Here is a 144,179-nt window from a genome sequence, read left to right as displayed (position 1 = left end):
TCTATATGTTTTCCTCACTAAAGTTTTATAATTTTTCCTGTGAAGTACAGGTATATTTTTGATAAGTTTATTCATAGTTACCCTAGATATTATATTCTTATTTTAAAGTGTATTATATAAAAATTATCTTTCTAATGGCTGGTATACATGAATGACATTTATTTTTATATTGAGTCAGAAATAAGCAGCTTTGATAAACTCTTTTATTAATTCCAACTATTGATTGTCTTGGAGTTTTTGCATGGACAATCATAATGATGATTTTTTTTCTAACTTTCTGATCCTTTAACTATTTGTTTTCCTTATATGGCTGCAATGACCAAAGCCTCCAGTACAGTATTCAGTTGAAATGGTGAGAGTGGACATTCTTTTTGCTTTTAACTTTAAAGCTAAGATTTTAAAATTTTAAAGCATTAAGTGTAGTGTTTGTTTTACAGTTTTGGTGGATAGTCTTCTTAAAGAAAAGGTTTGTTAAGATTTTCTTCTTTCATGAAGGGTAGTTGAATAGCATTAAACACTTTTCAGCATTTATTGAGATAATCACATAGTTTTTTTCTTCTTTGATCTGCTAAGTGTTGAATTTCATTAATAGATTTTCTAATTTTAAAACACTTTTATATTCCAGGGACATACTCAAATTGGCATGTGTATATGTTTGAACACTGCAATAATTGGTTTACTTCTATGAGAAAGGCTGTATATTACAGATGAACTCTCAAGTCCTACTATTTTGTTCCAATACTGGATCTCCCCCTTAGTGGCTGGTTACCTTTCAGTGAGTTACTTAACCTCAATGTACTTCAGTTTCCTCGTATATAAAATAAGGATGATGAAAATACTTGTTTCTCTTTCATAAGAGTAATACAAGATTTACATGGCATAATCTTTTATTCATTAGAGAAATGACTAGAACGTAGAAATCACCACAGAATCATTTCTTAATTTAAAGTACATTATATTTTCCTTGGCATTTTAGTTAGATTTACCTTTATACATTTTTCACCTATCTTTTTCTGGTTTGAGTAAGAGATAATAGTAAGTTTTTAAATGATTTGAGAAGTATTCATCCCTTTTTAACAGCTGTATTGTTATAATTGGCATAGAAGTTGCCTGTATTTTAAGTGTATAATTTGATGAGCTTTGAAATATGTATACACATGTGAAATCATCATTACTAACAAGATACACCCCTCTCCCAAATTTCCTTGTGCCCCTATGTAAGTTGCTTCCTCTCAACCCCCTAGGTATATCTGTTCCCCAGGCAAAATTGATCTGCTTTCTGTTACCATAAATTAGTTTAGATTTTCTAAAATCTTGTATATGTGCAATTATATAGTAGGTATTATTTTTCATTTGTCCTCTTTTTCTCAACACAGTAATTTTGAGATTTATCCATGTTGTTACCTGTCTTAATAGTTAATTTTTTTAAATTCCAGAATGGTTATTTTATTATATGGGTTATACTACAGTTTGATTAATCATTCACCTTTAGAGGAATGTTTGGTTTGTTTCAAGCTTTCTGGCTATTACAATAAAGCTTATATGGACATTGATATACAAGTCTTAGATTTCATTAGACCATTGATTAGACGTAAGATTTCACCATTTCTCTTGAGTGTTTGGGGTACCCATCACCCAAGTATTTACCATTTCTATGTGTTGGGAACATATCAAGTCCTGTCTTCTAGCTATTTTGAAATATAATGTATTGTGGTTAATCATCCTACTCTGCTATAAACCATTATAACTTGTTCCTTCCAAATAACTTCTTGTTTGTGCCATTAACCACCTCTCTTCATTTTGCCCACCCACATACCTTTCCCAGCCTGGTATCTATCATTCTACTCTATCCCAATAAATTCAACATTTTAAGTTCCTACATAAGAGTGAGAACATGCAATATTTGTCTTTCTGTGCCTGGCTTATTTCACCTAATATAATGACCTCCAGTTCCATCCATGTTGTTGCAAATGACAGGATTTCATTCTTTTTTATGTTCAAATAGTATTCTATCACGTTATATACACAACATTTTTCTTTTTTGTTGTCGTTTGCTTCTAAACTTTTAAGCTCAGGGATACAAGTACAGGTTTGTTACACAGGTAGATTTGTGTCATCAGAGGTTGTTGTACAGATTATTTCATCACTCAGGTGTGAAGCCTATTATCTATTAGTTATTTTTCCTGACCCCCTCTCTTCTCCCACCCTCCCCTCTCAAGTAGGCCACAGTTTATATCGGTCCATTCTATGTGTTCATTTGTTTTCGTCATTTAGCTTCCACTTATAAGTGAGAACACGTGGTATTTGGTTTTCCATTCCTGCATTAGTTTGCTAAGGACAATAGCCACCAGTTATATGCAAGTTCTTGCAAAAGACATAATCTCATTCTTTTTATGGCTGCATACTATTCCGTGGGGTATATATACCAATTTTCTTTATTCAGTCTGTCATTAATGGGCATTTAGGTTGATTCCATGTCTTTGCTATTGTGATGCAATAAACCTATGCATATATGTATCTTTACAATAGAAAGATTTATATTTCTTTGGGTATGTAACCAGTAATGGGATTCCTGGGTTGAATGGTATCTCTGTTTTTAGGTCTCTGAGGAACGAACACACTGTCTTTCACAATGATGGAACAAATTTACACTCCCACCGACAGTGCATAAGCATTCCTTTTTCTCCATGATCTTGCCAGCGTTTATTTTTTTTTTACTTTTTATTAATAGCCATTCTGCCTGGTATTAGATGGTATCTCATTGTGGTTTTGATGTGCATTTCTCTAATAATTGGTGATATTGAGCTCTTTTTTCATATGATTGTTGACTGCATGTATGTCTTCTTTTGAAAAGTGTCTGTTCATGTCCTTTGCCCACTTTTTAATGAGGTTTCATGTTCTTTTAATGAGGTTCATGTCCTTTGCCCACGTTTTAATGAGGTTGTTTGTTTTTTTCTGTGAACATTTAAGTTCCTTACAAATGCAGGATATTAGACCTTTGTTGAATGTATGGTTGGCAAGAATTTCCTCCCATTCTATAGATTGTCTGTTTACTCTGTTGATAGTTTCTTATGCTGTGCCAAAGCTCTTTAGTTTAATTGGATTCCATTTGTTAATTTTTGCTTTTGTTGCAATTGTGTCTTCATCATGAAATCTTTGCCCATGTCTATGTCCTGAATGGTATTGCCTAGGTTGTCTTTTGGGGATTTTATTTTTGGGTTTTACAATTAAGTCTTTAATCCATCTTGAGTTAATTTTGTTATATAGTGTAAGGACAGGGTTCAGTTTCAATCTTCTGCATATGGCTAGGCAATTATCCCAACAGCATTTATTGAATAGGGAATCCTTTCCCCATTGCTTGTTTTTAACAAGTTTGTCGAAGATCAGATAGTTGTAGGTGTGAGGTCTTATTTCTGGGTTCTCTATGCGGTTCCATTGCTCTCTGTGTCTGTTTATGTACCAATATCATGCTGTTTTGGTTACTGTAGCCGTGTAGTATAGTTTGAAATCAGGTAGTGTGATGCATCTTTTTATGGCTTTTTTCTTTTTTCTTAGGATTTCCTTGGCTATTCAGGCCCTTTTTTGCTTCCATATCAATTTTAAAATAGCTTACTCTAGTTTTGTAAAGAATGTCAATGTTAGTTTAATGGGAATAGCATTGAATCTATAAATCATTTTGGGCAGTATGGCCATTTTAATGATATTGATTCCTCCTATTCATGACCATGGAATGTTTTTCCATTTGTGTCATCTCTGTTTTTTTTTTTGTTGTTGTTGTTTGTTTGTGAGCAGTGGTTTGTAGTTCATCTTATAGAGATCTCTGACCTCCCTAGTTACCTGTACTCCTAGATATTTTATTTTTCTTGTGGCAGTTGTGAATAGAAGTTAGTTCTTGATTTGACTCTCAGCTTGACTGCTGTTGGTATTCAGAAATGTAGAAATGTTTCACATTGATTTTGTATCCTGATAGTTTGCTAAAATTGTTTATCAGCTTAAGACACCTTTGGGCTGAGACTATGGGGTTTTTAAGATACCGAATCATACCATCTGCAAACAGGGATAGTTTGACTTCTCTTTCTATTTGAGGGCCCTTTATTTCTTTTTCTTGCCTGTTTTCCCTGGCCAGAACTTCCAATAATATTTTAAATAGGAGTGGAGAAAAAGGGCATCCTTGTCTTGTGCTGGTCTTCAATGGGAATGCTTTCAGCTTTTGCCCATTCAGTATAATGTTGGCTGTGAGTTTATCATAGATGACTCTTATTATTTTGAGATATGCTCCTTTAATACCTAGTTTATTGAGAGTCTTTGTACTGAACGGATGTTGAAATTCCACAAAATACTTTTCTGCATCTATTGAGATAATCATGTGGTTTCGGTCTTTAGTGTCTTTATGTGATGAACCACATTTTTTGATTTATATATGTTGAACCAACCTTGCACCTCAGAGATAAAGCCTACTGGATTGTGGTAGATAAGCTTTTTGATGTGTGGCTAGACTCGATTTGCCAGTATTTTGTTGAGAATTTTTGCATCGATATTTATCAAGGATGTTGGACTTAACTCTTCTTTTTTGGTTGTATATCTGACAGGGTTTGGCATCAGGATGATGCTGGCTTATTATTAATAGAATGAGTTAAGGAGGAGTCTCTCTGGCTCTTTTTTTTTTTTTTTTTTGGAATAGTTTCAATAGGAATTGTACTAGCTTGTCTTTGTACATCTGACATAATTCAACTGTGAATCCTTCTGGTCCTGGGCTTTTTTTGGTTGGTTGACTATTTATTACTGCCTCAGTTGCAGAATTTATTATTGGTCTGTTCAGGGATTCAACTCTTCCTAGATTAGTTTGTGAGGGTGTATGTGTCCAGGAATTTATAAATTTCTTCTAGATTTTCTAGTTTATATACAGAGAAGTGTTCATAATATTCTCTGATGGTGGTTTGTATTTCTGTGTGGTCAGTGGTAATATCCCCCTTGTTGCTTCTGATTGTATTTATTTGAATTTTTTCTCTTTTCTTCTTTATTAGTCTAGCTAGTAGTCTATCAATTTTATAAACTTTTAAATAATAATCCAGCTCCTGGACTTTTTGATCTTTTGAATGGGTTTTCTTGTCTCTATCTCATTCAATTCAGCTCTGATTTGGGTTACTACTTGTCTTCTGCTACCTTTTGGATTTGTTTGCTTTTGGTCTTCTAGTTCATTTAGTTGTGATGTTAGGTTGTTAACTTGATACCTTTCTAATTTCCTTATCAAGGCATTTTGCTCTCTAAATTTCCCTCTTAACACTGCCTTAGCTATGCCACAGAGATTCTGGTACATTCTATCTTTTTCCTCATTAGCTTCAATGAACTTTTTGATTTCTGCCTTAATTTCATTATTTAATTAAAGTCATTCATGGAACAGGTTATTCAATTTCCAGGTAATTTAATGGTTTTGAGTGAAATTTTAGTCTTGATTTTGAATTTGATTGTGCTGTGATCTGAGATACTGTTATTATTTCAATTTTTTACATTTGCTGAGGAGTGTTTTAGTCCTGATTATGTGATCAATTTTAGAGTAAGTGCCATGTGTTGATGAGAAGAATGTATATTCTGTTGTATGGGGTTGGAGAGTTCTGTTGATATCTATCAGGTCCATTTGATCTAGTGTTGTGTCTAGGTCCTGAATATCTTTGTTAATTTTCTGTCTTGATTATCTAATACTGTCAGCGGCGTATAAAAGTCTCCTAATATTATTGCGTGGGAGTCTAAGTCTCTTTGAAGGCCTCTAAGAACTTGCGTTATGAATCTTGGTGTTCCTGTGTTGGGTGCACACATACTTAGGATAGTTAGATATTTTTGTTGCGTTGAACCCTTTGCATTATGTAATGCTCTCCTGTGTCTTTTTTGATCTTTGTTGACTTAAAATCCATTTTTTCAGAAACTAGGTTTGTAATCCTTGCTTTTTTCTGTTTTCCATTTGCTTGGCAGATCTTTCTTCATCCCTTTATTTTGTGCCTATGTGTGTCACTGCATGTGAGATGGGTCTCTTGAAGACAGCATACCAATGAGTCTGGGTTCTTCATTTATATTTTCAATCTGTGTTTTTTAATTGGGGCATTAAGTCCATTTAGATTTAAGGTTAGTATTGATACAGATGGATTTGTTCCTATCATGATGTTACCTGGTTATTTTGCAGACTTGTTTATGTGGTTGCTTTACACTATATGTGTCTGTGTACTTCAGTGTGTTTTTGTAGTGGCTGGTAACTGTCCTTCCTTTTAATATGTAGTGCTTCCTTCAGGAGATCTTGTAAGAAGCAGGTCTAGTGGTAACAAATCTCCTGAGAATTTGCTTTTCTGAAAATCATCTTATTTCTCTTTTGTTTATGAAGCTTAGTTTGGCTAGATATGAAAATCTGGGTTGGAATTTTTTTTCTTTAAGAATGTTGCATATTGTCTCCCAATCTCTTCTAGCTTGTAGGGTTTCAGCTGAGAGGTCTGTTATTAGTCTAATGGGCTTCCCTTTGTAGGTTACCTGACCTTTCTCTCTAACTACCTTTAACATTTTTATCTTTCATTTTCACCTTGAAAAATCTTATGATTATGTGTCTTGGAAATGACCTTCTAATGAAGTATCTTACTGGGGTTCTCTGCATTTCCCAAATTTGAATGTTGCTCTCTTTAGCTACGTTTGGGAACTTCTCAAAGATGATATCCTAAGAGGTGTTTTCCAAATCGGTTCCATACTCTCCATCTCTTTTAGGTACACTAATGAGTTGTAGATTCAGTCTTTCTACATAATATCATATTTTGGAGATTTTTGTTCATTCCATTTTATTCTTTTCTCACTATTCTTGTCTGCGTGTCTTATTTTAGAAAGGCAGTATTCAAGTTCTGAGATTCTTTCCTCTACTTTGTATACACATTCACTGACCACTTCCATGGGTAGATGAGGTTCTCTTGGCTCTGTGTTGCTCCCAGGTGACATGTCATCCTGCCTTGCTTTTCTCTGTTCTCCATGGATTGAGTCATTTCCTTAATTAGTCTCAATGTGATACCTGGATGTTTCTGTTGAAGGTGCCGTATATACTCACCCCTTTCATTCCTCTCCATGAGAGCCACACACCTAGGCTGCTTCCAGTCAGCCATCTTATGACTACAACATTTTTCTTATCCATTCATCTGTTGATGGATATTTTGGTTGATTCAATATATTTGCTCTCATAAGCAGTACTGAAATAAACATGGCATTGCAGAGATCCCTTTGATATACTGATTTTGTTTCCTTTGGGAAAATGTCCAGTAGTGAGATTGCTATATCATGTGGGAGTTCTATTTTTAGTTTTCAAAGAAATCTTCATAATGTTTTCCATAATGGTTGTACTAACTTACATTCCCACCAACAGTATGTTGGCACTCTCTTTCTCTGCATTCTTGTTAGCTTTTCTTATCTTTTGTCATTTTAATAATAGCTGTTCTAACTGGGGTGAGATGATATATCATTGTGGTTTTGATTTTTATTTCCCAATGATTAGTGATATTGAGCATTTCTTCAAAATCCACTGGTGATTTGTATGTCTTCTTTTGAGAAATGTCTATTCATAGCTTTTGCCCACTTTTTAACTAATGATGATGATGATGATTTGCCATTGAGTTGCTTAAGTTGCTTAAGTTCCTTGTAAATTCTATATTTTACTACAGCCATTTAATTTATTCTGAAGTCAAGTAGTGTGATGCCTCCAGCCCTGTCATTTTTTGTTCAAGATTGCTTTGGGAATTTGGGTTCTTTCTTGGTTCCATACGAATCTTAAAATGTTTTGTTATTATTTCTGTAAAAACTAACATTTCTATTTTGATAGGGATTGCAATGAATCTGTAGATTACTTTGAGCAATATGGTCATTTTAACAAGAGTAATTATTTCAATCCATGCACATGGGATATATTTCCATTTGTTTGTTTCCTGTCCAACTTATTTCATCAACATTTTTGTGTTTTTTCTAGTAGAAGTCTTTCACCTCTTTGGTTAAATTTATTCCTAAGCTTTTTTTTTTAAGCTATTATAAGCAAACTTGCCGTTTTGATTTCTTTGTCAGCTAGTTCATTGTTGGCATGTAAAAACAATACTAGTTTTTTTTTCTTTTAACTTTATACCTACAAGTTTATATTCTACAACTTAACTGAGATTATCAGATTTCAGAGTTTCTTTGTATAGTCATTAGGTTTTTATATATATAAGATCATGTCATCTGTAAGGTGGGACAATTTGACTTTCTCTTTTCCAATTTAGGTGCCTTTTATTTCTTTCTCTTTCCTGATTGCTGTGGCTAGAACTTCCAATAGTATATTCAATGACTGTGGTGAATATGGTTGCTCTTGTCTTGTTCCAGTTCTTAGAGAAAAGACTTTAAGCTTTTCCTCATTCAGTAGAGTCTTAGCTGTGGATTTGTTACATATGGCCTTTATAATGTTAAGGTATGTTTCTTCAGTACCTAGTTTGTTAAGACATTTTTTTCGTGAAAGGATATTGAGTTTTATTAAATATTTTTTTCTGTGTCTACTGAGATGATCATATGGTTTCGTCCTTCATTTTGTTGATATGACTTGCCACATTTATTGATTTGAGAATGTTGAACCATTCTTGCATCCCTGGTATAAACTCTTCTTGATCATGGTGTGTTATCTTTTCGATGCTTTTAGATTCAGTTTGCTTATATTTTGTTGAATATTTTTACATGTCCATTTACCGGGAACATTGGCCTATAGTTTTCTTTTCTTATTATGCTCTTGTCTGTCCTAGTTGGCTTGGGCTCTCCAAAGTCCACAGGTTGGAATGGCTAAGTCACCCAAACAGCAAAGATGGCAGTCCATCACTCCTTTTGGAAGTTCTGTCTTAGGAAGTTTTGGCATCAGGGTAATGTGAGCCTGGTAGAACAACTTAGGAAGAAATATTTTCTTTTTAATTTTTTAAGAATAGTTTGATAAGAATTGTTGTCAGTTCTTCTTTGAAAGTTTGGTAGAATTTAGCGGTGAAGCTATTCAGGCCTGAACATTTCTATGTTGGGAGACTTTTTATTATGGATTCAATCTCATTACTCATTATTGTTACATTAAGGTTTTCTATTTCTTCTTGATTCAGTTTTGCTTGGTTGTATGTGTCCAGGAATGTATCCATTTCCTCTAGGTTTCTCATGTTGTCGGTGTATAATTGTTAATAATAATCTCTGATGATCTTTTGCTTTTTTGTGGCATCAGTTATAATGTCTCCATTTCACTTCTAATTTTGTTTATTTGGGTAATTTCTCTTTTTTTCTTTGTTAGTCTACCTAGTGGTTTATCAGTTTTGTTTATCTCTTCAAAAAACCAACTCTTCACTTTGTTGATGCTTATTATTTTTTATCCTACTTTGTTTAATTCTGCTCTGATAAATTTTGTTAATATTTTTCTTCTACAATTCTGGGTATTTTTTTTTTATTTTCTAGTTTTTTGACTTGCACTATTAGATTATTTATTTGAAATCTTTTTATTTTTCTGATGAAGGTATTTATTGCTATGCACTGTTCTCTTAGCACTGTTTTTTTTTTTTTTTTTTTTTTTGCTCCATGTCATAGATTAGTATGCTTTTTTTTTAATTTTCATTCATTTCAATATATTTTGATTTTCTCCTCATTTTCTTCATTGACACAGTGAGTATTCAGGAGCACATTGTTTAATTCCCATGCATTTGTACCATTTCCAAAGTTCTCCTTGCTATGAATTTCTAGTTTATTCCGTTGTGGTCTGAAACATACTTGATATAACTGATTTTTAAAAAATGTGTTAATGTTTGTTTTGTGCCCTAACACATGGCTTATCCTGGAGAACGTTTCAGGTGCTGATGAGAATGACATATATTCTGTAGATGTTGGTTGAAATGTTCTATAAGCATTAGGTCTATTTGGTCTAATATACAGTTTAAATGCAATGTTTCTTTGTTATTTTGTGTCTAGATAATGTGTCTGATGCTGAAAGTTGGGTGTTGAAGTTGTCAACTATATTTTATTGAAGTCTATCTCTCCCTTTAAGTCTAATAATATTTGCTTTATATATATATGAATGTGTTAGTGCTAGGTGCATATATTTATAGAATTGTTATACCTTCTTTCCAAGTTGATCCCTTTATCATTACATAATGACTTTTTTGTCTTTTGTCTTTTATTATTATTTCTGATTTAAAGTCTGTTTTATCTAAGTATATCTACTCCTACTTGTTTTTTTTTTTTTTTTTTTTAATCTTGAAACAGAGTTTTGCTCTGCCACCAAGTCACCCAGGCTGTAGTGCAATGGCACAATCTTGGCTCACTGCAATAGCCGCCTCCCAGGTTTAAGCAATTCTCCCATCTTGACCTCCCAAGTAGCTGCGACTACAGGTGTGTGCCATCACACCCAGCTAATTTTTGTATTTTTAGTAGAGATGGGGTTTCACCATGTTGTCCAGGCTGGTCTCAAACTTCTGACCTCAGATGATCCACCTGCTTCAGCCTCCCAAAATGCTGGGTTACAGGCTGCTTCTGGTTTTCAATTGCATGGTTTATCTTTTACCATCCCTTTATTTTCAGTGTATATGTGTTTTTACAGGTGAGATAGGTTTCTTGTAGGAAGCATAACATTGGGTCATGTTTTCAATCCATTCATCCAGTCCACATCTTTTAAGTAGAAAGTTTAATCTGTTTACATTTAAAGTTATTATTTATATGTGAGGGCTTATTCCTGGCATTTTATTATTTGATTTCTGGCTGTTTTGTATATTCTTTCTTTCTCTCTCTCTTACTGTTTATCATGTGGCTTGGTGGTTTTCTACAGTGGTAACTTTTTAGACCTTCCTCTCCTCATTTGTGTGTTTGCTCTATCAGTGGATTTCATACTTTCATGTGTTTTCATGATGGTAAATATTGTCTTTTAGCTTTTAAATGTGCAGCTGCCTTAAGTATTTCTTGTAAGTCTGGTCTAATGGCAATGTTTTCCCTCAGCATTTGCCTGCTTGGGAAAGACTTTATTTCTCCTTCATTTATCAAGTATAAGTTGATGGTTATAGTATCCTCGGCAAATAGGTTCCCTTTTTTTTCCTTTCAGCACTTTGAATATATTCTACAATTATCTCCTAACCTGTAAAAATGTCGAGAAACCCACTGTTATTCTGATGGGAGTTCCCTTATAAGCAACTAGACGCTTTTCTCTTGCTTTTTAAATAATTCTTCATCCTAGACTTTAAAAGTTTGATATAATGTGCCATGAAAAACATCTTTTTGAATTGTATCTACTTGGAGATTTTTGAACTTCCTGTATCTGGCTGTCTAAATCTCTTGCTAGACTTGAAAATGTTTTAGCTATTATCTTGTTCAATAAAGTTTCAGTCTTTTTATTTTCTCTTTACCATTTGGAAAACTGGTAATTGTTTCAAAATACCTGTCTTAAAGTTCTGAAAATCTTTTTTCTGTTTGTTCTAGTTTACTGCTGAAGCTTTTGAATGTATTTGTATTTAAAGTAATTAATTTTTTAGTTACAAGATTTCTGTTTGGCTCTTCTTAATGATGTATATCTAATAAATTTCTTATTCATATCCTGAATTGTTTTCCTGATGTCTTTCTATTATTTATCTGTGTTCTCTTATATATCATTTAATTTCTTTGATATCATCATTTTAAATTATTTTTCTGGGATTTCATAAATTTAATTTTCCTTTGAATCTGTTGCTAGAGAATTATTGTGTTCCTTTGCAGGTATCATATTTCCTTGCGTTTTTATATTTCCTGAGTTTTTACATTGACATCAGTGCATCTGGTGTAATAGTTACTTGTTCCAATTTAATGTATTTACTTTTAAGGGGAGGAGTTTTTTCTGAAAATATATTTTGTATTGGTTTGGTAGAGTACTTTGGCTTTGATTTTGGATACATGGAGTAATATAGTCTCTATATAATTTCTTTGGCTGAAAACAGTGTTATTGGTGTTTAATTTCCTCAGCGGTATAGGGCGTGGTTGTTAGTAGAGGCTGTGGCATACTTTTGGTGGGGATAGGAATGCTAAGTGGGCCAGTCCTTAAGCCTCAGTGGTGGCAGTGTCAAGCTGAGTATGTCTGGCCTTGGGCTCTAGGAAGGTATATGCTGGCACTGGTGTTAGCAGGACAGGCAAGCCAATTCTTGAGTGTTTAGTTGGCTTGCTTGTGTGCCAGTAGTGATAGCATTTGGCTGGGCGAGCATGTTCTTGGGCTCCTTGGAAGCAGGCATGTTGTGGCAATGACAGTAGCAGTGGAAGGACAAACTTCTGACTCCCAAGTGGTTCTTGCTAGCATTGGAAGTGGCTGTGATAGGTTGGAGAAGGTGGGGGGTGGTGGGAGACAAGTCCATTGACCTACAGGTGGCACATGAGGGTGAGTACCAGCTGTGGTGGTAGCAGCAGGTCACGTGGGCCCAACCCTTTCCCTCCAGGCAGAGTGCTCAAGTGCCAATTGTGGCTGGGGCTAGGGAATCCCCAGACCTGCAGATGGCATGCTCAGGCACTAGAGACATAGGAGCCAGGACAGGTAAACATGTTCCCCAGCCTTTTTATGGTGCATGCAGTCACTGATAGGCAGGAGGAGTGTGATCCCCAGGCTCCCAGAGAAATGTTTGAATGGAGGGGCAACCACTGTGCTTCTTCCCAGCTAATTAGGTGGGTAGGGTTGTTTCAGTGGCAGCAGCTGTAGAAAGATATCTTGGGAGCACATGCTTCGACCCCAGAGAGTGGCTGTGGCAGTTTAGCCTGTCCTCACTGTGCTTGCAAATATATGGTAGCTCCACTGCCGGGAGCAGCAGGATTGTTGCCAGGGGCTTGTGCTTTGACTTACTTTTCAGGGCTGCATTTTTCTCTATGTCTATAGGCATGAATGGGAGAAAGAAACTTCTTTCAATTACTTCTTGGTGACTGCTGTGGGTAGGAAAGCTTATCTTCAGGGCACAAGAAATATGCAGCAGGGCTCCACTGCTGGGGTAGTGGACTTGCTGCTAATGGTAACACTTTGACCTTGGCAGTATCAATCAGCTGTAAGTGGAGAATGTCAATTGGAGATGCAGGAGCTGCTGGGTCTCATAGAAGGATGTAGTCTGATGGGGGCTGAACTTTCAAAATTGTGCCTTGCTGTAGCTACTTAGGACTTGGAGGGAGTGTGGGACACAGCATGAGCTCCCTCTCTGAGGTAATTCCAGCCTACAGTCTCCCAGCAGCTCTCTATAATAGTCTCAGGGTCCACAGGGGTTGAGCGGTGGTCTTGTGGCAAGAATTACAGGAGTCTCTGGTGAGAATGTGAACCAGTGGATCTCTCACTTACCCTTTTCTCAAATTAGGGAGCCTCTCCAAAGGTCCCTGCTGATCCCAGCCAAGCAGCCTGCCTCGCTTCCCTCTCCTTCCTTGCTTTAGATAGTTTCTGTCACTGTTCTGTTGAATGCTATCGTTCTCTCATAGATAATCTATTCAAAATGGAATTATCTACTCAAAATTTTGGTTTTACTTTGTGGAGGAGGAAAGTAGAAGACACCAGATACTTCCAGTCAGCCATCTTGAACTAAGCCTATTTACATTATACTGCTTTTTGTTTGGTTGGTTGGTTTTCCTTTTTCTTCCCCCACTTCTCTCTCTCTCTCTCTTTATTTTATTTTATTTTGGGTGACATGGCCTTGCTCTGTCTCCCAGGCTGGACTGTAGTGGTGTGCTCATGGTTCACTGTAGCCTCAAACTACTTGACTCAAGTGATCCTCCCACTTCAGCCTCCCAAGTAGCTGGGACCACAAGTGTGCTCCACCATACCTGGCTAATTTTTAAATTCTTTTGTAAAGACAGAGTTTCAGTATGTCACTCAGGCTGGTCTCAAATTTCTGACCTTAAGTGATCCTCCCATATAGGCCTTCCAAAGTTCTGGGGTTACAAGTATGAGCCACCATGCCCAGCCCCTCTTTACATTCTTATTATTGAGTTATAATAGTTCTATAGAAGTTCTTTGTTTAAAAGTTCTTTATCGGGGATATACTTTGCAAGTATTTTCTTTCAAGAGAAAATTGAATTTGTCTTTATGTTGTCAATAGTGTCTGTCAAAGAGTATAAGTTTTTAATTTTGATCAAGTTTAATTTATCAATTTTTCTTCTATATGTGGTTCTTTTGGTATTAAATCATAAAGTTTTTATGTTGCCTAATCTCAAACTATAAGAATTTTGCATTTAACTCTATGATTAATTGTGAGTTAATTTTTGTGTATGGTATGAGATAGGATTAAAATTAATTTGTTTGCATGTAACAACCCAAATTTTTCAGCACCATTGTTTGAAAAGACTCTACTTCCTCTGCTAACTTGCCTTTATGCTTTTGGTGACAATCAATTCTGCATATATTTATGGGTCTAGTTGCGGATTATATTTTGATCATTAAACCTGTCTATCTACCAATACCACAATCTCTTAGTTGTATAAGTCTTAAATTTACTTTGTGTTAGCCCTCTCACTTTATTTATTTTTTTTTTTGAAAGTTGTTTTGGCTATTCTAAGGTCTCTGAATTTTTAAGATTTTGATTTAGCTTGCCAATTACTGCTAAGATTCTAATTCGAATTGTGTTGAACCTACAAATTAATTCATAGAAAATTGATTTTGAAACAATATTAAGTTTCATGAACTATGAGTGAAACATACCTATCTTTTATTTAGGTGTTCTTTAATTTTGCTCAGCAATATTTTGTAGCTTTCAATTTGCAGTTCTTACATATCTGTTGTTAGATTTACCTGTAAGTATTTCACATTTTTTGATGATATGGTAAGTGGTAATTTTTAAAATTTAAATTACCACATCTTCATTGTAGGTATATAAAATAAAGTTGATTTTGGGGTATTAATGTTGTGCATAACAGCCATATTAAACATACCCATTAGTTCTAGTGACATTTTATAGATTTCATCAGAATTTCTTCATATTTATTAAATAAAGTTTTTGCTTTTTATTCCCCTTTCTTGCTTGATTGCACCAGCTATAACCTCCAATACAATGTACAATAGATGTTAAGAGGTTACATTTCTGTCTTGTTCTTTATCCTAAAAGAAAAGCAGTCCATCTTTTACCTGTAAATGTGAGATTGTTCATAGATGTCTTATATCAGGATAAAGAAGATTTATTCTATTTCCAATCTCCTGACAGTTTTTATAAGAACCTGAAGTTGGATTTTGTCAATTTAATTTGTTAAATATGCATATGAGCTTTTATTTAATTTATTAATTTGGTGAATTAAATGGTTGATTTCCAAATATTAAACCAACCATTAATTATTGGTAAAAATACCCACTTTATCATGATGTATTGTCATTTTTATATATTTTAGCCTTTGCTATAATTTTATCTTAAGTCTTTGCATTTATAAGGGATTTTTATGTGGTTTTTATTTATTTATTTGTGATGTCTTAACTTATTTTAGCCTTAAAGTACTACTGAAAATATTCAGAATATTCAGTCACTCTCAGTTTTCTGAAAGATGTGTAAAATTGTTATTAATTCTTCCTTAAATGTTACAGAATTTACCAATGTGGTCATCTGGGCCTATAGCATTTTTTTGTGAGAAATGTTCAACCTACAGGTTTAATTTTTATTAGAAATGGGATTATTTTCTTTTTCTCTTTTATTTTCAAAATCTTTTGTACTCTGTGTCTTTCTAGGAATTTTTGCACTTCATCTAAGTTTACAGGCATGAAATCGTTTATAATAGCTTCTTATTATTTTTAAAATAACTATAAACTCTGTATTGATGTTCTTATTTCTCCGATTGGTAATTTGTATCTCTTTGTCTTTCTTTCTTCCTCTTTCTCTGTCTCCTAATACGTCTCAATAGAATTTAATTCATTTTATTGATATTCCCAGAGAAACAGCTCTGGTTTGTTGTTATTGCTGTTGATTTTTTCCTCTTTCTCAGATTTGTAAGTTCATGGTTATTGTTTTTTTTCTTCTGCTTATTTTAAAAATAATTTCTCTTTTCCTGTGTTTTTAAGGTAGAAGCTGAGATCATGAAAGTAAGAGCTTTTTTCTATTAATATGATTTTTTAGTACTCTAAATTTCCCCTAAAATACTGTACTAGTGACATTACACAAATTTTGATATGCTATAATTTATCATTTAGATAAAATTACTTAATGATTTTCATTTTTTTTCTTTATTCTGAGTTACTAAAAACAAGTTTTGGGTTTAAGAGAAGAAGACTACAGAAGTAAACTGCCATTTTCATCACATCATATCAGCGATACAAAAACTGTCACCAGTACTCACAATTGTTGATGCTAACCTTGATCGTTGGCTGAAATAATGTTGTTTATTCAATATAAAGTTATTATTTTTTTCTATACTGTACTCTTTGGAAGGAAATCACTATGCATAACCAACACTTATGGAGTGCAAAGTTATACTCCACCTCTTTGGAGGTAATCTACCTAAACTATTTAGAGTTATGTTTGACAAAATGTATTTCTATACCCTGATCACAAATTTATTTATTAAATTATTAATTTATACCAGTATGGACTTATGGATAACTATTGTATTCCTTGAGGTATAACCAAATACATTTGATTTTTTTTTTTCACTCAATCATTTTAAATTCTGCCATTTTTTTTTTTTTCACTTTGTTATACTGGTCTGACAGATTCTGCTACTGAAAACTCTTTTTAGTTTGTTCCTGTGTCTCTTTGACAGAGCCCACTGCCAAAATGATTATTTTTTTAATTTGCATGCTTAAGATTCACTCTTTGTGCTATAAAGGATTGTGGGTTTTGAAAAATGTGTAGTGTCATCCACAATTACAATATCACAGAAGATACTTTTACAACCTAAAATATCACCTGCACTACACCTATTCAAGCTTACATACCTTCCCACATCCTCCTGGCAACCACTAATCTTGGAATCCTGTAACCTTTTACATAACAATAGGTATTTAAGATTTAGTCACGTGTTTTCATAGCTTGATAGTTCATGGATTTTTATCATTAGATAATATTCTATTTTATGGGTATATCATAGTTTTCTTATTCATCACTTACTGAAAGACATCTTGGCTGCTTCCAGATTATGGTGGGGATGAATAAAGCTACTACGAACTCTCACATGCAGGTTTTTGTGAGGATATATGTTTTCACTTCAATTGGTTAAATACTTAGAAGAGCATCAACTGGATGGCATAATAAGACAATGTTTAGTTCTATAAGAAATTGCCAAATTGTCTTTGAAAATGGCTCTGAAATTTTACATTTCCATCAGCAATTATTGAGAATTTCTGTTGCTCTGCATCCTCACAAGAAATTAGTATTGTGAGTTTGTGTGTGCGTGTGTGTGTGTGTGTGTGTGTTGTGTGCATGTGTTTTGGTGTTTTGGCTATTCCGAAAGGTGGGTAGTGGCATCTCATTGTTGTTCTGATACCTAATTCTCCAATTACAAACAACTTTGAGCATCTTTTAATATGTTTATGTACTATCTGTGTATTTTGTTTGGTGAGGTCTCTGTTCTAATTTTTGTCCATATCTTATGTGGTTATATGTCTTCTTATTGTTGAGTTTAAGGAGTTTGGATATAAATCCTTACTCACATGCACAATCTGAAAATATTTTCTCTCAGTATGTGGCTTGTCTATTTATTCTGTTAGTAATCTCTTTCACAGAGCAGAAGTTTTTATTTGTAGTGAAGTTCAAATCTACATTTTTAAATTTTATAGATCATACTTTCGGTTTTCTTTCTAAAAACTACCACCACATGCAAGATCATGTAGATTTTCTACTAAGTTTTCTTTTAAGTATTTCATAATTTTGCATTTACATTTATGTCTACAATCTATTTTTGGTTAATTTTTTGAAAGATGCAAGGTTTGTGTCTAGGTTCATTTTTTTCACGTAAACATATAGTGATTCCAGTTCTTTTTGTTGAAAACACTGTATCCTTTCTCCATTGAATTACTATTTCGTGCGTGTGTGTCAAACATCAGTTGACTATATTTGTGTGGCTTTATTTCTGGGCACTCTATTCCATTCCATTGACATATGAGTCAATTCTTTTATCACTAACATGGTGTTTTGATTACTATGGCTTTATAATAAATAATGAAATTGGGTAGTGTGAGTCTTTTATCTTTGTTTCCTTCAGTATTGTGTTGGCTATTCTAATATCTTTTTGACTCTACATTCAAACTTCATAATCAGTTTATAAAAATTCACAAAATACCCGATTTGGATGTTGATTGTGATTACATTGAAACTATAGATCAAGTAAGAAAAACTAATATGTTAACAATATTGTCATCTAATTGATGAACGTGGAATATATCTCCAGTTTGTCTTTGATTTTTTTCATCAGAATTTTGTATTATTTACTTGTAGATATTATACATATTTTGTTAGTCTTATATCTAAGTACTTCCTTTATTTGGTATTGTAAATTACATGTTTCCATTTAATTGTTTATTACGACAATTTAGAAAAGCAATTAAATTTTGTATATTAATCTTGTATCCTGTGACCTTGCTATAATTGCTTAAAAGTTACAGAACTTTTGTGTTCGTTTGCATCAAATATCAGTTAACTAAAATTGTTTGTTTGTGTTTTTTCTTTGTCAATTCTGTAGAATTTTCTGTATAGATGAGTATGTCACTTGTAAACAAGATAGTTTTATTTTTCCTTTCCAGTGTGTATACCTTTATTTTTTCTTATTTGTTGTACTACCTAGTACTTCCCATATATTGTTAAACATGAATGATAATATGTGCATTTTGCCTTCTTTCCAGTCCTAAGGAGAAAGTTTCTAGTTTCTCACCTTTAAATATAATGTTAGCTATAGTTTTTTTGTAGATATTTTTTATTAAGCTAATGAAGTTCTCCAGTATTCCTAGTTTTCTAAGATTTTTTTTTAGAACAGGAAAGTATGTCAGATTTTCCAAATGCTTTTACTCATCTATTGACATAATTATTTCCTTGTTCTTCTTAATCTGTTGATGTGGTAAATTACATTGATTTTCTTTTGATATCATTCATGTATTCAAAAATATCTTTCTTATGATTCATCCAGGACCTTGGTGTTTTCCAGTCACAGGTTTTTAATATATCAAGTCTCCTAAATTCTCTGAAGTAGATTGTTTTAATAACAGGTATTTGTCTATTTTCTTCACTTCGATTATTTCACTGTGCTTGAATTCTTACATTTTGCTATTTCAGTATTATTCTCTCTGGCTTATGAACTTCTTCAGATGGGCAAATATTTAGATCTGTTGGATTACTGGAGATTATATCTAGAGATTGCAGTGGAGATTCTGCAGATGATGAAAAGCCAACTGAAGAAAATTTCTCTTAGAGGTCACGTATATAGAAACTGAAAATAAATATATTATTTACCCATGAATAAAGTATAGTATAATAGGAGAGACCAATAGGTAAGAAAATTGTAATACAGTCTATAAGAAATCTTAAACCTGAGTCGCTGACCACTTTATAATTTATTTGTTGTTCTTACAAGAGTGTATATTGAAGAACATAAATTTATATTTCTACTATCAGGAAAATAAAGACTTAAAATATATCTTTTACTCATGAAACTATTCGTTTAGTAAATCTTTCCAGATCATCTGCATGGCACAATCAACGTCCCATGGAAAACAGATTGTAGTATGTAAGACTCTGGATAGAAAATCAAAGGAGTTACCAGAGACCCAGTATTTACTGTATAAAATGAGGTAGTCTGAAGTCATATTCACTAAAGTATACTTTACCTTTAGTACATAAGAATAGCAACATTCAAAGGCATTTCTAGCTGTAACATGATTAACTGCAGTTCAAAGACTAATGCTAGACCATACACATATTAATAAATAGTCTTTCTGTATATAAACTGGGAAGTGTGTGACCTAAGTAAACAATGCTATTGCTTTCAGCATTATAAACAAACCAATAAACAAACAAACAGATCAAAGCAGCACATAGCTGGTACTGTTCTGTACCTGGCCAATCCTTTGCTCACGTTCTAGGTGACACCATCACTATTACAGAAAGAGGATGCCAAGAATCACCTTTTCTCATTGTATCCTTTTGAAAGAGTGTATTCTTGAACAAAGACATAAAACTCTTCTGAGAGGGTATGCCTTGGGGAAATTTTTACCTACTAGGTGGACTTAATACCATAAGAAACATTGATAATATATTCAGGATAGAAGTTAAAAAGTGAATAAAATACTCGAAAAACCATTGAATGTTAATCAAGAGGCCACAATTAATCTTGGTCTGTCTTTAACTGGTTTGAGGACTTTGAACAATCATTAAACTTTCTGGATCTCAGTTTCTTCATCTGTAAAATGATATGCTTGTGTTAGATCATTAAAATCCCTCTACACTTAATCTATTATTTCATGAAAATTAGTCCAACAGGCCAAAATTTATTTTGATCAAAGGAAAGATGACCTTAGAAAAGCAGAGTGATGAGGGAGAGGTCGGGGCTTAGTTCTAGATGTGTTAATCTACAGCGGAATAGGCTCAGGCTGCAACTATTGTCAGGGAGGTAGAACTGGGAGCGTATGTGGCATGTCCTTGTTGTGTAACAAGTGCTGATGTTAAGAGTAAGCAAAAAGCCTGAATGAGAGATTTCTAATTGAGTTCCAATATTTTATTTTTAAAAAGGTGACATGAAAACGGTATCAGAAATGGTCAATTTAGGAAATTGTATACTCACAAAACTGTAGAGCTGGGATTTAGAGACTAGTGTTCAAATTATTTTATGTCTATGAGTTAACTGAAGCTCAAAGAAGTAAAATAGCTTGCCCAAATTTACTAGGCTAACAGTGGGCAATTAAATGGGCTACCATGTAAAGTTACAGGATTTTCTCATTTAAAAGTGGGGTGTTAATTCCTAGGAGAAGGGAAATCTCAGAAATTAATATACAATTTACATTTCATACACATGCAGATAATCTCATGAAATCAACAATGAATGATGGTGCCTCTGTAGGTCTACCCGATGTGTGTTTTGTGCTGCTGATGCAAAAAGATTAAAAACAAAATCAGAGAAATAGTATTTCATATCTGCTCCTTTGTATCTTGTAATATCCTTTCTGGTCAAGCACCCTATCTCAGGAGCAGGTATTGATTTTTTTCCAGCTTTAGTACAATGCTTCACCCTTACCACCTCATTTCAATAGCTTCTAGCTTGTAATTACAAAATGTTAAAGGCACAGTAAGTTATGTAGTTTCTTGTACCTGTTTAGTATATTGAAAAGCTACCCACAGTTTATTAGGAAAATCACATTACTAATAATAATGCATTTGGGGAGAGAAGCAGTACCACTTGCTTGTATAAACCATGTCATGACCTCCACAAAGAAAAAGGTGTTTTTTTTTTTTTTTTTTTTTAAGACAGGAGCTGGGTGTTACTCACCACTCAATGCATAAAATCCCATTTCTTCTGCTCTCAGTTCTGTGCTGCTAAGATTCTTTGAGCCTGAGTCTCAAGGTGGGAAATCTAAAAATGCACCCTATGGAACACCCTGTTTTTTATGTCAAATTTTCTATTTCCTACTCCTAGGTCTGTAACCAAGTGGTACAGTTACTATTTTTCCTGTCTGTGAAATGGGAAAAAATTTTTTCTCTAATCATCTCTAAAAGCTTTTATCAGGGGAAAATTTGAATGCCTGGAAAGAATGCAGAATTTGGTATTGTTTTTTCTAAGACATGATTGACAAACGTATGTTGTATTACATGGAGGGACATTTTACAAATAACTTTAAAAAACCATGAATATTATTCCTGCTTCTTTGTCTGAATAAGAGAAATAGACTGATGTTTTTGTATTTTTGTAAGAGGTAATTCTATGGCTAAGAAAATGGAAGCATGATTCAGAAATTATGAGCTGGTCTTTCCTAACTAAAAACTCTGCTAACTTCTCTATGTGGGCTTTCTGTGAGTAGGTTTCCATTCTATCGAGAACACAGGGAACTAAATCTCAAGGATGGTTTTATCTATTAATAGTGCTCATTTACATTCTAGGGAAACCTGGATTCTTGACATTTTGTTGGGGAATCACACCATTTACAAATAATAGCAAGCTAAGAGAAAATAAATGTACAATCTCACTACAGCAAAAAAAGAGAAGTTTTGCCTATGTTGTGAAAGCATCCGAACAAAAATGTTAAAAAAATACATTTGATTATCCAGATATTTACTGTACATTTCAATGTATGTGTGAAAATCAGAAATATGTAGATGACATTCTGTTTTCTTTTTTTCATCCAAGCTGTGTTTCAGGACTTTCTGCCATGATGGAAATGATCTGTATCCATGCTTTCTAATATGCCAGCCACTAGCCAAAGGTGACCATATGACACTTGAAATATGGCTACTGCAGCTTAGGAACTGAGTGTGTAGTTTTAGTATTTTATTTATTTTATTTTAAAAAATTTTGATTATTTTATTATTTTTTGTTGTGATAAGAACACCACCTTAGATCTATCCTCAACAAATGTTTATGTATGCAATGCAGCATTGTTAACTATAGGCACAGTGTTTTACAGATCTCAAGAACCTATTCATCTTGCAAAATAAATACTTTGTACCCATTGAATAGCAACTCTCCGTTTCTCCCTCCACCCAGCCCCTGACAGTCATCATTCTGCTCTCTGCTTCTATGAGTTTGCCCATTTTAAATAGTGCATATATGTGGAATCCTACAGTCTTTGTCTTTTTGTTACTGACTCATTTCACCTAGTGTAGTATTCTCAAGGTTCATCTGTGTTGTAAAATATTACAAGATTTTTTTAAGGCTAAATCATATTCCATTGTGTAAGTTTATGCCAATTTTCTTTATTCATACATCTTTTGATAGACATCGAATTTGTTTTTCTTTTCTATTTTGGCTATTGTGAATAGTACAGCAATGAACATGGGAGTGCTAATATCTCTTTAAGATCCTAGTTTCAATTCTTTTGCATAAATACTCAGAAGTGGGATTCCTGGATCATCAGGTAATTTTATTTTCAATTGTAGGAGAAGCTACATATTATTTTCAATAGCAGTTACACCATTTTTCATTCCTACCAAGCATTCAAGAGTTCCAATTTCTATACATCCTCATCAAATGTAGTTGTCTTTTTTTCATAACCATCCTAACAGATGTTTGATGATATCTTGTGGCTTCAATTTGAATTTCTCTGATAATTAGCAACGTTGAGAATTTTTTTCATAGACCTGTTGGCCATTTGTATGCTTTTTTAGAGAAATGTTTAAGTTCTTGGCCCGTTTATAAATTAAATTTAATAACCCAGCTTCATACTGTTTTTGTGTTTTTTTTTTCTCTTGAGTTGTACAAGTTTCTTATATATTTTGGAAATTAACCTCATATCAAATATATGATTTGCAAATGTATTTTCCAATTTTACAAGCTGTCAATTCACTCTCTTCGTGATTCCCTTTACTATACAGAATATTTTGGTTTGATGTAGTCCCACTTGTTCATTTTTGCTTTTATTCCCTGAAAGCATTGCCAAGACCAATGCAGTCTTTCCCTATATTTTCTTCTAGAATTTTTAAAGTATTAGTTCTTATTCTTAAGTCTTTAATTCATGCTTAATTGACTTTTGTGCAAGTTGTAAGATAAGGGCCCAATTCCATTCTTTTGCATGTTGATATCCAGTTTCAGAACTATTCACTGAAGAGACTGTCTTTTCCCAAGTATGTATTCTTGGCACCTTTGTTGAAAATTAGGTGACCTTATATGGCCCGGATTGATTTACTTTTAAATAGCCTCATGTGATTAGTGACAACCATATTGTTCAGGTCACATCTAGATGCTTGGTTTCAGCCTGTATTAAAACTCCAAAAAAACTTCTTGAAAATAATCCTACCTAATGGCTGATTAGACAGTTGTTGCTTTCTCTTAATGATCTGTTTAATTTCAAATTCAGGAAACAAATTACTGTAAGAATGAACACCTCTCTGATGTTAGTTTTATCATCTAATCTGATTATGAAACACTAATCCCTTTGAAAGTAGCTACTTTTATTTACTTAATGATTATAATATTTATTATTTTCAGTATAAAATTACTATTATGCTTCACCAATAAAAATAAAATGAAACTTGACAGAAAGACTCTCTCTCAGCACGCACATAATCTTACCATTGAATATCTGTGATATGCAATGGGAAATTCATCCATGACTTCACAGACATGTAGCACACTAGAAGTACCTACTTCCCACACCAGATGCCTTTCAAAGCGAGTCTCTCTTCGGAATGCAATTCATCACAGTTATCCCAGGTCACCTCATGTTCCTCTGTGTCATTTCACAGGGGAACACGACATGACATGGTGTAATTAAAGGAACACAATGTGGTGGCTCCCATTAGAAAGAAAGGACGTATTTTCCAGATCAGCTCATAGGTCTTCACTCCAGCTGCCACGGAGAGGCTCAGAAGCTTTTGCGATGAAAGCTGGCCAATCTTGTGTGTTCAAATGTACAAGGTCTCTACATTTCTGCCCATTTCTATTAAAAGTCAAGTCAACCACTGTCAGAGAGTGTTACAGACCTTCTCCCTCAAGCTGTGATCTTGTCAGATCTCATAAGCCAAACAGAGTTGGGGCTGGGTGCATACTTAGATAAGAGACCTATTAGGGGAAAATAAAGGTATTCTGGGTTGAGGACAGGGAGCTGTTTTACCTTACCGGTCCAAGCAGGATTACCTTGTGGCTAATTCACTCCTGTTCTAGTACCTTGGCCTGTGAGCCTAGACTAGAAATGTGCTCATGTATCACACATTGCACTCTCCTTCCCAAAGTTGGAGAGAATCTTGCCTTGCTTTCCTGGCTCTGTTCCAGTTCAGCTAATTGCTTCCTCTCGCTTTAAATTCCCCCTGAAGTGTCTATTGAAGGCTGTCTTCTTCATTTATGATTCTGAACTGTTGTGCCATGTTGCCGTGTGCTGGCAAGCAGCTGTTGCTCTCTACTCCAGCTGTGGTAGAATTTTTGTAGTGGCCAGAGTGAATTGTACACATGCCATACTCAATTGAGTAGAGGGAAGTCGTAAAGTCCTGGAGCTCATCCCAATGATGCATGCCATTTCAGTGAAAAATTATTCTATATAATCATATAGATGCAAATGCAGATATATACTCCTACAGTCTAGACTTGTTAACTCACTACCATCTGTCTGAGACGAATTCTCAAATGGAAGCCAGGGTGATGAGGCAAAGCGTGGGTTGGAAGTTGTGAAGTTGGAAATCCTTATTTTCATGAGTTTTATTCTTATTTTTTGGTTTAGCAAGAAAACTCTAATTTAAATCAGTCATTGAAAAAACTTACCCATGTTGGTTTGTAGAATTTTCTTTAAACATCATTTCTCTATTTATTGATTTTAAAAAGGAGGCACTGCTTTGCCATTGATGAAAATAACTTTTAACACACAAAGGACTGCAGAGAATAAAATGTTTTATTCGGACACATATATGAAGACCTGGGAAATCATTTGAAATGATTCTGTTTTGGACATGGGTTTTCTTTAGCCCCTTCCCATTTCCTTTTATACCCCATTCCCAAAATAATCATACAATATTTGGATCATTGGAAATTTCCCACTCTGATACCCCCTTATTCTAATCTGCACTTCCTTGCCCCACCACAGCACCACATGCCCTGAAGTAACTTGTTTATCCATACACTTTTCCTATTTTTAAAACCTCCATTTTCTCATTGACAGTTTAAGAAGAAACAGTCTACTTAAAATAATTTTTACTAAAATAAGTATAATTGTGTTTATCTTCCTGGTCTGTGGTCTTTAATTCAGTTTAACACCACCAGGCAAGGACTTGGGGCCACTATTGCAGTTACTTCTTTACTCTCTTCTTTGTTCCAGATCTGTTCTCTGTCGAATCAAATGCAATGTTCACCAAACTCTGAAATCCAGGTGCAGGATGCCTCACTGTAATTACATCTCAGGTAGTTTAGACTTGTGTTTCAGCTCCTTGGCTGTTGAGTCTTGGGTTTCCACTTGTTAAGGCTGGACTTGGTTAACTCCTCTGATTCTCCTCACATCAAGAAGACAGTTTCTTTCTGTGGAAAGCTGCCCTTACCATGAGCCACATGGGAAGGGCTGAGAAAGGCCACTTTTGAAAGCCTCCAATTGAAGTATGCAGCAAAGGGAGAGAGAGAGGAATAGATTCAGATGGAACTGCTTTAAACTCCTCCATGCATATTTACATTTGAAAAAAAAAAAGTGCTTGGAACTAAAAGTCAAGAAATCTATTTTCTACTACAAAATTTTATTTATTTTCTGTGACTTTAGGTAAGTCAGCAATCCCTTTAAATGAAAAATTTTTAGTAGATTTAAAAACTAAAATTTGGCATTACTAGAAGTTATTTGATAGTTCTTACTACATGCAGAAATTTGGGGGCCATAACAGAGACAGATGCTTATCCAGATATGAATGTTTATGAGAAGTCAGAAACTTAATGAGCTCCATGTCCTCTATTTTTAAGACACTCACTCAATTGCTCAATTCCTTCTTTGGAATTAACCAATTCCAAAGCAGGGAGCCTGGTAATATTTACGAAACATCTAGTATTGATAGGTTCTTTATATATGTTATATCACTTTATCTCACCACAATCTGTTACAGTAAATATCATTTGTTGATGCTGAAGCTGAGGCAGAGATTTTAAGTAACTTGCTCATGGGAGTTCATAAGTGTGAGGAGAATGTTTGAATCCCAGTCTGTGAGTCTAATGTCCTTTCTCATTCAGGTATGCCACACCACATCTTGGAATTTCTCTTCCTCTTCAGACATGAATCTACAAGGAACACTGTACTTGTTTATATTGATACTTATTTGACGAGTGTCATTCACGTATTAGAGAATCATAGAATTCTAGGATTGCAAAGTTCTTTAAATGCCATTTGGTTCTGCATTCTTTCAAGGTTTACATATTTTATATAATCATGCTATATAAAATGAACTTATAAGTCTAAATAAGAGTATTCTTTATCAATAAATAATGTCTTCTTTGCCAAGTTACCTGACCAGCAGGAAACAGAGAACATGTGGCTACTATGCTCCCTGAAACTCACATAGAACTTTTTGAAGATCCATTATTTTTTTCTTTCTAAAAATAGAGAATCTGCCGGGTGCGGTGGCTCACGCCTGTAATCCCAGCACTTTGGGAGGCAGAGGGGGGCGGATCACCTGAGGTCAGGAGTTCAAGACCAACCTGGTCAACATGTTGAAACCCCATCTCTACTAAAAATGCAAAAATTAGCTGGGCTTTGTGGCAGGCACCTGTAATCCCAGCTACTCGGGAGGCTGAGGCAGGAGAATCACTTGAACCCGGGAGGCAGAAGTTGCGGTGAGCTGAGATTGTGCCATTGCACTCCAGCCTGGGTGACAAGAGCGAGACTTCATCTCAAAAAAAAAAAAAAAAAGAATCATTAGGAATAGAAATTACAAGTGCTATGAAAGAAATAATTCTGAGGTAGTGTTTTCATTTCACAACAGGAATGTGTGCATATGAGTAAGACCAGATTGGAAAAGAAGTTTGAGAGTTTTGGTTTGCACTTCCCTAGTCTTAGGAAGCCATGATGTTGTGGCTTTATTATCATTCAGCTGAACCAGAGTGGAGGTATGTGACCCAAGCTCACTGCACTTTTGGTGGGTTAAACCCAATTATCCAAACTCTTCAGACTATTCAGCTTTGTGATTTGTGCCTGAATTTGGATGTCCACTTTTGGAGTCAGTATGAAAAGCTCCCACCCTCTCTTTGAATGGAGTCATCTTCGTGACCTCTCAGTGACATTGCCTTTCTTCCAGGCTGGTCAACAGGGCTGAGAAATCCACCTTTTGTTTCTGCCTATGAATTCTGCTGGTTCTTTAAGACCTAGCTTCTTTCATGAATTCTTGTCTAACCTCACCTGCACAGGCTGCTCTCTCTTACTTCTGAAGTCCTATCTAGACTTATATAGACACTTAAACTCATAGTTTTAGTTCTCTGATGTGCTATTTTCTTTTCAGCATATGTTCTTCAAGGATAATTTCTACTTGGTGTGAGTGTGAATCCTTACTACCATGGTAAACATTATTGCCATGGTAAACATGCAGAAGGTACTCAACACATAGTTGCCAAATAAAAGATACACTTTTTTTTGTTTGTTTGTTTTTGAGACAGAGTTTCCCTCTTGTCACCCAGGCTGGAGTGCAGTGGCTTGATCTCAGCTCACTGCAACCCCCGCCTCCCAGGTTCAAGCAATTCTCCCACCTCAGCCTCCCCTCCCGAGTAGCCACTGTGCTTGGCCAAAAGCTACACATTTTACTTACATGTCTATAATCTCTGAATACAAAGGAAGACTTAAAATGGGAAATCTGGCTGGGCATGGCGGCTCACGCCTGTAATCTCAGCACTTTGGGAGGCCAAGGTGGGCAGATTACCTGAGGTCAGGAGTTTGAGACCAGCTTGGCCAACATGGCAAAACCCTATCACTATTAAAAATACAAAAATTAGCCAGGCATGGTGGCAGGTGCCTGTAATCCCAGCTACTCAGAAGGCTGAGGCAGGAGAATCACTTGAACCTGGGAAGCAGATGTTGCAGTGAGCCGAGATTGTGCCATTGCTCTCCAGACTGGGTGACAAGAGCAAAACTCCATCTCAAAAATAAAATAAAATAAAATAAAAGACAGAAAACCAATTTAAGTAGGAGAGGTATTCTAAACACAAACCCCCCTTGTTTTGTTCAATGTGAGTGCATCCTACTGATAGTGACAGAAGGCACAGAAATTCTCGGCAGACAGTGGCATGTCCCTGGCAAAACCCCACCTTCGAACCATAAAGCCTGAAATTCACAGTCCAAAGTGAAAACTTCCATCCCTGTGTTCCCACTCTTTCTCAACTGGTTCTTTCCGAATGTCTTTTTACCAGTTAAATGTTGCCTTTTCCAAAACCACCTATGGCCTGCCCTGTCCCCCATACTGTGCCCATATAGACCCCAGACTCAGCTGGCAGAGGGAATAAGCAGCTGGACATTGGAGCGAGGTGACTTTGAGATAGCAGCTGAATGAAGCAACATGACCTCAGAAGAAAGAGGCAGAGAGGTGGCTTGACTTCAGGTAAGAGTGACCTGCTCTTCCCATTCCCTTTCCAGCTCCCCTCTCCACTGAGGGCTGATTTCATGGCTCAATAAAGTTCTTCACATTCACCATCCTTCAATTCATCTGCATGACCTCATTCCTCTTGGGCATTGGATGAGAATTTGGGATGCACTAAGTACAAGTACCCAAATCGGTTTTCACACTGGCCTTTTGCCCTTGCTGGCAGAGGACAGCCATCTCACAATGAGGCAAAGGGTCCGCTGAGCTGATAACACGCTGCAGCTGTGGACGGCAGAGCTAAGAGGGCAATGTAACAAGTCCTCTGGGGCCTTGGGATCACAGGCACCCACCCCCACCTGGATGCTGCTGTGGGGCCTGCACAGGGTTTGCTCCTGCTGGCGCTAAAACTGCCAGCCCTGTTCCTGCACTCGCCTACACACTCCCTCCAGTGGTGGATCAAGGCAGACCTAGAGAATGGAGTTTGCTCCTGCCGGCACTGAAGCTGCTGGCCGGTTCCTTCAATTGCTTGCTCTGGTTCCTGCACTCGTTTGCTCGCGTGCTCCCTCCTGGGAGAGGTTGAGTGGGGTGGGTTGAGTAAATTGGGCACCCCTGTCCTGAGTCCCACGAAGTGGTCAAGAAAATATCTTGCATCACTATGTTCAATGAATTCAAGAAAGGTGTTGCCTGGTGCTTCAAATCTTTGGTGAACATCTAACCAATAACTGCCCCAGTCGCTGAGAGAAATGATCCCTGGTATCTGAGTGGTATATTTCTTTCTGGATCAGGCTGTCTATTTAATCACTTTCCAACAGGCTGTTCTATTCACATGTCCACTTGATCTACATTAATTATTTTAACCGACATCCTTGTTAAGTGAAATTGTTTTTCCTAGCCAGACTATAAATAGCCTCCACCTTATTCATCATTTATGTCTTTAGAGATCACACTGGCTGCATTTATAAAGAAAGAAAGGCACAACTTGGCCAAGATACATGAAGCAGCCCACTCTAAGGGGCAAAGGAATTTCACAGTTATTGGAGAGACACAGCTTATGCTTTTTGTTTGTTTGTTTGTTTTGACAACAATGCCCAAACAGGGCATTGGCTTTCCTTTAAGTGTGAAAGATTGCTTTTTGTAATGTTCTTTTACTGCTTTCCAAGAAGGAGGGAAAGGAGAAACACCAGTAATATTGAAAAGCATCAGAAATAACTAAAATTAATAAAACCTCATCTTCTATCACCTCTTCTCATCCACACACTCCCACACACAAAGTAACTAAAGGTTGAAATTTATTTTAAAAGAAAAGAACTAAAGGGAATAAGTTTACTGTGACTATGTAAAAGGGTTAGCATTAGTCAACTTCTCATTATCTTCAAAAGAACCAACAGCTGAAAAGGAGACGAAATTCACTATAAAATATGCCTGAGATCCTAGCACATATTATTGCTATTTCTGCTGATGTATTAAGATCCCTTATGTCAGTCAGAGCTCAATTGTACTACAGTAGCAAACAATCCCCCAATTCAGTGGCTTCAAAAGGTGCTTATTCTATGTCTCCACCTATGGTCAGCAGGGTGTTCTGTCCCATGTCATCCTCAGGCAGACACCAGGGGAGACTTCACTTTTGAACACTGCTGGTCATCTGCTAGGGTACAGGTTATGTAGCAAGTTGCATAAAGATTTGTAAGACTTTTGTCTGAAAGTAGCATCACTTCTGTTAACGTTTGATTAGCCGATGTAAGTTACCTAACCTCAACTAAACTCAGGGATGCAAGAAAGTGCAGCCTTTCCGTGTTCTTGGAGGAAGAGTAACAATAGCAAACATGTTGGCTGAATAACATGAGTGAGTTCCACAAATCATTTCTCCTAGTATTGAATTTGCATTTGTAGTTTTCTTCCTGCATGTCTTTATTCCACAGGAGGGAGAGAACATCCGAAAGTCCCTTATGGTCAAGCTCTAAGTCCAGCATTTCTTGGGAATGCAGAGTGGCTGTTATGTTAGGGCTGGGTATGGTTCCTTTTGACCTGGACACTTATGAATTTTAAAAAATGGCACTTTCTATGGGCATCATATTAACTATGCAGAGGCTGGCCACCAAAAAAATCAATGAGGTTATCACTTTCTCTTGTTAAAACAATTTTGCTATCAAAATTGTTTTTTCACTGATCTTAATTAACAATTGAATTCCGTGGACCAAATATCAGTCTCCTTGGTTATGTGGCAATTACGTATTATGACTTTTGGGAAGATGCATTAAATAAAATAAAGGCAAAAGTACTCTATTTGACCAAAAGAGCTTTACAGACCTGAATATTATTCTAGTTTTTCTCCTGAGTAGTTTTTTCAAATGGTTTTAACGTTTCATTCTTGTTTTTCATATATATTGGTCTACAACCTGTGTGTGTGTGTGTGTGATGGATGGAGAATAGGTAAGGTGGATGAAAACTTAGCTGGATCATTTCTAACATAATGCAAGTTAATAATGTGAGTTTTAGAAATTTGAAGTCAGTAGCTAGAATTATTGTGACTACTCTCCATCATTTGATATTACTACTCCCATTTATTTGTATTTTCTCAGCTTCTTGTGGTCTCAGATTTTATTCCTCAGCTTTTCTTATATCCCTCCTATCTATTGCATGTAAAATTTCAGAGTGAAATGGATGCTAGAATTTTCCCATTAATAAAAGCTCAGACTATTATTTCACAGGTTTATTTCAAAAAAATGAAAGTTTGCATATTAGTCAAAATTCTTTCAGTAGCAAGCAACTGATTCCTGACTCAAACTAGGTTACATTTTAAAAAGGCATATATCAGCTATTGGTCTGTATCAAACCACATCCAAAACTCAGTGGCTTAAAATAACAATAATTTATTTTCATTCAAGAATGTGTGGGTCAGCTGGTCTCAGTTGAACAGCTCAGCTTGAAGCTGCAGATATAGCTGAGCTTGGCTTCTTACTGTGGGTTGGGCTTGTGTCTGTTCCATGTATATAAATTATGAAGCTCAGGCTGAAAGGATAAGTAATGCTTTTCATGGTGACAAAAGAAGCAGCAGAGGACAAACCCAATGGAGAAAATATCTTTTAAGCCATTGTTTACCTCACATTTTTTAACATCTTATTGGCAAAGCAAGTCATAGGGATTAACTCAGCATCAAAGTAGAGGGAAAGCATATCCCTCCCATGAAGGTGGTAGAAGGGGAAAACATACTTTTGAGCAGCAATCTCATCTTCCACAAAGGGCGTTATATTGGTTCATGTATCAGGGCAGTCCAAGGGCAGTAAATCAGACTGTGTGCACAGCCAGATCCAGGTCAGATCATTGCCTTTCTCTTTCTCTATTGCTCTCCCTCTGTCCATGTCCCATCTCTGATGCCTCAGTATGATGATTTTATTCTCTAGCGAATATTCTAACATGGCTAAAAATACAACCTCTGGTAGTTTGGGGGTTATTTTCTATGTGTTATTTTCTAAATGCATAAAAAAGACCTTTCCCCACCTCAGAATTCATCTATCAAACCTCAGAGAAGATTCTGATTGATGTAGCTGAAGGTCAATACCTAGTCCATATCAGTCACTAAGGTCAGACGAATGACATGTCGGATTAGCAAACCTGGACTAACCCATTTGTTGAGAGAATGGGGCATAAGATTTGACAGTCTCAATAAAGTCACTTGGAGTTGTGGTTGGATGGTATCATATAGGCAAATTGGGTGGTTGTCACGTGCAAAATATGATTGATATTGAGTAAGCAGAAACATTAGATGCTCACTGTAGTAATAGTGTATAATTAATATGCACACATTTACATAAAATATTAAGTAGATGGTTTTACAAAAACACATAGACATGGAATGGAATTTAGTGGAATTTACCCATTTACAAACACTCAGATTAACCCTTTATCTGTGTTTTCAGAGAAGGAAACCATTCTCTAGGTTCAGAGCTCAAAGCTCACTTAGTTCTTATGTGAGTCTTAAGATTATTTCTACTTTACTTTTAGATATTCAAAGATAATAATATCAGCCTTTTAATTAATATATTTCCAGTAAGATTCTGATAAAAACTACTTAGTTTCCAGAGATTTTAGACATTATATAATATAGCACCTTCATTTAAAGAGAAGGAAATGAGGGCTTCAAGATAAGAAGTCAGTCTCCTAAAGTTGTAGTTACATATTGACAGAATCCACCAGACCAGATCACGTCAGTCAAAACAAACAAGCAAAAAAGAGAATAAAAAAGAAACTAATTTGGAATTAGATTCATCCAGACCCATTACCTAAATGGATCACATTACCAGGAGATTAGGGAGTCTCCTCTGCATTCCTTAATTTATGGAAGCAAACTATCCCTTTTGTATTAGTCTGTTTTCACACTATTGATAAAGACATACTTGAGGCTGGGAAGAAAAAGAGGTTTACTTGGATTTACAGTTCCACATGGCTGGGGAGGCCTGAGAATCATGGTGAGAGGTGAAAGGCACTTCTTAAATGGCAGTGGCAAGAGAAAATGAGAAGGAAGCAAAAGCAAAAACCTCTGATAAAACCATCAGATCTTGTGAGACTTATTCACTATCATGAGAATAATATGGGAAAGACCAGACCCCATGATTTAATTACTTCCCTGTGGGTCCCTCCCACAACTCAGGAGAATTCTGGAAGATACAATTCAAACTGAGATTTGTGTGGGGACACAGCCAAACCATATCATTTCACCCCTGGCCCCTCCAAATCTCATGTCCTCACATTTCAAAACCAATTAAGCCTTCCTAGCAGTACCCGAAAGTCTTAACATTTCAGCATTAACCCAAAAGTACACAGTCCAAAACCTCATCTGAGACAAGGCAAGTCCCTTCCACCTATGAGCCTGTAAAATCAAAAGCAAGCTAGTTACTTCCTAAATACAATGGGGGTACAGGTATTGGGTAAACACAGCCATTCCAAATGGGAGAAGTTGGCCAAAGCAAAGGGGCTACAAGGCCCATGCAAGTCTGAAATCCAGTGGGGCAGTCAAATTTCAAAGCTCCAAACTAATCTCTTTTGACTCCAGGTCTCACATCGAGGTCACACTGATGCAAAATGTAGGTCCCCATGGTCTTGGGCAGCTCTGCCCCTGTGACTTTGCAGGGTACAATCTCCCTCTTGGCTGACTTCATGGGCTGGCATTGAGTGTCTGAGGCTTTTCCAGGTACACGGTGCAAGCTGTCAGTGGATCTACCATTCTGGGGTCTGGAGGACAGTGGCCCTCTTCTCAGAGCTCCGCTAGACAGTGTCCCAGTAGGGACTCTTTATGGGAGGCTCTGAACCCATATTTCCCTTCCATACTGCCCTAGCAGAGATTCTGCATGACGGCCCTGCCCCTGCAGCAAACTTTTGCCTGGGCAACCAGGCATTTCCATATATCTTCTGAAATCTACACGGAGGTTCTCAAACCTAATTTCTTGACTTCTGTGCATCCGCACACTCGACACCACATGGAAGTTGCCAAGGCTTGGGGCTCCCACTCTCTGAAGCCACAGCTGGAACTCTCTGTTGGCCCGTTTCAGCTATGGCTGGAGCAGCTGGGACACAGGACACCAAGTCCCTAGACTGCACACTGCATGGGGACCCTGGGCCCAGCCCACAAATTCACGTTTTCCTCTTGGGCCTCCAGGCCTGTGATGAGAGTGGCTGCTGTGAAGGTCTCTGACATGACCTGGAGACATTTTCCCCATAGTGTTGGGGATTAAGATTAGTCTCCTTGCTACTTCTGCAAATTTCTGCAGCTGGCTTGAATTTCTTCTCAGAAAATGGATTTTTATTTTCTATGGCGTTGGCGAGATGCAAATTTTCTAAACTTTTATGCTCTGTTTCCCTTTTAAAATGGAATGATTTTAACAGCACCCAAGTCACCTTTTGAATGCTTTGCTGCTTAGAAATTTCTTCCCCCAGATACCCTAAATCATCTCTCTCCAGTTCAAAGTTCCATAAATCACTAGGGCAGGGGCAAAAGGCTGCCGGTATCTTTGCTAAAACGTAACAAGAGTCACCTTTGCTGAAGTTCCCAACAAGTTCCCCATCTCCATCTGAGACCACCTCTGCCTAGACCTTATTTTTGATATCACTATCAGCATTTTTGTCAAAGCCATTCAACAAATCTTGAGGAAATTCCAAACTTTTCCACATTTTCCTGTCTTCTTTTGAGCCCTCCAAAGTGTTCCAACCTCTGCCTGTTACCCAGTTCCAAAGTCACTTCCACATTTTCGGGTATCTTTTCAGCAACACCCCACTCTACTGGTACCAATTTACTGTACTAGTCCATTTTCATGCTGCTGATGAATACATACCCAAGACTGGGAAGTAAAACTTACAGTTCCTTGTGGCAGGGGAGGTCTTCAGAACCACGGTGGGAGGTGAAAGACACTTCTTACATGGTGGCAGCAAGAGAAAATGAGGAAGAAGCAAAAGCAGAAACCCCTGATAAACCCATCAGATTTTGTGAGACTTATTCACTACCACGAGAATAGCATGGGAAAGACTGGCCCCCATAATTAAATTACTGCCCCCCCCAGTTCCCTCCCACAACCACAAGGGAGTTCTGGGAGATACCATTCAAGTTGAGATTTGGGTGGGGACGCAGCCAAACCATATCACCTTTCTAGACCATGTTCCAACTAGAGAAGAATGGAAAGTCTGGTCATCCCAATTTTCCACAATTCAGAGATTAGTAGAGATACTCAAATGAGTACCCTGCTGCCCCATACCCAGAGTTGTAAATAAGTGCCTACCCCTCAAACTCTTCAGACTCCATCAGGCACTTCTAGGTAGAGCCATGCCTATAGTTGGCATTTGACAAAATTAACCTCAATCTTTACTTTCATGATTTAGCTCTTGTAGGATGTTTTGGGATGAATGGAAGGTATGCAAAATAGAGGATCAAATTGAAGAATAAATAAGTTTAGTCAAATAAGGAGTATATGTGTTTGAGTGAGAAAATCACATTGCAGGCATCACAATGGAATCTGTTTCCTCTCTGGGAGGGCAGGCATAATACCATATGTGTGGTATACATATACCCACCTGACAACTTTTAGAGAATAAGAGGGAAAACAAAGACTTTTAGTTCAGCTAGAGTGTTAGCTGAATTGTATTCTGTTCCTTCTCACTTTGGTCAGAGCCAATTTAAGTAGATCTTCGTTTTCTTCTCATGCTCCATTTCCACCAAATGTCTTTTCAGTTCAGATAAAGCCTCTCTCAGCCAGACTTTACTTCTGTCTTGCACTGGCATAATTACAGAAAATTGCACTGTTTGCTCAATTTTTGCAAATTGAGCTAATGCAAAACTATGTAAATTATTTACCAAAAAGAAGCAAAATCAAACAAGTAAATGGGTTTGTGCTACGCATTAAGGGAGCACAGTGGCACAGCCAGCATCTTGGTTCCAGAGCCAGCTTGATGAGCTCAGCCCTGGGCTATAGAGTGGGACTACTATTGCCTGGCTCTGGTGAGCATTAGAAGGGGCGTTCCTTTCCTGCCACTTCAAAATCTTAATCAATTTTTTTTTTCAAACTCTTGAGTCAGCTGAAGGATTTGGAGAAGTCAGTATTTTGCAGTCTGATTAAGGCAAAGTTCTACTACTGTTTCAATTCCTTCTCATTCTTTCTACTTCCTGCTTTGTCCTGCTTTTCTGTTTTCCCTTTCCTTGTCTCCTCCTCTGTTATACAACACTTAGTGCTCTACAATAATGATTAAGAGTGCAACTTTTAATTCCACAGTTTTGTTTTGATTTCATTTGTTTTTGTTGTTTTCTGAAAGACATTTGTACTTGAGTGGACTTCATTACATTTGAAATACTAGTTTTCTAGTTGTGTGGTCAGTACAAGCCTCAAAAGTGTACTTGTGGCAGTGTTTCATTCACACGTAACCTCTCAAACCCACATACCACACATCCTGTCTACCTAAATCAGCCTTTATTGTTTCCATAGCTGTCTTCTGTTCTTGATGACTGTTGGTCTCTCTCCCACACTTAACTTTAACAAGGGAGTGTAGAATTATGAAAGAATGAATTTGCAGCTGACATTGAAAACAGATGTTTGATCATAGATTTTACATTCATGTTGGTGCTGGGAAGAGAAGCTTATCTTTTTATTTCAATTCATGTTAATTCAATTGTCCACATCTTTCAAATTCTTCTAAATGTCATGTGAAGAAAGAAATTATATGTAAGAGAAAGAAGCCCAAACCAAATAAATATGGTCTATAGTAATAATATAATGGATCTAGTTTTCATGTGGTCTAGGGGTTCAGAAAAGGAATGAGTTGGTATAGACTTATGAATTCTAGTAATTTAAAAAGGTACAATCATAACAGTAGTTATTCAGCATGTACTCTGCAATGCATACGGTGGTGAAAAAGACAAACATGGCCCTTTCATGAGACAAATACAGAAGAAAGTGACCTGAATTAGATTTGAATAACAGGTAAGGTTGAATAATTATATCAGAGGTTTAAGGGTATTACTAGTAGAGACAATGGTATGATAAAAGATATTGGAATGTGAGGGAATTTTTCAGGGTCTCTGGGCAGGAAGATCTGTCTGGAAAAATAAAAGTTAACTGCGTATATGTGGGTCACACACACATTCACATTCTAATTTACACACACACACATTTATATATGTGTGTTTATGCGTGTGCTTCAATATGTAAAAGGCTTAACATTTTACATAAGAAGGCAATTTATCTGATTAATTAGTGGGTTAGGAAAACTAATCTTGAGAAATCTTCACTTGATTTTAGTGTTTTCTTCAGTGTCTGGTTGCTTATGATTTTTTCTATTGCTACAACATTAGCAGCTTTTTTTTTTTTTTTTGAGACGGAGTCTCGCTCTGTCGCCCAGGCTGGAGTGCAGTGGCCGGATCTCAGCTCACTGCAAGCTCCGCCTCCCGGGTTTACGCCATTCTCCTGCCTCAGCCTCCTGAGTAGCTGGGACTACAGGCGCCCGCCACCTCGCCCGGCTAGTTTTTTGTATTTTTAGTAGAGACAGGGTTTCACCGTGTTAGCCAGGATGGTCTTGAACTCCTGACCTCGTGATCCACCCGTCTCGGCCTCCCAAAGTGCTGGGATTACAGGCTTGAGCCACCGCGCCCGGCCAACATTAGCAGCTTTAAGATTCCTTTTTGAAACTAATGACCTATATGTACACAAAAATCATACAACCTAAGATCCCTTGCTATGTTTTATGGACCAGAGATTGTTTCCTTCTCTCTCTTCTGCCTATCATGTTTGTAGAAATCAAAATAAAGGAAAAAATATATAAGATCTCCTAGGTTACTTATCACATGTTATCAAGGTTTTGGAATTTTGTTCTGATGTACATTGTCAATCTGAGAAGCACAGTTGAGGCAAAAACTTCAATGAATGCATTATATTTCATTCAAATTCAATTTGAAAGCTCTTCTAGAAATGGTTGATCCCTTAAGTAGTTACCGTGATTATTTTAATAGTTGATATTTAAGATCTAATATTTTGGGACTGGTTTTAATTAGTTTAGAAGTGACGTTCATTTATGGGACATTAAGAATTTAACCCTCCACGTACATTGTTAGAACTGCTTTACAAAATTCAGAAAATCTCCAATAAAAACAAAAAAGCAGTGATTTTGTTGAACCTGGTCATCTCAATTTCAGCATTCTCCTCTTACAGATAATCTCTTTGTTTTGATTATTATTGCTTCATTTGTGCTATTTTTATATTGATGGTCTTTCTTTAAATTCTTCTCTAGGTCTTTTGCTAACCCATGATTCCTTGAGGTTTGTGTTCTCCATTTTCCTCTTCTCTCCTGAAACAGTTCCTTCAAACAGTCTCATTGATTGTCACGGCTTCAACTCTGAACTCCAAGGAGATGACTAACAAATGTGACAACTTGTTATAATCTGACTAATTCTCTGCATCCCATTTTCTCTCTCAATCTGCCTGCTGTTACTATCTAGATGTGTGACCATCTACACAACTTCAAATAAAATTTTCTTGCAAACATTTTTCTTCCTATTTTCCAACTTTTTACGAATGAAAACTCCACTCTTTTAGTTACCTGGACTCATAGTCTCAGAGTCATATTTGATTCTCTCTTCTTTTTTGTCAAGATAAATCAATGTTATTTAAAAATCTTTCTTTTTTATATTGTTTGTTGTTGTTGTGATGTTCACATCCAATAGATTTCATTCCCTTATTGTACTTCTACTTTAAGCCCCTAGCATCCTTTATAAAGTGATGCTACAAAGTTTGACTGATCTCTGTACTATGCTCATTAGCCGTTTCACTCATGACCTTGTAAGAGATCATTCTCTTTTACGTAAGACTCTACCCCAATTCTTGGTCAGGCCTGATTATGCAATAAATCGAAGTGTCTATGACTGTGAGAAAGTTTGGAATCACACTGGGAAACATCTTTGACAAATTTAGGGGATTTGCCTCATTTTACCTTTCTTTTAGTTTCCTGTTTAAATTTTTTCCACCCACTTTTGAATTTTTAAATTGTATTTAATCATGTTTTTAAAATTTCTGCAAGATTTCACAGCTCCAGATACTCCAATCATCTAACGCCTTACAACAGACCACATCAAATATTGTGCCAATAAACAAAACCTGCCATTTATTATTGTGTGTCATGGTTTTCAGCGGTGAATGACTGGAACCAGTTAGTTAGTTCTTTGTCAGGGTGTCTCATGTAGTTGTAGTTAGATGATGGCTGGGGCTGCAGTTGTCTCCGAGTCGTCCTTACCATATTTTTAGCATCTGAGCTGGGAAGATGCCCATGGCTGATGGAGGAACAGCTGGAAGTCCTCAAGCATTTCTCTTTACCTCCATGTGTTTTCTCCAGCATGACAGTTTCAGGGTAGTTGGACTTCTTATGGGATGAATCAGGGCTCCAAAATTGCATATATTGAGAGAAAGTCAGGCAGAATCTGTATCACCTTTTATGACCTAAACTCATAAGTTACATAACTCAACTTCTGTACACATCCTATCAGTTGAGGCAGCCGTAAAGGCTGACTCAATTTAAAGATGAACCAATGTAGACTCCACCACTTGAAGGTGGAGTGGCAAGGTTCTGGAAGTTCATGTGTGAAGTTAATGTTGGAAAATACAATCTGCTATACTAGGTTAAAGTGTAACATACGTAAAAAAATTTTTTTAAATAATGTATCTTGCCACCTCCATTGTTTGTTCCTACTAACACAGCCTGCTAAACTTTAATCTTCCTATAGCATAACATTTATCCTATAGTAATCTTCCAGTTAATAGACAAACATTCCTACTTTTGTGATGTCTTTGCATCTTGTGATGAAAAGATTTCTGTGGTCAAAAATTGTTAAAACATTTAAATAGCTTTCTACACTACAGGACTTGTACATGTGCATTGTGAATGTTCAAGAAGGACAGATATCACATAAATGATTTTCACAACAGTTTATAGAAACCTTTTTTCAGTGTCCCTATTAACATTTTTCAGTGCCTTTATTCTGTAGAATGTACTGTGGAAAGCACTGATCTATACTACCATGTCACAGTTCTGTATGTACAGAATAATCACATAATCTGCTAGTTAAGCCACACACTTTTGAGAGACTGGAGGTTGCTATTAATGATAATAGACATTAGCCATTCCAGACACTCCAGTGTAAGGGTCACTCTACTTAGGTGGCATTACAGGCTCTCCATGCTGGTGCCTAGCTAGCTTTACAACCTCTTTCTCTTGTCCTTAGCAGCCCATTTTTAATCTCTTGCTACTCATAGGCTTTTGGACACAGTACATACTTTTTATTCTCTGTGCCTTTGTATTTGCTTACCTCTAAAACATTTCCACTCCCATTTAGAACTTTAAGAAGTTCTCCAGTGAAAGGTAAAAACCTTTCAACGAAAAATCATACCGCTTCCCCAAGGCAAACTCTGTTCCATTCTATAGTACAGCCAACTATAATCTAGGCTTCCTCCTTCCTTTACACTGTGAAATGCATGTGTTTAGGGATAATTTTTTACAGTATTGAATTGCTAAGCATTATGCTATATCATATCCAAACTAAAGAAAGTTATGCATTTCTCCCATATTCAATACATGCAGATATGTATTGAAATGTTAGAAGTTATTTTTACTCTAACGTAACTATTTAACAATGGTTTTATGGATCAACTATCAGCCTTTCCTAGTACTGGATGTCAAGGGAGATTTGAATGAAGATGTTTAAATCTTCAAAAGGGGTAGAGACACACACATATGCTATGTTGAGTTTATGCAAGTGTTCAAAGCAACCAATCAGGTTAATAAAAATATACTGACATTATGACAATTGGCATAAAATATAGACAAATATATTGGTATTATCATAGTTTTGATTTATAGGAAGGGTAAGAAGAGAAAGGGCAAATAAGAAGGGATGGGCTAGACCATTTAGAAGTGTGACAAGAAGGAGAGGATGGACATATATTAGACAGCAGTGACATTTCCTACCTCTCCTTCATTATCTTAATTATAGTACCTTTCATAAAGACAGTTGCTTATTTTCAAGTTGGAAAAGAGGAATATTTTCCAATATCCTATACTCAACCTTAACTATAAGAAAACTGAAGAACAAGAATATTTATGGATGTCTACTTTCCCATTTTCCCACAAAGCTTTGGACAACCACTGTGTTTAGTTCACATATGGCTCACAAGTTTATCTTTATAATGTTGGGTCTATCTGTGAACCCCTGAATGCTGAAAAAGAGCTCACCTTTGAAAAAGAATAATGAGAATGGGAAGATTTGAGCTGCTGGAGAGCCCAATGGCAATAATGGGAGAGGATACAGGCAAGTGATAGAATCTAGAAAAAGAATAGAAAAGAAAGACCTACATAATTAAGTTGGTTTGAAGGCAGCAAAGATACTGTGGTTGCTGGGAGCCTAGAAACCGACAGAAATAAATACAAACATGAACAAAGTAGGAAGAGATACAGAAAGCTGAAGAAATGAAATTTACATTTTAAAAAGGATGTGAGATGTTTAGTTTGAGGGAAAGAATGACCTGACTATTAGAAAGCAGGGTGAGTTTCCTTGTCAGAAACATTCAGAATTCAGTGCAAAAAAGAAAAAGCTATGAGAAATATTTGTTATAGGAGTCTTTCTATAAGGGACGTTGAGCAATATTGCTAATAATATATTTACCAGCTTTATTTATAAACAAAAGAAGTATAAAATTAACACATGATCAGTGATTATCCTGATTGTCAGAAAAAGTCAAGAGTTACATTTCAAAGTTTCAGTCTATAGAGACAAATCTATAGGAAAAATAAACAAATTTAGTTACAAGAAAAACTATTGTTCAAATTCTCATGCACCATTTACCCAGTCATCTGGATTCTATTTTTAATTCAGTATTAGGCCATCCTGGACACTGGATCCATAGTTTAATGGCGAAGCCTGGGACTCAGAGTCCAAAAGTTTTTCAAATTCTGAAAGCTGAATCCTCTTCCTGTTTCTCTTATCACTCATGGCTGCCTGTCACAGCAAGTTAATCCATTCCTCTATTGAAATTAGTAGTTATTTTATAATATGGTAACCGTAATTATGAATTATAAGATAACTCACATATATATCTTCAAGTGAAGACAAATATCTCTGTAACCCCAGATGTGTGTCCAATGGTCTTCTCACCTGCCATCTCCTCCTAAATATTTCAAAGACATTTTAAACTCAATATGGTTAAAACTAAATTCGATAAAAATCATATGATTTCTTACCTCTCCAAATTTATAGAATCTTGAAAGTAGGAGTAACCCTGACACTAATGAGAAATGTTTGATACCCATATCACTTTTATCCCCTTATTTCTCTTCATACATACACCTACCACTTTTGCCCAGGTTGCATCTTTTTTTCTTTTTCTTTTTTTGGTCTAAGACTTTTATATTAGCCACTTTACTGTTCTACCTGTATTTTTCTCTTTTCCACTTTGACTTCTCCATAGTCTAGATAATTGTATTTTCAAAATGAAAATTTGAATCATATTCTCTTTCTGTTTAAAATCACTGTAATTTCATTGTTCTTAAACTCTATGTGGCATCCTGCAACCTGGCCTTCAAGACCTGGTATGATGATACCCACTTTAGGAGTTCCTCTTCAGCTTCATTGTACAGTTTAATCTACCCCACTTTTTCTGTTTCAGAGTCTGTAGTCTTCTCCTGCTCCTTTCAAGCTCCATGCCTAAACCTGCCATGCATCTCAATGCTGGCACATCTTATACCACCAACATGAAATGTTTTTCTCTGTCATCAGTCATTGTTTTCATAACTGTTCAATTGCCATTTCTCCAAAAAGTGTCCCTAACTTTCCAGATTGCGATCAAACAAATACTCCTGAAACTTATGAAATTAAGCACTTCATCTTTAGAGCATTGTCAATGTTACAGTTTTACATTGGTTTGTGTGGTTGATAACATTTGTCTATTTTACTGGCATAAACCTTCTATAAGATCAAGAACTCTGTTTGCTTTTGTTCATCATTGTACTCCCACTACCTCAGACTGTACTTGGCATATACTAAGCATTTTGTGAAGACTTGTTACATGGATAATTGTATTAAACAATGAATCAAAAGGTACATCATAGTCCAGATAAACACAAGTATTGTATCTTTTTGCTCTTACTAGAAATATGGTGAGAGCTCAGTCAATATGCATGATATTAATATAAAAAGTAATTAATTGTTGAGGTTCTTTTTCAGTAAACTTCAAAGGAATGCATTATTCCAGTGAGGATCTTCTGGATGGTCAAAGTTGATATGCAATCAAGGGTGTCAGACTGTTTTCAAGTTATGCTATACAAACTTAGAGTGAGGAAGCAATAGAAGAAAGAAATGCAGCAGGCCAGAGTCAGTTGGCAGTAATGAGGAAAAGAGCGATTGCCAACAACTGCACTTTTCAGGGAGACAAAAATGTGATCAAAACCATTAAAACCTCAGGGATCAAGTCAGTGTGCTTGCCAGTCAGCAATCAAATCTTTATCCAGTGTACTGGAAACACTGCTGGCAAGGTACCAGATCCAATGTGTATTTGGTTGTGAAGTGTCTTCATTGTTATCAACCTTAGGAATGTAACGTTTCACCTGCCAATTGTCTAAAAAAGTTGTTCAACAGAACATCCAAACGAAAGTCCCTGCCATCAGTCCTGAGACAGATAATGGAAACACAGATTAGGAACCCCAGAACACATATATCACTGAACTCCCTTAAGTCCCAGTTTTGTGTTAGGCACTGAACGATTTTCTGGGATGTATTTGTCAGGAGGAGGGGGCAGTTGAAGGAGGGAGAATTAAAGTCCTTGTCTTTAAAGAGCTTTTTAAACCTTAGCATTAAATAATCTCGGCTTCCTTCTGAAATCTGAAGTTGACTAAGAAATTTACAAAGGGTTTACCGTGCCCCATGCATTGTTATAAGTGTTTCATGTAAATTACTTGAGTTAACCTTCATGACAAATCTATATGATAGCTATCACTATCTCCTTTGAGAAAATTAGGAAACAGGGGCATTGGGAGTTTATAAAACTTGTCTGAGGTAGGAATTGAACACAATCTGTGTGACTACAAAACCTGTGTGTCAGTCACCACAAGATTTAGCCTCCAACCTCTTTGCCAACTGCAAATATAAGCTATACTATACATTTGGTGGAAATCTTGGGGAACATAATCTAAAAATAGTGGTTCTGATATATCATGTGATGCCTTACATTTATGTATTAATGCAATGGTATGCACAGAGAAGAAAAGCAAACTAAATATTTGAGTCTCATAAGATTTATCTCTGTTGATTTTCATAAACACAAGTAAAACAGATGCAAACACCTTAGCTATCTATATTATTTTGCTCATGGTGGAATCTTAAGTGAAGTTATTCACAATTACCTTAGTTGGTCTTGTAACTTGGCAAGCACGCATGCAATCTCAGTTTGTCTCTGAAGCAGAAATCAAACTACAGTGTAGTTAAAAAGCTATGAATACTTTCTACCAGGCTGATCTTTTTTGGATTATTTTAGTTTGAAAGTAAAAGGTGGCATGTCCCTCCTGGTCACCAACACATAGTTATTATGGGAACGGACTAGAAACCAGGTATTAGTACATGAGATATGATAGTACAGCATTGTAGAGCTAGAGAAATAGTAATGACAAAATGATCCCATTTTGAATGATTCAGGAGGTTCACCAAGAGAAGTTTGGACACCCTATAAAATCATTATTATTTCTGGGTAACAGTGTTAGGTACCTAAAGTCTTCATTAGCTCACTGTCACTAGCCCCTGAATATGGGTCTCTAGTGAAGAACTAGAGGAGACCAGAAAAGCCATGTTTACTGAATTATCATCATCATCATCATCCTGCTTGATATAATTTTTTTTATCTTTTGTTAAACAAGGATCTCATGACTCAGTAAAGTGAGCTATAAGTTGTATATTAACTATGGGACCTGAATGTCCATTTGATATGTTCTTCAGACACAGGGGAGTCTTTTAACTTCTTTGGTTGTCTTCATCAATGGTATTCATCACCTCAAAAGCCTTACATGCTTACTTAAATAGTTTGAATGACAAGTGATAGTGAGTCAACAATAGCTTTACTTAGTGGCTTCAGGAGTGAATTTAAAAAAACATATTCTTATCTCTCCCCACCCACTTTAACTGCCCCATTTCTTTAATGATACATAGCCCACAATGCATTTTTCTTTGAGAAGCAGAATACTCATGATTTATAATGATATTTGTATAAGGAAGATTTAAGTCAGCATGTGTCCTCTGCAGTGTTTGCATTTTATACATTGTTTTTCAGTTTTGAATATTTTTTATTTTTTGGCAGATGTTTAAGGAACATCAGACATCTGTAAGACAATAGGTAGATATTGTGTGTGTCGGTGGGGATGGGGTAGTGAAAGGGCTTCCAGTGTCCCTGAAATCACACAGCAGAGAGACCCACTTATCTGCCAATGACTGACTAGCTGGCACTGTAGAGGGGGGACAGGCAGAGATAAAGTGGCTCTCACTCGATGCACTTGTACCTAAGCCTCCAAATGACACCCACAACATCCTTTCCATGCAGCAGGCTCCCTTGACATTAGAGAAAATATCACCGATACCAGCTTGCCATATGGGCATCTCCAGGCAGGGCATCTGCTGTGTGCTCTGGCGGCACATGGTGGAGACAAGAAAGGTTTAACATTTTTTATTAGTGTATGCCATAGACAGTTGAACTCCATTATAATGTCTGCAGGAAGACTCTGATCCATTCCATTATCACAGTGACAAAGAGAAAGGATGGCTCATGATTCCAGAAAGGTCAGAGAGAACTAGTATTCAGCTGTAAGCACTCAGGGTATGATGATAATAATGGGAGAAAGGCTTTAAAAGATGAAGTTTACAGTCAGACGAAAATTAACATTTAAAAAGAAAGCCTGATCTATGAGATATCCCTATTCCTCTCTATTTCTTTCTCCTAGAAATTGCTGGTTGTTAGTGCATTTATATAAAAATATGTTCTTTCTCCTTCAGAAATCCATATCTGCTCTCTGATTCTTCCCACACTGACGTATTAGAAGGAGATGCCTGTTGCTATGGGAGTGATTTCGATGTCACAAATGGAAGATAATTGTTTCATTGTGTGATTAAACAAAGGAAGGAAATGAATTGGGAATGGAAAGCAGGTGGCTTATCTGTGTTTCTGGCTATAGGTAGCTAATTATTAATCCTTTGGCAATCCTGGGAATAACATTAATCGTAAGAAAACTCCTGGGGTGCAGAAGTGAATGGGGTGTGATGTGTACTTGAACCAGAATTCACATTTTACAGTGACATGTCTAAAATAGTGACTAAACATTACTTACTTGTTTCAGAACATTATCTGCATGACTGACAATAAATTCGGACAACTGGTTGCTCCCTCCTGAAAACTTCTCTGATGAATAAAAACCTCTGTGATATGTGTTTACTCTCACTCGTCCACTTCTTTTTTTTTTGACAAAAAGGGGTAAAAGGGTTATCTGAATTCATAAAGTACTTCCCCCATCATTACATGGGCTGAAGGAATAAGCAAGCGTCAGAATTATTAGACAAATTTTCCCCCTCTCTTCACTTGAAGCCCTCACCCTCAACCCAGGATACCTCTTTTCATCTTTTTAATTGAATAGTCAGGAGGTACTATGTGAAGTAAATCTAATGTTAGGTGTTTGAGACTCTGCAGCTTTAAGATGGCTGAGTCAAGTCTGTATAGACTGCAGCTTCCATCTAATCAAAATAAACAAAAACATGTTAGCACTGTTTGTTGCAAACAAATTAAATCTTAAAACGAAGATCTCACCCTAAATCTCACCCTCATTATTTCATCTTAAATTGAACTTTCAGTATCAACCCTAATGTTACCAGCCTTTCTGGCGAGTAACCAGTTTATCTGAGTTCATCATGACCAAGGGTGCTATGCTGAACCTGACAGGCGTACAACTGCTGTATCCCTTTGACTTTTGTCCCATGTACTCAATAAATTCTTGCTCTTACAATCCTCCTCCTCCACTCCTATAATGAGATGTCCATCCAGATAAGATGATGCTCTTACTGCTAAGATAACTGCTCAATCCAAAGATATTAGTCCTTATTACTCTAGAGCAATATTTAATACTATGGACCAGTATCTTCTTTTCCATTTTTTTCTCCCTTATATTTGCATTAGTATTCTCTCCTTTTACCTTTCTAGACATCTCTTGATGTATTTTTTCACCATTTGTTTATTCTAACCATACTCAAAATATATGTAGGACTTTAAGTCCTTCTGTTTTTTTCTGCTCTTCTCTCTACATATTTTGCAAAGAAAATGGCATTTACATGTTGCCCATCCATGGTTACATCTACCATGTATTTCCTCAAACCATGTGGACCCTCAAATCAAAATATCAAGCTCAGACATCTTGGTTATACTCTGACTTCATATAGCCATCACTACCTGAGTATCACATAGGCAGCTCTTATGCAATTCAACTCCAATATGAGTTCATTAATTGAATAAGAACTTGACTTTCTCCATGTTCAAAGCTTTCTTACCTTAGCAATCCCTTGTCTCAATGCATGGCCAACTTATGTCATGATTTGCAAAGTCCAGTTAATTTCATATTCTGCAGGGGAAAAAAAGGAAGCAAAAAAAAAAAGCAGACCATAACAAAAGCAGATAGCAAAAGGGCCAATTAAAAAAAGTATATTCATAATTACATTAAATATAAGTGGTCTAAAGTAATGGCAGAGATGGTAATACTGAATAAAATATGTAAATTAAAGTTAATGGAACCTAGTTGAAAGACACTGTAAGTAAAAGAACTTAAATAGCTTAAAAGTAAAAGGATAGTAATACATATGTCATGATAAGATTAATCAAAGGGAATTGAAGAGGCATGGTTAATATTTTATATTTTATTTTTGAATAACATTTATATTTTATAAATATTTTATAACACATTTTCATTGTTTTTTTTTTTAATAGTTTAAAATTTGTCTCCTCTTTCCTTTACATATGCTCTCCTGGTGCAAAGGTATTACTAACAAAGAAAAGACTGCTTCTGTTATACAACAATAAATTTATTGAACTAAAAATTGAGACTGACACCTGGACATTTTGGGCTCCTCATACCTCGGAATAAACAGGCAAATAAATGAGTTACTCTACTGGCAGAGGTAGTTGATCCTGATTATCAGAGGAAAATTGAGTTGCTATCTATCACAAAGTAAGTTTAAGGTACAGTATGTCCAGAATATAGAAGATTCTTCAGAGCATCTTTTGGTACTGTCATTTCCTGTAATTAAAAGCAATGGAAAACTACAGTAACATAGTTTAAGCAGAATGTATAACGGAAGTAATCTTCCAGCACTAAAGATTTGGGTAACACCACCAGGCCAAGAACAAGGGACAATCATATGATCTGCTGCAGAAATAAAGATGGTAATGATAACGAACATTTTGACTATTTTTTCATATCAGTATTTTTCTATTTCTTGCCCATTTGAAATAAACTTGGGCAAATAATTATTTCTTTAAAAAAATGCTACACTCTAAGTTTCTTTTGAAATTGTATACCCAAATATTTTCACATTTTTTTTAACTTTTGAATTGGGTCCATGCTATTATTGGTCTTTTCACTGTGCACTGCAATTTTTTGTGTCCATTTTTCTCTCCTACTATTGTGTTTGTTCTGGTGTGAAGGTAAATCTAACACAAATACATGTCAATCAGTTACTCTTTTATTGAAGTGAGGTTTTACTAATAAAATTATGATTCATAGTCACCCTTCTGATACCTGAACTCTTGTCTGCAATTGGTCATAATATCTTATGCACATCTTGCTGCCAGAGACATCAGCTCATTTCTTGAGCACAATTTCTGTTTTTGGGGTCTTAGTGTAGAGTCTTGCAAGAGGTCTTATCTGGTTCATTTTCTGCATGACAATTTTAGGAGAAAAGCATTGGGAAATAAAAGGTGAGAGGGGGATGGGACAAATAGCGTTCAATTTTCTTATCAACCTGCAATACCACAGTTAGTCCCAATCTAAATATTCCATCCCTCCTCTGGAGTTGCTATGTGTCAGATCTTTGATATTGAAATACCAATTGTGTGACCCAAGAAAGTGAAACATCTGTGGTTAAGGACAACAATTAAAGGAGGTGTTGTGAATAGTCAGTCTAAATACTACAGTGTGAAATGGAGAAACAACAGAATCGCAACACATTGATGTGAGGGGTTGTTGGCTGCATATCTCTAAATGTAGCACTTGCCTACTCACAACTAACTTAAAAAAGATTGCTTGTAGTAGTTTGCTAAGCAAGTTTGAAATACTTAATATTCACATACACAGGTGTGAGCGCATGCACTCATACACTCACCCATACCCACCCACCCACACACATATATATATACATACACATATATGTTACATGTCATTTTGCAACATAAATTACTAAGTATGAAGGTCTATTCATAAATTACTGAACTTTTGAAGTACTATCCTTCTCTTACCTTGACTCATTTGATCTTTTTAGCTAAAGGTATAAAGATCTTCCTTTTAGCCTAAGAATATTCAGGAAAAATTAAGAATAGATATAAATCTAAGTGGTTATTTAACATTAGAATTATCTGGGGAACTTCGAAAAATTATCTTTGCCTGAGCTTCACTTCTAAAGGTATAACCCAGGAATGAGTGTAGGTCTCTCAGATTATAAACCCTATTTCCTGTTCCTTTAATTTCTGGTGAAATTTAGGATAGATCTGATTCCTTCATTTCTAAGTTAAGAGGCTGGATTATGTTAAATACAGAAAAGAAATCGTTTTCACAAAGGCTAACTATATGATTTGGAGCTCTAAATAAAACAGAACAAAACCATAAAGCATGAGGAAAAAAAACATACAGAATCTTTTCAGTGATTTTAACGGGACAAAATATCTGGAAAGAAGGATTTGACAGCCAGTATCTTAGGCAATGCGCCAAAAGATGAGTTCATCAATTTTGCAATAAAATCAAGGTTACTAAGATAGAAAAATTATTAATAGAGATGAAGAAGATGTAGAGAGTATTTACATTGATGAACTAGAGGGTAAGGACATTTATGAACTGGAGGGTAAGGACATTTGAATCACATGGACTTAGGTAAAGGAAAAAAGGAGTAGACATACTATTGTTAAACTTCCGTAGGCTGTCCATGCAGAAAATGGATGTTTCATGTTTTATAATCATCTCACATTTGTGATATAAAGTATGATTAGAGAGCATTAGTTTCTGCTTTCCTTTTTGAGCTAATTGAATGTCAGACAACTGCTTATACTTTCTGTCATGATTTCATACTCTAGAAGGCAGAAGATAAATATTAGAAAATTCCCAGTGGGCCTACTAAATCCTATCATTTATGCTTCTTCTCTTCCAAACACCAAGGCTGATACTGACATGAGACATGACATATCCAAGCCCTTTTTGGATCATTATATGGTTCCATCATGCCTCCCCAACTGACTGTTCATCTAAACTTATTGATTTTTCCTGTCCTAAACACCAGTCTTCCTCATTCACATACCTTAACTCCCTATCTTACCTCCAAGAGTAAGACTGCTGGTAACAGAGTTTTGCACTACAACCCAGTGCCAAACACTACACCTCTCTGCCAATTTGGCAGCATGCATTTTTAGAATCCTCTAGAACTGTAGTTCTGCTATGATCATAATCACCTGACTTGTTGTCATAGCAATAAAGCTTAGCCTGATGGCTGGATCCCATTTCCTGTTGACATATCATCCCTAATCAAGATTGTCTGCTGGCTTGTATTTGTCCATTTCCTCATATATGTGTTCCTTTGACTTTGAGGTAACATCTCTTTGCTCAATATGTGACTTCTCTTTTACCTTCCATCTTCAGCCTAGTAGTTATTTAATCTAGGTGGTGAAATGTGCTGTGATGATCTCTGTTTGTACCTTAAAAACTCGTCAGCCTTTTTTTCTATCCGTGTCTTCTAGGGGGTACAACCAACTTTCCAGTCTTGGCCTCTTATCTGTTGACCAAGCTAAGGCAGAAACCAGCTAAATACTGGATTTAATCTTGAGCAACATAAAAGATCAGCTTTTGAAGTGAATCTGCTTTTATTCTTGGCAAAAGTTCGGAGGAGACCAACCAGAGTGGTGACAAAGTTCTTCAATATCAAGCCAAACGTAATACAAGGAATTATGGATAGTGCTTAATCTGAAATAAAGAAATTTCACATCTCCCTAAAAAGTTATTGGCTTCAAGAATGAAAACAAAAGAAGCATATTTGTCTCAATCCAAGCATAGACACCAGAAAGACAAACCAGGACTATATAGCAAAGTAGCTTGCAGGATAATACATTGAAAAATGTAATTGTGCATAAATCATGCACAAAGTAGAAACCACAAAGTCTGTATTTGGCAAGGCTTCCATTCCTTTGCATAATTCTTTCATTTTCATCTTGCTGCTTCCATTCTCTTTTCATCGAATAAAGCTATATAAAACAAAGACATAAACTGTATGCAATTAAAATGAGAAAATAGCTGAAAGGAATGTATTGATAATTATGTTAAAATCTGTAACATAATTTTTCTTGCATTGTTAGACATCTACTTTGTCATGTGTTGACGTCAGCATCTCAGTTCTCTCCAACATCTGAAAGCCTTTTTTTTTTTTTTTTTTTTTCTTTAAGGCAACTTCCTTTAGAGTGAACAAACTTATGTACCACTGAGTTGACAAAGGTATATCTATATCCTACAGAAAGAGACCTCAACTAAACCTCGAGCAGCCATCTGGACTTCCATGAAAACAGAGCAATCAGTGAGAGGTAGAGCTTGGAGGAGACAGTTTCCATAGACTGAAACAGGTGCTGAAGCAAAACTCACACTTGCAGGATTGCAAGAGGTTGACCGAAAGAAGGAAGGACATTGACAGCTACGTTGTTGTGGAGTCCTGTTTTAGTTATAACCTTGAGTCAAGTGGGTTTGTCTGGACAGAGTGTGTTGCCTTTACTTATAGGGAAGGCACCAGACACAGATAGTCTCAGGGACATTTGTTCTAGCCTTTCAGTATCCTTCCTCTTAATTATCTCACCTCATCCATGAAGCTGGTACGTACGATTTTTCCTTTCTTTCTCAATCCTTTAAAAAATTAAAGCCCTAAATCTCATTTCCACTGAGGTTTTAATGTTTCACTGTAACTTAAGATAAAACCTTTCTCTGATGTTAAAAATATTAAAGTAAGAAGCAATATGGCATGGTGCTTATGAGCAGGACTACATAGTTCTTTCTGAAGACAAATCTCAGACAAAACATTATCTCAGTGATCAGCCAGGTTAAGCAACCTTTTTAGTACCTCAATTATTCCATTTATAAAATTGCAATAATGATAGCACTAACTTATAAGATTGTGGTGAGGATTAAGTCAGATAATACAAAAGAAGCATTTAGAGAATTACCTGGCATTATCTACCATTTATTGAATTTTTACAGTTAAGAAGAATAAGGAAAAGCAGAAGAAAAAAAGGGAAAAAATAGGAAGAAGGAAGAGTGGTAAGTTCTAATAAATTACAACAAATGGTAATGTAGAAAACATTTGTTAGCCCTTAATATAGGCCAGGCACTGTGTTCAATGCTTTTAAACCTCATCACTGTTCTTTGAAGTGGATAACATTATTCCTTCCATTTTAAAGATAGGAATCCTAAAGATGACTTTGTCGATGTTATTCATGTTATAAATGACAGAATTTGACCAAGACAATAGAGAATGAACTCTTAATCACTGTATTGTTTTATTTTTTGAAAATAGATGTTAAGTTCTTATTAAGTGTTAATGAAATCACATCAAAATAAAGCCAATCAAAATTGACAAATTGACAGCAATTTATTTGTATTTCATGCTTTTTGTTCCCCCTCCCTCTAGTGGGATATAGTGGGAAAACATTCGAATAGGCAATTAAGATACTTGTGTTTGGGCTGGGCATGGTGGCTCACACCTGTAATCCCAGAACTTTGGGGGGCTGAGGTGGGTGGAACACCTGAGGTAAGGAGTTCGAGACCAGTCTGGTCAACATGGTGAAACCTCGTGTCTACTAAAAACACAAAAATTAGCCAGGCATGGTGGCACATGCCTGTAATCCCAGCTACTCTGGAGCCTGAGGCAGGAGAATCGCTTGAACCCAGGAGGCAGAGGTTTCAGTGAGCTGAGATCGCGCCATTGCACCTCAATCTGGGCAACAGAGCAAGACTCCATGTCAAAAATAAATATATAAATAAATTAAAATAAAAAGATACTTGTGTCAGTTGTTAATTTGTGGAGAGATCTGTGTGTGACACATGAAAGTGGATTGAAAACATGTAGAATACCATACACATGAAGGATATAACACAACATTTTGCAGGGACCATTGGGGAATTTGATACGCTAATGGTATCCAATCCTATTTACTTTGCACAAATCTGCTGCTTGAATCTTACACCGCATAGACTTGAAAAGATAAAGCAGAGATTGAAAATATTATATTCCAAACATTCCAGATACTTTGTTCATTAAAAGTATATCCTCTCTGCTTCTCTCCCATTAACTATTTTTTGGCTGCTTACATTCATCAGTGTTTCTCAGTCAGGTGAAGCTTCCTGTTGTCTTTGCATCCAGCTATATTGTCACATTTTCTCCTGGATTAGCAGCATCCAGAAGAATACAGGCACCTAAGGAGACAGAAAATCTACTTCAAGGAGCTCCTGCGTATAATTGTTAAAGTTCATTATGGTGGCAATGGAGAGAAATAGAGCATTCATAATTTGGTTAAAGAGGAACTTGAACATCAAAGCCGACTACTATGGTGAAAGCAGTGTCAGAGCAACGAGGTTTGCTCTGCTGTGGAGTGGCTTGTGCACCAGTCAACACACCCTTATGCAAGCACTGCATAGAGCATGTCCAGGGCAGAAAGCAGCAATTAGATCAAGGTTTTGTCCCCCCAGGGAGCTAAGTCACAGAGTCAGAATTGAGTCAGAATTGGTGAAATTAGGAAGTAGACACAGTTTTTACAACTCATCATCTCCTTGTTTTTGTTTTTCTACTTATTTTTTCCCATGTTCCTGAAACTAGAGTCTCACATTGATCTCACAATCCACAGTCCTCCACTGAGTCTGGTTTCACAACCTTAGACCAGTAGCTCATTTGTCTGGCCTTTGTCGTTTAACTTGCTTTGTGTCATGTACTATCATTAAAGGCAGCAGCCCGCCCCCCACCCCCAATCAGGAGAGGTGGCCTTCTTCTCTGATGCTCCTACATAGAAATTGCTATTTATTAAGCACTGAAAAATGTGTATATTTATGGTTTATTAATGATATTTTACAAATAAGAAAACTGAGATTCTCATTAACAAAGTGACTGGCCCTACATTACATAATCAGTAAAGTCAAAATTCAGAATCACACCGAACCAAATGCAAAACCTAAGCATTTTTTTCTGACATCATGTTTGTTTGCTGTAAATAGGCTGTGTAGACACAATAATGCCCTCTTTCCCCAAACATTTTAGGAAAAGTGCAAAGTTCATTATTCTGTAGGTGTAGATTGGTTTCTGGAATTCAGTATTAGTATAAGAAATACAGGAAAAAGAGAAAAGAAGGAAAAACAAAAAAAAACCAAAAAAAACAAAGGAACCAGCATGGGAAACAACCTATTCTCATATTTTAAGTAACAAGCTTTGATGTTTCAGAGTAGTTTTGTTTTGTTTTGTTTTGAAAGTCATAACCTCTTCACTGAGACGTACTATTTATTTGCAGTGATGTAAGCCAGAAAATCTCTGTTCTATACATTGTAAAAGCATGAGTTAATTTGGTAAAACTCGTGCAAGTGTTCTGCCCTTTCTTGCTCCTGGTGTTTTATTTCTGCTGTCATATTCCTCTTTTTCTCCACTGAATTTCCTAAAATGCTGCTTCAAACCCCTCCTGTGACTCTGAAAATAAGTGGCATTTAAAACCTATAACTGATTAATCAATTCTTTTTTTATATCAGGAATGGGTTTGGGACAAAAATGTTTCCATCAAAAGAAGTTGCTTGTTTCTGCCTTTTCCCTGCTTGAAGGTGTGTGTGGTGATGGTGTATTCTGGAGCCTTGAGATGGCATTGAAACTGATAGAGGGTCACACAATAGTTGGGTACAATGTACAGGGGAGGTAAGTACCTCACTTTATTGTGTCAGCATTGCAAACAAAGGAGGGAATTATCTTATGTTCTACCAAACTTGAACTTCTTGAATAAGTAACTTTTAGAGAAAATAAAGAACTTCAGAAGTTTTGTAGCATTTTTATTGAAAAAAAATCCATTTTAATACTGAAATAATTCCTCTGCAATTAAATGGAAGACTATTTAAAGGATGTTTATGCTAGGGGTTTTATTGTGCTAGCAAAATAGTTTCCCTTTTATGGCTTATCGCACCAGAACAAGGAAAACCCTGCCTAGCAAAATGCTTCCACATGCCAAATGACAGAGTCTAAGGAGCTTTCAGAAAACCAAGAAATCTGATCGCTCCTGGGGGTGTTTTAATACTTTAAATACAAACATCATTTAAGCTTTGCTTTCTCACTACTGATTGTCTTCTAGAATGAGAGCTCAAAATGTATTTTGATGGTCATTATTTTTCTCAGCCCATATTAGCAGTCAAAGAATTTTTGCTAATAAGTACTATCTCAATAAATATTTATACTTATTTTGTACAAAGCTCTTAGCAGGCTATTAGGAGAATACAAAAATGTAAGCATATTTGCCTTTTAGAATTGTGAAAATCAACAAGGTATAAATAATACTGTTTTTAAAATGGAAGCAATAAGGAGAGTGTCCAGAAATTGGTCCAGGGAAGACACGTTATGAGAATGCAACCCAGGGTGGATACACATAGCCCATCTCCCAAATGGGAACTTCGTAGCAGAGAAACCTGATGCAGTTGGAATCATGAGCATTTGGAATAGTGTCATTTGGACCATGTAACATAAAAGAAAGGCTGCAGTGACTTTTTTTTTAATTTAAACATTATGTCTGTGTTCCCTATTCTAAGAGATGAGGTGGTTTACCCAAGTTCCCAAGCAGGATTAGAGATCGGGTCTTCTGACTCTGAGGGCTATGCTTTTTGTGGGTCCTCCATTTTTTCTCTTGTTCACATTGCCAGCAATATGTAAGGAAGATTTTGGCTGATCCTCAGCATGGAGAATAGCACAAGCCTAAACTTCAAGATAACTCGAGTTGGATTTTAGCTCTGAATTGGAACCACTGTGGCAACGTGCAAGTTGAAAGGAAATGAGAGCAATCCTCTTACCGGGGACCAGATAGAGAGCACAATGAAAGCATCTAGAACAATCCTTGGCATAGACTTACTATTCATGTCTATTTTTTGTTGTTGTTATGTGAGCTAAACTGTACTTACCCGTTTTAATGGGATGTTTTTGTTTAGGTATATAGGGATGGGAGACTACCTTTTGTCTCAAGAGTATCAGTTCTCTCAGGACCCATGAAAAGAGTAAACATAAAGTGTTTAAAGGATATTAAGATTATTTATTAATAATTATAATAATAATACATTATTATTTATACAATATATATTTGAGAAATACCTACTTTGTGTCAAGTATTTGGGCAATAGGAGCGAATAAGACAGCGAGGTCTTTATACTAACTGCTAAAAAGTGATGCTAGAATTAATAAATGAGTATGATAAGAGAAACCCCTGGACTCTATAAATACTTAAAAGGGGAAGCTACCCCAGATATGGAGTAAAGTGGGGCAATAGGGAATGTTTTTCTGGAAAAGAATCTTTAATCTGAAATCTGAAGTAGCCAAAGCAGAGGAGTTGGAAAGACAGAGAATGCTCCAGTCAGTAGAAACCCTAGGCATAAATGTTAGGGAGACAAAGAGGGACAAGAACATGAAGAGGAAGAAGAGGCTCTGTGGCCTGCACACAGATCAGGTGCTACCATTCTGCCCGCAGAATCTCTATTCTAGGTCTTTCCATGCCAGAATCAAAGTCTGACTTCAGCAGAAGAGGTCAGAAGCCAAGACTCGACTATCTCTGTGCCACTTACTCTTAAACACATACAATTGTATTTTAGTTCAGTGATGCACAGTTCCACTTGCTGCCCCCTCAAGCTGAATGGAGCCAAAAGTTTGCATCTGGAAACCCCTGGAGGGGGTCTCTATTTATTACTCTCAGCCTCTCTACTTGCACCAGTCGTTCTGCTAAAGGTTAGCTTTCCTATTTGACCTTTTGCCTCCCATCCAAAACCATGTGGCTTGACTTTACTTTTTAATGTGTTGCCCAGAAGATAAAGTGGTTATCTTTACCAACTGTCTTTCAAACATGAAGAACAAGGGTACTTTTAAACAATGAGATACAATGTGATTGCAGTGGTACAACATGTACCAGCCAGAGATACGATCCCCTCATTGATGACTAACAAAGTTGGTTTCACACCCGTTCTCCAGAATGCCTCCATCAAAGGGAAATTGGAAAATTGTCTTGAAGAGGAAAGAACCAGCTCCAGTCAGGATTATCTTCTGCACAACTAAGGACTGTCCCTCAAAATGTTTCCTTTTTCACCTGGACAGTCCAACACCAGGGAGCAAAAGAGGAAAAAGTGGAGAAGACTATTGCTGCTGGGCTCCAGGAACCAGAGTGAGTTGTAATCTTGCTTTGTTAGCATCACAGAGAAGTAGATGTAGATACAAGTGGTTGAGATAATGTGTGTCATAGTGGAATACACCATGGAAGGAATTACTATATCATGCTTCTCTATATCCTGTTCAATGGGTAAGACCCTGACCCTAAACTGAGCCCATGTCATTGATTCTTTGGTAGAATGGGGTCTACTTTAATGGTTACTGAGTTTTACCAGTGGAGACAAAGAGTTGGGAGGTCAACTACCCTAGCATTCAAAAGCGCTAGCCATAAAGTCTATGTATAAGTGCATGTATGAGACTGTATATGTGAAACGTTTGCTATAAACCTTATTAATACCAATGTGAATCTTTAGAAAAATCCTGTGTATATAAAAATCGCATAGCCTATATCTGTGTTGATCAGCATCATGACCAAGAGATTAAATGGTACTCTTGGTACAATTATATCTTAACTCTCTCACAGTGAAGATGCATTATGTATGTCTCAACTCAAGCAGCAGAACACACAGGGGTGTTTCCCTGTGACATTCATATCCAGGTTAGGATAATGTACGTAGGAGGAAAGAAAGAATACAAATAACAATGATTTCACTAGTACAAGAAAAACAACAACAACAGCAACAAAGAAAGCCCTGAAGTCAACGACACAAAAACCAAATCAAAATCTACCTAACTCACCAACTCTGTTTTCTTTATCTGTGTGATTAATTTTCTCCATGTACATTGTGTAGTTAGCTTTATCCACAGTAGCTACATTCGTGTATAAAATAATGGCAGTATTTAAGGACAAAAAAATACACACTGATTATCGCATTCCCCTTCATAAAGGTTACTTACTGAGTGGAGCGGCACGTAGACCTGTAGACCCATTTTATGTGGCAAACCTTAATTATTCTACTCCCTCGCAAGATACCACTAGTACTTAAAGCATATTATTTTAGAATAAAGGTTTCACTTTGCCTAAGCATTAAGACTTAAAAAAAACATTTAACTTTGACATTTCATTTATAGGCATTTTAATTATCTGGATGGTTTCCTTTAAATGCTAGATGTAGGCAGAGAAATTTTATACTTCTATAGAAGAAAGTGCTTCCAGGACTCCCTAATTTTCATGTGTTATGAATTTTAATGCCTTATGCGGGTCAGGTTTTCATAGCCATGAAGAGGGAATACATTGACCTTAAACTATTGTACAGTCATAACAGTGTTTTTAGTCTGTGTTTGTTATGAGCAGATAGGAAATATATTTTGTTTATGTTTTCTTTTTCAAAAGTTCTTGCAGCAGAAGTAACAGAGCCCCAGGCATCTAAGAAAGGTCTCACATTTTTGCTATTTTCTCTTTTCATTTATTTATTTGATGATGAGGTAGCAACAAGACAGACTGGATCTGCATCGTTTAAAATCAATGGAGTACTGCCTAGCAAGTAAGTGTGGCTAGGCTGGCAGCGGGCCTTCCCTGCAGAAAGGACTACGGTGCAATGCATATAAAATTGGTTATCTGTGACCTCCACTTTTCTACTCTCTGACCCCACTCCTCCAAGATCATTTCTCTCAGGTGTCCAGAGTCTCTCTTGCTCCTCGACACTCAGGAATTTTACTTGGCTACCCTACTCAGGCCTTTCTTCCCAGGGTGTCAGCCCTGGCTATGCGTTTCTTGTGTCTTCTCCTACCTTATTACAACTTAACCATCCTCTCTACTATTATCTCTCTAAAGTCTTGACCAGTGATATAGCCTATGGAATCAGAATAAGCTAATTAGGCATGTATACCATCTCAACTACTTTGTCAGTTATTGCAGATAGGGACAAGTGAATGTATGGATGGATGAAAAGAAAGATGCCAGAATATTGTTTCATTTGTCATTATTTCCAGACAATACATGCCCTTCAAGTTTGGGTACCTGGAGGCACAACAGTTCTGCTATAGTAAGTGATTCACCAATGGTGTATTTTCCAGTTTTTAGCAAGGATATGTAGGGCATCATCTGTGCAGGTAATCAAATGTTCTTAAAATAATAGCCTGGCCTGGCTACAGTCAGGTTGACAAAGTGACAATTTTGGTTATTAAGACAATGGAAGCCAAATTTGTGATTGTGCACAAATAGCTTAAAAAATGGGCAATCAAAATTTTTTAGTATGATAATACAATATTTTCCTTTCTTTACTCCCAGAGTGCATATATCCTGTACCATAGAATTTGGTTCATGGTAAACACCCGAGATTTATTATTCTCCAACAATTTGGGCATGTAAATATTGTCTCTTCCAGGTGATCTCTTAAATTACATCTTTTGTGTCCCCAAAGTATCCAGGACAGGGCTGAGCATGTGGCAAACCATTAATAAATACTCGCTATAAATACTGTTGGACTCCCCTTGTGTTTCAAAGTCCCTGTGTGTCATGTAGGCCACTGCCAACAAGCTTACCATGGCCCTGCAACTGCACATTTGCATCATCCCAGGGAATCCATCTAAATGAAGTCTTCTGTATCTTAAAATAAAACTGTGCCAGGTTCTTTTATGATAAAGTTAAACCACAACCCACAAACTTTAGTAAAATGGAATATTTTTCAAGGTCAGAAAAATCCAGGAAGGCTCTGTCCCCCACCTCCTGAACCCCCTCCCTGGACCTGGAATGGCCATCTGTTGCTCTGGCAGATTTACAGTTCATTCACACTGTGAGTGATAGGAGGAGGAAGTGAGCAGAGCTAATCAGAGCTAAGTAGTTAACGAGCAGAGGGCTAACGAGCTGGTGAGTTTACGAGCTAAGCAGAGAGTTAATGAGCTGCTGTTTCCCACTACATGCAAGCAAATATATCTTTCAGGTGATTGTTTACATTTAGTATTCTTAGCCGATGTCCAGAATGACATAGCTATGTTTTTGACGGTTCCCCAAACGTCTCAATTTAAAGCCATACCTTCAGCCTAGTCTTACGCACCTTCCATACTACCTGTGTGACCTTGAAATGAAGCCACCTTACTTTTTGACTCAGGGTGATGACCATTCCATCATGTTTTTGCATAAATACTATGGTCATTTACATAAAATTAATGACCATTATCTACAGGGCATCCATTCTGTACTAATTAATAGGTATAGTACTAATGATTTAGGAGAATAACAAAATTTAAAACATTAGTTTCCATCCCTCAAGAATAGGCAATCTAATTGGGAAGAGACATGAAGGACAGTTGAACAAATAAAGTAGAGTACTGGGTATAGGTGATGATTGTTACTAGGAATTCACAGAGATCACATTGTATGGGGGAGCCCAGAGAGGGCCTGAGGGGTCAGGGAAGGCTGTGCTTTTTCTGGGCCTTGAGACTGAGGTCAAGTGATATATTCTAGAGATGATATTCTAGAAGAGAGAAAGGGTAAAATCATGGCCTGAGTCGAAAGTGGCTAATTATGCAACAATTACCCCAAATGTAATTTTGCATTCATTAACTGTGAAGTGCTCCTATTGCCACCTGTGCCTGAGTCAGCTTGGCAGAATTGCTAGCAGAGGGGGCTCACCCAAGGCTGCAGGAGAGCAGGCCAGGTTAGATGAGGGCTCGATGACTCACCCTCCTATGCATGTGGAAAAACATGTACAGTATGGATTAGTGCATTTTAACTTTCTACTGTGGTTGAAATGGTGATTCAAAGTCTTCCTCAGCTATGTGATTGGCAAAGAAGAGCTAGGTGCCGTGTTGCTTCTTATCCTCTAAGTTGGTGGTTGTCAAATAGGGATGATTTTTGCCTCCCAGGATTACATTTGAGAATATCTGGAAACATTTTTGATTGTTACAAATGAGAGTGAAGGCTATAACCCCCACAAGGAAGACTTATCTAACCCAGGTACTAATAGTGTCAAGGCTAGGAAACTCCACCTAAATTTACACCTTGAAAAAGGACCATCTTTTTTTTCTCACATAGTTTGAGTCTCAGAATGGTTCCTTGGTCGTTTTTAGACGCTTCTTCATTTTGTTTGCTACTTACTTGTATCCTCCAAATTTGTCATCATACCCAATTTTTAACCATTTATTTAATTAATAAACATTTCTGTACACAAAGGGTGCAAGCCTTGTGTTTGAAGTTGTAGAGAGGAAAAACTGTAAGTTGGTTGTGCTATTCCTAGAGTTAGAGACATAAAATCTGCACTCTCAAAGATCGAATAGCAAGAGTTAGTTACCAATGCAGATTGGCAATGCAGTTGCACACCATGATATTTATTTATATACTAAATGAATAACAAAATTGCATTTAGATGTAACAGTTCCAGATTTTTGCAAGAGACTCCTAAATGACCTTTTTGTCTTCTGATTTTTCTTCTGCAATCTTTCTTCATTAAAGAAAAATTTAATTGAACCTATTCTAAGGCAATGACTGTTCTCAACACCAAAAATAAAAGTGGTGAACAAGCAAAGCAGATGGGCTTATAGAGTTGATCTTAAATGTGAGCAGCAAGAAACAAACAAATACAAATAAAGAATGTTTTTAAAATAAGTGCTAGGACAATAAACAAAGCAGAGTGAGAGGAAAGAGAAAGGGATTATGGGGTGGAGGGAGAAGGCTGTTTTAGAGAAGTGGTTAGGTCAGGTCAGGGAAGCTCTCATTAAGCGGGAGATATTTCAGTAGAGACCTGACTGGGGACAGTCATAAAAGCTTAAAATGATCTGAGAGAAAAGAATTCCGGTTGATAAAACCTCAAGGGTGAAGGATTAGACAGGATACTAAACAGGATTGAGGTGTTCACCAATGGCAAGAAGGCCAGTGTGGGTGAGTAAGGGATAGGAGATGATCACGATCAAAGAGAGTGAGCAAGGGTTGCCATAGAGGAGGGGTCTACAACTCCCTGGGACACAGACCAGTACCAATTGTCCTGTTAGGAACTGGGCCTCACAGCAAAATGTGACTGGCTGCAAGTAAGCCAAGCTTCATCTGTGCTTTCAGCCGCTCCCCATCACTGGCATTATCACCTGAGCTCCATCTCCAGTCAGGTCAGCAGCGGCATGAGATTCTCATAGGAGTGCAAACCCTACTCTGAACTGTGCTTGTGAGGGACCTAGGTTGCAGGCTCCTTATAGAATCTAATGCCTGATGATCGGTCACTGTCTTCCATTACCCCCAGATGGGATCATCTAGTTGCCCAAAAACAAGCTCAGGGATCCCACTAATTCTATATTCTTGTGAGTTGTATACTTAGTTCATTATACATTATAACATAATAATAATGGAAATAAAGTGCACAATTAATGTAATGCACTTGAATCATCTGCCTCCCCGGAACCACAGGTAGAAAAATTGTCTTCCACAAAATCAGTCCCTGGTGCCAAAAATATTGAGGACCACTGCCATAGAGGATTTTGTGAGTCAGAGAAAAAAGGTTAGATTCCATTTGAAATGGAATAGCCAGTTATTGAAGAATGTGTGCTAGAAGAGTTTCATTAAAGAGTTTACATTGTAGAACACTTATTCCAGTTAATCCATGTTTAAAAATGTGTTGAAATTTAAGCATTACCAAGATGAAAGAGAATGGAGGAAGAGCAAGTCTCTTGGCTGGTGAAGCACAAGATGAGATCACAAAGATTTTTTTTTCAGATTTGTTAACTTTGAGAAACTTACAGAACTTTAGACTGCATGCACGTGCCATTGGATTCCTCTTCCATTCCATCCTGCTGTCACTTAACCCCGCTGAAAACAGATTTTTTTCTATATCATCTCATTCACTATAGTTTTAAAAAAATTACTGTCTCCTCATTTATTGTCAGCTGAATAAATTTCAAGTTATTTAGAATGGCATTAATGTTACCCCATTGCTTTTGTCAACCTGATTACCTCTTTTTGTGATGCCTTTTTAAAATAATTATTAAATAACTCATCAAATCAAATGAATTGTAGTTGCTCATATGCTGCCTGTGACTTTTATGTGCTCAGAAAGTATGTTTTTCTTGATATCTCTCTCTTCAACAATTTTTCTATTTTTCCCAACTTTGCTCAAGAATGGCCTCTACTGGCAAGCATTACACAACCTTTCCTTCTTCTAAATTCTCCACAATTTTGAGTCAGTGGGGCTCTTCTTACTTATTCCTTCTTCTGCACTCCAAGTCTCTTGAAGACAGAGACCATGCCTGTTTTATCACCACTACTTAAGGAGAGCTGGGCTTGGTGCCTCGGAAGCCTTTTTTTTTTTTAAATATAATATTTGTCAAATGACTAGTCAGGAAAATCATAGAGAAAAGAGAAATTGATGTGCTGCTGAAAGATAATATAAGATTTGGATGTGTAGGGAAAAGAGGGAGATATGATTACGAGGGAAACAAAGAGAAACTTAGATTTGTGAAAGTGAGGTGTATTTGCAGAATGGCCAGGGAGAACACAGAACATTTCTAGAAAGACAGTTTTGGTTCAGATTGTATAGGATATTAAACAGTAAGCAGAAGAGTATTGAATTTTTATACTCCTATTTTTCCACCTTCTTTTATTTTAAAATAGGCTGTCATAAAATGTCACATTGCAGCCAGATGGAAGCTGAAACTGAGCACCTTGAAGAAGCTAAATAGATAGTTGTCATTCAAGATGATGTCAGAGAGCATGGATCCCAAAATCTTACATACAAGAAAATTCTATAGGGCTCACAATAATCTGAAGCCAGTGAACATGACATTGTTGTAAAGGAAACCCTGAATGCACTCTGGTATGCAAAGGACAGATAGAATAATGACTTGAAAATAAGAGTTGGCGTGTAGGCCTGCATTAGATGTGAATATATAGGGATGGGTTTAGAGCGCGTAGCCTGGATGTGTGAATGACCAAAAAAGGCTGGAGACCAATTCTCTAAATGAAAATATTATTTACAACCAGTAAATATCCATCTATTCTGTGCTATATCAATTCAATCATTCATTTCAAACTTATGTATTATTTCTATGTGTTAGGCACTGTTATAGCCATTGAGAATGTGGTAGTAAAAACAAAAAAAAATTAGAGACAAAAGTCTTTGAGCCCATGGAACTTATACTCTGGGCAAATGGGTCTGATCCAGTGAAATAATTCTCATCAATAGTCAATAAATCTCTACAGAGGTTTTCTTAGTTTGCAATTGAATCCAGGCCATTGCTGGCATCACTAGAAGTGTAGTTCAATCTCTAGGGAAAACAAAACAAAACAAAAACAAAAACAAAAACCTGGATTAGAGGTTAGTCTCTACTGTAGAAAACCCTGTAAATGTGACTCTTAATACCTACGGGGCATAAATATCAAGAAGTAGGAGAGAATGTAGTAGCAACTTAAGTATTTAGGTATATACCCATACTGAGCCTGGGGCAGTCAGATTTATTTTATATCATACCTCCAGCTGGGAATGAATCTCCCATCTGATTAAGAATTTCTGTAGAGATGAAAATGAGCTGGTTGAAGACTCCTGTTTTCATGTGATAACTGGTGAAGTGGCAGTATTGGGTGGTGGTCTCATACATGGATTTTACCAGTACCTACATCTGGTTTTAATTACTAATTGCTTGATGTTAAACGATTTACCTAAAACTCCTAAATTTTAATTATCTCTTTTGTACAATGTCCTTGCTTCACAGAAGTGTATGTACATGTGTATGTGTGCGTTCATACTCATGTGAAAGAGAATGACATAAGATGATTTATTTAAAATGTAATAGGCCAGGCACAGTGGCTCACACCTGTAATCCCAGCACTTTGGGAGGCCAAGGCAGGTGGACTACCTGAGGTCAGGTGTTCGAGACCATCCTGGCCAACATGGAGGAGCCCACTTTCTACTAAAAACACAAAAAAATTGGCCAGACGTGGTGGCATATGCCTGTAATCCCAGCTACTCAGGAGGCCGATCACTTGAACCCAAGATGCGGAGGTTGCAGTGAGGCGAGAGTGCACCATTGCACTCCAGTCCAGGCAACAAGAGTGAAACTCCATCTCAAAAAATAATAATAATAAATGAAACAAAACAAAACATAGTAATGATATGGTGTCTGACACATGACAAAACTCAAAATTGACAGCTCTTATTCTATTTTAGTAGAGACAATTAATAACAATAGAAACAACTGTAATATAAGGAGATTGGCCTTGAAGCAGTGAGAGATTTAGAAGATGAGAAAGAGGTTAAGGTTAAGGGAAGTAAAAAGGGAAGTTTGATGGATTGTGGACTGCACACAATGTAGTCTTTCCTGACTGGGGAAGTGAAGGTACGTAGACCTTGTGTCATGACACAGAGTTCCGTTCATAGAAATACATAAAAAGACAGTCCCCTGGGAGAGTTGTGACCTGGATATTTGATTTGCATATAATCAATTAAACCAACTGCCTTCAATTTTCTCATATGTAAAATGAAGATAATATTAAAATTTCTCCCACAAGATTGTCTTGAGCATCTTTAAAACCTTGAGGGTTTTGTTTGTTTGTTTGTTTTTTGAGGTGGAGTCTCGCTCTGTCGCCCAGGCTGGAGTGCAGTGACGCAATCTCGGCTCACTGCAAGCTCCGCCTCCCAGGTTCAAGCCATTCTCCTGCCTCAGCCTCCTGAGTAGCTGGGACTACAGGCGCCCGCCACCGCGCCCGGCTAATTCTTTGTATTTTTAATAGAGACGGGGTTTCACCATGGTCTCGATCTCCTGACCTTGTGATTCGCCCACCTCGGCCTCCCAAAGTGCTGGGATTGCAGGCGTGAGCCACCGCTACCGGCCAACCTTGAGGCTTAAAGTGCCTATCCTGATGCTTAATCTGTGATGAGTACTCAATAGTATTTATTCATTGAAACCTGTTTGGAGTTGGTTAAAAAGAAAGATAATTAAGGGGAGTATCAGTTTTTGACATAAAGCAACTGTGATGGTAAGTTTTATGTGTAACCTTTGCTGGACCACAATGCCCAGATATTCAGTCAAATGTTGTTCAAAGGTTGTTCTGGATGTTTCTTGGAAGGTGTATTTTTGGATGAGATTAACATTTAAATTGGTGGACATTTAGTCAAGCTGATTGCCCTCCAGAATGTGGGTGGCCATAATGCAATCTGTTGAAGATCCAAATAGAACAAAAGACTGACCTCCCCTGAGCAAGAAGGAATTCTGCCAGCCATACTGCCTTCATACCGAAACTGCAATTCTTCCCTCGGTCTCTAGGATTTACCATGCAAGCCTTCATGATGTGTGAGTCAATTCCCCAAGATAATTTGTCTGTCTCTTCACATATATATATATACATAGTCACTATGTATGTATATATGTGGGTTGGTTCCCTTTCTCTAGAGAACCCTGAGTAATACAGTAACTTGAGTGTTATAGTCTGAGAGACAGAATTTCCAGCAGCCAGTAGATTGTCTTCTTTCTTTGTAGACCGGGGAGGCAGTAATGTGGCAAAAGATTGACAAAAGTAAGAACAGATGTTGATGAGTACTGGGATAAAGATACCTCCCTAGCCAAAGGGTTTCCCTGAAGAGGCATTGGTAGATAGCAAATGACAGGGCCCTACTGGGAGAATAATTATGTATTGTTTGAATATGTGCTGAAAGTTTTTATGACTCATAGTAAATTATTTGTTCATTCCATAGTTAAATTTTGTTCTTCTTAATTAAAGTTCATAGTTAAGAGAACTATTTCAGATACATATTTGCAATTTAAATGCTTGAATTGAGTGTGAGTGGAACTTAATGGCATTTTAAAACTTTTTATGGTATTTTTATTTTAAAGAATTCTAAAGTGTTGTTATGGACTGAATATTTGTGCCCCCCTAACATTAATGCTGAAGCCAAAACCCCCAATGTGATGACATTTGGAGGCAGGGTTTTTGGGAGTTAATTAGGGTTAGATGAGGTCATCAGGGTGGTGCCTTCCAAAAGGATCAGTACCCTTATAAGAAGAGACCAGAGAACTAGCTCTCTCCCCACCTCATAATGGCACAGAAAGAAGGCAGCGCTCCTCAAGTTAGGAAGAGAGCCCTCTGCAGAAATTGACCTTGCTGGATCCCTTATTTCAAACTCTCAGCCTCCAAAACTGTGAGAAAATAACTTTCTATTGTTTAAACCATCTAGTTTAGGGTACTTTGTTATGGCAGTCCAAGTCAACTAGGACAAGCATATCATCATTTTAAAAAATGACATTTTAAACTAGAGCAATGAAAAATTCCTATAAAATCACTCTTCCATCTTTTCGTATTATAGTGCAATATTTGTCCATATACATGGACATTTTTAACATAGCTGTTGATCATAAAATTGCCCACATTTGAAGTCATTATCCCTCTGATAACACTAGGTAAATCAAGTAAGTGCATGACTTACAATTATGCAACAATCTTTTTAAGCAGAATTTTATGAACATGTGGGACCCAATTGATATACGGTTACTTAAAAATTTAATTTATCTTAACCCAGTAAAATTTTATGATCACAGATAATGATATGATGAATAATAAAAAAACCACCATATATGCCCTGGATGGTATCATATGCTAACATTTGCATAAATGATGTATGTTAACTCCATTTACATAAATGGTTTAGATAAATTGTGACTATTACTATAATTAGGTGTATTAATAATGTGTGTCTGGTGGCAATTTTAATGGAGTCTGTTTGCAATTGGTGACCCTCAATTTCATCCTCTTTTTACTTTTCCTTCAAAGCAGGATTAAGTATCTATGTACCCTTAGAACAGAATGAAACACACTGACTCTCAAAACCCTTTTCAAAAAATATAGTCATTAGAAGCTCTTTTTTATGGCAGGGACATAGAATTGGAAAATGTAACAACTTACTTCCCACAGGTTTTAGGGAAGTGAGAAAGAGCCTTGGGCATGGCTCACGGGAAGTCATTGTGAACCAACAGAGCCAGGTAGTATTGCCTGAAAAGTCATGAATCCCATGACCAGTCAAGACTATTCCGCCAGGTGTATGCTGCAAGGATGCTGCAACTAGACGTGGGCTGGTCTCTCATTAAGCTCGACTAAGGTCTTGGTCAGGCTGCAAGTTCTACCCTCGGCTTTGATCTGTGGTCATGGATTCCCTGTCATTTCACATTTGCATAATGAGTGAATTATCCATTAGTAATAAACCTGAGAATACGAAACAAACACAGTTTCACAGGGAGCATTCACACTTTGTGGATGTAACATCTTCGTGTTAAAAGGGTTAGGCCTTGATGTTTCTTAGAAGATCTAGGAAGGAAGGGGTTTGAGGTAGAAATTAGTCATCAAATCAAAGTGCTAGAACAGTCTCTCTCTCTCTTTCTCTCTCTTCCTCTCTCTCTCTCTCCCCTTGCCGTGTGTGTGTGTGTGTGTGTGTGTGTGTGTGTGTGAGAGAGAGAGAGAGAGATTACACAGTAGAGAGGGTCTTTTTTGTTTAGTCTATTCCTCTCTTTCTGGCTAGGAAGATAATAGCAAATCATGAATAGTAAATATTTATTTCATTTGCGATGCCTTCCAAGAAAGATATCAGTCTCTTCATATGATGCATAAATAACAGTCACCCCTCAACTGCCCCACATGCATTTTGACACTTGTTTACAATGATTAAGACCCTTGACTATATAGTTGTGTTTTCTAACTTTCTCATGAAGTTACACAGTGTTGGAAAACAGCTGGAAACTCAAACTAGATGTTTTTGGGGAAGCAGCTGCTATATATCCAGAAGAGTGTGAAATAATTTCTCTTCTCTCTCTTACCTTTTCTGTATTTTTCTTAACTTCTGGTTATAAAATAATTAATAGAGGCTACCCTCTGAATCCTCAGCCCTTGAAATACCCTTGGTCCTTGGAACTTGGTCAAGTGTAAAAGAAGACACATAAAAGAAGCAGTCAAAATATGGTTCCTGCAAGATAGGAAAAGCCATATATATACATGATTGTAATTATTATACATATATGTATGCTTGTGTGTGTGGGGGGTGTATACACACACACACATGCACACACACACACACACACACACATATATAAAACGGGAAAAAAAATTGTGCCTGGTGTGCCTACATTACATTTTGGTTAAAAAAAATCAAGTAGAAGGATGTGTGAGAAAGCTTTTAAAAGCTCTGAGACACTATAGGGATGCAAGGGACTATTATTTACACTAGAGTTTATATGTACACATACACACACATGCATATAGTATGTATAATAATTATGGAACAAAACAAAGTGCAACTTGTTCTTGCCTTATGCAACAGGAGATATTACAGAATTATGCTGGAAAAAGTTGGTAATTATATAGCATAGTCTATAAATGCAAGAAGGAATAGGGGAATGAATGTAATATAGGGAGGATTGCTGCAGTTTAAACATGCCTTCGTTTATTCTAAAATTAACTCTAGTGTAAATAATAGTCCCTTGCATCTTTACAGTGTTTCAGGACTTTTAAAAGCTTTCTCACACATCCTTCTACTTGATTTTTTTAACCAGAATGTAATGTAGGCACTGCAGGCACTATTTTTCCCAAGAACAGTTTAGTGATCTGTACAAGGTAAATGGCTAAGACAGGATAGAGCTACCTCCCTGTAAGCCAGTATCAGTATTTATTTACCTGTCCAGTGTATTCCAGTAGGAAATAATCAAACCTGTCTGACTGCCTCACAAAATTTGGTCATTAGGAAGAGATTAACTTTGGTGGTTCATATTAAAGCATGGAGTTTGAATAGTTAGGTTGTACACTAGATTTAATAATTCTTCAATTGTGGAGATATGGACCCTTTGAGGACCATGTGATATTTAATTATTTATCGTACAGGTCCACCAGTAAAAAGCTAAAGAAAGGAAACCCCTTTTAAAAAATTAAAGAATATGAAAAAGGTAATAAAGGTTAAGTATGTGGAGAACACAAATATATACACATGTACACTACTAGTTTATGAAAGCTGGTACTTTCTCCCTCAACATATGCTGTTCTCCCAGCTCTCAGTCGAATGCCTTATTTTTAACGGTTTCAGAATAATTGCTGAGGCTTTCTCCCAACTTGAAGGACACAGTTGGCAGCACTTGTTGGAACACCTGTTCAGAGCACATCCAGGTTCTAAGAGCCTCTCTGCTGGGAAGTGATTTCAGGTTGTGATTCTCAGTGGGAGGTTTCCTGTTGAGAACTCGTTGAAAAATCTCTGACATTCAATTGCAAAGCACTTGTTTACTGATGATGATGTTGTTATTTTTGTTGTTTCAGTAACATCTTCCTCCATTAGTGTTTCATAAAGTCGAGGAAAGGATTCGTATCCATGTCTTCAGCTCAACCCAACTGAAGCAACTCAAGTTATATCAAAGACTCTGAAACTGCTTGGGAAGAAAAGACAGCAGAATATATAGCCATTTTATGGTCACTTCACCTTTTTAAGGGAAACATTTACATTTTAAAAAGGTAATTTAATTCAATAATACTCAAAAGTTCCTTTGGACTTTACATTTTTTTCCTGAGAACAGTCACCACCTTCTGTCCTTGCCTCGGTTTAACCTGTGGTTCATCTCTTATTTGTTGAGTAAGAGCACAGCCTTTCTTGCACATGTACTCTTGTGGCCTTCACGTGTTACATGTTTCCTGCCCTTTTATCCTGAAGCTAAAATTGTGGATTCTTCTTATTCTCTAATCAACACAAAAGTTCTTTGCTTTAAAGCCCATTTTGATCATATTGTGAAAGGTAATTTACTCTCTTCCTGGATGATGATGATGATAATGATGATACATCTAAAACTTCAGTGGTATGTGACAGACTATCAATTGAACAATTTATAAATATTACCACACTTAGTTTATAAGACAGACCCATGAAATAGATTGTTGTCTTGTCCATAAGATCGGTGAGGAAACTGAAGCGTAAAGGGTTGATTATCCATGTTCACCCAGCTATGAAGTTGCAGAAACAGGCATTAAAGGACAAATCTCTCTAGAGCCAAAATTAAGCTCTTGATACTTGCATTGTTTGAACTCTGAGCCTGTTTCATGAAGGCAAAATTTTAATGGTTCCTGTATAAATCAGAAAAAGCTAGACGCTACACATGATACTCACTCAACGACCCAGTGGACAGAGGCTTCCTCACAACACATGACTATCCATGGAAAATGCAGGAAAAGAGGAGGAGGCAAGATCTGCACAACCTCTGAGAGCATCTGGCCAGGTGTGACTCATGTTACTATATTTTACAGGCAGGAGCAAGTCCCACAGGCAATCCTATCTTTAGTGGCATGGGGAATAGTAATTTGACATGTACCTACAGGGAAAATAGACCTGAATATCTGTAAACAACCCTCAGGGTACCCACCATGCTTTGTGTAACTCTTTTCTCAAAATAGACTTGTTTCTGAAACTCTTTTATAATAGTTGCCTTATAAGTTCTATTATTTTAATCTCTAAGTTCCTGAAGTTCACTTATTTAGGAAACCTCTTTTCATACTAATCGGAAAAGCAGAGGTTTATGTTAGATGGTGTTGGGTCCTGACCTAATTATTTCTTCATTTGGATAATGGTGACAATGGGACTTATAGATATGAGATGAGAATAAAATCACATAAAAACATGAAAGTGTCTAATGTGAGCCTGAAACACAGTAGACACATGGTAAATGTTAGAATATATCTTGACATTAACTCATTTTTTTCCTTTTCATTCTGTATTATATCCCACAAAAGTTAAAGAACATGATTTTCTAAAGTCCTTTCTAACATATTATTTTTATGAATTTAAGAATATTTACATCACTGGAAAAAATAGTGATGCAGACGGTTCAATATTTAAAACTCTAGTAAGGGACATCTGTAATTCTAGTCTTCATTAAAGTCCTTTTAACTACAATAATTCTCTATAGAAATAAGAATAGGAAATTATAAAATAGAGGTCTTATGTTTACTGAGTTGTCACTTCTAAGACAAGCCACTGATCTTCACTAACAGCACAGTTTTCTCTTCCCATGGGGCATAAAATAGAAAAAAGCTTGAACACCAGTTGTAAAAAGTCAATTAACTGTCTTCAATTTCTGGGAAATACAGTGTGAAATTAATGCTCAAACATGAGGTTGAGCAGCCAAATGCAGATAGATTTTACACACATGGAGGAAAGGGGAGACGTTCTTTCACATACTCCCTCATTCAGGATCTTCTCATTTCACTTTAGTTCAAAAATTTCCATGTCATGTATGTTCATATCAGAAGAGTGAAACCTACTACGACCATGATAAAAATTGTGCAGATGTAAAATAATGTGACTACAAATCTATTATTTGCATAGCTTATTTATTAAAAAGTCTGAGTCATTCTAACTACCGTGTAGTAACTTTGCAGGTACTTATTATTAGAAAGCTGTTATTTTACAGTGGGTGACTCAAGACTCTTCGGAGTTGGACACTGCAGTTACTAGATCTAGAGCTTTGAAATTTGTACCATGTTTAACATTCAATAAACAACCAGTGACTTGGCAGCTGCTTTGAAAGCACCAACTAAGTAAAAAGTACTGAGTTAATAACTACAGGATACAGTCTAATTGGGAATATAAAGGTGATACATGGCAAAGAAGTCCTATTAATACCAACACGAAGAAATCTTGGTTCGCCTCAGAGGTTGTTTCTGGCTATGGTTTAGGGCATGGAGTCATCTGCTCTGCATTTTGTTTTCTCAGAATCTCTCTAACATATATGCATTCATACCTGGGTCTCGGGACACTATCTCTGGACAAGCTGGCTCTCCACAGCCCCAACTTACCCTCAATATGAATGTCCCAGATGTTTTTCAAGGGTTTATTTGTTTTGTTTGATATATTTCCATTAGCATGTTATTGGGGTAGTTATCCACTTAACCACAACATCTAAGCCTCCATTTCGGACATTTCTCTCCTTTTGGCAAAATAGATTATTGTTTTTCTAACCCGTGTAAACTTCCATTATTTAGGGGCATTTGTAGCACTCAATGCAGAGTCTGTGCTTAATCAACCGTTGTTAAATAACTGGTAGGAAAAAATTGAACAACAGTAGGTCTTGACTCCCAGAATGACCCAGTCTTCTGTTCTACAAGCAACCACCTCTGTTCCTTGTTCAGAATTTCTCTTAATGAGTTACTATTGAGATTTTTTCCCATGGGAGCTTTTTCGTTTGGAATATTGTCACTATCATTTCGTTCATTTTTTAAAAATGCATGTAAAATATAGGAAATATAGCAAAAGCAATTCCTACAAGGGAGAGAAGACAAATGGCCTAGTATATAAAGTCTTGCAGATCGTCCAAAGTAAGTTGCATTTGTAGGGGCAGATCCACCAAAGTATAGAATCCCTTTCTACAGCAATACTAGAGGAAGTAACAGTTTTCCCAACAGTTTAGAAGCCAATAAATTCAGGCTCACTAGTTATAAACTCCCAGAGACAGGGAGTATATCTTCTTTTCCTTCTGACATACTTAGTAGTGCATCTCAAAGGACAATAAACACACTATAAGAGATCAGGAAAAAAAAAAAAACCAAAAACAAAACAAAACAAAAAAAAAACAAAGAAACAGGATAGAGGGAGTTGAAAAAAACTACATTATTTCTAAAATGCATCCTCAATGGGAAGTTACAGGAGGAAAAGGATACTCTTTATGCACTGTAATGGAGGTTTCTTTATCATTTTCCCCCTTTGTTCTACAAGACTCCAGTCAATGCTGGTTAAGTCAGTGGTTATGCTATTAATTAAATTCCTGTTTGCCATAAACCACTGGTGCCTCAGATAGCACTGCGATGGAAAATGCATATAAATACATAATGGAAAAAAAGAATCCTCTCTAAAATCTAAAATAATTAGTTAATATATTCTGATATATTTAATGAAATTTTATTTTCTTTTGGAATAGCAGCTAATATTTTAGAAAACTCAAATACTCAAGAATCAAAATTTTCCAATCAGCTGTTCACCCATATCTGGGTACATGAATATAGTATATTGTAAAAAATACAACTTTCTTGTGTTTATTAGAAAATGAAAAAAGGAATTACATGATATCCAGGATATGAGAGATTCCCTGAGAGATGTCCCTGTCCTTAATGAGAAATCACAGAGAAGGCTGCCATCGCTTGCCTGGATGCCTGGGCTTATCAGCAGGTCTCAGAGTTTAGGCTCCTGCGATATTGAGTGAAGATTATAAGCCAGATGGGCCACAAATTCTGTCAAGCCTTCTTGGCAGCTGTTCTCATTACAAAAGGCAGCCAGCCTTTTCCAAAAATAAGAATGTGAAGCAAATTGGGCTTATAGACCCTTATAATGCAATTGCACGCAGAGATAGGGGCCTGAGCGGGCAGGCAGAAATATTATTGATGGCTGGTGAAAACAGGGAATAAGATGTTATTAAGGCAACTCAGAGATAGATATCGATAGCTAATATAAAGCCTTTATTGGTTTACAGGCTCTAGGAAAAAGGGTTCATAGCTTCAACCCTTTACTTTGCTTTTAATTTCACTGGAGGTGCAAAGTTTATGAATAAAACATATCTTCACTCATGATTCTGATATTAGTCACTACTTTCTCTGTCCCTTGTTCACCAGGAGCAAGAAAAGTACATTAACAACATGAACCTTAGAGGCTTTTTCTGGGAAAGGGACTTCTATGTATGTGTTGGAATGAGGAGGGACCATTTTCTAGAAACATTGAAACTCAAAAAAAATAATAAATTGCATTTAAAAAAAATTTCCAGAGCAAGATCCCAAGGTATAATATAACACCCCAAATAAACTACATGATAAAAGAGAAAGTAACTTTCATGACACAATATCTCAAATTGGGAGACTTCAGGAGAATCATCAAAGGTCCCCATGAGTCATACTTCTAATGCTTAAAAAAACATGGTTCTGAAATGATATTGACTTGAGAATAGGGGATCAGATGGAAGAATTAATTATTAGTTTCTTCAGACTTCGCATATTACAAGTGAGACAGCTCCTTGGATCCCATCTGCCAGGCATTACCATGATGGTGACAATTTTGTTCAGTTTCTTCCATTCTAATAGAAAATAATAGCTAAAGCACATGCAAAACTAACTAAGCTAATCAACCACCCATTTGATGTGCTATTATGCAATCACTACATTTTGTTTCAAAGTATTTATAAAAATCAAGGGTGATGCAACCAGTCTGTATTACAATTAGAAATAGAGCTCAATTTGCACTAATCCTTTCTCTCTTTCCTTCTTGCACTCCCAAAGAAATGTAGAAAGCATAAAGATAATATTCTTAGCTTATACCTGTAAACAACTCATTGGATCAGGCTCTGCAATTTGAGAGAATGTGCTTATCTGTTGTGTATCTCAGACTGGGTCAGGAATATATTTTTAAATAGAAAGCCCCTTGGGTATTGCTTATAGTCCTCCATGAAACTGTTGGGACACTCTATAATTGTCACTTGAGACATGTTCTTCACACACATCACAGTTAAATTATTGCCATATGTGTGCTTATGAGCACTTGACTAATATATCACGTATCAACTCCAAGAATATCTATACCACGTTAAATTATCTGAAGAAAACATGAGAACTTCAGGCAGCTTTTTTTTTCCTCATTACTATTTAAGTTTGGTTGAAATTTTATAAGAATTTTATTTTTCTTTTAATTTCATCAGAAAAAATATATTGTTCTTTCAAACTAATCGCAATGCTTTGTATTTAAAAATTTTTTTCTTTACAAATTGTTTTATAATGACTGCCAGTTTTTAGATTTTCAATGAGTTTGGAACTTCTGTTTCTATTTTTGTATGTGCAAACTCCTAACTGGTGTGTTTGTGGTTGTGTGTGTGTGTGTGTGTGTGTGTGTGCAGATATGGATTTCTTTAATGGTTGCTGCACTTATGTCATTTCCAACAACTAAACTATAAAAAAATCCAAATATCTGATACCTTTTTCTTTCCAGCTTTACTGAGGTATGATGGGCAAATAAAGATTGTATATATTTGAAGTGTACAACATGACTTGATATACATATACAATGCAAAATGATTGCCACAGTCAAGCTAATTCAATATCTATTACCTCACAGAGTTCTCCCTTTTTCTGTATGTGTGGTGAGAACACATAAATATACTCTTAAAGCAAATGTCAAATATACATTATTATTTACTATAGTCATCATACTCTATATTAGATCTCCAGAACTTTCTCATCTTATAATTGAAAGTTTTTACCCTCTGACCAACATTTTCCCCATTATCCCAACTTTCACTATGTGGTAATCATTATTCTACTCTGTGTCAGTAAGTTCAATTTTTATTGATTCCACATATAAGTGACATCAGCCAGTTTTGTCTTTCTGTGCCTAGCTTATTTCACTTAACGTAATGTCCTCCAGGTTCATCCATGCTGTTGCAAATGGAAGGATTTTATTTCTTTTTTAAGACTGAATAATATTTCAATATATGTACCAAATACCTTTCACCAATTCATCTGTTGGTAGACACTTAGGTTGTTTCTATATATTAGTTATTGTGAATAATGCTGCAAAGAACATAGCGGTGCAGGTATCTCTTCAAGCTAGTGATTTTAGTTCTTTTGGCTCTACACCTGGAAGTTGAATGGCTGGATCATAGGTAGTTCTATTTTCAATTTTTAAAGAAATGTCCATAGTATTTTCAATAATGACTATACCTATTCATATTTTCATAAACAGAGTACAAGGGTTTCCTTGTATCCACATTCTTGATACATGCCATCTTTTGACTTTTTAGTAATAGCCTTCTTAACAGGTGTAAGGTGATGTCTCATTGTGGTTTTTTATTTGTACCTATCTGATGATTAGTGATGCTGAAGACTTTTTTATATATCTTTTTATATTGACCACTTATATGTCTTTTTATATTGACCACTTATATGTCTTCTTTGGAAAAATGCCTGTACAGGTCCTCTGTCGATTTCTTAATCATGTTTTTCTATTATTATTATTTGCAATAATATTATTTTATTTGTTTGGTTGGTTTTTGTACTATTGAGTTGTATGAGTTGTGTATTTTGAATATTAACCCTTAGCCAACATAGAGCTTGCAAATATTTTCTCCCATTCTATAGGTTGCCTTTTTATTTTGATGATTGTTTCCTTTGCTGTGAAGAAACTTAAGTTGATGTAATGTCATTTTTTAAAATTTTTGCTTTTGTTGCCTGTGTTTTTGGAATCATATTCAAAAATCATTGTCAAGCCAATTTCAAGAAGCTTTTCTCCTATGCTTTCCTCTAGGATTTTTATAATTTTAAGTATTATATTTAAGCATTTCATCCATTTTGAGCTGCTTTCTTTGTACTATGGTAGGAGATAAGGGTCTTTGAGTTTATTCTTTTGCATATGGATATTCAATTTTCCCAACATCATTTATTGAAGAGACTATTCTTTTTTCACTGTGTATTCTTGGCATTTTTTGTGGAAGATTAGTTGACCATATATTGTGGGTTTATTTCTGGGCTTTCTATTCTGTTCTGTTGGTTTATGTATCTTATCTGTTTGTGCCAATTGCATAGAGTTTTGACTACTATAGCTTTGTAATAAAATTTGAAATCAGGTAGCGTGATGCTCAAGTTTTGTTTTTCTTACATAAGATTGCTTTAGCTATGTGAAGTCTTTTCTGCTTTCATATCAATTTAAGGATGGTGTTTTACTATTTTTTTGAAAAGTGACATTGGAATTTTGTCAGGAATTACAGTGAATCTGTTGATCACTTTGGGTAATATGGATGTGTTAACAATACTAATTATTTCAATTCATAAACATGGGATATCTTTTCATTTATTTTTGTCTTCAATTTGTTTCTTTTTTTTTTAGTTTTCAGAGTACAGAGTTTTCAACTTCTTGGTTAAATTTATTTCTACGTTTTTTTATTTTGTTATAAATGAAATTATTTTCCTAACTGATATTCAGAGAGTTCATTGTGACTGTATAGACTCACAACCGATTTTTGTATTTTGTATGTTAATTTCGTGTCCTGCAACTTTACTGAATTCATCTATTCGTTCAAACAGTATTTTTGGTGGTGTCTTTAGGGATTTATACATATAACATCATGTCATGTGCAAATGGAGACAATTTAGTTATTACTTTGTGATTTGGATGCCTTTTATTTCTTGTTCTTGCCTTTCATTTCTTGTTTCTTGTATGTGTTCCTTGATGTTTTGTGTTGCTATCTGTATATTTGAAGATACAGTTACCTCCTTCAGTCTTTACTGACTGGTTTTGGGAAGGAAAAACCTTTACCAGTCAGCCTGTCTAGGGATTATGTGACTCTCTTTGTCCTTTTCTGTGAATCTTCTCACTCCACTCTTCTTATTCCTTCTGGGAGAAAGAGGAGAGTTCTTGAGATTGTATGTATTTTCTGAATCCCACAAATCAGGCATGGTTTTGAGAATCTTTCATTTATTTTCCTTAGCCAGTGCCCTAAAATGTTTGTTTTTCTACCTTCTCCTAATCTCGTATTATTTAGCTGAGTGACTGCATGTGCTTATAGGCCATCTGCAAAAGCTTATACTTACCATTTGGGGGCATGTGAGAAAATTCCACCATCCATGAGTGGGAGGAACATAGTGTGTCAGGAGGGTCTGTGGCCATTTAAGTGGTCCACAGGCAAGCCAACTCAAATGGATCATGTGTGGGCCTCCTGGTATAACTTATGAAGTAGTCGGTAAGATATGCAGTCCTTTTTTGAGTTCCATGACCTGATGGCTGTAAGTCCCTTCTTCATATCCCTGATTCAATCTCTAGTGGCCATTCAGTCATGAAGATTTCCTTCATATTCTGGATAGATTGAGAAAGAGGTAGTCCTCTTGGGTAGCATCTGCAAAGCTGTGGAAGACAGGAGCTCACCCTCAAAGCTAGTATTTTCTCCCATGGAGGAAATTACAGGTTAGAGGGTTATCTCTTGGCATTGGGTTGTGCCACTTGAGGAGACAGGTGACATGGGGAAAGCGAAACTGTTATTCTTACTCTCTTCAATGGGTCTATTCTTAGATTTTTTTCATTCCAGTGGTGTACTGGAACTTCTCTGCTGAACTCCTAGACTCCCAAAAAGGCATTTTCTTCAGTGAGTAGCTGTCAAAATCTGTGTACTTTGGAAAGATAATGATAGAAAGGTTCTATTTTGCCATCTTGCTGATGTGACTTCTGTTTTAAACTATTTAGATAATAATAGTCACTGCATTGGTTGGACTGGCAGAGATGAAATCTATATATATAGCATATTATCATTACTTTTATTCCATCTAAGTCATTTAACTTATATTAGCAAAAATCTGTAATATTTAATTGACTCATTGTTCTTTAAAAGTTCTAATAATTCTGGATTATTAAGGTTACTGCATCCAAATAACTAAACTACTTAGAAGTCCTTTATTCTCTGATGATATAACACTGGTCATTAAAAGTGTCATCAAATAGTCAAATGCAATGTGTATATTAATTTTAAGCTCACTTCAATAATTACTTCACTTATGTGTGTATGACTGACTATCAAAGAATTCTGAGAAATAGTTAGCCAACATTGTTTAGAGTATTTTAGCCTAGAACCTCCAGATAGATTGAAAACTCATGGAACAGAAGATTAATAATTTTAAGTTTTAAATTTTTTATTTTTTGTTCTTTTTATGATGAAAAACCTAATGGTAAACTGTATAATTATCAAGTACATAATATGTATTATAGTGATTGCTCATTTTCACCAGCATTTCTTTAATGGAAACTCCTCAGACCTTGACCTTCCCCTGTTGAGTGTTATCTGGCACTGAAAGAGACTTGTATTTCTTCTTTCATCTAACTATTGGTCCTGCTCACACAGACTCAGTCTTTTGTAAAACACATCCAATAAAATAATTGGAACTGAGTAAGTGTCTTTTATAAGAGAACAGGGTTGTAGTGGAAAAGAAGGGAGTATATCAGATAAAAAAGGGAAACATATCTATTATGCAAAGGCACATCCTTTTTTCTTTGCAATGTGAGCTTAGGAATGTTATAAAATTATAATAAAAATTATCATGTCATCACATGTAAGCCAACAGAGAAGCACCTTTTGTTCTGATAGTTGCTTTATTTCTTCTCCCAGTGACTCCAGGGAAACTGCTCTTGCTTCCTTGCTCTATGCTTCCTTGCTCTTTGACCTCATTTTTGTACCTTGTAGTGTCTATGTCCAGAGGGGCACTCAGGGCCATAGGATTCCTTTCGTACTTTTCTGCTCTGTGCTGTCAGGTCTTCTTAGCATCAAACCTCGTGTTGCCTATGCATTGGCAATTGTTATACAGGAAGGAGATCTTAGAGATTTGGAACAGACAGATTATTGAAGTATTGAGTATGAAAGAAAAAGCAGAAAATATGTTGAATATGGGAGAAAAAACGGAAAACACATTTTCATCTTCCCTATTCTTGCTGATTTTACAGATTTCCATAATTACATTGAAGCCTAATAATTTATAGACAATATCACATAATTCTTGCATTTTTCATTCTCACTGCTACCCTCCAGGATAAAAGTTTGGTCCGAGCTTCATTGAGTGGGAATACTGTAAGTCAAACACTGCTCTAGGTACGTTTTGCATGTAAATGTTAAATAAATGAATACCAGATTTCCTATGCCACATATCTAAACACTTATTTTTAAATTGAGTATTAGAGATTCCTCAGAAATGCTTGAAATCTTCATTGTTCTTGCTCAGCAAAGATATTATTGAATTTGAATACAGAATAACAGTTCTGAGAGTTTCTTAATGTTGCTTATTTTAAACTGAAAAAAATATTTTTCATATTTGACTAAAATTAAACTTAATGTTTTTAATGTGCAAAAAGTTATCTGATTTTTTAGAAAGATCTTAATAAAAATTAAAATGTGTAAGTAGAATATAAAAGAGTGTGAAAAAAATGGACATTCTAGATTACTTTAGACCCACAGTAATACTGCCAAAAGAAAAAAAAAACCTCTAAAACTTTTTAATATTTTCTGTTCATTAAAATCATGTTATTATTAATTCCTGTGCACATATGTCTAACTATATAGATGAGAAAGATAGAGATTGAAACCCATAAAGACTGATCGAGAATGAAAAAGTCAGAGAAAAAGACTTAATCTACTACTTTTCCTCAATAACAAAGTGGGGCAGCTATTAGGTTGCTCTCAGATACATAGAATATAGGAGGGCATGGGTTTACCTATGAATATTGTTATAGAGAACAGTTTTTTGGTTGTTACTGAAAATAAATTATACTTATATTTCTTAGAATTCTGGTTTTATTATGGGAGAGAAATAATATATCTGCCCCACCACAAATGAAAACAATAAAAATAAAAAATATGTTTTTGTGATGAATCTAGGAGAAATCCGTAAATCCAAATCAAAATGTAGGAGAAATGATTATCATATGCTTAGCAATGGGTGAGTTGAATGAGAACAGATACTGTCAAGGGCTCCCTATGACCAGGCATTATAAGGTGAGCTGAAGAACAGAGCATTCGCTCCAGAAATGGGACAATGATGACTGGAATAAAAGCTTTGTATTTGAAATAAGAGGTTTTGGAGTACACAGGCTGACTGCTGAAGATTCTTGGAGCCCCACTTGGCATTATAAAATAGTGGAGAGAGAAAGATATAGTTCACTGATGTGATATTTTTGCAAACTCTGCCTGTCACTGCAGCAAGGTCTAAGAGAGACTGGGCTTTTGTCAGCAACCTCATAGCTGTCCCACTTTGTTATTGAGGAAAAGTTGTAGATTAAGTCTTTTTCTCTGACTTTTTCAGTCTCGATCAGTCTTTATGGGTTTCAGTCTGTATCTTTCTCATCTATATAGTTAGACATATGTGCACAGGAATTAATAATAACATGATTTTAATGAACAGATAGAAGAATGCAATTCATTGAAAAGATAAGAATAGGACTAATTTTCTTCCAAAAATCAGATACATTTATAGAAATGTATTTTTGAACAAGTTCAGAGATTTTAACAAAATAAATACTCAGTATAAATACAAGTCCACGAAAAGATAAATGGTTTTGAGAAAGAAATACTAAAATAACAAATAAATGTAATATCTTAGGCAAGATCTGGAAAATATAAATGAAATGAAAAAAATAGAAACTTCAACACAGGAGAATGACTACCATGGAAATCATAGCCAGTAAGATAAGAATAAACCTAAAAGGGAGATTAAAATTAAATTTAAAATATACAGTTGAAAAGGACTGGAGACGTAAAGGCAGATATGAAAGATGGGCAAAGTAAATAATATAAGCATAATTGATACCCCAGTAGAAAAACAACCAATAAATAAGAAAAAAATATATAACTGAAGAAACTTTCCAGGTGAAAAAGAAAGCCTAAAATCTAAAAATTGATAGGGGAAATTATTTCCCAGGGAAAATTGGTATATATCACTCCAGAGATACGTTCTGGTGATATTATTGGACTTCGAAGTTAAAAAAGAAACTTAGTGGCATATAAGCCCAAAAAATTAGAAAATCATCTCCCCTGTAAAGGCAGAAAAAGTAGACTGGCTCTAAACTTCTGCACAGCAACATTCAAAGTTAGAAGATGGTAGAGTACTTTGTACATTGTTCCTATTTTCAATATGAACAATAAGAAAATTTCTTTTCTTATTTGACAATGAGAAAATTGTCAAAAGAATGAAAATTTATTTTTATTTAAAACTTTATGTATGTGCAAAGGCAATTGATAGATCAATATTTTCAGGCTATAAAGTGTTCAGACAACTGTATCTTATGAAAAAAGAAAAACTAAAAGTAATATTCATACAATCTAGAAGCAAATGGATAAATGAGTAAAAGAACAAGTAAAGAACACACAATATATTTAAAAGTAACACAAGGAGTAAAACAACTGTCTGAAGCCAATGAGCATTAGATTTAGGATCCCTCCCTTGGGAGTGCACCTTTCAAGGCAGGTGTGTATGTCTGTACTTCAGGGCCAGGGACTCCTAGCGTTGTGTTCACATGTTCATATATTTTAAAATTTGCAAACAACAGATATAACTACTATGGTTTAGGACTTCCATCTCCACTTCAGCTTCCCTTTTGACTTTTTTTTTCTTCTGTTGAAAAACCGCAACCACTTTTGGGAACCAGCTAAAGGGAAGCTTACTTGGGAATAATGTTTAGTTGGGATTTTATATGATATACTCTTGTGACTCACTGTCATTTCCATGGCCTATGGTGGAAATAACTGATTCCTATCACCCACTAGACCCAGTGTCAAGTTACAATGTTGTAAAGCCACAGGACATTATACGATAATGAAAATGAGCAAGCACCAGAGGTGACCTGGTAGCAAAAGAGGACAAGGTTTGAAAAAGATAGAGCTAGAAGCTAGTCCTTGAAAATCCTTAAAATTATGAAACATTCTATCAATACCTAGTCAAAAATGCATGTTTTCTCACATCAGAAATACACTCAATATGCAGTATATACAATTAAAAATGCACTGTGTTAATTTAGTTGGAATCATGTGAAATAGAAATCCTATGTGGGTAGAGCATTAATCTGTATCAATGCTACCAGCAGCAAGTAGGTCTGTGTGGCAAGTCACACTTTAAATCATTTTTTAGTGTACATTGTGACATATCTTGGCCTGATGTCTGAGGGTTCCAGATAAAACCGAAAGGAAAATGGCCACCAGTGCAGCAAATGAAACACAAATGACAAACAGGTTAACATGCGTTTTCATTTAATGCAGAGTTTAATCATGGCGTGAAGGAATTTAAAATGCTCTGATACGTTACAGCTTGTTTGGATAAATGCGATCCTAAATTTGATAAATATGCAATAAATTTATTTATCAAATTAAAAGTATGTAATCAATAGCAAATTAGGAAACTGCAAGGAATTTTCTGGCTATAAAAAATCCATTGACTATTTCGGAAAGTAGGCTGAGTTATAGTTTTGTTCATTTTATAGGACATATAAAATCATTGTCATATGAAAAGATGATCAAAGAGTATACTTCACAAACGTAAAAGGACAAAAGTATTTTAGAGGCACATTTGACTATTGGTAAAAATATACAATTTCTATAGATTTTGGGATAACAGTATTTGCTTGATTTTTGAGATTTCTTATTTGTTTTGATTTCTCAGTCAAAAGAAAAGTACATTTACTCTTTTAAGTGTACCTTTTTAATACTAGTTTTAGATTTTCTTAATTAATGAGGGATATATTTTTTATGCTTTGAGCACCACCAAACCCAGATCTACATTTTGGTTATAGAAAACAAAATCTTACATCATATGAATACTGACAATGTGGAAAAAACAGATGATCAGAGTCTGTGTACGCAGGCTGGCTCAGTTGTCATTTTTGATAGGTGAGGGTCAATAGATATTTTAAAAACCTTATAACTCAAATAATAGGAGTATATTATTGAAAGTCATGACTACAAGAATATAACTTTCTAAGAATAGATATATAAAGTGTGAATGAAGAAAAAAGCTGTAAAAATGAAAAAGGATGGTTCATTTACTTTTATCTCATGGTTTGGTGCCTAAAGAGTTATTGATAAAGTTGGAAGACAAAAGGCAAGACATAGAAGCATAAGAATATTTAAAAATCTTTGAAATCGTTTTCATATGCATTTATTGAACTTCATATATTTTAGGGCAATATTAACTTTCAATGATGGAAGGGAGAATGTTGGATATGAGGAAATTTAGTAATTTGTTGTTATTTATATTAGGGTGCTAATAAATACCCCTTGGGGAAAAAAGAAATTAAAGCTATAAATGAAATATATAAAATAGATTTTATAAATGTACAAATATCGAACAAACAGGAAAACACACCTGTCAGACAGATATTTATGTATTAAGGACCTCTGAAAACTGAAAGTGTAACAGAAATTTGAATTTTGAATGAACATTGCATGGAATCTCTTCAGCAAATATAGTTTGAATTCAATGTATTGGGACCCTTCTTAGTCTAATTGCTACAGATGAAGTTTTCACAAACAATGCAACTTTCCAAAGGTATATAATGAATCTAGAAAAATAATCTCTGATTACTACTGCATCTTGTAAAATTATAGATAAATTTTAGAAACACTTTTACCTCAAAAGTGGGTACATTGCATGTGCATTTTGCACGTGTGCATCAAAAATGAAAAACAAGTATTCTATTTTTGTATGATAGGATGCTTTTCCTAGCCAGCCATCTCAGGGTAATATAAATTGGATTCTGTTTATATTTATAAAATAAATAGTAGATGCAATTGCAAATATTTGGAAACCTATCCAGTGAGTAAAGCAGAATAAACCCTTACCTTGGTTGGGGTTTCAGTTTTAGGGCTGAGTGAATAGTTATTTTGGAACCATGTTAACCAGTAATAATAGACCTGTGTAAGAAGCAGGCAGAAATGGAAGGATGAATACACGATTTTTTTTCTCCAGCTGAGCTTCAAGAAACAGTCATTGTTTCATCCATGATATTGCTACATGATGACTGTCCTATCACACCTACTTTGAAAAATCCACATCAAAGTCAATGCAAACAGACAGAAAAATTCACCTTCCAAACTCTTGAACTAAATCACAATTTGCAGGGCGATGTGTGGGAGCAGTCGTCTATTTATTTCCAATTACCTGCGAATAGCAAGAAAAATTTGCTTCCAACATTCTTGTACCCCAGCTGGTCCTCAGCTTTCTGGGATGTGGCATCGAGGGTCATTAAAGCCAGAAGCACTTGTTTTTCAGGAGATCGAACTAAATGTTTCACTGTACTGGCTGCTGTTGGCTCAGCTGCTACTTGCTCTGGGTGTACTTCAATTTCTCTTTTCATTTTAGATTTCAGTCTCCCCTTTTTCCATTATACTGAGTAATATATAACTCTAAATGATTTGTGTAATGAGAAACTGATGTTATGTATGTACTTTATTGACACAGCTGCCCAACAAACAGCTTAGCCCTCATCTCTAAGTGGTGTAATTTACTGTTCACTATCTCCCTCTCACCCACATATAATGGTAAATAAAAGAAAGAGAATGATATATTGTAATATCAACTCTTTCCCTAAACACTTAAATATTATCCAAGTTCCAGTAATTAAATCTGAAGCATGCAGTTCTTTCTTCTTGGATTTTCAGGTCCTGAGATATAACTTCCATTGCAATACAACTGTTCACTAGCTTTGGTGGTTCCTTCTCACCCATCAAGGGGACAAGTAGAGGCTCAGTTATCATCATTGTGTTACCAAAGAGCCAGAGGCTACCTTGGAGAATATTCCCATATCCTTTACTGAGGAGGTGACGTGATACATCGCTCCTTTCACTCAATATAGAAACCTTTCAGCATCCCTTATAGGCCTATGGTGATGGTGAGAAAAAAACATGCTTCAGTGATACGCTGGAAGAAATTGTCACTTTGTGTTTTCAGTTTGTATCTATGAATTAGACTTATGATACATTAACTAGCTAATGCCTATCAGTATCTCCCTAGCATAGGACAAATAAACTTCTGTTTTCAAATAAATAAAATTTTATATTGAGAAAGGTTTATGTGCTTAAATATTTGTGTTAGAACAGTTAACTAATTAATTTATTTAATTAAAGTAAGTATAGGGCAAGAATCAACGTTGGTAATCAAAAGTATAAGTGGCAGCATTATGTAACATTTGCCAGAGATAAAAAAAATGTTACTTTGTGTGTCCTGCGATTGGAGGAAGTGGAGGATCCAAGAGCTTGTAATGAGGATAAAAATTATCCATCAAAAGAACCAATACTCTTATAGACTAAAAGGCCAAGCTACAATTCTGCTGGTTACTGATAGATTGTATCTACTTGCTCTGAATTAAATGTCTCCTTAAAAACTTATGTTGAAATTCCAGTATAATTTTCACAGTATTAAAAGGTGGGGACCTTCAAGAGATGATTAGGTCATGAGTGCTCATGAATGGATGGATGCAGCTACCATGGGAGCTGTTAGCGTGAAACAACTTGTAACCAAAACAAGTTTGGCCTGATTTTCTTTTTTCTCTGTCTCACATGCTCTCCACCTTCTACTCCTTCACCATGAGATGACCCTCATCAGATGCAGGTGCCATGCTCTTGGGCTTCTCAGCCTCCAGAACCACAAGTCATATAAATCTTTCTTTTATAAATGACTCAATCTGTGCTGTTCTATTATAGCAGCAGAAAATGTACTAAGATTTTACTTGATCTGAGATCGTATGTGTGTTATTTTGTATGTGAACTTTGTTTTATGTACAAATATATCTATACGATAATGAGTATTTTGTGTATATTTTGAAGTATTAGAAGAAGAACACGGGCCGGCGCGGTGGCTCAAGCCTGTAATCCCAGCACTTTGGGAGGCCGAGACGGGTGGATCACGAGGTCAGGAGATCGAGACCATCCTGGCTAACATGGTGAAACCCCGTCTCTACTAAAAATACAAAAACTAGCCGGGCGAAGTGGCAGGCGCCTGTGGTCCCAGCTACTCGGGAGGCTGAGGCAGGAGAATGGCATAAACCTGGAAGGCGGAGCTTGCAGTGAGCTGAGATCCGGCCACTGCACTCCAGCCTGGGCGACAGAGCGAGACTCCACCTCAAAAAAAAAAAAAAAAAAAAAAAGAAGAACACATTGAACTTTGCAGAAAGAAATCTAATCTGAAAAAACCCTGCTTGGAAATGAGATATAAAAATAAAAATACTATGTAAATGGTAATATGTTACATATGTGCTAATAATTGCTATTGTTATTGTATTTGATATTGTTATTATTAATGCATAGTAAAATGATCATTTTTTCATAGAATTGTGAACCATTTCTTTAAGTAGTTTGCTGAAATTTAATTTGTCCTGCATTTGAGTGTTATAGTTTTTTTTTTTTTTGGAGACGGAGTCTAGCTCTGTCGCCCAGGCTGGAGTGCAGTGGCGCCATCTCGGCTCACTGCAAGCTCCGCCTCCCGGGTTTACGCCATTCTCCTGCCTCGGCCTCCCGAGTAGCTGGGACTACAGGCGCCCGCCATCTCGCCCAGTTAGTTTTTTTTTTGTATTTTTTTTTAGTAGAGACGGGGTTTCACCGTGTAGCTCAGGATGGTCTCGATCTCCTGACCTCGTGATCCACCCATCTTACAGTTTTGACTGTGACTGCATGACCCCTCTGCAGTTCCTCAAATCCTTAGATTAGATTTAGAAAACTTAAATTTTTCTAGTGCAATGGAATCATTACTAAACTATCTTGGTTATTTTCCAGTAGCTTTCATTTTAGGTAAATATGGATAAATTATTTTTATTTTTCTTTTTCATAGTTTCCAAGTTATAGGACATGCTTTGAATCACCAATGCACAGTCAAGGCAGACCTTGGTCTACCTTGGATAAAATTATTTAATTATTTTCAACAGAGCATCTATTTTTTCCCATATATTATCAATCCACTGAGTTCTCTATGTTACTTTATTCAATCAATATGTATTACATATTATTACTCTGTGCCAGGCACTCTACTACCACTGCAAATAAAGCTGTGAACAAATAGATACAGTCTGTCTTCCTGACACATTGAGTCTAATAGAGATATAACTAAATACCTGTTTTAGTCTGTTTTGTGTTACTATAAAGAAATACCTGAGAATGGGAAATTTATAAAGAAAAAAGGTTTATGTAGCTCATAGTTCTGCAGGCTGAGAAATTCAAGAGCTTGGCCTTGGCTTCTGGCAAGGGCTTTCGTGCTGCATCAAAACATGGTATAGAAGGTCAAAAGGGACACGAACATTTACGGAGAGAAGCCTGAGGGACAACCTGGCTTTGTAACAACCTACTCAAGGGAACTAATTTATTCCCATGAGAACTAATCCAGTCTTGCAAAAGTAAAAATTCGCTGTCTTTAGAAAAGCATCAAGCCATTTATGAGGGATCAACCCCCATAGCCCAAACATCTCCCATTAGGTTCCACCAGCCAACACTGCCATACTAAGGATCAAATTTCAATACAAGATTCAGTGGAAACAAGCAAAGCATATCAAACCATAGCAATCCCCAAATGCCTATTTTAACCCAATTACTATTAAGTACCACTTGGGAAGAGTAAAGAGTAGAGTAAAATAAGGCAAACTAGATGTCTGGTAAAGTTAGAACAAGAGAGAGGCAACTGGCTGAAAACAGTTATTAGGTGAGAGTGGTGGAAATAACGGGTGTGAAAGTCCTAAGGTAGGTAAGAGCTTGCAGTGCTCAAAGTTAGCACAGAAAGGTAAAGAAAGGCTGCCTTAGCAAAAACACACCAACAGCTTTGATTTTTTTCTTGGTGAGATGAAAATCAATAGCGATTACAAAGGAAACTTGAATGAAATTAAGAGTAGTATGGAAATAAAAATGAAGGCATTTCTATCAATAAAACAATAAATGTATAAACTAAAATGCAGTCTACCTTCTGCTTCCCTAGTGATGGCAATGGAAGAATGTCTACTGAGGACAGATATATTTTGGAATAAGAAGATACAGTATTGATTACAGATTGAATATGAAGAATAATGGAAAAAGCATTTCAGTACTATCTGTTAAGAGTCACAGATAAAGTGAAAGGTACTGAGATTGGGAACTCTGGGGAATCATAACTGTGGAGCAAGATCAAAGGTTTATTTTGCATCTCTATTTAGTTTGAGATGCCACTGAGCTATCTTCATGGTGCCAGAGATGTGCATCCATTCCTCATGCAACAAAGTCCAGAAAGAGAAAGTCCAGAAATCCTGTAGATGCTGCCCAACCTCATCAGTGTCCCAGACTTCTTCAATCTTTCTTCTGTTCACATATTGTTTCTTTCATCTTCACGGCCATATTATGTTCACAAGTGGTTAGTCTGTCTCCAGTTTCACATCAACATTCCAAACAGGAAGGAAGAAGGAAAAAACAATAAGGAGGAAAGTGAAGCAAGTATATCATGAAGCGTCTTTTCCAGCAATTCTCCATAGATTGCCAATCACAATTCCTAATCTTCAAAGGAATGTGTGTATTTTTTTTTTAATTAAGCTGGGTACATTGTTTTCCTAAACATTCTTTCTCTCTCTTTCTACCTCTATTTTTTCTTACTCTTTACTGACTTAGTAAAAAAAAGAAGAGGGAAATGGATATTAGAAATGCAACTATCAGAATCCGCCACAGATGTCGTTTCTGATCTGAGTGAGAATAGTGTCAGTGGTGAAGTGGAGGCAAAAGTCAAATTTAAAACTTTAGAGAACTAATTGGAAGAGAAAGTCTTGGTAAAAGCAAGCCTGGGCAGAAGTTTGCCTGAGAAGAAAAGGAGAGAAAAGGGGCCATATAAATGGATGTAGAGGCAAATCCATTCATGTTTAAATGTGTAGGAAATAACTCTTGGCTTTTCTTGCTCTGTACGCCCTTGACACCTGAAACTTGAGCAGCCATTCAACAAATACCTGTGAAATTAATGAGTAGTATTGTATTGAGATCATTGATTTTTCTTTTTTTTTTTTTTCGGTCAGCCTTTCCCACATGTAAGCACAAATAATGTAAAAAACAAAAATGCTATGAAATGCAACTGAAATGTTGGGAAGCATCAGACCATGAAGAGCTATGTAAACCCTGCTAAGGTTTTTTGTATTTTCGCACAGAAATTATGAAAATCAGTGCAGGGTTTACACTAGCACAGACATGATATTTACAATTTTAAAAGGACTCTCTTTGGGTCTAGGTAGAATTGGAGGTGGAGAGTGAAACTGGAAGTCTAGAACTCTATATCTACTGCAATAGAAAAGGTAAGAGATAGGAATGCATGGAATGTACTGGTGATGGTGCCTTGAACTTTCTATGTTCTTTATTATATAATAGAAATATTAATGAAGAATATTTTAAGTGCTGTTTATGTGCTAGTCAGGATTCTAGTGCTTTCTGTCATCTATATTACAAATAGATAATATAGATACTTATATAAATCAAATTCCAATATGTAACTACCTTTGATTAAGTGACATATAGGTAACAACAAATCACTGCAAGTTCTTGCCAAAGCCAGAGCCAGGATTTAAACTCAGGTCAATCTGGCTGAAGAGCCTACTAGCTCACTACATACTTCAATAACCAGCAGCGTTACACTGTGGCTTAGGGCCAGGTTTTCTTTGTGCACAGTATAGCAATTCAGAGCCTGCAATTCTGAGCTGACACGTCCGTGTTCAATTCCAGCCTCCATCCCTTCCTCATTGTATGAACGCGAGTATTTGTTTACCAACCACTCATTGCATCAGTTTTCTATTTTGTAAAATGAAGGTGATGATAATAATATCTAACTCATAAAATTGATATGAAGATTAAAAAGTTAATATTTATAAGTCCTCTTAAAGTAAGCATGACATATAGAATAATATAGGTCTTATTTAAATAAAATAATTTTTTTCTGTGTGCTAGCATTTAAACCCTCTGTGCAAGTATTACTTTGATGAGCCTTATTCACTCAGATATTTTACTTTTAAGTGGATATGAAAAATTAATATTTTATTTGACTGTGTCCTTTGTTTTTCTATGCCAACTTTGACTTCAGTTCCTCAGTTGACTTAATAGCTTCCCAAAATGAAAGATATTTAGTATTTCATGCTAATCTACAAATTTGGATTATCTTGAAATTGTGGTAAACAAGCTTTCTTTTACTTTAATTGCTCATGCAGGTGTGGGGAAATAGTTTTTATACCTTGGGTAATTCTCATATGTAACTAGCCTACATGTAACTAATATTTTCTTTTAACTCCTTCCGTTGGTAGACACTGTGTCATTTTTCTCAGAAATTGTCTTGTGAAAGCAAGACCCAGAGAGAAAATGAAAGTGTAAGAGAAACAAACCTGTTTCATTGCTTGGTTTTTACTTCTAACAAACAGAAAAAGAAGTCACTTCTTCTCTGGCTGAAATAGTTTTAGCTGAGACCTGAAAATTACATTTTATGTTGGTTATTGCCACCATTGAAAAGTTCATCATTTTTTTCCTCATGTGACAGTAATGATGTATTTTCTAAACCAATAATTAATCTAACTATAAGAAAACAGTACCCAAGACTACCTGAGACAGGCCTGTAAGTACTGGGATGGATGTTAAGCCAGGCATCTAACTAGAACTGAATTTCAACACTCTCAGCTTCGTTGTGATAACTCAAGATTTTATCAGTTACTTGGATCTGGTATTGGGCAGATTGTTGGGCTGTTATCTCCAAAGCTACAAGCATCCAAGAAAATGGGAAGTTTCTTTAAAGACCCAACACAATTCTTACTCTCAATCAGGGTATCTGTTTGGAAAACGTGCATTCATGGAGTTGGGGAGGGTTATCAGGGAGTATGGCTGAGATTCTTTTGTACATATCTTCATGCACTTATGGTCTTGAATCAGTCTCTATCTCTTGTCTAGATCTATTGATATCTTTTTGTCTTGGACTACTGTCTCCATGGTGACAGCCATGGAAATAGCAACACTGAAGAGAACTTTAAACTTTAGTATACTAAATTCATAGGGAAGGAAGATAGAGAAGGAGACATACATGTTAAAGGAAAAAAAGAAATTTTTTTATTTTACATTCACACCACTACAAACACCAAATGTCTGGAGTTTTTATATAGGAAGCATTTCTCCAATTTTCCTAACACCAACCGGGTATTTTACAATTTAATTCAATTCTGTATGATCTACCTGAAGTTGTGGTCAGATCCCACAAGTTAAGGGGTCAGTTTCATCAGACTGCCCCCATTTCAGATGTCAATCACAAATCTGAGCTTCCAGTACTTTTGATCAACTGGCTATAAATTGGGGATTTCCATGATCCCTTCCCATGGGTTTAATAATTTGCTGGAATACCTCACAGAATTAAAAAATACTTACATTTACTAGTTTATTACAATTAAGAAATTGCCAAATGGAACAGCTGCATAGGGCAAGGTATGGGAAAGGGGAATGTAGTTTCCACACCTTCTCTAGGTGTGCCTGGCTCCGAGCACATCTATGTATTCATCAATCTGGAAGCTTTTCAAACCCAAATTCAGGTTTTTACTGAGGCTTCATTACATAGTAAGATTGACTAAATCATTGGTCATTGGGAATCAACTCAATCTCCAGCCCTTCTCCTCTCTCTGAAGATAGGGGGACAATAGGGATTGCTGAAAATTCGAACCCTTTAATCACATACTTGGTTTTCCTGGCAGCCATTTATCTCCATCCTTAGGGGCAGTCCAAAAGCGAGCTCATTAACAGATGCTCAAGTGTGTTTCAAAGGGGCTTTTGATGTATCGCAGAAGACACTCCTTTCACCATTATCTCTCTGAGCTATCTCAGGAAACTGGGGAGAAAAAAAACCCATGTATTACAACAAGATATGCTTCTATAACTCTTGTCAATTAGGACATTACATGGGTTTCAGAAACTCCGGCCAGGAGTGGGGGATAAAAACCAAAATATGTATTTATTATAATATTTACAGATGTTATGATTTGGACCTTTTCTATTGCCTAAGCATTGAGGAGTAAAGCCTTCAAAGCTCATAAAAATGGGTTGTGAAGCAGACCAAGGGCATCTCAACTGGAAGAGATTGCAGATATCAAGATAGAAAGATTTGAATGTATGCTCACGTAACAAGGTTTTTCTTTTTCCTGCATGTGAAGACTAGATGAAACTGAGGTTGAGAGAAGGAGAGGTGATGTAGTGAAAAGAGGCAGGTTTGGATAAGAAGGAGTTACCGGGGTGGTTGATCTTAACGAAAATGCCATATTCAAAGCAGAAGAGATTTGCCTGGTTCACCCTTTTCCCCACCCAGAGGCCAATAAGATTCTAAGGCACTCTTCCTATAATATATGAAGCCTACTCTGTTTACTTTTTGAATGCATGCCTAGGTTTTAGATTTGAGTGCTACCCCTGTGCCTATCAGAGGAGAGCAGAGAAATAGAAAGAAATGGCAGGACCTGGAGAAGGAACAGCTTCTTCACTATGCAGTGGCAATAAATTTTCACTGAGGCTAATGCATATATTTGAAAAAGTATCCTGGATTGAGCCACAATTCATCTATGTGGACTACCCCCTTGTTGAAATGACCACAGCAGCAGAACAGACTGAGGTCGATAAAAGCCATACTATGTACACATCTCATCTACTTACTGCGACTAGAACTCCAGTTCAAGATTGTACTGGAGAGAGAGCAGGAAATACGATGTAAATTGAGTTTAAGATTAAAGTATTAAACTGGCTTGAGTTTTTATTGCTGGATCAACTGGAAAGTTACAGTTTCCGCCCAAGATGTCATTAAAGAACAGGAAAAGGAAGATTTAGGAAAGCAGCACTGAAACCAGTGGCTGGGGAAAACATTCATATTTATACACTATTGCATAATTTAGAATCACCAATAAAGTGTTGCTATATAATATGTGTAATATATGTAGTAAAAAGTAGTCTTAAATCTTCTTGTTTATTTGAGTGTTTGTTTATTTTCTTTCTCCTTCCACCAGATTATAAGCTCCATTAAAATCCCCAAAATAAGTGAATTTTATAGTTATGCTGCATTAAATCAACCCAACAATGGTAAAATATAAAAAGCAAATTTTCTCAATCCATCAATGTTTATTATTATACATTTAAATTTCCAAGAATTTCCCACTCCTCTGCTGTCCTGAGACTTAGTAATTCAATTGCTCATTTCCCCATTTATTCACTCAATAAATATGTATTCAACTTCATGCACATTGCAGTTTGTTAGGTAGTATGGGGACTGCACACGGACTTAGAAACAGATTTTTCCAAAGAACATAAAATCCGAGCTGGGCTAACAAGATGGAATTCAACAAATCAGTTGAGAAGAAGGTGTGAATTGTAAAATGAAGTTGTATTTACAGATGCTGCTAGCTTTTCAGAAGATGGTAGGTTGGTCAGATGCATGATTATCAAGGAAGCAGTAACAGACCTGTGGAGTGTGAAGAGGGAGTGGAAGTTATTTGCATCAGGTTAGAAGAAGTGAGGAAGTGGAAGAAATAAGTTGGTGTCATTAATGAGATTCGTGGGCCTCTCCAAGTAAATCATTAGTTATGTATAGGGTCTAATAGCAGAGGACCTAGAAAACAGGACTGAGAAGTTTGACTTAACTACATGGAAAACCTTGTGCCATCTTTCCATAGGAAATCCACAAAACACAGAATTAGGATAAAGACAATGAGAAGAGACTGCTGGAAGCCAGCTTGGGTGTGTTTAAGATCAGGACTGGGCCTAGAAATTGGAGTAAGAGTCAGGATTCAGGTGGAGGTAAGTTGCAGGTGGTAGAAGTACATAGAGGTAGAAAAACAGGCAGTTGCATTCTTCCTTCTTCCAATCACTATTAGAAAGCTAAATTTATAATCTTGGTAATAGTATTTCTAATATGATTAACATGATTTTAGAATGTCATTGGGGTAATAAACAGATAACAGTGATTCTAACCCAAACTTCCTTTGCTGACTGGTTTAAATTAAGAAATTTAGAGGGCTATGGAGAACAGTTTTTCTCCCCATGGTATAATCCAGGAGATGTGTTAATAAAAGACTGTTACATTCGATGTAAACAATAGGGGCCGTATTCATGGAGTTTGCAACTTCTGTGGTTTTGTGGCTCAGCCACTGGAACATCTACAATGTGAACAAAGTGAATTTAAGACCTTTTCATGTCGCTTTCACCCTTAAGAAAAGCTCAATAACTGCTGATCAATATGCTGTGCAGAGCTGCCTCCTGAAACTGCTGGATAATTTTTACTGCAGTTATAATTATAACATTTACTCATTTTTTGGTGTAATTACTGATGTTCACAGTAGCTCAACTTGAATATTTCAAAATCATTTGAATATTAATTTAACATATATTTCTTCTGTTACTTCTTCTTTTATTTTTAGCTGCTACGGTTGCTTCCTTTCTAGAAGGAGCCAAGGAAATGTCACTTCTTGGAAGCCTGCCTTGACCTTTGCCACCAAATGATGAAGTTGTACCACATGAATTCTTCACTATCCATTTGTCATTGTGATATTGTGATACAATAATACATACATATTTGGTCCTCATCCTGAGCTCCTGGCACAGAGCTCCTAAAACCGTTGGAATTCCTGAGTGATAGAGGTGAGAAGAGTGTCTTTTATTATTCATGACAAATCGCTTTAAACTATACCTGAATTCATGCTAGTGAGGTGACTGTGGAAGGATGGGGTCTTCTTGCCAGAGAAATTAATCATGTGATTAGAGGGTGGAAGTTTAGTTCCAATCCCTCCCCTCCAAGGAGAGGAGCTGGGAATTGAGTTAATCACCAATGGGCAATGATTTAATCAATCACATCTACATAATGGAAGCTTTATAAAAATCCTAAACTATGGGTTTAGAGAACTTCCAGGTTGGTGAATGCAGTCACACGCTGGGAAGGTAGTTCCTCCCACTAAAGCTCCGGCACTCAGGACCTTTCTAGACTTCACCCTATGTAACCCGTTAAGGTAGGAGGTGGGACTTGACTCGAGAGGTCAGGCTTGGGCTTCAAATCAGATTGAAGACTAGCTGAAACAGGGAAGAGGTGCTTTCACCACTGCCATGGCAACATTCAGGAGCTACCGCCCTGTTTCATGGCAACAACTCGAAGACCCAGAGGTTACCACCCTTTTCCTAAAAAATTCTGCTTAATCTGCCCCTTAATTTGTGTGTAATTATAAGTACATACAAATATGACTGCAAAACTGCCTCTGAGCTGCTACTCTGGGCACATTGCCTGTGAGGTAGTCCGGCTCCTCAAGGAGCAGTACATCTGCTGCTGCTACAAACTGCTGCTTCAATAAAAGTTGCTGTCTAATGTTACCAACTCACCCTTGAATTCTTTTCTGCATGAAGTCAAGAACCCTCCTGGCCCAAGCCCCAGTTTTGGATTTGGGGCTTTTCTCCTGTGCTGCATCACCTTCCTCAGGCTGTTTATTGGTACCTTTAAAATAGTTTTTTCTTTTTTTTTTTTTTTTTTTTTGAGATAGAGTTTCACTCCGTCACCCAGGCTGGAGTGCAATGGCGCCATCTTGGCTCACTGCAACCTCTAGCTCCCAGGTTCAAGTGATTCTCCTGCCACACCTCCTGAGTAGCTCATATTACAGGTATATGCCACCATGCCAGGCTAATTGTTTTTATTATTATTATTTTTTTTAGTAGGGACAAGGTTTTGCCATGTTGACCAGGCTGGTCTCAAACTCCTAACCTCAGGTGATCCACCCACCTCGGCCTCCCGAAGTGCTGGGATTACAGGCCTGAGCCACCACGCCAAGCCCCTTTATAATAGCCTTTGTAATAAACTAATAATAGGAAAGTGTTCCCCTGAGTTCTGTGAGGTGTTTTAGAAAATTATCAAACCCAAGGAGGGGGTTGTAGGAACCCTCAATTTGTTGCCAAGTTAGACAGAAATGTGAGCAACATGGAGACCCTCTGCTTGTGATTTGCTCCCAAAGTAAAGAGGCGGTCATTTGGACCTCAGTCCTTCATCTGTGGGGTGTGCACTAACTCTAAGTAGTGTCAGAGTGAATTAAATTGGAGAGTATCCATTGGTGTCTGCAGAAAATTAGATAATTTATTTCTGAAGAAAATTCATACATTAGGGTTAGAATTTTGCAAGTAGAGTAACATTTTTCCATTTAGCCATTAATTATGGAGTGAAATGTATAAATTTCTTATGTTGCTTTTAAATCATTAGTTTTAACTCTGTATATGCTTGTGAATTTAACCAAATTTTAAATTATTTGAGAGAAAAAAGGTAGACTATCAATTACTGCAGCCAGAAAGCATAGTTGTTATTTTTTTAAAAGAATATGCCTGAATTGCATAAACTATGGTCACTTTTCCTTGAGTCATTTTCATTTGCCTTTCAGAGACAGCAAAGGCGGCTAATTTTCTTTCTGTAACGCTACTCAAATATTCGCACACAGTCTGAGTTGTCTAAAACCTCTCTCTTTTTCTCCCACAAAATTACCTACTGAGTGCAATGTCCATTATTTGTGTGATGAGTATAATTGAAACCCAAACCTCACCATCACGCTCTATATCCATATAACAAACCTATGCATGTACCCCCTGGATCCCCTGAATTAAACATTTTTTAAAAAATTTTGTTTCCTACCAGTAACTTTATGAATCTCTTCTCAGATACTTTCACTTGCAGCCATCCTGTGCTCTGCCTGAAAATCAGGATACTAGTTTCTGCAAATATGGTAAATAAGCAGTAACCTTACCCAGGTAATACAATGACATAGTGACTGAATAAGAGAAATTATGTCAGACATTTTAGAAAAATGGTTGTATTGGGACAAGTTTTGTTACCAATAAAATCCAGTTGTATTGGTAGTTATCTACTTCACAATCTGTACAGCTTAAAATCTTGGTAATCCTAAAAAACCTTTATTTACAGTGCTAATATAAAGCTCTTTAAGTTAGTTTGTAGAGTGTTTCTTTTTAATTTTTGCAATAATGCCATTCTCTTTGCACCGATTTTTCCTTCTAATGAACAGAGAAGTGTGCACAATAGGAAAGAGATCAACAGTAAAAAAGAAAAGAAGAAGGAAAAAGAGAAAAAAAATTATAGTGTGGCAATTAAGGCCCCAGAGAAGCAAATATGGATTGCTGCCTATATTAAAATGTTTTTGAGGGCACATTGGCTCACACCTGTGCTTTGGGAGGTGGGAAGATTGCTTGAGCCCAAGAATTGGTTTCGGTTTATGGTGAGCTATGATCATGCCACTGAACTCCAGCCTGAGAGACAGAGTGAAACTCTATCTCTAAATAAAAATGAAAAAATAAAATAAAATGCTTTTGGCTCAGAGCAAATCCATCTGGTGTGAAATAGCAATCTATAAGTAGTATGATAGAAGAAGATGACCCTATACAACTTATAAGGGGTCCACTTATTTCTTATAACTCTGCTGATCTTATATATACCAATGCACAGGGCAGTCATTTACACTATGCCTTTCCCCTGTGTGACACATTCTGTTGGGCTAGAAAAGTGACTTATGTGACACACAGTCTCACCTTAACTGCACAACACAGTGCTTGGTAATTAACAAACAATCCATCTGCTCATCTCTTTTAAAGAATAATTTTCATTTCATAACAATTCAAGTGTTTATTTTTAACTCAATGATCTGAATTAGATGCTCCAGGAAGAATTGCAGGACTTCAAAATGCAACATGCTGCTAAGATAGAGATGAAACCCACTCAATTGTTCTGTAGAACTTGTATTTATGGCTTATTTTAATAAACATAGAAACTGATCCTCCCAGTGTTAAAACTTGAGAAAGTTGCATTTGTCTTTTCTGAGTTCCTTTCTCACGAAATCACCCATCAGAACTCCCAGATAGTATTAAGGAGCTAAAACTTACCAGATCACCACATCTGGGCAATAAGGAGCCAGAACCCTCACTTACCATGATTGTCTATCCAACCACCTGTTTCCTGTTGACCAACTCCTCTTCCTTACTTCTTCTTAATTCCTGTTTTCCCATACATGGTTACATTCCTTCCCTGCTATATAAACCCCTAATTTAGTCAAGGAGGTGAATTTGAGACTGATCTCCCTCCTCATCAGCTGCAGCAGCCAATTAAAGCCTTCTTCCCTGGCAATAAATTTTATCTTTGTGATTGGCTTTCTGTGTGGTAAGCAACAGGACTTAGACCAACCCTCTGAGATTTTGGTAAAAGAGAGAGTTTTCCTGTTTGAAATGATTTGATCTAAAATAAGAGAGTTCTAGAATGTTCCTCAAAGTTTCCTGTGACCTCCAAGTACCTTTCCCCACCATTGACCAAATCCAAATAATCCTTCAATAACATATTTTGATAGTCAATTAGTCAATTAATATGTTGTGTGGTAGCCAAAATAATTGCTCAACTTTGTTCATGGTTCTAAGAACAAATTTCTGGCCATCCCACACACTTTGCTCAAAATGTTATTTTTATTTCTTCAACTATAGAAATGTGAAAAATAAAGCACAATGTTGGAAAAAATATGTCAGTTCAATATAAATGTTTATATAAAAGTTGGTCACTAAACTCCATATCAGCATTCAATGGTTCATATAGTTTACTTCTGTAAAACTGCCAAATCTTATTATTTCAGATGTTAAAATAGCCAAAGCAGATTGAGAATTTAACCCCTTGGTGATGAATTCAGTCTGTAAACATTCAGCCTGGTGGTACTGTCTTTAATGGTGCAACTAGTGAAGAATGTGGGTGGAAAGAAAGGTCAGAGGAAGGTTACTGACCCTTGATTAATTTGCTATAATCTCTTCTCAGCAACAATATGAAGTGACTATTATTATCTTAATAACACATATGAGAAAAGTGATTTTTAAAAATCTTGTGGTTTACTAAATATTACTCAAATAATGATGAATGGTTAATATCCAAAGTCCCTAATTGATGATGAATCTGCTGTTTATTGACTGATATTAACTGCTTCAATTTTTCCTGGCCATTTATACCTGCATTTTTCTCATTTACATCTCAAAGAAGATTTTAAATTTGGTTCCTTGTTTCTATATTATGTTTGATGTAACAGAGATCTAGAAAAATTCTGAAACTTGATTGCTAGCAAATGATGGGTTGAATTTGAGGCCAAATCTATCAGATTTTACACTGCTAGTACGTCACACTGTATGCCACCCACAAACCAACAAGAAGGAAATGTTATTTCCTGAATTTTTCGAAATGATTGTAGCGTTACAGATTCATGATCATGGGTACAGCTTTCTTAAGAAGTGTGAAAAATACACCATTTTCTGTTTTAGAAAAGAGACTATAAAACATAGAAATACTAATCTAGTATATTAAGGCCTAGATTTCTTATTCAGATATATTATCTTGTATGGTTGTTTCTATGTTATCACATATGATAAATAAGTACTTTCATTTTATTCCTTTTGTTTTGTTCCTTTTAAATTGGAAAAATAGTATGTGATTAATTCAGGAACATGTTTCTGCTCAGTTTCATGGTTTTCTGGGACCAGAGGCATTCTCTACCAGGGAAGCACCAAAGCAATCAATGACTTCATAAAAACATGACTATGCCCCATTGCCATTCATGTCAAAAAGAGATGCTTGTAGTGTTAGCAATTCAAATACATATACATGCAAATTTATAAGAGCTACTATGCTTTAAGCCATCTTTAAACAACGTATATTTTCCCCTCTACCATCACTTTGATAATGAATTCAATAATAAGTTGAGAACTAATTTGTTAAAATGGTACCTTCATTTAATTACACTGTAACTCACTCAAACTTCAAATCTTCATAAGAGAGAAATATGCCTTCTTTTTCTTCACTTCTGTGTAGTTTCTGCAATTCTGTTTCTTCTCTTGAACTACAGTCCTATTTTTACATACTAAATTCTCTTACCCTCTATTTATCTCTGCCTCCTTCACAAATAGGGTCTCATTGCATATTCTCTGAAACTTCCTTACATTTGTCATTCCATTGATGTAAACGTACTATTAGTCAATTCAACATTCAAGGTGAGTTCATAACACTGACTTACAGAAGAACATTACAGTGTTTTTTGTATCATTCTCAATCATATCCTCATTTTTTTGCCAACATTGTACATTGAAATATTCACAATGATGCATAGATCCTTTTCCTGAGAGGTTACAATGCAGGGTGAAATAAGAATACTTTCTGGTAATATATTACATGTCACACAGTGATTTCAAAGCACTTTGTTAACAAAGAAAGATTATTATCATCAATTTAATGGAGACTGAAACACACAAGTTAAATTACTTTTTCAAAGTTGAACAGAAAGTAAGTTACTACATTATGAAGATAATTCATATTCTTGTCATTATGGTGTTTAATTCTATCTACTGGAATACACTTCCTTTCAGGCTGTCTTCTATATGACAATTTACTGCCCACTTGGCAGAGCAGAGGCTCCAAATTCATGAATATGAGAATCCGCCTGTATGTAGGCAGCATCTGGGTTTATCTAATCCGTATGGTGACATGGTTTGTCTGGTTGGAGCCAAAGTGGAACTGGTTCACTACATCTGAAGCTGCTCACATTTTCAAATGTGCATAGTTTTAAAATTTGGATAAAAGAATATAGTAAAAAAATAAACAAGATAAAAAATAAAAGAACAAGCACACATTTCATCAACTGAAAATCAACACTGAACTAATTTTGGTATTACTGTTTTTTTTATTATGTGTATATGCACATAGGTGTGCATTTTAAGAATTAGGATTACAATTTATTTATCTGTGTCTTTAAAATTTTCACATAATATTATTTATGAGTATTTAAACATTAATGAGCACTTTTCATAGTATTTTAATGAGCCACTTTTAATGGGTTCTTAATTTTCATATATATGTGTATATGTATACATGCATAGTTTTATACATAATTTATTTAAGCAGTCCACTATTATTGACCATTTCTGTTGATATTTACTATTTATTAAAGACTTTAACATTTATTATGTGTTCATCAAATTATCAATTTCTTCCTTCTGGACTTGCCATTTTTTTTATCTTGTTTGGAAATACGCTATCTTCAGGTAGCTGAGATATTATCCTTTATTTTTTTCTAAAAAATGTGTTTGCATTTATTTTCAGTAATATATTTTTTAATTTTTTTGTTTTATTGTTTATGGATATATAATAACTATCACTGCACACATTTATGGGATACATGTGATATTTTGATAGAAGCATCAATGTGTAATGATCAAGTCTGGATGGGATATCCACCATCTCAAACATTTATTCTTTGTGTTGGGAACGTTGTAAATCTACTCTTCTAGTTATTTTGACTTATACAATAAATTATTGTTACATAAAATAAATTATTGTTAGCTATTGTTGCCCAATTGTGCTACTGGACACTAGATCTTATATATTCTGATGCAGGATTTTTCTCAGTTACTTTGCCAGCTGGAACCTCTGGCTGGCAACACACCTGCCCATGCCTCACTTGGGCATGCTACCTGCTGCAGGAGGTGCCCTGCCCACTCAGCTTGCCCAGACCAAGATTGACTTGCACACCAACTCAGCCCGTGGCTGGGCCTGGTGTGCCCCAGTTCACCTGTGTTATAGCTTATATCCACGTTTGGCGATTCCCGAGCTCTTGTTTTGCATCCAAGAAGAATGAGGATACACTGAAAATCGAACAGTAAGGAGGGCACAGAAGAATTTTATTGAGTGATGGAACACCTCTCAGCAGAGAGGGGATGCAGAGTTAGTCCCCCATCCCTGCAGTTCAATGATTTCTCTTCCTGTGTGGCTGAGTCTGGGGCTTTCACAGGCTCGGGATAGGGGAGTGTGTGCTGATTGGTTTATGAGTGTGCAAAGAACGGCTAAAGCAAAGGCACCACTGAAAGGTGGGCACAGCAGTGTAGAAAAGCAATTAGAAAAGGGTAGGCATAGGTAAAATATGTGAAGTGTAGGGATCAGTCAGAGGAAAGCACACCAAATGGGAAGACAGGTACTCAGTCTAGTCCCTGAATTTGATTTGTAGCTTGGCTTTCAAGCTTTAAACTGTCTCTGGCTTGGAGGTTGGGTTTCATGGGGACTTACCTCTATCTGCCCAGGCATTTGTCTACCTCCTGCCACTGTCACTTCTATCTTACTACTTTTATACCTATTAACTAATACTTCTATAACCTCCCTAATGCCCCCCAACTACATTTCTCAACCTCTAGTAGCCACCATTTATAATGGTGGTAATTATAATAATTTTTTAACTCCCACAAATGAGTGAGAACTTGTGATATTTGTTTTTCTGTTCCTGACTTATTGCACTTAGCATAATGTCTTCCAGTGCCATCCATTCTTTTTTAATGGAAGAATAATATTACATTGTGCATATGTATACACACATTTTCTTTATCCATTCATCCATTGATGGATACGTAGAATGATTCCATGTCTTGGTGACTGTGAATAGCACTACAATAAACATGGAAGTGCAAATATTTCTTTGATATACTGATTTTCATTCTTTGGATATATACTCAACAATGGGATTGCTGGATCATCTGTTAGTTATATTTTTATATTTTTGAGAAACCTCCATATTATTTACCATAATGGCTGTACTAATATACATTTCCACCAAAAGTGTATGAGAGCTCCTGTTTCTCCTCATCCTCACCAAAATTTGCTATCTTCTGTCTTTATGCTAGTGGCCGCTCTAACTGGGGTATGATGATATTTTACTGTGATTTTGATTTGCATCTCCACGATAATTGGTGATTTTGAGCAAGTTTTTAATATACGTGCTAGCTATTTGTGGTGTCTTCTTTTGAGAAACAGCCAATCAGATTTTTTGTCCATTTTTAAATTAGATTATTTGTTTTTACTGCTATTGAGTTGTTTGATTTCATTATATGTTCTGGTAATTAATCCTTGTCAGCTGAATAGTTTGAAAATATTTTCTCACATTCTGTAGGCTGCCTCTTTACTTTATTGATTGGTTCCTCTGCTGTGCAGAAGCTTTTTAGCTTTATGTGATTGTGTTTGTCAGTTTTGGCTTTGGTTGCCTGTACTTTTGAAGTCTTACCCAAGAAATCTTTGCCCAAATCAATGTCCTGAAGCATTTCCCCAATTTTTAAAAGTAGTTTCATAGTTTCAAGTTTTACATTTTAATTTGATTTTTTGGAAGGGTGAGAAATAGGGGTCTAAGTTCCTTCTTCTGCATATGGATGTCCAGTTTTCCTAGCATCATTTACTGAAGACTGTCCTTTCCTCAGTGTATGTTCTTGGTGACTTTGTGAAAAATGAATTGACTGTAAATGTGTGGATTGATTTCTGTCTATTCTGTTCCTTTGGTTTATATGTTTTTATGCAAGTATCATGCTGTTTTGATTACCATGGCTCTTTGTAGTAGAATTTAAGTCAGGGAATGTGACTTAAGCTTTCATCCTTTTTTCTCAGGATTGCTTTTGTGGTTTCACATGAATTTTAGGATTTTTTTCTATTTCTGTGAAGAATGTTATTGGTAGTTTGACAGGGATTTCATTAAATCTGTAAATTGCTTTGGATAGTACAGACATTTTAGCACTATTTCTTCTTCATAAGATTTACTCCATTTGAAATTTATTTTTATTGATGTAGAGTTACATCAAACAAAATCACTGGCACTGGGAGCCAGATGTAATATATTTTTTAAAACTTTCCCAATTGATTCTAATATTCAAGGAGCATAGAGTATGAATGCTTCATATAAAGAAAAAATGGAAAGTTATGTAAATATAAAAAGTAGTGATTTTTTGTCAAAATGTTATTGATATTAGTATGTACATTTTTCTCTGTTGTATAATTTTTTGGCTAAAACCTACAAGCTTTAATACTTAATGATTTCAGTATATTTTATACAAAACTTTTAGGTTTTCATTTTTAATTTTCTCATTGATAAAGTGTTTTTTAAGAGAAAGTCACCCATGTCCCAATGGTAGGTCCTTTTTGAAGTTAATTTCTGATTGGGTAATAAATTTTTTATTTTATTGCATCAAGAATAGAATCAATGGTTCAATAATCAATCAATTGTTTTAACACATTGGATTTTATTATTATTTTATTGTAATCTAATATTTGATAGGATTTTGAGAACGTTCTTTTGTCATTTGAAAGAGTGGTGTGTTCTTTAATATGATGGTTTAGTATTTAGTATAAACATAACCAAATATATCTGATTTACTGTGTCATTTAAGGCTTCTATACCCTTAGTTGAATTTTGTCCAGTTGATATGTCCTGGATTGAAAAGAAAAATCTCATTTTGCTTGTTTGTGTGGTTTGTTTTGTTTCCTTTTCCTTTTGTATTTTTTAGTTTAATCATTTTTATTTGAAGTGTATTTAAAAAATCATAAATGGGGTTTCATAATCCAAAGTTGAAACATTTATTTTTCATAGCTTCAGAATTTGACGAGAAATTGTAGACCATGCTTTCCAAATCCAGTCTTCTTTGCTATTTTTCAGACTTTTAAATCCTGTATTAAACTGCTCCATTCTAAATGTACAGTTGTTTCTTTTTCTTTATGAAAGTTTCTGCCTTGCTATGTGCTGTATATATATTAATAAATGTGATAAACTAAAAAGTATACCTTATACCTTCTTCATCTCATTTTCTGTGTTTTTGTCTGTATTCTACTTTATCTAATTTGAAAAACGTAATTTCTTTTTTTCTTTTTCTTTACATTTGCCTAGTGGAACTTTTGTCATATCTACCTACACTTTTAAATTCTTTATTTTCATTTCTTAGTGAGCTTTTATCCTGTTTTTAATACTTCCTACTTTCCTTTCCAATCTGTTCTATAAATCACCTTTCTTAGTATTTTCTTTTGTATTTTTAAATATTCTTTAAAGTCTAATACTTATTTTATTAATTTCTAGTGGGGTCTTTATGTTCAAAGCAATAGCTTTTGTCCTTGAGAAAGAGTTTATTGGGACATAAAAATATGGGGCCCCACTTTACCCTCCTACAGTACTTGTGAACAGTATTCACGAACTCTGCATTGATTATTACTGTAGAGAATTCAGACACATTCATGAATGTTTTCTTTGTGTGTGTAGTTACCTAAAGAATACATTATTTACCTCTGAAGTCCAATTGATGTAGGAGATCAGCATGTATTATTTCCCTGTTCTGACAGGATGAAATAAAAGAGAACTGGGCAAAACCAGAAAGTGGTGCTGAAGGCATATTATATTTGCGCCTGATACTCATCCCCCTAAGAAACTCCCACTAGTGCCATGACAGCTTACAAATGCCATGGAAACACCTATTAGCTACCATGCCTTTTCTAGACATTTCAGAATAAACCACCTCTTAATTTGTGTATAATTAAAAGTGGGTATAAATATAGCTAACCAACAGCCCATATGCTGCTACTCTAGGTGCACTTTCCATGCTCCCTGCTCTGCACGGAGTAGCTACTGTGCTGTACACTGCCCCTTCAAAAAGCCTACACTCATCTGTTGCTGGCTCACTCTTAAATAATCCTTTCCTGAGCAAAGCCAAGGATCCTCCCATGCTAAGCCCAAATTTTGGGGCCTTCCTGTCTTGCATCATCTGATGCCCAACAAGAAAGCAAGAAGTGAGAAAGCGGGTGAGGCAGTGATCTGGCAATCAGTAAGATGGCAAGAGATGATGAGGCAGCAGTTGAAGCTACGGAGCTGTAACCTGAACTATGTAACTCTAAAGAGCTGCCAACACTGTAGAGCTGTATATTAACCAAAGGCTCTTCCAAGGGCCATTTATTTCCTGGCAGAATGACAGAACTCAGCAAATAAGCAAGTGGCTGCAGTGCTGCCACTTCATGTGGGACCCACTGCTCTGGCTGGCAGGCCAATGGTCTATGCATTGATTCCCTTGTGGCAGATGAGCCCACCCATATCAAGGGAACCTGGTGGAGACCTTTACTGGGACCCTAAGTTGGAGACTGGTCAGTGCCATTTTGACTCCTGCAGACAGGTGAGTGTTCCCCCTGCCCTGCCTTTGATATTGAAGGAAACAGCATACACCCCCCACTGCTGCTTTGTTTAAGTCAATTTTTTATGGGGTTTCCAGACCCCTAACTTGACAGACAACTGCCTGCAGCAACAGACAGGTGGCCACGTAAACACTTTCTTTGGTGTCTCCATTTCTGGGGGTGTTCTCTGGTGGTTTGGGAACTACAGGGCACCCTTTGTGCAATTCTATTTACCCTTTCCTTCTCTTCCTTCATTAAGAAAAATGAGATAAAATAAGTTTTTAAAATCAAAATTACCATGATAACCACCTTACTCATTTCCTGGTCTATAGCTTTCCTTGGATTAACTAACAAGGCAAACAAAGTTTAGCCATGTAGACAGGTCTTAATCTTGTCAAAAATAATTTGAAATTCCGTTATTTTTTATAAAGTGGTGAGTTTATATTGCCATCTTATGACTAGAATTCTGAGGTAGATGCTATTGAACCTTTGTGTATGTATACACATTTAGGTATTTTTATGTGTATGTATGTGTATTATGTGTTGTGTCTAGCATGCTATCAAATTGCTTATAAGTAAGTGAATACTCATAAATTAAGTAAGCTCATATGCTTTTCTAGTTTATATGAATCTTGGGTAAATAAAATTGATTTTAAAATTATTGATAAAAATAGAAATGTCTTCAGAAATACACAAATAAGACTAACAAGATTGTAGGCTCAATAAAGACAGCTGAATCTTCTGGGTTATTGACAAAATAGTCGTATGTTCAACTTTAAGAGTCGTACTTAGTGGTTTACCTAATGTTTAGACTTTAAAAATCATTAACCAGGATATAACTTTCAGTGATTATTAGTTTTGTCTAATATTGCATTTTTTTCATAAACAATTTCAGTAAACTCCTAAAAATTAATAATGATAAATTAGATAAATGAAACGAGATAAATGCTTATAGATGAACTTTTTGTGTAATTTAAAATTTTTAACTTGTTTTGGATGCTTACTGAGTGTCAGCCTTATTGACACTTAAGAGAGGATTTTTATTTGGGAAAACTTCTTTTTTTAATTATTGATGTTTTTTATCTATAAAATATTAACATCTGAAAGACAGTTTAGAATTTCTTGTTTCCTAGGTTCATATAAAATGTGCCAAAGACAATGTGTTTTTATTGAGAAAAAGAACAATTTTTTCTATTTCAACATTTAACAAAGGTTGATTTAAATTATGGACTTCAAAAGATTATGAAATCAGGTAGAGTAGGGGATAGAAATGTGAAGAAAATTGTGGATATAAAGATATATTTTTAGTAAGGAAAGATAGAAATAAAAGAGTAATTTTAAATAAGAAAGTATCTTCTATGGTGACATGGTTTGCTGTATTCCCACTCAAATCGCATCTTGAATTGTAGTCCCCATAATCCCCATGTGTTGCGGGAGAGGGACTTGATGGGAGGTAATTGAATCACAGTGGTGGTTGCCCTCATGCTGTTCTCGTTATAGTGAGTGAATTCTCGCAAGAGCTGATGGTTTTATAAGCCACTTTTCCCGCCTTTTGCTCATTCTGCTTCTCCTTGCTGCTGCCATGTGAGAAAGGATGTGTTTGCTTCCCTTTCTACCATGATTTTAAGTTTCCTGAGGCTTTCCCAGTCATGCTGAACTGTGAGTGAATTAAATCTCTTTCCTTTATAAATTACTGAGTTTTGGAAAGTTCTTTATAGCAGCATGGGAATGGACTAATACATATGGTAAGTTATTTTCCTAGAGTAAAATGACTGGTTATTAAGAGCTGGTATAGGACAAGTCAGAAAGTCCAAGCATATCATAGATAACCTGTGTAAGTTCTGACAATGTTTGTGAAGGGCAATTTGTGAAGAAATTTTGTGTGTGATTAAGTTGACTGAAATTATAAGGGAATTGTTTTTGTTTTAATAGCCTTTGTAAAGACTGGTCTCCTATGTTAAAAACAAGTTTTCTCAATGTATTGTGAATGCCTGAGATGATAACTCTCTATTTCAGCTTTTTCATCAGCTCCTGAAATTTTTTCCACTATGATTCTAACTATTGCTATGGCCTGATGCTGAAATATTTTTATATTAGAGGTCCATAAAAGCAATCTTTTTCTCCAATATAGCTTTGTTCTAGATTATTGGTCATTTGAGATGTGTACCTTTATTTTTGCATTTTAGATTTTGACTCTCATATTGCTTAAAAAGGATTTTAAGGGTTAATGAGTGCGTTCCCACCCCCATTCTCATATGGCCTGGAAAATTTAGTTGGCTATAAGAAACTTGAAGAACTAACTTAAGACATTACAAAAACAGGGGGTCAGACATGTGTCATTATGCCCCCGATTTTGGAATTCAGGCCAGGTTCAAAAGGCCCTTTGAAAAGATGAGATGAAATATTGCCTCCTCCCACAAGGGAAAGAATCAACTCCCCCAGGGAATTAATCTTACTATAAACTTGGAAAGAAGTATCCCCTGAGGATTAATTTCAACCAAAATGGGAAGGCTGTTATCAGATATTATTAAATACTTCCACTACTGTTTAACTTCTGGGGATCACTAACTGGGCACACTTGTCCAGAATACGTACATTTGCAAATTGGTGGAAGATCTCCACACCTATTTAAGATAACTAACATTCAGCCAGAAATGGTAAAATGATGCTGTGGGCAGGCGTAAAAGCATACATTTTTCTGTTCTTTCTAATTGTAATTTTTCTATTCTACTGTTCTAGACAGTTTCTCCCTGGTAAATACCTCTTTTATCCCTGCTGTTGGAATTCAGTAAATGGATTTCTAGTCAGTCTCTTGGATTTTACCTTTTCTAGGACCTTTAATAGCTATCTTGTTACAACTAATCATTAGTTCTTGCTTATTTAACCGCTTAGTAAAATTTGTATCATCTACATCACAACAATTCAATGTATAGACACTGCTGGCACAACGCTTCCAATGTGTCCTGTTTTCTGATCTGGAAGACAGACATCCTGCCTTTGGGTCCCTTAGATCCATAATCCAAAGGTTTATACTCCTCCAATGCTGGGCTGGGCCTACCTTCATAAAATCAGCAGGCAGCAGTTAGACAAGACAGACCTTTGCCGTTCTACAACCCTTTAAGATTAAAGAGGAGTATATAATCTGTGATGGGAGAGTGAGGTAGGAGACTGCCAGTACTTATTTCCTGTTCTTAACAGGATGAAATGAAGAAACCAACTGAAACCAACAAATGGTGGCAAAGGCATCCTCTAGTTGCACTCATTGCTCATCAGCATAAGATTCTGTCTCCAGTACCATGACAGTTTATCAATGCCATGGCAACACCTGGAATTACCATGTCTTTTCTAGCGATTTCTAAATACCTTGCCCCTTAATTTCCATATAATTAAAAGTGGTTCTACATATAGCTAGCCAATAGCCCATACACACAGGGTGCACTACCTGTAAGGTAGCCCTTCTCCACAGGAAACAGCCACTCTCCTACATACTGCCACTTCAATAAATCTGCTTTCTTCAACCATCAGCTTGCTTTTGTATTCTTTGTTGAGTAAAGACAAGAACCCTCCTGAGCCAACCCCAGCTTTGGGGCTGCCCTGCTTTACATTGTAATAACTTTTTTTACATATTTAAATTTACATTTATATTAACTTGTTATTATGAGCCATTCTGAGTCAGCTTCACTTTGCATATTACATGAACATCTTTTAGATGCAAGGCTTCTTTCATTTCAGGAACGATTCCTTAAATTATATATTTAAGTATTTTATTTTGCTTTATTATTTTGATTTCAGTTGGATATTCCTGTTAGGGACACATGGTATGTTATTCTCTTTACTTTTTTTTTTTTTTTTTTTTTGAGATGGGGTTTCACTCTTGTCACCCAGGCTATAGTGCAATGGCACAATCTTGGCTCACTGAAAACTCTTCCTCCTGGGTTCAAGCAATTCTCCTGTCTCAGCCTCCTGTGTAGCTAGGATTACAGGCATCTGCCACCACACCTGGCTAATTTTTGCAGTTTTAGTAGAGATGGGGTTTCACCATGTTGGCCAGGCTAGTCCTGAACTCCTGACCTCAAGTGATCCACCTGCCTCTGCCTCCCAAAATGCTTGGATTATAAGCATGAGCCACTGTGCCTGGCCTACTCTTCATATTTTCTTGCTCTTTTGACCTTTATTTCTTTTTTAGCTTGTTTTTCTTTCTCAATTATATTACTTGTAGTTTATAATGCAATATCTGTGGGATCTATTTTCCTTTGCACTCGTGTTAGTTTAGTATTCATTTCTCAAATTGCTTTTTTCCCCCCTTCTATTTCCTCAGTTCTATAAGTTTTCCTTTCACCCTCTCATTTGGCCTGTATACTGCCTCTTGTTTTCCAGTATTTCTACTCCTGATTTCCTGTCTTGGTGTTTGGTCTTCTGTCATAGCTAGAATTGCTTCATGTACTTCAAAAATTAATATATAAAATTCTTGTTAGAAATTTAATTTGTGTGCACTGCACACACACACACACACACAAACACTCTTAGTGGCTACATTTTCTCCTAATTTCATTTCTCTTTCCTTACTTTGTATCTTCTGATGGTTACTGTATTTAGTCATTTTTATGGTAATACAAATATGTGAATGATATGATTTTTTGCAGAAATATCAAAGGCAGATGATCCCTATGGAAAAGGTTGAGAAATCAAAGAAGTTGTCACATTTATATCTTCAATGTTGTCCTCCCCTGTAGATATAAGGATAGGTTCTTCCTTAAGAATATAGTCCCCAGGTTGTAATCTCACTTAAGTACATTCTTTCTCCCACCGACATTCACCTGACTCCTTCCTTCACTGGCTATTGCATCAAATAATAAGACCTTTCCTTCCTTCTCTCAGTCTTGGGCCTCTCTTCATGTTTTCTAATTCTAGGTCATCTCATCATTCATGCTCTCTTCAATCCTGGGCCTGATCACAGAAGTGCTAGTCAAGGTGAGGCCTGGACCTCTGGGTAGCGGTTACTGGCTTGTCCATTCGGAGATCTATTACCTCCCCACCTCCACCCCACTGTAGCTCTTTCCTTTGTTCCTTTCTTGTCACCCAGCTGTAGTCTTCTGCCTTGATTCTGCTGTTGTTGGTTCTTTCTGGCCCACATACATACAATTAGAGGAATAAGTTTTGTGTGTGTGTGTTTGATTTTTATACTTTTTTGTCATCTAAATTTAACCTAGGTTAAAAGAGTGTCTGTCTTTGTATGTGTGCACTTGCCTGTCCTCCTTGTAGCACTGCAAAGGTTTTAGGACACTAAATAGAAAACTTCAGAACTAAGCTGACTTTATTCCTAGTATATCCTCTCTCTCTCTCTCTCTCTCTCTCTCTCTCTCTCTCTCTCTCTCTTTCTCTTTCTCTCTTATGAAAGAGTTTTGCTCTGTCACCTGGGCTGGAGAGCATTGGCATGATAGCTCACTGAAACCTCCACTTCCCATGTCCAAGCAATTCTCATCTCTCAGCCTCCCAATTAGCTGAGATTACAAGCATGTACCAACACACTTGGCTAATGTTTGTATTTTTAGCAGAGACAGGGTTTCACTATGTTGTCCAGGCTGGTCTCAAACTTCTGGCCTCAAGTGATCCACCCTGCTTGGCCTCCCAAAGTGTTGGGATTACAGGCGTGAGCCACCACACACGGCCCCTAGTGGACCCTCTATTTAAAAAACAATCTTCATATATAATATAAAACTGAACACATCATTACCTTATTAAAATATCTATGCATTATGAAGAATTAAATGTGAAGTAAGGCTTAGATGTGCATGAAAGAGGTGTATCTTTCTGGTGTGTATTAAACTGTGGAATGTTGAACCTTAGTAACCCTGGACTATGATTTTTAGTGATTGAAGTTAATTAGGTGTGCTTCTTCTTTAATTTTTACATTGAAGAAAACATCTACCTTTTAAACTTATAAAAATTCTATAAGTAGTTACATATTTTTCTGGTAAGGTAAAATAATTCTATAAGAGAAAAAAGTGGAACATTGATTTTGCAAAAGGGGAGTTTTAAAATAAAACCTGATCATTAATATAACAAGACCGATTTATCTTAGGTTCAGTTGGCACAATGTCTTAGATTAGCACAAATTATTTTTCAACTAAAGTCAAACATACTGGACATAGATACCAAATGGAAAAAGTAAGTAATATGCTGAAATTTCTCACATAAAGACATGCTGAGTTTCTTTGTTGTGTTTTGTTATCTTAAGTTGGATGACAACTATTTGTCAACGAAAATTTTCAAAGTCTTCAACGTATTGGAGGTAATAGAATTCTATATCTTGAAAGAAAATAGAGTCATTCTGCAGGGAAGCTACTTAGCTTCTTTCAAAGTTTATTCAAAACCTTAAGGTTACCATTGAAATTAATCAAATGAAACTTAAATATTACAATGAAATGTACTTATATTAATAACCTCAGATAAATGAATTGTTCCATTCCATATGAAAGCAAGACTCATAGTGGAGCAATTGTGCTATTGACCTTAAAATGTTTGTTATGTGGTCAAGCTATTGATACAATTTTATAAGCAGAAAGTTTCAGAACAGAATTAAATATTTAAATGCAACTGTATTGGTGAGCTAGTAGAAAGGCAGGGAGGGATGTAGGAAATCTTTTCATCCTGCTTGGAAGAGAGTAAAGCTATGAATGTTTACATCTTACTTTGCTTTTGTTTGGTATGTACATGCTGGAAACTCAAGAAAAACTCATAGTTAAAAATTTTTCACACATTAGGAGAAAAAAATTAGTTATTTGGATATATTTTTATTTTATTATGAAAAGCCTAAGCGAAAATTAGCCAATATTGATACTGAAACTGAAAGCTACGGCAGAAACACACACTCTAAACAACGCACACACACAAACACACACACGTATACAAAAATGATGGCTCCTCCAGAAGCTGTTGCCAGCTTTATTTTCCCAAGAAGACGGGGAAAATATCATGAGTTTTTGGCTTCTTCCTCTACCCTCATCTAAATCCAATCTTGCAATCATACAGAAGGAATTTGGAGATTTTCAGATCTGTGAAAGTAAATATGAAGTCTCTGAAATCTTTGTGTAAGAATAAAATGGTTGGTTGCCAGTGAGAGATGGAAGAAGGGAGCTGAAAACTGTGCATTCCATAATCAAGGACTTCTAGCTAAAGAATAAGAAAAGTAAGATCTTTACACTTGTGTTTATTTCTTGCCCCCAAATTGCCATTAGTGTATCACTACTCACCACAGTATTCTAGAAGCAGCTGTATCAACTTACAACAGACCAAGGAGGTCCTTAGGGACTAGTTAGATTAGGGCACAGATTTCAACAGATTCAGAGGAAGACTCGAGTTTCAGAGAGTCGTCTTGTCCCCAGAACATACAGCCTACGGTCCAAGGCAGTGTTCTTTGTTTCATTTTGTTTGTAAGATGAACACCTCTAACTTATTAAGGGCAGCATTTTCTGGTATGTGTTGGCGAAAGTGGTTGGAGAGAGCTGGTGAATGGGTAGCACTGAGGCACAAACCCTCATACCAGACAATTTAGTTGACAGCTCAGGAAAACAGGTCAAGACAACTAAAAGGTGGAAGTGCTACATAAAGACAGAAAACTAAGTAAGCTATGTGTTATGGCAAAGAATTAATGGGATGAATAAACAAAAATCTCAATAGACTTTATCCACAGGAAGATATAGAAAGATATTGGAAATATAACTTAGGCCAAACAGCTAGGCATAAAGAAGAGTCTATTGGAGATGCTGGGTGTCTACAAAATTTAAAAATAAGACCAAAATGTGATAAAATAAAACTAAGAGAAGCTTAAAGCATTGAATGAACACTGCCAAGAAATGAACTTGATCTATTTAGTGAGAGAAAAAAAAAGCATAGTAAAATATTGCATATTTTGAAATGAAGCAGAAATAAGTTGTAATATTAGAGTACTACTAATGAATAAAAATAGACTATACTCACCAAACAAAAGCTAGAGACATAGGTTTGCATAGAAAGGAAACATCTGTAAGATGGGTAGATCATAAGAAATACTTTAAATAAAAATAATACAGAAAGCTTGAAAATGACCAATTGGAAAAAATATAACAAGATAACAACATTAAAAAATGCAGCAATTTTATGTTAAACAATACAAATTTTTGATAGAAGTTATAAATATGAATGAGTATTCTATATTAACAAAGTAAATAATATAATCAAGAAGATATAATTAACATAATTATCATTAGCATATAAATACATAACAAAACAACTCAAAAATCAAAAAATTGACAGCAATGAAGAGGAGATAGACAAATCAGCAATTCTTGCTTGATATTTTGTCATAAACTTTACAGAATCTGAGGAATTAAACAGAGAAAATGTAATAAACATTGATCATTGGAAAAACACGATTAAGAAGAACAAATATTCTACGTATTTGTTGGACATAAAGTAATAAATATTTCTAAATAGTGTATTTACAGTCATGTTTACACATACATCAAATTTTTGTCCAACAAAGACAACAGTCATAATTTCCAAGAATACATGGAGCATTCATGAACAGTAACTGTGTCTTGACCTACAAATGATACATCAAAAATTCCAAAAAATAGAATAGTTTTTCACATATATTCTCCGATCAGCATACAATGGCCTTATTAATTAATAGGCATAGTCTAGCATTAAAATTATATATAAATTTAACTTGAAATTTTACTACTACACTTTTGAGTTAAAGAGCAACCTAATTCCAAAAGAAACTATAAAGATCTTACAGAAAATTGACTTATAATTACTTATAATTATATATATAATTACTAACATATATTATATATTATATAATATATTTATAATTATATTATATATAATATATACATATATTTGAAATGGAGTCTCACTGTGTCGCCAGGCTAGAGTGCAGTGGCATGAACTTGGCTCACTGCAACCTCCACCTCCTGGATTCAAGCAATTTTCTTGCCTCCACCTCCCGAATAGCTGGGATTACAGGTATGCGCTGCCATGCCCAGCTAATTTTTGTATTTTTAGTAGAGACAGGGTTTCCCCACGTTAGCCAGGATGGTCTCGATCTCTTGACCTCGTGATTTGTCTGTCTTGGCCTCCCAAAGTGCTGGGATTACAGGTGTGAGCCACTGCACCCAGCCTTGAATCTATTAAACACAGCTAAACCAGTAGTACTTAGAGAAAAATTCATATTCAGCTATAAAAAATACAAAAAAAATCCAGAAAGACAGAAACTAAATAAAACATAATGAAAAGATAACAAAGGGAATCATAAAGATAAGGGCAGAATTCAAAAAGATAAAAATTTCAAGATTATGGAAAGCCAAACTGGTTAGGGTTTGAGTTCCCTTTAAGACTATCCTTTCAGCCATCATTTAGTGAATTTAGTGGATATGGTAGAGTAAAAAGATAAATAATAGACTGCAAAGAGATATTCCAATGCCTAAACTCCATAAGGAGTTAATATTTAAAAATATAATAAATAGCTCAAATAAATTAGAAAAAATCAGAAAGCAAACAAAAAAATGGACAAAATATCTGAATGGATAATTACTACTAAAGTGATCAAGAGTTCTGGAACAAAAAAGTATTTCTCACTAATAATCAGATAAACACACATTACAACAATGTGATACATTTTGACACCCTTCAGAGTGTTGAAAATAAGTTACTCAAATAATACTAATTTGGCTAACTTGTAGAGAAAAAGGAAATGTCATGTGTTGCTAGTAAGAGTGTAATATGATACTTCCATTTAAGTGAACAAACTAGCCATATTCAGTGAAAATGGTTGTGCATACCCTCTCTTTTCTTGAGGAAATATGCTGTAGAGAATCCCCTGCAAAGGAGCTATATATGAATTGGTTTATCACAGCACTATTTGTGGTTGCAGAGAGTTGGTTACAACTGAAGTGACAATTACAGGAGCTGGCGATATTGTTATTGCCAGCGAATCCATATGAGTCTGTAGCAACCTCAATTCTTGCCTCCTCAGAAGAAATAATTTGACTGAGGGGCATAAGGCAGAGTGAGATACTGAGGCAAGTTTTAGAGCAGGAGTGAAGTTTATGAAAAAGCTTTAGAGCAGAAATGAAATGAAGCGAAATACACTTGGAAGCAGACCAAGTGGGCAACTTAAGAGATCAAGTGCCCTGTTTGATCTCTGACCCTGTTTTATATGTTGGCATACTTCTGGGGTCTTGCTCCCTTCTCCCTAATTCTCTTGGCATGGGCTGTCCACATACACGGTGACTAGCCAGTGCTTGGGAGGTGACCATGTGCAGTATATTTACTGGAGTTGTACACATGCTCACTTGAGGTGTTCTTCCCTTACCAAATGTTCCTAGGTCATATACCAGTTAAATTGTACCATTTTGCCTCTTAGTGAACATGCTTGAACCCACTCACCCAACTCCTGAGATCTTCTCAGGAAACTGCTGATCACCAGTTTCAGGTTTTTTTCATTAGGAGACTGCCTTTCCCTAGATCTGGCTGCTACAAATTACTGTTTTAGTGAGACAGTTTATAACCATCTGACCATCACGTGATGGTGGCCTGACATTCCTGGTGGGGTGGGGGAGCCGTCTCCTGCCCTGCTCATGCTGACCCACTGTAACTGTATGAGCGACATTAGATCTGTGTATGTGTGCATGCGTGTGTAGAATCTGTGAAAGGAAAATAAACTTCGGAACCCCCAAATCACTAAGCCAAAGGGAAAAGTCAAGCTGGGAACTGCATCAAGTACACCTGTCTCTCATTTTACCGCTAAATAAGATAGCTACAAATATTTTTTGTTTGTTTTACAAAAAGCTACATACCTCCCTCACAATTTGCCCACTAGGAAATTCCTTATGGGCCCCATGATCTTTACTGTAAAATGGTTCTGTTGAACGTCACCATGACAGTGTATATCGATAGCTTATCTTCACAGATGCCGGAAGGACAGAACTCTAAGTCATCTCTCGGCTCACCTGAGACAAATGCATATCTGATTGTTTCCTCTGATGTAAAAATGCAGATTCACTGAGCTAGAGGAAGGCGTAAGTGACAATTCCTTTACTCGTCTCTTACATGTAAATTATGTATTTGGTGAAAGGCTGATCAGAGACTCAAAAGATTCAACCGTTTGGTCGCTTATTTACCCACACCTTTGTAGAATTTCTTCCTCCTTCTCCAATATTCACATTTTCCATTTTAAATATTGAAGCTCTCAAAATCTTATTTGGAGAAGGCACAGACCTACTTCTTGGGTGCATGTCCTTGAACTTGGCAAATTAAACTTTCTAAATTGATTGAGACCTGTCTTAGATACATTTTGGTTCACAAATCCATGCATGTAATGAAATATTATATGTATTATTATATTAGGGATGCTGTAACAAAATCCCAGAGACTGAATGACTTAAACAATTGAAATTTATTTTCTCACCATTCTGAAGGCTAGAAGCCCAAGATCAAGGTGTCACAGGAATAGCTTCCCCGAGTCCTTTCTCCTTGGATGACAGGCTCTCTTGTTTATTATTCACATTGTATTTTCCCTGTGTACACTTGCCTCCAACGTCTGTTCTTCTTCTTATAATCCACCAGTCATATTGGATTTGGGTTTCATTTTAACTCAACCATCTCTTTAAAGATGTTTTCTTCACATACAATTACATTCCAAGGTACTGGAGACTTGTAACTTCACCAAATAAATTGTAGGGAGACACAATTCGGTCCATAACATAAAGCAGTTAAAATTAGATGCTCCAAAGTATGTCTGGCAACCCAGATGGAATTTGAAAACTGTTGAGTGAAAAACTATAAGAAATATAATTCTACCTATAGCTCAATAAGTTTTTTTGATAATTTACAAACACATAGACAATAAATAATTACCATATGTTGTAGAGAAGGCGTATATATATATATATATACACACACATATATATGTGTATATATATGATATTTGACATGAAAGTTGAAGCCAATGAAAGAGTGATAGAATAGAACTGAAATTTGGGTAAAAAGAGAATAAACACTAAAAGAAATGGCCTTGTATGGACTGATGATGATTGCATCCTATAAACTGAGGAGTTTCATAAAATCAACTTTCGAAATTGAGGTTAAGATTTTTAAAGCTGACAATAAAGTGTGTGCAGATAGCTATGTTGCATAGACTTACATTACATTCACATTTGAAGGCATTTTTAAATGTTTAGTTGACACTGTCACAGCCATTATTAATTTTATTGCTGTAGTGTCATTAAACTACATAATAATTATTGGGTTTATACAGAGGAGACACAAACAGGTAGAAGGACATTAGTTTTAGAAAAGAGTGTTGGACAGAAGGAATAAAATAAGAGCCCACAGTAGACACTGGGGTAAAAGACTAACATGTGGTTACAACAAAACTAAATTGACATCAAATTCTGTTGTTGCAGGGGTGAATATTCGTACAAAGAAAAACACGGTAGCAGAATCTGTTGCTGGACTTGTTTTCATCTATAAGAGCTGGGGAGCTAAAGGATAATAGAGGACATTATTTAGAGCCAACAGCATGGAGAAGAAGAACAATAATATCTTCACCTGAATTTTTGTCTGGTATCCTGGCCAAACTATATGGGTTGAATAAATTCAAAGCTTGACCCTGAGCTGTTAGAGATTATTTCATTTTTCCCCTGAAATAAAGACAGTTCTGTTTATACATAGAATTTAAATACAGATAACCTCACTGGGGCCTCTACCTCAAAATGACTTTATGTTCCAGCTAGATTTCTTTCTATTCATTTTTTTTGTACAAATTAAGCATAATTTGAGCTTCACTGAGTTTCTCACCTAAACATTTAATTCTTTGTGATCATGTAACACAGCAATAACTGTACATAATAGTTACTACTCATTTGTGAAATAAATAATCATTGATTACCTACTGTATACCAGGAAATATCCTAAAAACAAAATATTAAAGATACGCCATCAATAGTTTATCTCATATTCTTATAAAACAAATAAACTAATACAAACACAGCATCATTTCCAGCACTGAGGAAGGTGTGTTCTACTTGAGAAACTGGTGGTAAGTCCAACTGGAAATGTTTTGGAGGCAACTGGCTACATGTGTCAGAATTTTAGAATGTGGCCAGGCTATATAAATTTTGAAGTCATTTACATCTGAGTGATGGTGAAGCCACAAAAGTAGATTAAATTGCTTAAAGAGAGTTTGTGGAATACTTGATTTAACATTAACTTTAATTTAATTTGATAACTTGGTTGTTTATAATCCACGTTTGTAATATATTGTTCATGGAACCATCTTACCTGTTCATGACTTAACAACTATGAAGTGTATTTTTTTATTTGAATTTTGTTATAATTTATAATAGGAAGCAACATTATGCCATAGAAACAACCTTGTCTTTCCAAACATGCTGACAAGGATTGAAATCTAGTGTGACACTTGATTTCTGAGTGGATACAATGAGGAACCCAATGTAAAATGCATAGCACCTACTTTGAAGTAACAGTGAACATTTTATTAAATATTATCAGATTTCATTCTTTGTAAATTTGCCATTTGTGTGGACATGGAACAATAATTCGATTACAATCAATAGTTACGGATTATTGTAAGATATTGAGTGCCTCAATAAGAAACCAGGATTTTAATTGACTCTAAACAAAGAAAACATCCGGGGCAAATGAGACAGAAAAGAAAGGGTTCTATATTTCCATCCTCCATGCAGCATTATTGTTTCTTCCCTTCCTCTGAACTTTTGGTTATTCTTGCTCTGAAGCTCAGTCAAAAAGCCTGTGATTTAGGCTTTTAGTGCCTCTAGAGTCTACTAGGAGAAAATTATGCCTGGCATGATAGAAAGAAAATGGATTTAGAAATCAAATCCTGTTTCAGGTCTTAAACTCATGTTAACACACCATGAACTGAGAGGCATTACTACATTCTGGGGGTCTTCAGTTTTACTCTCTGTAAAAGGAGGTTGTATATATTTGCACTGCATATATAATAGAGCTGTGATGAGAACAGGATAAAATGAGTATATATTAAAGTGGTATTAAAAACATGATATTATACGTTTACTTATACTTAAAGGGCCTATTATCATGTTCTTCTCAGTATTTTAAAACAATATGAGAATGCTGTTATTTTATTTCATCTAATTAAATGTGCTGTCATACTTGCCAAGAAATGAGACTGACTCTACTAGCACATGGAGCTTTTCATCTCAATTTTTTTTTTTTTTGCTTTTTTTTCTGTGTTGTCATCGGTCTATGATTACTTTTTTTGCAGTCAGTTTGTATAAATACTTCTTTTATATGAAGTTGTGCTATGAAATACTGAAATTTATAATAATTATACTTTTTTTTCACTGATTCAAAGGTACTATTACTTAGAAAAAAGCACCATTATTTTATGTTGAACTAAGGAGACAAAAAAAAGCAAGAACACTTAAACTCCAACACACCTCAGTCTTAACTTCGGGGTTGTTAAAATTTCAAGGACTATGCCTATAGGGTATGTGGTAAATGTTAATAAATGGTGTCTTAAGTATGTATAACTATTATAATTTAAAAATCAGTTTTTGCATACATTGTCTCATCTCACCATGGCAGGATATTTATATTTCCCTTGATACACAGCACTGGAGGTCAGGCTTGGTGGCTCATGCCTGTCATTCCTGTGCTTTGGGAAGTCAAAGCAGAAGAACCACTTGAGGCCAGTAGTTCCAGGCCAGCCTAGGCAACACAGCCAGACCTCATCTTTACAAAAAGATGAAAATAAGTAAAGTGAAGTTAGCTGGGCAGGGTGGCATGCACCTGTAGTTCTAACTATTCAGAAGGATGAGGTGGGAGTATTGCTTCAGCACAGGAGTTTGAGGTTACAGTGAGCTATTGATATAGGAGTTAAGAAAAAATCACTTAGGCAGAGAATGAGGGTATGGGAGTCTTTGGTAAGACTTTTCTTCTTAATGAAAAGCAGCCCCAAATCATTTTCTAACAAAGAACAGCCTGTAAAGTCGAACTGCAGACATAGACAAGCTGGGAGCTTGCATAGGTGAATGATGCCAGGTACTAGGAACTAGACATGTTCAAGATGGTGGCTCCATCTTCTCTTCTCTGTCAGCCACATGTACTGTAAGGAACAGATAAGGTGGCCCCGGTCAAGTGGAGAATTTATTTGCATAATAAGATTAGAGTGGGGCATCCAGCCTTTCCCAAGCTCTATGTAAACACCACACCTGATTGAGCCAATCTGTGAGCCAAATGTTAATCTGACACTGCCTCCTCAAGCCGGACTATAAAATCCCCCGCATCTACTACCAGCCAGTCTTCCCTCTTGGAAGTGATAGGTGACAATGTGCTAGCAGCCCTCACTCTCAGCACCTCCTCCGCCTCGGCATCTACTCTGGGGACACTTGAGGAGCCCTTCAGCCCGCCACGGCACTGTGGGAGCCCCTCTCTGGGCTGGCTGAAGCTGGAGCCCCCTCCCTCTGCTTGCTGGGAAGGGTGGAGAGAGAGGATCCTGTCGGAACCAGGGTTGCGAGCGGGGCTTGCGGGCCAATGTGAGTTCCGGCAGGCGCAGGCACAGTGGGCTCCACACATGAGTGGCTGGCGGGTGCCGCTGGCCCAGAGTAAAGAGGGGCTTAGCACCTGGGCCAGCAGCTGCGGAGGTTGCGCCGGGTTCCCCAGCAGTGCCGGCTCGCCAGCGCTGCACTCAAATTCTTGCTGAGTTTAGCTCTTCCCCACGTGGCAGGGCTCCAGATCTGCAGCCTGTCACGTCTGAGCTCCCCCACTGGAGTGGACCACTCCCCCGTGGCCCGATCACACTGCTGCACTCTAGCCTGGTCAACAGAGCAAGATCTTATCTCCAAAAAAATAAAAATAATAAAAAATAAACTAAAAATAGTGAAACTATAATTTACAAAACATAATTTACATAACATCACAGAGTATAATATATTTTGGGAACAACCCAGGTTTTCTCGTAAGGGACTTGATCTTTCTTTTGTATCATGCTTTTTTTTTGAGACGGAGTCTCACTCTGTTGCCCAGGCTCTGTGCAGTGGCACCATCTCGCCTCACTGCAAGCTCCACCTCCTGGGTTCACGCCATTCTCCTGCCTCAGCCTCCTGAGTAGCTCGAACTACAGGGGCCCACCAACACGCCCATTTAATTTTTTTGTATTTTTAGTAGAGACGGGGTTTCACCGTGTTAGCCAGGATGATCTCAATCTCCTGACCTGGTGATCCGCCCGCCTCAGCCTCCCAAAGTGCTGGGAAAACAGGCGTGAGCCACTGTGCCCAGCCTGTGTCATGTATTTTAATGGAAAAGTGAGAAGATACAATTCGACAGTCACAGAAACTTGGAAGTGAAGGGAATAATTGAGGCACCAGTTTACCTTCTCCACTAAGGCAGAGATCTCTTCTATTTAGCAGTTTATTTGCTGACTTAGATTGAGCACTTCTCCCAATATTAAAGTTTGACTTAGGCAATTAGTATGACCCAGTGAATAGAGAGATTTAGGATTCTATCAGTCATGATGAAATGAGAATGCTAATGGAAATACACGCATGCACACACACACACATGTATCTTAGTTTGGATGCACTCAATCATACTTTTCACAGATAACCACGAACAAAAGAAAGATGGTGAGATAGTCGAAAAATATTAAGACCTGAAGGCATCTATAAATAAAACAAACACAGACTGTTTGTATCTTGCTCACAGAAAAATTCTGATCTCACTCAGTAGTTTTTTTTTTTTCCTAATACCCAATGCGAATTGTTCTTTATCAAATAGAATATTAAAATTACTTCTCACTGTCTTAGATTTAGGTGAGGAATGAAGCCAATAGATGTTACATTTCAAATTTAGACTGTGATACTGGCAGCAAATCTTCTTCATGTAGTCAGTGACAAACTGGCACAACAGGAGGACCGGCCCCTTCCTAAACCTTCCATAGCAATCCTTAAGCGATGTAACAACACAGCAAGAGATCGGGGGCTTTCGTCTTGAGTACCACCCACAGTGTATTCAGTTATGCCTGACCCAATGTTCTCCCCATGAGCTGGCAGGAGAAACTCACGTTATACCTGTGCTCTCAGTTCTGTTTTTGAAGCAGCACCGTGTAGTATTTACAGTCCTTTCCTCACTGCTTAATCACTCACTATAGATCACAATGCAGAATATCCAAAAGAGATGTCTTGGTTTTATCCAAAATATAGGAGGCATAAGAAAAAGGCTAGAACAAATGCAATCAGAAGAGACAAAGCAATCAAGAGAACTAGATCATGTTAGAACTGTATGAGAAGGAATTAAAGCTATCTATGATTGATATATGAAGCTTTCAATAGAAATCTTAGACAACATGTACTATCAGATGAGTAATTTCAGAGAAGAGATGAAATCTATCCAAAAACATTAAAAATATGAGAAATAAAAAACAATGAGAGTGATGAAGAATTGTTGGTTTTTTTCCATGAGTTTATCAGGAGATTGATCTGAATTAGAAAAGAATCAGTGAGCTTGAAGATGGGACAATAGAAGCTACACAAATCAAAACACAAAGAGATAAAATGCTTAAAACACTATAACAGAGCATCCAAGTATGGTGAGAAAATGTTAAAATGTTCAGACATATCTGAAATTGGAAGCATGAGATGTAGCAAAAAAGAGAACAGAAGAAATGTTTGAAGAATAACATCCAAAGATTTGTCAAAATTAATTACAGACAATAAAACAGAAATCCAAGAAGCTTAGAGAACATCAAATAAAATAAAAACAAAAAACAAGCAAATAATCGATTTGGAAAAAATACAACTAGCTATATAAAAAATGTAAACTGCTAAAAGCAACAAAGAAAATTCTGAGGGCAAACAGAGAAAAAAATACATATTGTCCATGAAAAAAAGAATGCTAACAATTACAGCCAATTTTTTTTTAGAAACCATATAAGCAAGAAGACGATGGAGGTACCTGTTTAAACTCTTAAATAAGAACAAAAAATAGAAAGCAATTAAATAACAAAAACTCTTTTCAATCCAAAGTGGTACATGCAGAGTTTAATATTTCAAATGACCAATTTGGTAAGAAATAAGTGCTTTGCAGGGTACAGGGGTGATATGGTTTGGCTCTGTGTCCCCACCCAAATCTCACATTGCATTATAATTCCCATTGTTGGAGGTGGGGCCTGGTGGGAGACAACTGGATCATGAGGGTGGTTTCTAATGATATAGCACCATCCCCATAGTGTCGTCTCATGATTGAGTTCTCATGGGATCGGCTGTTTAAAAGTGTTTAGCATCTTCCCTTGTGCTCTCTCTTTCTCCTGCTCCAGCCATGTAGGACGTGTTGGCTTCCCCTTCACCTTCTGCCACGATTGTAAGTTTCCTGAGGCCTGCCCAGCCATGTTTCCTGTTCAGCCTGTGGAACAAACTAATACAAGGGGGAAGGTGGCCCAGTCTGTAAAGCAGCGTGAGAGATTTTTTGTGGTGATAGAAGAATTGTGTATCTTGAGTAAGACGGTAGTTAAATGAATGCCTATGTGTGTCAAAACTCAACCAGTATACTTAAAAATGGGTGCAGTTTATTGCATGTCCAATGTACCTCAATAAAGTTGATTCAAGAATACTATAGGGCAATTAAAAAGAACAAGTGCCTCATACGTGTCACTACATTATGAGGGGTGGACCTCATAAATGTATCGAATTTTTAAAAGGTTATCTATTTACAGCATGTTGAAAAAGTTAACCCCTGTTACATAAGTCAAAATAAGATTTTTTTTTTTGAGAAATCATGATCAAAAGGGTCACAAAGGAGGTTCAAGTGTGTAAGTGATCTGGAGATGTACTTATAATTTGTATGTTGTATATAAATCTGTTATACATAAGTTTTCAACTACAAAATAAAAACCAAAAAGGATGGTTGGAGAACTCTAGTTGGTATATACAATACATGAAGAAAGAATTTAACTATATTACAGATAGATGACATAAGCTCACTGAAGGGGAAGGAAAGGAAAGGAACTCATCTAAATACCTTGGTAAAACAGTATTTTGACTAAATAGCGTTAGGCTAGAAAAATTGTACACAAAAAAATTTTCTCTTATGTCTAGATTTATTTTTCACAGGGGTACAGTTTAGCAGTTCTGACTACATTTATGCAAGGTTTGAACAGGTAAATATATTATAGATAATGAGAACCAGTTTTGCCCTTGTAGGAGCAGTTAACAAAAAAAAAGCAAATAGAAAAAGCGACAATGAATTCTGAAGTGGTTTGTCAGAGTGGGAGATATCAGAATAAACTCATGCTTCTTTTAAAAGATAGATGATAGATTAGATTAGATAGATAGATGATAGATAGATAATAGTCAGATAAAGTAAACATGGATTGTGTGTACACATAGGTTAGTATAAATACACACATTCCCTACCATGTTGGCTGAGAGGGTTTAAATTAGTGAAACCTCAGGAGAAATGAACACACACACCATTTGTTTTCTGAAGGCCATTTTCCAGGACCTTTCTACTTGATTTTTGCAGCTTTTGTTTCTATCTTGGCAATAAGGGTTTTACCAGTGTTAATAGTTAGAAGCACAGGTATGAGGCTCTAGATGTGAGACAACATTGTCTCTTAGGGATTTGGTTCTATTTAGATCCATGGCCTCATCACCCTGCTTATCTCACCTCTGAAATTATTACTTGGAGCAAGTGCAGTTCAATGTTGGAGTGCCTCCAAATGACCAATGCTTCAAGCCTCAACCACATATTTGCCCTTCTTCAATTATGGATTTTTAAATTAAAGGTTTATAATAGCAATACAGCCTTTGTGCAGTTGTCTTGAACCTGAGAAATGTAGTATATGTAATGACAAGATATATTGCCTAAGTAAACAGGCAAGAAAGTCTATAATGAACTGCAGTAATCCAGCCAAGATGTAATGGGGACATGAATTAGTGTCTCATTCTCCTCTTGAAGACAGCAGTGGTTTTGTGCTTCAGAAAAGAAGACAGTGAGAATTACTATTGTTATTTAAAATGGAGTTATGATGAGCATTAGAGTTAGAATTTGATGTTGAAAATTATTATGAATTTTTAATGAAAATTTCTGTTAAGTATTTATTTCAAGTTTATGAAGTAACTGAAAATACGTTTAGTATATTAAAGTTAGAAGAGAGGCAAAAGAGAAAAAAACCTTTCCCACTTTCAATGTCATTTTCTAACAATTTAACTGCAAGACATTCAGACACTCAAGACTGAGTGTCAATTGACTGGAAAGAGCTTCCTTTTGGTCAGGGAAAAATAATTCATATATCAATGTTATCTTAAGTGATTCCTTTGAGTGATGATATGTAACCACCTGGGAACAAAGAAGTGAACCCTATCGGACTATGCAGCACATTTATAACTAGTTTGGGAGAGCTGAGCCATGATTCCAAGTGGTGTGCCCTGCATAAAATAAGTCCTGAAATTTTCTTTTCTTTCTTTTTTTTTTTTTTTGAGACAGAGTCTCGCTCTGTCGCCCAGGCTGGAGTGCAGTGGCGCGACCTCGACTCACTGCAGGCTCCGCTCCTGGGTTCACGCCATTCTCCTGCCTCAGCCTCCCGAGTAGCTGGGACTACAGGCACCTGTCACCACGCCCGGCTAATTTTGTTTTTGCATTTTTAGTAGAGATGAGGTTTCACCGTGTTAGCCAGGATGGTCTCGATCTGCTGACGTCGTGATCCGCCCTCCTCGGCCTCCTAAAGTGCCCGGATTACAGGCGCAAGCCACTGCGCCCAACTGAAACTTTTTTTTGAAAGTGTCCTAATAAAGTAGTGTAAAGTTCTAGGTATTTTAATAGTCCATAAGAACCAGATTGACAGGAATTTGTAACTTTTTCTTATAACGCCATTCTCTTCTGGATTTGTAAGTTTCCATCGGGTACCAAGCAGCTAGCTCTCCTTCTGTGCCCTTTTCTGGGTTCTCAGCCACAGGATCTCCTGTGTCAGCAGCAGGGAGCAGACAATGGCTGACAGCATTGAGGGGGAATAGTCAGAGTGTCTGGGTGGGAGCTAGGGCAGGAGATACTCTGGAATAGTTATTTCCTAAAGCTTCACGTTCCACTCAGAGGCAAGCTATGTATAGTGTAATCCATGAGTGTAAGCAGAAGAAAATTTCTCCATCTACTTGCCACTTACAGAAAATTTCAATTTCACTTGTTTTTCACTAGCCTAATCTCTGTCCTCAGGTCAATTTTCTGAAGAGCAGATTACATTAGGCTAGTGCAAAACAAAGTGAAATTGAAATTTGCATTGAGTCTTTCTTTTCTTGGTTTCCACAGGTTTGCATGAAGGGGATGTAATCAAGGGCAGAGCTGAAATAGTTAAAATAGTCAAGACTGTCCAAGAATTTCAGTTACTCATATAATTTTCTTGTTCCTTGATTGTGTGTTGTTAGGATTTTTTTTCATTAAAAAATAGAATCCTTATTGCATACAAAAAAAAAATGGTATGACTTCTGTGTTTGAATACTGGCTCCTCCCCTTACTAATTGTGTGACTTTGAAAAATTGCATCTCGATTCTCTCATCTTAAATCAGAGAATAAAAATAATATCTATCTCAGAGAGCTGTATGGGAGGATTAAGTGGGTTTTATATGTGTAAAGGTTTTCTAAGAGTGCTTGGCACACAGAAACAGTAAATAGTATCTATTTTCAAACAATAAAATTTTTTGCATTTGAGTTATTTTCTTTGCAAATAACATAAAACACAATCAAAGGTGACTTCTAGAAAGGAAAAAAGGCACTGGATCACAGAACAGTACGGGAGCATGTATGCATTCAGTCACAGCTTGAGGTAGGATTTCAAATCATTTCAGCAAAATCTGATTTTTGTCTTTCATGTCTTGGGCCTACAAACTCTGCAAATATTTCACTCTCATACATGTGTTGAATTTAGTCACAGAATGGCTGTTCGTTCTCAGGGGTACATGCTTTCCAGCTGATATCAAGTAGAAAAAAAGCAAGAGACTCTGTCCCAGCATTTTCAGCTAAAGTTTTATTGCAGGCCAGTTCTTGAACAAATATTTGAAGTTGAGGAAATGCAACACTGATTGGCTTGTATCTAATTCATTTCATTTGTCTCTGAGGTAGAGTCAGGGCCTCTGTAAACATATGAACAGATGTGGACTCAGGGTAAGGAACAGAACAGTTCCAGAAAGAGATTGAGGAACCATTACCCAGAAGAGGATGTGTCTGCTAGTTGGCAGAAACAGATGACACCCATAACAACTGAGAAATAAGAACATAGCAAGAAAGAAATAAGATGATAATCTCAACATATGCATGAGATTCATTGGAATGAGACAGTAGAAATTTAGAACAGTATAGAAATGATGATGGAAATAATAGGATAAAAAATAATAGTGAATACTGTGCTTTCATATTCAAGAATGTTTTCCAGTTTTTTAAAAATAATCACACGTGCAATCTTATTTTTTCTGTGCAACATCCTGTGAGATGTCCATGCCATCATATTTACCATTGTACTTCGAAGGAAACTGAGGCTCAATTTTATTAAACAATTTTTCCCAAGGCTATACCAGTGACTGAGAAGAACTAAGATTGGGACCCAGATCAACTAACTTTTAGTCTCATACCACTTTCATTATATCTCCCTATTTTATTAGAGCAGTTTAACCAGTGGTTCATACTCTGAGATGTCAGAAGGAAGGTTTACCTATATTGAGTATTGACACCTTAGCAAGATATATGAAGTGGGTAGCAATTGGTAAGCACTGCCTGTTTGATGCTTTAGAATTCTGCTGTAGGATACAGCTACAAAAATCATGTCACTCTCTCTAGAGTGGGCAAAAAAAATCTTGGTTAATGGAAAAAATGATTAGAGTTAGAAAGCTGCTCACCAGCTCTAATGGTCTCAATTTTGTTCACAAAATAACTTATAAACCATTCATACTATTCTACCAGTACCTCTTTCTCTTGATTTATAATCTCTTTTTTATGGTTTCAGAATGGAATCAATGGTCTGGAAGAGCACAGAAGGGTAATGTTTCCCAGAAGAGATGATGTTTGAAAAAAATGTGCTACCCCTGCAGCTTTTGATGCACTTTCTCATTGGTCTACAGGTTGTTTTCTTTCTTGACTGTGATCTAGAAATGTACAATCAAAGGATCTCAATAAATGCTCCAATGTGTGACCAGCTAATTTTATTAACATAGTTCTCTATGAAACGATGCTGCATTTACTTAGTAACAGAAGGGAGTGGCATGAATGAGAGACGGTGGACACGAATCTGTGACAGAGAGAGGAGCTACCACTCATGAAGACTGGTCATCTGGGTTTCACATTTCTCTGTGAATGAACAGTTTTGAAAGACTAAGGCTCATGTATCTGTTCTCCTTTAGAAGTACTGCCTTCCTAAGGGAAACATGCTCAGTGTATTCATTTTGTTTCAGTTCTTTGGAGCTGTTGCTCCAACTGCTTTAAAGAGAGACAATTTTTTGTTCTATCACCCACAGTGTCTTTTCCAGGCCTCTTTTGAATTAATAAAATGCATTTTCAAAGTGTTTTGTTGGACTTAGAAGTGCTCTTATTATACTCCACAAAGTAAAACTAACCATAACCTCATGAACCATTTAATAAACTAGTATGCAGTTATTCCAAAGAGCTATTTATTCATTCATTAAGCCAATTATTAAGCCTTGAGATACATAATTACCTGGAATTTAAGAGACTATATTCTCATTGCGCCTACCAAAAACTGTCACCTCAAATTTCACTTGCAAGTTACTCTCTTCCTTGCTCAAGACAGTTATTTGTGATAACAAAGAAGTCTATTACCTTCTATGTAAAAGAGTCTAACTGCTTGTCAAAATCCATAGTATGTTTGTCACTCTTGCCATGGGACACAGCAACGGAAAGTAATAATAACTGCTGTTTTAAATATGCGATTTATATCAGCTTTTGCCTTAGGGTAATTTAAATAAATTATGGTAAAATAGCAAATTTTCTCTTTGACTTTTGTCTGTTGTTATAAAAAAGTTAAAACAATAAATTAATTATCATCTACTAAACTCTTATATCATGTTAGAATTACATTCTAAGGATTGAGAATTTATATCACTTGGTGAATTCTAAATGCAAAGATAAAGCTCATGCATATGTTGTGATTTCAGATACTGAAATATAATGATCAGACTTTTGATTGTGGTGTTAAATTATGTTTAATTTTTAAAAACTGAAGAGAAGACCTCCTAAACTTTTAGATAGCAGTGTCCTGAATGCCACAGAAGCCTGTATGATGGCCAAGGTGGGAAGCATACTCTCTAATGATTGAAACTAATCCCTGCATGTTCCAGAAATGACTACCAAATGTAGTCAGAAGCATCTATTGTATTGTTGCAGGAAGAAAAAACAAATTCACACTTGACCAACCAAAGGTGCAACGAGAACCATAAATCAATGTGAGTCTGGTCTCTGTTCTTCCAGCATTTGAGCACAGCTCTCTGGCAATTCTTATGGTTTATGGAAGCTATATTTTGGTCCTACCTGTTCATGTAGGAAACAGAATTTCATTAAGTGCACAAGGATGCGGACATCTCTTTCTTTACCTCTCCCCCTGCAATCCCCTCCATGGTAGCGAAAATCATAGAATATTAAAACTGGCTGCCTTCTAGTTCAGAAGCTCTTACACACCTGAGACTGTGTGCAAAATGATTGTGCATTTGTGATTAATACTTTTTTTTTTTTTTTTTTCCCCCAGTGGAGAGGATCCATAGATTTCACTTCATTCGAAAGATCTCTCCAAAAGTTCAGAATGACTGGTCTAATTCAGTGCTAATGAATCACAAAAGAAGAGAGGAACATAGATAGGTCTCAACAGAGACAGTTAGTACCCACAGCCTGTTTGAGGCAGAGGCACAACTGCAGCTCACGTCTTCCTCACTCTAATACTGTTAGATTAGTATTGTTGCTAATACTGTTGCTACTTCGACACGTCTTGGAGGACCCTGCCAGTGGCAGCCCAAACAAAAGAAGTGAAAGAGGAAGGAAGTGAAAGAGGAAGAAAGGGAGAAATGGAGGGAGAAGGGGCTGGAGAGAAGTATTGGAAGCACAATGCCTCCAAATGTACAGGCTTCAGAAGCTTGTATCTTCTATTGTTAGCATAATCTTTCATTATTTGCACATTCAGCATTCAGGGTTATTATTCAAATTAAAACTTCCCTTCCTTTACGGAGACAAAAATTAAGAATTGGTTTTTATGAAGGTGGCTCTAGGCCCTCCCTAAAGCTAAAACAGATGCTAAAATTGTAACTCTATTAAATGGAAAACTATTGATAAAAAATATTAATTAGCATATAGTGGTCAGCTACAAAGAAATATATTTTTTAAGTTCAACTTTTAGTTTCCCTCTATCAAATTTCAAAGCTCATCACTTTCAAATGCAAGATAATATATCAAATAACATAAATATAATATACGCATACTTTGGAAAATGAACTCACATGTGTTAACATGTATATTAACACATATATAGACAGGCATATTTGTCTTAGGAATTGATTGATGCATGCATACGAAATTCTGGTCATAACAGCATATGTTTATGTGTTATATGTAGGTAAATTGTCATTTACTCAGAAGGTGGTTAACCCTACCACCTTCTCCTCTCAATTTTTGAATCTTTTTTCTAGAGAAGTGAATTTCAAAGCTTAGACTCAGAATTTATATTAGAATCAAGTGAAACTAATGTGGTTTTTCTGCAAGTACTGCTTTTTCTACAATTATTGAATCAGTAATTGTAGAAATTTTTCTGAAATTACTGAATCAGTATCTCAGGGAGTAGTCCCAGAAATCGGAATTTTGGAAGAAACTCCACAAATAGTCCTATTGCATACCAATGTTTGACACCCACCCCATCCCTTCAGCAGCTTTCATATGCCCTATCCCTGTAGGGCACTGTCACCATGGAGGAAGAGGTTACAATCTGATTTGTCATAATTATTGAAACTCAAGTTCATATTATGCTAATGAAAAAGAAATTACAATATGTAACTTAACAAAAGAGAAAATTAATGCAATACTGACTCTACTTTAAAAAAACACAATGCTACAAAACACAAAAACAAAAATCCCTGAAATTGGGCCTATTTCTTATCCATTTTATAACAAAGACGTAATGTTTTTGTTTTCTTGTTTTTAAATAGCTTTATTGAGGTATAGCTGATATTCAAAAAATATACATTTTAATGCATACAATTTGATGAATGTAGACATAGCCATACACCCAATAAACCATCATGATAATGAAAGTAATAGACATATCCATCACCTCTAAAGGTCTCCTTATGCCTTTATTAAACTGTTTTTGTTGTTGTAAGAACACTTAGCAAGGTTTATACAATTTGGGGAAAGAGACAAATATTGTTACCTGTCCCTGTTTCATTTAGCATTTGTAAAGGTAAGTTTCATTTTGTTTACTTTTTCCATCAATAAAAATATCATTACTAGAAAAGATTTATAGGGTCATCCCAGTAGGTTTATTCACTTGAAAAACAACTTAGCTGTTTTAAACAACTTACAGAGGTGGTCAATCTCTGTCCTTTAAATCTCTTAAATTATAATTACAGGAATGGATATAGCAGGAAGTAATATTACTTAAGTGATTCCATTTATCAACCATGTAAGAAATTGGTATTTGACTACTCTCTGACTGGATTCATGCAGCAAGCAATGTTATGTAAAATCATGATTTAAATCTATCTATCTAAATCAATCTATCTATCTATCGATTGATCTATCTACCTACCTACCTACCTCTCTAGTGTATGTGTGTTGTGTATAAGCAACTACTTGCAAAATCCAAAAGTCAATTTTCAGTCTTCTTACTCAGCTTTCCCATATCATTTTACAGAACTAGCTACTCTTTTATGTCTGAAATATTTGTTTCAGAATTTTTGAAACTACATTCATCTGGTTCTTCTCCCACTCCACTGACTATTCTGTCTTAGTTAATTTTACTTGTGCCACTTTCTCATTGTGACCTCGAAATGCTCTTATCTGTATACATTTCTTAGATGAACTGATCCAGTCCATATCATTTAACTGCCAAAACATGCTTCTCACATACAAATTTCTACTGCTGATTGTGAGCTCTCCCCTGCACTCTATACTCATATATCCAATTGCCTACTTACCATTTTTTCTTGGCTGACTGTTCAAGCATCTCAAACTTCATTGCAAGTAAACAAATCAACAGAAAGATATTATCTCCAAATACACTTTCTCTTCTCTACACTTTTCCACTGCAAGTAGTTGCTCAGACCCAAAACGTAGTGTCTTCCTCAATTCTTCTCTTTCTTCACACTACTCTTCCCATGGCCTTTTCCATCAGCAAATGTTATTGATACTGGCTTCTGAGTGTTTACTATATTCACTAGTTTTTTCAATTTCCAGCACTTTCACCTCTGACTAAATCACCATTATTGTTCAGAGACTACTGAGACAGCCTTTTCTTTGTTTTCTGAGTCTACTGTTGCACCTGTGTGTTCCACTCGCCACATAACAGCCAGGGCAATTTTATTTTACTTAAGATCGTGCTATTTCCATAATTAAAATTACTCTATGGTTTCCAACTATGTGTAGAACAAATCCAAACTTCTTGCCATGATATTCATGGTCGTATAGGATCTCACCCTTGCTTACTTCTCCAATATCATTTCCTAATACTTTGCCTCTCATTGGCAATGCTGTAGCTCAAAGACGAACACTCTTTCCTACTCTGATAACTGTGAGTCTCATCACAATTTGCACCACTTGGTCCCTCTGGAATTATACTTCTTGGATCCCTTCCCATTGTTAAATATTAACATAAATGGCATCAGCGCTGATTGTAGAGCAAATCATCCATTACTCTCTCATACCACTTGATATTCTATTTGACTATTATTTTATGACTTAATTGCTCTTTAAACTCGTAGCATTTATTATTGTTCAATTCCTCACAAACCCCTATTATAATGGTTCTTGCTATGGGGGCAGAATTTTCTTTTATTCAACATTGAGTCCCATTATTTAGATTAGTGCTTATATATGATAGATACTCAATGAATAATTATTGAGTGACTATATTTATCATTGTCGCTCACTCACTGTGAAAAGAATTTTCATAGTAAACCCACTATAACAAAATTTGGCTTAATCAAAACTCTGAATTAAGTATAAAAATGTAGATATCATCATCTTCTGATTTAAACCAAACATCTAAATGTTAGGGAAAAAGTCACAAAAGGCAACAGATATCTCTATAGTAATTTAATAAAATGTTTAAAAATAAATCTAATTCCATGAAACCTTTTCAAAATAATGACACTGAGGCCTTGTGAAATTTATAGTGATAAGACCTTTTGTTTTGACCTTGACTCATCTATTTAAGGTAAGCAAAAGTATTGGGAAATTTTGAAATGTGTTTTGATAGTCAGAAGTAAAATGCGTATTTTCACCCTTACTGATAATTTTGTTTAAGGCGTTACTATAGAAAGATGGTTCTACAGAGTATTTCAACTGTTGTTTAAAGTCCCATAACTGTTGTATCAGGTTATTTTTATCTTTTCATCTGAACAATACTCAGGTGCCCCAGCAGCAATAAAAAAGGACCTGACGAGAGCGTCACTGTGGCAAGTCTGCACCCCAAACTGTTGTGGCATCGATACCAGGTATATCAGTTCATTCTCAAGCTGCTGTGAATAAATTCCTGAGACGGGGTAATTTATAAAGAAGAGGGGTTTAGTTGACACACAGTTCGGCATGGCTGGGAAAGCCTCAGGAAACTTTAAATCATGGCAAAGGCACCTCTTCACAGGGTTGCAGGAGAGAGAATGACTGCCAGCAGGAGAAATGCCAGATGCTTTAAAAAAACCACCAGATCTCATGAGACCCACTCATTATCATGAGCACAGCATGGGGGAAACCACCCCCATGATTCAATTACCTCCACATGATCCCGCCCTTGACACGTGGGATTGTGGGGATTACAATTCAAGGTGAGACTTGGGTGGGGACACAGCCAAACCATATCATCATGTTTACTCCAACCAAGTAGTGTTGCACACACCCATCTGACAGGTAGTTAGGCAGACAGTTGCAGAAGATACTCCATCCAGACAGTTACAGCACAGCTGTGATTGATTAGAACTAGCTCTAGATATAAGTCTTATCACTTTTTAAAGTGCGTTTATTTACACGGGAAAGCAAATAATTCCAACAAATAAAAATTGCTCATTTCAGCCAGGTGTGGTGGCTCACGCCTGTAATCCCAGCACTTTAGAAGGCCGAGGCAGGGGGATCATTTGAGGTCAGGGGTTCAAGATCAGCCTGACCAACATGGTGAAACTCCGTCTCTACTAAAAATACAAAACATTAGCCAGGCATGGTAGCAGGTGCCTGTAATCCCAGCTACTCAAGAGGCTGAGGCAGGAGAATTGCTTGAACCCAGGAGGTGGAGGTGGCAGTGAGCCAAGATTTTACCATTGCACTCCAGCCTGGGTGACAAGAGCAAAAATCTCCATCAAAAAAAAAAAAAAAAAGGCCTTATTTCACCTACTTAGCCAGACTTAATCAAATATAATCTTAAAAATAGTGAAAAAAAAAATTGTTTTTGTCTTCTAAACAAACACTTCCAAAATTTTTGCTGTAAGAAGTTAAGGTTACAAGGTCACTCAAGGTCTCATTCTGAGAGGATATTAAAAAAAAAAAAAGGTGGGGGGAGGACTTTGTAAATCATGTAGGTTACAGAACTGAAAAGAGAATCCTTTGAAGAATAGGTCATTGGTTTTGAGATTAGGGAATAAGGTATCAGATGCACTTTGAGGAACTGTAACCTAACCAAGCAGCTCACACATAGTGGTTTCCATTAAAAAGTTGCCATTTATCTTATCATGGTGAGTTTATCTTACCATGAGCTGTCATTGAAAGGATAGAGAAATACTATGACTTACTACAGCACAGTAGATATCAAAAAAAAGACAGATGGCAACTTTTTAATGACAGACACTGTTCTCCAGGCCTTATTCACATCTCCAAATTCAGGAGCAGCCACCATCAATATCAGCCTTTGGGACTGGGCTGAAAGGAGACACTGATAGAGTGAAATCTGTATTAGTATTATAATCTGGAAGTCTTGGAGAAACTTTGATTTCTTTTGGAATTACTTCTGCTTTCATTGAAAAAAAATTAGCATGATGATGAGAGACAAATTTGTATTTTAATGTTTTCATTTTAACATTTTTAACAATGTATATTTTAATAACATTTGTGAATTTTAAAAATACGACTTCACAGTTAAAAGCCTACAGTTTTGAGCCACATACACTTGGAATCAATCTACTTTTTTTCTTTTCTCATTTTCCTCATTTATAATGTGGGAAAAAAGAAATGTTCCCATCTCACGGGGTTGTGTTAAGGACTCCAGACGATAGGGAATAGAACAACAGCGCTGTTATTGTTTTTGCGGTTAGTATTAATTAATGACTTCCATTGTACTTACTGCCGTATTTAGTTAATCAAATATAAACACTCTAAGAAAAGTGATTCTATTAGTGTCCCCCAAACAAACAGAGACACATTTCAAAAAATTTGATTCTTAAATCAATCGGTTAAATGCCATACACCCGTAAATTCCAATTCTGCACTCAACGGCAGGCATTTTTTAGTTCTTTTGTACACTCAAGTCCTGATTAACCATTTAGAGAGAACTATCCTTACTTCCATAGTCTTTCCATTTGGGATAGCTCAGGGTCATGTCTCTTTTTCTTGACCACTGAGAGCACTCGTTATTCATGCATATTTTGGTCCTTCTTTATATATTGCATTCTCTTGTTCTGTATCTGAGTCTTTCTCTCCCAACTAGATATAGATTATTTGAAAGTGAATATACATGACATTTTTCATAGGCTTTCATAGGCTTTAATATTTTAACTTAAAATAATATACATTAATTTACATAAACTAAATTTATAATGCTATCATTATATGTGGCTTCCTTCCACTCCTCAATCGAACAGTGTGATGAAGAAACAAAATATTATGTTCAAAAATTGCCAATCCTGTATTTTAGAAGATGACTTCCCCAGAAAAACCACTTATCCTTTCAGGGCCTTGGTTTCATCGTCTGTTGAATAACAAAATTGAACACGTTACCTTAAGATCTGTTCCAGATTGAATATTATTGAATATAATTTAATTAAATATGGCAATATTTGGAATATGCTCACTAATTTCAACAAGCATTTCAAAAAAGTGGACCAGCATATGTTCTAACCACATGTAATGGCATTAACCATAGTCTTAACAATTTGAAACAAAGGTAAAAAAACAGACTGCTTGACTACTAGTCGTTTTACTTTAAGACAGAATAATAACTGAAAATATTTAAAACCTGAAAGTCATTTCCTGTTAGACTGCTTTTCATTTCCTTCAGTGTTTCACTCAGAGCGTTTTTCTTTCTTTCTCCATTTATCAGATGCTTAAAAACTCTGAAGAATGAAGTTAACTAATTGTCCATTAGATGCCATGGATCTTTCGTCTGTTTAAGGATGTCTCCTTGATGCAGTTCGTCTCATTAGACAGAGCTGTGAGCTTTGCTGTGCACTCACAGATGGGATCCTGGCTTCTGCAGCAATGGGCACTTAAGCTCCAGGAAGCCCTGTTTAGACAGGAATGTTTTAATAGAGCAGTCCACATCCAACCTCTCACTCTTGTCTAAGTACCTGCTGGTGATGATCACTTTGCTTCCTGCTGCTCTAAGTGGAGTCATTAAAAGAAATGCAGGTTTCAGCACGATTGGAAGAGGGTGGAAACTTCCTTCTTCATGAGAAGGTCAGCTCCATCAAGCGTTTTACCTGTCCACCTCCATTAATTTAATCGTTATGAGAAAATCAGATAACCTTATTGTTGAAGTGTCCTAAGAGATTAGTAAGTCTATTTTTCTTCCTAGCAGTTGAAAACAAAAATTTAGAAAGTTAATAGTCTTTCTTGCTTTTTAATTTTAAAATATAGTGGGAATATTATAGTACTCTTCAGAATATATTTCAATGTTTGATATAATTAAATTTTGGAGATATATTTTTTCTCCAACATCTCCTCAGCCCTCTATCCTGTGGTAATAGAGGGGACAGTGATAATTTTTTTAATTTGCTTGGGATTATCGTATAAGAAATGCAATGAAAGAGAAAGAAAAAATGGTAAATGAGTAATTTACACTATTTATGACGTTAGTTTTATATGCATGTTCTCAATTAATTGTACAGGTATTTTTCAAGTAGTTATGAACATGGAGCTATGCTACTTCCTGAGGGATGTCTGAAAGACTCACCTGCATGACATCTATTCTCATTCTTCAAATGAAATCCATTTGGATAAGAGGAGACAAATATATGTAAAGAATATAAGGTATAATTCAACATAAAACAAGCAGAGCAAAACTATCAGCTAGCATACAGTCAGGTACTATGTTTAGTATCATCAGTTACAAAAATAAAGCCTGCAGCTTATATTTGCCATAGTCAAGAGATCCAAGATATTATGATTATTTAGGTTAATGTCTCATATAGAATTTTGGATTTTAAATGATTTTTGAAAAAGCAGGAGATAATTTTTGGTGGCAATTGCAATGAACAGAAGTTATGAATTTCTTTTTTTTATTATTACACTTTAAGTTCTAGGGTACATGTGCATAACGTGCAGGTTTGTTACATATGTATACTTGTGCCATGTTGGTGTGCTGCATCCATCAACTGGTCAGCACCCATCAACTCATCATTTACGTCAGGTATAACTCCCAATGCAATCCCTCCCCCCTCCACCCTCCCCATAATAGACCCCGGAGTATGATAACTTCTTTAATTCAGGGATTGTAATGCAAATACTCATCTGGGAAGAGTTCTCCCTCTTTATCTGGCTCCTGAAGGACTTTATCACTCATTATCCACATGGTATCTATGCCCATCTGTTTTATTTTTTTATTTCAATTGTATATTTATAAAATTGCACCCTACACTTTCAATAGCCTCAGGGTACAAGCACCAATAAAATTTCCATTGATTAAAGTATTAAAATACATGAAAAGAAACAATAGCCAGCAGCAATAATGATTAAACACATAAGTATCAAACAAAGCAAAATTGTATTAAAAACAACAGTCCCCTCAAATCTATCCTTAAAATGGAGCAGACTTGCTTATACTGTAGGAAAAATTAGGTGACTTGTAACTATATACAACATCTCTGGCTGTAATATATAGTAAAACTCTCGTATTACTATTTGACTTAGTTTCTAAAGATTCTTGGTATAATTTCTTTCACCTTTATGTGCCTCTATCTCATTAGCTATCAAATAGGAAGGATACTGTTCATCATAGAAAAACACTGTCTCCTAGGAATATTGTAAGAAAGAATAAAATAAGAAATTTAAAACAACTTAAAAAGTGGATCAATACAAATATTAGTCATTCCTAATCTTTCCTATCATTCCAATATTTTTGGAATATCTAACCTTTGCCTGTGACCTTACTCTGATAATAGAGTCTGTATTTTCAGAGATGCACTCTGTGGTTGCAGATGTTAAATGTCGTACATATAGGAATATTTATGGCTTTATCATTTTGTAAATTCTTATGGCTAATGATAACATCAGAGGTAAAAATGACTCTCCCTTCCCTGACACACTTCAAATGTTGCTTGGCACATTTATAAAGTTCTTATTGCAACAATAGAGACTGAATTGTACCAACTTTGCATTACAAATTCAACAGCCAGGAGCATGTGTCTACCTAGGCCTGTAAACACACTTCTAAAAATGAACCTATCTTCCAAGAAGAATACCGGTCTTATTTCCTTTCAAGCCTTAATTTCCAAACTCTAGGAGACTATTGTAGCTTTCACAAATGCTTAGCGAACACTCACGTGCGCAAACATACACACAGCATTTGCCATTCAGAATGTCCCGGAAAGAGTAAACGTCATTGTTTTTTACCCTCGTTGCAAAAGTGTACTGGAAAAATAATTCAACAAAAATCGGATCAAGTATGCATGCTATTTAGCAACAACAATAATGACAGCAAAGGAGGTTAATGATCTTTATGTTAACTTGTAATCAAAACACTGGAGTTCTCGTTCTTTGTTGGAAACTGGTGAGGTGGTTACCATGCCAGTGGCAATCATGAAACACTGCAAGAATAGGGTTTCATAAGAATGTCTTACATACTGAAGCTATTCTTCAGTATGTTGAAGGCACTACAAACTCAGATGCATCTCTACTGACACTTATGATGTATCTTCTGGCTAAAATTAATATATATTATATAATTCTAAGATTGTACTGAATCTGTTAGAAGCAAGATTATATATAGTAAATGTGTCTTTAGATGCTTGGCAGATTTTTCTTAAGCTCTGAGTTCTTATAGCAGGAACATAGGGATGCACTGCTGTAGAAGGAGAGAGATCTAACATGTAAGGTTAATGCCATATAGGTGAAGAAAGTGCTTTCATGTAAAGAGGATAAAGAAGGTCTATTGCACATACAACTATATCTTCATCTACAGTAATAACTGAAATCTTAATTTTTTGTGCTTGCATAAGTCTTTGGGTTGTAGTTACTTTTACTACATTATGAACATACCATGATACATTTAATAGAGAGATATTTATTGAATGCCTGTTAATGGAAGTTATTATTTCAAAATAGAAGTCATAGCAGTAATTAAAAGATAAGACTCTCATCTGAGGAAGCAAAAAATGTACAGACGCAAATATATATTACATTAGGTGATGGTAAGTGTTGGGAAGATAACTAAAGTGTTATAAGAGAATAGAAAGAAATGGAGATGGGAGAAAAATCATTTTAGGTAAATTGGTCAGAGATGACATTGTGTAGAGATCTGAGAAAGTGAATAGGTATTTGTGAGAAGACTGTTTTGTGGGAGAAAATACATTTTTCAGGACTCTACAAATATTCTTGGGACTTTTATGAAATAGAAATAGCCAATCAAATTGAGGTGAGTGGAGAAAGTTTATGATTTCAATGCAAATTCCTACAGCCTCATATACATTATGAAGACTTTTCATCTCATTGTCTGATTTTAGTTTACAACACCCAAGTACATTACATAGCACGATATTGTGAATATTGTCCTACAATTTTCAGATAACAAAATCTGAGTTTCCAATATTTATTTTTATTTTCTAAGCTGCCAGTGTAAGGATGGTAAACCTTGAAGCTAAGTTTATTAACTTCATATTTAGAACACCACACCTTTCCAGTTGGTAGGTTACTTTCTACTCTAGAAGTCTACATCTTTAAGGATTTGTTTTTAAACAGCATATATAAAATCTTTGTATGTTCATACAAATTGTCACAGTAACATATAAATAAAGAAAAATGATATATATTAAAAGTAAGGCTTTTGTAAAATAGAATATGGATAACAAAAGAC

This window comes from Colobus angolensis, unplaced genomic scaffold (genome assembly GCF_000951035.1).
Source record: "Colobus angolensis palliatus isolate OR3802 unplaced genomic scaffold, Cang.pa_1.0 Scaffold342, whole genome shotgun sequence".
Classification (NCBI taxonomy): Eukaryota; Metazoa; Chordata; class Mammalia; order Primates; family Cercopithecidae; genus Colobus; species Colobus angolensis.
The sequence above is the reverse complement of the archived record's forward strand: the minus strand, read 5'-3'. Positions refer to the sequence as shown.